The sequence below is a fragment of the Aulonocara stuartgranti genome (assembly GCF_965226115.1).
Source record: "Aulonocara stuartgranti genome assembly, chromosome: 17".
In the NCBI taxonomy this organism is placed as follows: domain Eukaryota; kingdom Metazoa; phylum Chordata; class Actinopteri; order Cichliformes; family Cichlidae; genus Aulonocara; species Aulonocara stuartgranti.
In genome coordinates this window covers 12057539-12201717 of record NC_138953.1, presented here as the reverse complement: position 1 = coordinate 12201717, position 144179 = coordinate 12057539, and the positions used below count along the sequence as shown (strand labels likewise).

Genomic DNA, 144179 nt, shown 5'->3' with positions numbered 1-144179 from the left:
GAAATTAATTCCTCGGTCCAACTTTGAACCAAGGAGAAGGTTTTTTTGACCTTATAAACTGCTTTGGACCAGAGCAACAACACTGCACTTTGGACACCTCAAAACGTAATTTTACGCCCATTCACTTTATGATGGGAATGCATTCATTTTGTTAAGAAATAGATTTTCTTTAAAATAAAATTTAAATTGCACAGTCCTGTGTGACGACAGCTTGCACCAATCCAGTGATGATCTGACCTTTTCCTTGACAACTCCAAAATGGTTAGTAATTACTATCGCTGACTTAGTGAATGAAAGATATATATCATTCTGTTACAGCTACTACAAGCTCAGTCCCTGAAGTCTACAATCCACCATCTTGAGACAATCTGGCATGTGCTTTTTACATGAAGCTGACAGCTTAGGCTGCACAGCCAGGAAAGGAGAGGCATTTTTTTTATTGCTTTTACAAAGACCTGGAAAACCAATCAGAGACCGAAAGGTGTTGTGAATTCTGATTTTAGGCAATTGGTAATGGATGAAAACCTTAAGATCATACATCCATGATGTTCTTGGATGCATTACAAAAGCCCTAATAGTGGTTATAACCTTTAGAAACTTGCGAATTTGAAGAACATTGTTTAGTTCCGCTGTATTTTGCAAAATGGGATGCCATGTAACTACAAATCAACTATTAACCCCAAAACATGTCTAAGGTTTTGAATAGACACTTTTAATAGAGTTGGAAGTTATAAAATGCTGACTTGACATTTGAAAGTTGTTTGGATTTTTTTGTGGTTGCAATGTTCTGTCTCCTACAAGTTTTTTTTATTAAATGTCACAATAGACAATTTTACTATGCAACCGACAAATAAAAAGGCATTATGTCTGATACACTCTACCTCGAAAAATAATGGTTAAAATCATTGCCAATTCATGTCAGCGTGTCAACATGTGATGCTAATTTCTTCATTAGTTGAAGGATCTAATAGCACAATCAAAAAAATGCATGACTGTACTGTGAACTACTATATTGTTTTCTTAAGTGTTAATGCGAAGCACATATTAAAATATAGATGCACACAAAAAGTGTGATTATCCAAAACAATATGTGCTGCCTTCCACCTCCAGCTTTTATTTGTTAATTTCACACTATTTACCAATAAAAAAAAAAAATTGCCATCTATTCTTTCAGATAATGTCTGTTTTTTATGGAAATCACTGTTATAAATGGATGCCAAGTTACGTCTTACTAAATAGAAGCATTTGTATATACATTTCATGCCTCATAAAAACAACAGCATGATGTTCCTTGATTTAAAACCGGCCAGTGTTGTTTGTCAGGTCAAGGGCTATAACTTCTTTTCTTTTTACTTTGGAAAATGCAGAACTCGGACATAGGACTTTAATAGCCTTTCAGTGCTTTGTCTTTTGCTTCAAAATGAGTGCCATACAATAATAATAATGATAATAATGAAGCTTCATATACTGACATTGGAAAGTAAAATCACTTCTAAAGAAAAGCAGCTTCTTCCAGTGATTCATTTGAGTCACGGGGCCCTGATAGCAAAGGTCCAGTGTCATCAAGAGGTAACACAGCTAGAAAACAAACTATTGTGTAATGGTCAGATGTGATAGGTTGTCTGAAGTATAACATTAGCTTTGGATTTGCTCTGTTTGCTAACAAATCCTGAAATTAACCAATGAGTGATTAATTAAACCATAAAAATATCCATAGCAAGTAAATAGCAAGCAAAATTTATTTTAGCAAGTAAAATTTATTTTACTTGCTATTTGGTCACATTGCTTGAAAAAAAGATGCTCAATTTAGGGGGAGCACAAAAACCTATTGTTTATTTTCTAGGCTGTCAGACTTAATCATAGTTGAAGGAAATTATCTGACAGCCAATCCACCCCTGAAAAAGCCATCACAAGCAATTATCAAACAGGGTTAAAAACCAGATACAAACTACAACAATTTCATCAGGAGTTTTTGCTTCATTGACTGTTTTTTATTTATTTATTTTTTAAATCAAGGTCTTTAGAGAGTCAAGGTGTACATTCAATTGTATGACCATTTCTTTTGTGCTTTCTAAATCATTCTGTTCTGTGAAAATATTTTCTATTATCCCAAGCCTGAGAGATTTTTTGGACCTCTTACTTTAAAGAGGTACTATTAAGTCTGGAATGGCTGTTACCAAAACCACCTAAAATGTTAGTTGTGGATTTAGGTGGTCTACAAATCAGAATGCAGAATTAGGCTCATTACATGCTGCATAATCTAAGTCAAGCATGTTTTGATGAAACACTGAAATTTTATTGTTTTATTACGCTTTAATGCCAGAGATCCAAAGGTATTGAGGGGTACAGATGAGGATATCCCAGATTGTTGCATCTTGTGGATGCAGTAACTCAAGAAATAAGTCACCTGAGATTTTCAAATTGATAACATAGGTGCATCTACTAAAACATTTGAATGATTTTGAATCTCAGTTACCTGAATCTCAATGTCAGAGTAAGTTTTCTGAAAATCTTGTGAATGTGATAACTTGAGAACAAGGCAATGTAGGATTTTGAAATTGACACCATAGGTGTGTCTGTTAGGAGTTTGAGGGGCGCACTGGCAGTATTGTTTACATTGTTGTGGAGGAATTTTTGAGTCATTTCTAGCGTTGCTTCAGTTCTTTCAGGTTCACAGGTATTTGTTTATGCATAGCTATCTTAAGGTCCTGCCACAGCATTTCAATCATTTTGAGGTCTGGACTTTGACCACTATTGAATACCTCAATTCTTTTATTTATTCATTTTTTTTAGCTATTGTGCTTTAGATTTGCTGGTATTCTTTTAATCATTGACTTATTGCACAAGGACCAAGGCATCTCATGTTTGGATGTTATGCCTTCTTCTGTAGTAAGCAGGGAGCGAGGAACACTGTCACATGCCACAGAGTGCTGCAGCTATTAGCACTGTTATCTCACAGCAGAAAGGTTCTGGGTTGAACCTTTATGTGGCTTTTCCGATGGTGCTCCCTGTATCTGTGTGAGTTTATATGGGTGCTGTGATGTTTTTCTATAGTTCAAAGACATCAGTGCATATGTAGAAATTGATAAATGTGGCTTGTAGTGAAAAGAAAACATTATCTAGGCAAAGTAGAAAGGTTTGTTTACACCTTATGACCACTGAGACCCAGGTGACTAGGGGCAGATACATTTATTGCATCCAACTCCACTAGCACCCAGCAGGATTTGTCCCTGCAGGAGATAATTGTTTGAGCCTTCAGTTTGTTGGAAATCTTGTATAAAACTGTACAGCATGAATTCCACTGGGTTAAGTGGAGGCATGACTCTGAATAGATAATGCCCTGAAAAAATGTCCATGCCCAAGAAGTCAAGTCCAAAATAACACTGCATAAAATTCCCAGTAAAAGCGTGAGGCAAGCTTATAACCACAAGGCTAAAACAATCCTAACTAAGACAGGTATAGTTCAAAGTTTATTCATGAAATGTATAGTTCAAAAACCAAGCATGCAAATTTCATGTTTGTGCTGAAATTGGACAAATACTGATTTTCAACAGTGCTTTTCAGAGACACAGTCCATGCCAACACATCCTTACATATTGTGTAAAAACATAAGAGCATTAATAATGCAATTTAATAAATTATGAATAACTGATAATAGCAGTATTGCTTGCCCTACAATTGCTTTGCAGAGTCCTTAACAAGATATACAATTAATACTGCATTCACATTGTGGTTTGTTCTTTCTAATATACTTTATTTATTTATAACCTTCATAAACTAGTGTAAAGAAGAGCATGGTCCTGGCACTGAGCCTTCTGAAAAATGTAGTCCTTCATTAGCTGCTTTTTTGATATGAAAAGTCAAAAATGCTTTTAGGAAAAGGGGTCAGTACAGAAAGCTGATAAAATGTTATTTCAAAAACCATGTGTTCAGCCACATTTAATCCACTTGCCTCCAAAACAGTTCAGTTCACATGGGTTATAGGGTGGAAGGCAGGTCAATTTCATGTTTCTGAGGCTGTTCCAGAGGGGTCTTTTGGAGCACTGTGGAAGTGCCCGGGAAAGCTATTACCACCTACTGTTTGCCACCTACCTACATTTAAGAGTAAAATCTACATGAATGTCAGAACCTGGGGTAAAAATCTGTGTTGTAACAAGGTGATAAATATTACTTATATAGGGAGTGTTTTTAACATTATAGTTCTCTGTAATATCAATTCTTAACTAGAGCAGTGAGCTTGACAAAAGTTGCGATAATCAGATTCATGCAGTCTATCTTAAGTTCCACAGATATTTGGAGGACTAGCGAGTGATATTTTGGAAAAACACTCAACTCTGATAATGGTTTTGAGAGCCCACTGTGTATCATTAGTACTGATTTGCATCAAGAGTGCTCAAACACCAGAAGAAAAACACCCCATATTATTTATTTATTTATTTTGGTTCTGGTTTTCATCATGAACACATCCATTGAGCTAAAGCATTAGCCCGTTCAGGCACTTGAGCAAAGAGAAGAATAAAGAATGGATGTCTGGACTCACTCACAAATTCCACGTGCTTTGCACAAGACAGGACAAACAGAGTGCAGCACTTCACCTTTGTCAGCATTTTCTTTTGTTGTGTGTTCAACCATTGTTTTATATGTACAAAAAACAGAGAGGCTGCCTATTGCTTTCTTTTAACTGCATGCTGACAGGGCTTTTGCATGTGCATCCTCTTGGGACAGAGCTCTCCAGCTAGGTGGTGTTTTACAGACTTTGCAACTGAACAGCTCTAAACCCCAGGGGCTCTCAAGCAGACACAAATCTCTCTGACATCGTTTGTTTCCTTTTTACATACAGTATAGGATACACGCATTTGGAAACTTGACCGATATCTCATAATGCATCTTGGATTTTAAGCAGTAATTATTTTGAAAATCACAACATTATTCTGCCTGTCATACTGATTTAAATGTTCAGATTGTTGGTTTCTGTTACACAAATTAGACACTGCTTGAAAATGACATGCTGCATTTGCACAGCTTTTGGCTCCCTTGGGTTTACATTAGTTCAGTTTGTATGTCACACAGTCTTCCAATTCCTGCTGCAAATCCAGCACAAAATACTTGATCACAGTGCAGCCAGCACAGTAATATGGGAATTTGTGTCGTGATTTCAGCAGGAAAGAGAGAGAGATTAATGTGGAAAAAATCATGCTGGAAGCACGGGAGAGTACACCGCTGAGTGCTCTTTATGTACTCAGTGCCATGCTTAGTTCAGTGGCGTTCTTAATGTCACCACTAGCTTCCTGAAAGAGTTTTAACATAGACGTGCACAGGACTACTGAAACAGCGTTTCGTGAAATGTTGTGTTTGAAATATTTCAAGCCCACTTGTAGGTAAAATTTCTCTCATGTTTTCTTTCAATCTCCTTATCTTGGATCGCTTTCCATATGCATGGCGTCGTATCATGCTGTTTGGCTGCCACTGTATAAACATAGCCTATGATCTGCAACACAGCTGTAATGCTTTAGAGGAAAACATGTTTTGGAAAATAGTGAATGCAAAGGTTTTATTTTACACTGAACACCAAATAGAAAACAGGCTTCAGACTTCCGCTTCCCGATAAAAGTATCTTGCAGGATGTATTAAATCATTCTTTCGTTAAATGGTTCACCAAAACATTTTATGAGGAAAAGTGAATGACATGCAGGTTTACAAGACAAGACTTGGAAAAAAAATCCATGACATTTTAAGTAAAACTGACATATCAGACGGGAACCCCGAGAATAACAAGCGCCACTGTTCCTTTTTAAAATCTACAGGTCAACAACTTAGAGTTAGAGTTATACATTAGAGCGATCCTGAATCTCTTTTTATTTTAAATTATGTTCAGTATTCCTTTTCTTCAACTGCTATATAGCAGCCTTTTAGCAAATACTATGAATAGTGCAGACAAATGTTTTACAGTTAATGCAAAAATTAAGAAGCCTTCATGGCAGCTATTCATAGCTGACAAATAAGCGTTCAATGATGATAATAATAACAGTACATATAAAATTAGTTTTAATGAATATAAATTTAACATATCAATACACACTGCTTGTAACCAGAAAAATAAAATATTCAAAAATATTGATCATAAGTTTAATTTAAAAGCTGATTTGTGTAATGTGTCTACTACAATATGTGTGTACATATGTTATACTCACCATAATAATTACACATAGTTTTACAGCAATTTCATTACATTTGTTTAACATTAATTTAGTCCACTCCACAGTGGACAGCATTTAAAAAAAATACTTGAATAATAAATGAAATGAAATAGAAACAAATTTACCTTATTACCCTTACTAAATTTCCTTTCACATTGTACCTTTATGGTACAATGTGAAAGGAATTTTTTTTTTGACAATGGATTTCTTGACAATGAATACTAGAGATGCATCGATTGCCTAGCCAGTGCCCTGACTGGTAACTGGCCACTCAGCCTCACATATGATCCAGCTCTTTTCATTCATGTAACCAAATACCCAGTATCATTGCTACTATCAGACCAAGCAGCTGGAAAATGAGCTGATCAGAGGTAACCTATTATTAGATTAGCTCGGGTCAGCTCATTTTAATTTTTTGAAATATAATGCTAAAACTAAAAGCTATGGTAGACTTTTAGCTTTTTTTTTCTTTGCTTGTTTAGTTCCAATCATAAACAATGACAATGTTCCCGCACTAATTGTAACCATTATTTGTTTTTCAACCATATGGTAAAAAATGGTAAATGGCCTGTATTTGTAAAGCGCTTTTCTAGTCCCTAAGGACCCCAAAGCGCTTTACACAACCAGTCATCCACCCATTCACACACACATTCACACACTGGTGATGGCAAGCTATAGTGTAGCCACAGCCACCCTGGGGCGCACTGGCAGAGGCGAGGCTGCCGGACACTGGCGCCACCGGGCCCTCTGACCACCACCAGTAGGCAATGGCTCATTATCTCCATTATAGTCTGGAGATAATGAGCATCTCCAGACTATGCACAAATAATTTAGAAGTGAGAACTAAATGATCCATTAGATAATCTGGCCTGAACACCTGATCTACACACATCTAAAAAGGGAATTGCAGATGAGAAAAACAACAATGAAGTTTTTACCTGGGAATTCAAGACTACAAACTCGTCACATTTAGCAGATAATAAAGTCACTGATTGGTAAGGTTAACTAGCCCAATAGCTAGAGGTTACTTTGAACTGAGAATTGTCAGTTGCTAATTAGTGTACTGGAATTGTCTACTGACACAAGTGCATTGAATTCTTTTTCATGTGTTAATTGCCCTTTTGGTTTTAATAATAACAGCTTTCTCACGTTCTACTGTGCTTTAAGTGGTTAACAGATTTAAAGCATCAAGACGTCTTTCATAGACGGACTAAAACCCAGAGTTATTTATTTGGCTCACTGCATTTCTTTTTCCAAATTTGCCCGGAAAACATCCGATAAGTGACCTGTGAATGCATCTTTGCTAATTCACTATGAGTAGAATGTGTGGTCAAAGATGGACATTACAAAGATGCACACACCACTGCTCTTTTATTCTGCTTGATCTTTCACAATTTCCACCCTGGTTGCTAATTATGCAAAGTGACCCATTTCATCAAGATGATTGTGTAGCACATATGAAGTGAACTCAGTTATGTTGAAGAGAGAAATTGAAAGCAGTAACTATGACAGCTATAAAAACACCACTAACCAATATGTTTCAGCAATGGATGTGTCATTTTTATTTTAATATTGATGTTAACATTCTCTTATACTGCTCTTCAGTACATTTAAATGATCATCCAACCACAGTCCCTCATTTGCATACTGTGTGAGAGGCGTTTGAGTGGCTTTTCTTTGTCAGATGCTAAAATGCTGTTGCCTTCAGATCGATTTCATCATTAAGTCGTCCTGTATTAAGTGGACGACCTTGATGAAGTATGATGTTTCGTATACTAGAAAAGCAAAATGAATTACTTCTTCAATTTAGGCCTTTCCAACATTTCTCCATTATAAGATGCACAATAACAACACAGCAAATAAGCGCAGACGCGCTGTCAGAGCTTTCATTTTCTTGTCATCTCGGAACCCCTGCAGGGAGCTTCAGGAGGAGATGCAGCAATTAATGACTTTTTTGGTCATTTAGACGAGGATGCAGCTGAATTTATGTTGCTCGGTGGGATGACAAGTGTGTCTCCGTGTGCCATAGTTACTTTAGCCCATTACTTGTGATATGAGAAAATAAAGTGTAATACCACAGTGACAGCAAAGCCCAGTATTATATGTCACAGTCAGTTTAAATTTGGCTGCAGGCTGGGCTTTGACAGAGCGTTGTGTAAGTCGACTGTAACACTTTTGATCCAGGTGGTTGCAGCACAAGCAACTCAGCACATTTACTCAATTCCCACTGTAATAATCTACATGTACTGGTGCTTAACTTATATGTTTGTGCTTTGTGTCATCGTTTTTAATATTATTTGAAAGGGATATACAGCCCTAAAAAAATGAATGTTAGAACGGTTGCAAACATATCCAGCTGGTAAAAAGACAAATGACAATTGCTTTATAGATGTTTCTTGTTGCTTGATGCTCTTCCTAGTGAAAAGCATCCACCACCAAATAAAACTTAGTAGAGCTAGTAGCTAGCGTGTCAGTGCTAATCCTGATGTCAATGCTAGCTAGCTAGCTACTAAGAGTCTTTTCAAGCACTGCACATAAAACCACACTCTGCATATGTTTGGGGCATTGTTCTGTGCTTATGTGTTAAATTTTACATGACATATAAACTTACTACAGGTGTAACAACACTATGATATCCCCCAAGGGAGACATTTTTTGGGCCCTTAGCATCACTTTCTCTCTCCTTCTCTCTTGCTCTCATAGACAAACACACACACACACACACACACACACACACACACACACACACACACACACACACACACAGTGAGTGCAAAAAATAACAGCACATAGCAATAATCACATAACATAATTCCAGCTTTTGATCAGCACCATGGACAACAGCCACAGTCAGAGGTCTGGGAAATTGACACATTTATCTATGCTATAAATTCACACTATCTTCTTCAACTAGGCTACCACAAGCCCAAACCATATTTAGCTTTGCTAAAGTAACATAAAGACAACTATAAGGTCTATAAGTATGGCACAAAAGAGAGAAGCCGGTTAACCACAGGTCCTAACATACTGACTGGACAGGGTCAGTGTTTAACAAGCACACTCATTTATAGAATTCATTATTCAACAGATGTTTCCAGTGGACCAGCTTCTATATATATCACACACCCATATTACACAACGAGTGCATATAAGTGGCAACAATGTTTCAATCCTAAAACCCTCAAGTTACCCACATGTCAGAACTTCATCACTGACCACACTGCTCAAATCTAAAGTCCTGGTTGTATCCTCATCCTGCTCTCCTCTTTGCTTCCTATTCTGTGCACCGCTTCTGACTTTGCTCACTAAACATAATTTAAAATGCTGACAACTACTCTATAAGACAGTCGCAGAAGAACAAATTGTTTCATAGGTGAGATTAACAAGACCCCGTGCATTTTGCACAGATGACACGGAGCAAGGTAATAAAGTTCAAATACAATATATTATCCAGCACGACGCTACACCATCAAAGGTTTTCAAGTAAGCAACATATTTTTAATCAATGGGGTGTAAAAACCACTAAGTAAATATTTGAAGCTAAAATTCAATTCATAAGGAAAATGAATATGGCCTAAAACATGATAGGCTTTGGTTCACTTAAACATATAGTGGTACTCTTACAATATGTCCGATACTATAACACTGTGAATATAGGCATCCAATGTAATGTAGAGGAGGGTCTCCTTTAATAATCACGTTGAATGGTCTCCACTTACCTCTGTGTCCCTGGCCCCGTTAGACATTACACCTTTGGAATTTACTATTATTAGTCACAAGTTGTAAACAGTAAAACAATTACAGTAAAATTTTAAAATGTCATCATATTCAATCAGTCCACAACTTACATTACACAACTAAGTATGCAGTTTGCATACTATGCCACAGGAAAGTTTATGAATGGAAGGATGTGAATTCTGATAGACACAATTAGTCAAGCAGCTAAAGGCCACGAGACACATTTATCTATGCTCACAACTTAAGAGTTTTTTCATGCATTAAACATTTTCAATTAACTTTGTTTTTTAAGAACACTTCTTATGTTAAGGCTACATTCACACATACATGGATATTTTTGAAATTGGAACACCCCACTTTTGTTTTGAAAAATGTCTTGGTCCACATGAAAATGGAAAAAAAACCCAAAAAACAAGGAGCATGCCAAGTTAAAAGGTACAGATATATAACCAATACAATATTGACCTTTAGCCTACGAAGATAAACCAAGGCATACACCTTTTACCTTGCAAGACAAACTCTTTATTTTCCTTATCCACATCTAAATATGGAAATAGTTTCAGAAAATCTTCATCCTTGGAGGACTTTTTCTAAAGCTCCGTTTTCAGTGACCTAAAAAACACAGTTTAAATGTGAACGAAAGACCAAGATGCACAGAAAAAGCTATGTATCCGTGCACATGTGGACAAGCCCTGAGTCACCATTATTACTAACTCTGAAGTGGCACCTTGTCAAGTGCATTTAAGCTGTGATACTGTATGTTCACATACTGAATGTTGAATAAATGTGCTCACTACCTACACATAGTGACTTGAATGTTTGAGTAGCTCAAATTGTTTTGCTAGTTTATTTAGAAAACGTTGGCAGGAGAGACAATGATTTAAGAAAAAAAAGTAAAGCATGACCATAAAATCAAAAATTAAGCTCATTACAGATAATTAGGTTTACAAAACCTGATGTACAGAATAATCAAATCAAATCAAATCACTTTTTATTGTCACATCACATGTGCAGGTACATTGGTACAGCACATGTGAGTGAAATTCTTGTGTGCGAGCTTCACAAGCAACAGAGTTGTGCAGAATATAAAATAAACCAGAATATCACTGAAGACTGGAGAGTTGATGTCTTTAAATTTAGAGCATTTAACTAAATCGTGATAATGAAGAATATCCCACCCTGACTGCTGCTCCTCCAATGTCCTGCCAGTAATGGCCAGCAACGTGTATACGAAAGCATCGAGAACACCTGAAGGAGCCAGCAAAGAGACATGAGCTGAGGAAGTAAGATGACAGATGTCTTTTTGATCAAGTAGGTAATCTGACAGCAATAGATAATTCAAGTACCGTCTTGCTATTTGAGGAAAAAAGATGAGCTGAAGATGAGCGTGAAATAGTTCCAGTTTACACACTACAGATTAATCCTACCTACATGTAGAACTATTTAACATGGGTGCAGAAGAACTGTAGGTTGATCCAAAATAACCTTTAAATGTAATGTTGAAAAGTCGCCTGTTTTTCTGATGATTTTTTTTATGTTATTGAAATTATATGAGTTTTAATATAAGTGTTGGCTGTCAAACAGGGTATCAGACAAGTAAAATACCATTAGCAATACCATTTTTACAATTTGCTCTCTTGTGTCTTTTTTTCTTCTTCAAACCTATTCCCGTATTTGGTACTCTGAGTTAAACATGTACAGCACTTGAAAGTGGAAGATAAAACACAGTGTTGTGTGAAGGGGTCTCCTCTGCACCAGTTAAACATAACAGATCTATTGCTCCGGATTGTAAATAAAAGAAATACTCAGATGGGAATTTGCTCAGATACTGCAATTAGAGCAGTGTGAACTTCAAATCAGAAAATAAATGGAAAAGTGAGAGGTTTAAAACTACACATTTCAAAACACTACACTCTGTACAATAATTAGACCCCGGAGGACCAATTCTGAGGTTACACAAAGGCCTTGTTAATCTTTTTGTGCAAGGTAATCATAATAAAAATGATAAACTATTCTTACACATCACCTAATTAAAAATGTTGTACACTTTGTTTCATATGTATGTACTCTTGGTGATCAATAGCAGTATATCCATCAAGGTACAGTAGACCAGTACATCTTCTATATTACTGCTCATGCAGCACATATCCATCCATCCATCCATCCATCCATGTCAATCACCTATTCCACTCAAACCTCAGTTGTTAACAAGACCTCAAGATATTTGATCTAATCCCCATCTCCGTTCTCAGGGTGGCTACCTGGGCCTGGCCACAGTCTTTGTCCTATTCCTCCTCTTCCTTCATCTACATCCTCGCCTTTACACACAGCTGCAGACAACTCTGGTGAATGATGGAGGTCAAAAATTCACCACCCTTTGCCCCTTGGCTGCACCTAGAGAATCTGCCAATAAAAGTTGAAAACAGAATAGTGAGGGTTAGGCAAGTCACGTGTTCACCAGGAAAGAGTTATTTCTAAGTAAGCTCTCAGTATGACCTATGAACAGTGGACCTGATGCGCCATACTGCAACCCAGAAGGACAGAAGGATGTACACCCTTGAGATGATAAAGGTGGTCCAATGCTTCACAGCTAGGTGAAACACAAGACTGTTTTCTGGTCCTGCTGTTTTTAAAAAAGCAGACCAGAACCTCGGCCCCAGGGAACCTCGGCCCCAGTTTGCCAAGTCAGAAGCACTGGACGGCTGGTTGACATATCTCTGTCAATCCGGATGCTAGTTGACAGATGCACATCAACCAAAATAGCTTCACAGAGCCCTGAGGAACTCTGAGAGAATCTCATAAATTTCCTGGACCCAGTAACACAACACAAATTAGAATGAAGGGTAAATTTAACTGGGAAAGAATAAGATAAAATATATAAATTAAAGTTGAAAATAAAATAACTGTACAACAAAATACACAATATAGAACTAAATAAGAATGTATGAAGAAATATAAATAAATATATACGCAATAACAGCAGCTGTACAAGTATTAACTGGAAATGAAGAATGTAGTGACCAGTGTTGTGTAATCCACATTATGTCTTGTGCAGTGCAAATATGCTTAAAGTGATTTAAGTGATGAAGTGAAAACAATGTCCAGAATGTCCAGTGTGTGTGTAAGAACTATATGTGTGGGTCAGTACTGTGTGGTGGTGTGATTGAGAGACCGTATCGCCTGCAGGAAGAAGCTCCTCCTCAGTCTCTCTGTGTTGGTCTTCAGGGAGCGGAATCGCTTTCCTGACCTCAACAGAGAGAACAGTCTGTTGTTGGGATGGCTGAGGTCCTTCACGATCTTCCTGGCCTTGGTCCAGCACCGCCTGTTGTAGATTGAGTGCAGGTCAGGGAGCTCGGAGCGGATGGTGCGCTCAACTGACCGCACAACCCTCTGTAGAGTTCCTGAGCACCTTGGAGGGCAGTTGGAAGTCTCTCAAGCGTCTGAGGTGGTAGAGACGCTGACGGGCCTTTTTCACCACGGTGTTGATGTGACAGGACCATGACAGGTCCTGCGTGATGTGAACTCCGAGGTATTTGAAGCTGTCCACTCTCTCCACTGGGCACTCGTTGATGACGGGGGTCTGGTAGTTCCTCTCCTGCTTAGTGCTGAAGTCCACTATCAGCTCCTTTGTCTTACTGACGTTTAGAAGGAGGTTGTTCCTCTGGCACCAGTTCTCCAGATTCCTAATCTCCTTCAGGTAGGCCGTCTCGTTGTTATCAGAGATCAGGCCCACCACGACGGTGTCGTCAGCAAACTTGATGATGGTGGTGGAGCTGGTAGTGGCCACACAGTCATATGTGTACAAAGAGTACAGCAGGGGGCTCAGAACACACCCCTGGGGGGCTCCAGTGCTGAGAGTGGTGGAGGCTGAGACATGTCCGCCCATCCTTACTGCCTGTGGTCTGCCAGTTAGGAAGTTGGAGATCCACTGACACATAGATGAGCTGAGTCCCAGATGCTCCAGCTTGGTGGTGAGTGTGGAGGGAATTTTGGTATTAAATGCAGAGCTGTAGTCTATGAAGAGCATTTTAACATAATTACCCCTTCTAGTGTCCAAGTGAGTGAGTGATGTGTGGAGGAGATGAGAGATGGCATCGTCTGTAGAACGATTTGGACGGTAAGCGAACTGTAGTGGGTCCAGTGTGTCTGGTAGTGAAGAAATGATGAAGTCTCTGACCAGGCGTTCAAAACACTTCATCACTACTGAGGTGAGGGCTACAGGGCGATAGTCATTGAGAGAAGCAGGGTGGGGTTTCTTCGGGACAGGAACAATGATGGACTCTTTGAAGCATGTGGGGATCACCGACTGAGATAAAGAGATGTTGAATATCTCAGTGAACACAGGAGCTAGCTGGTATGCGCAGTCTCTGAGGATACGACCTGGGATGCCGTCTGGTCCTGCTGCTTTCCTGGTGTTCACTCTCTTGAAGGCTCTCCTTACTTCATGCTCGGAGATGACGAGGACGTTTCCGGTGCTGGCAGTATCTTCCTGTCTGCAGCCGTTAGCGCCGCTAGCACTAGCATTGTTGGAGTCCTTAGCTGCAGCCTCGAAGTGAGCATAGAAAGTATTCAGCTCATCTGCCAGAGTCACGGCCGCGTTTGTCATACCGGTTGTTGGTGCTTTATAGTCCGTTATTGTCCTTAGTCCCCGCCACAGGCTCCTAGAGTCACTCTGTTGGAGTTGTGACTCTAGTTTCCTCCCGTAGCGCTGCTTCGCCTCTTTCACCGCCCTCCGCACGTTATATGACGCGGCTTTGTACAGGTCCATGTCCCCCGTCGTGAGTCCCGTGTTGTAGGCAGCGGTGCGGGATCTCAGAGCGTCGCGGATGGTTTTATCCACCCAAGTTAAAATAAAAATAAACAAGTATGGGTATCCGAGTAAATGGAACTGTATGGGAGAATAACATTTTAAAGGCAGATTAAAAAGAGGTGTACCCATTTTAGTTATTCGACTGTGCTGCACCGTGCCCTAAGATAGCTGGGATAGGCTCCAGCAGGGGGCAATTTTAGCCCATTTTTGGGTTTGTTCCAGCTCGCCTCTCCCCTACTCTGGCTCTAGCGCCGTTGCTGCCAGAGCGCTGGTGGCTGAGACCCAGCGGAGCGGAGGTGTTAGTGCGTGGCTTAAAACAGGACATATTAACTGCATTTAACCTTCAGTTACTCTTTATATAGTTAGGTAGGAGTCAGACCATGTTTCTTTTTAGCTGATAAACATTACACCAGGTAACCTGCAGTATTGGAAACGTGTTTTCCAACGTTTGCTACCCTACAATCCGTCCTACTCTGTAGTAAAATCAGTGACATTTGACCGTCCAGTTGCTCCCATTGAAATTTATATAGCCTATTTAAAATCTAAAACTTAAAATTGTCCGTAGCCTAAAGTTGTTACCACTGTCCTGTTTGAAATGGAATGAGAGAAGCTGGTTATTTTGTCATATGTGCCGGAGCCAGGAGCCACATTCAGGCAAAAGTGTAAGAACAAATGATCCATCAATAAAGGATAATGTTGGATCAGTGTTTCAATATTTATATCTTTTATTAGATGTACATGTGGTTTGGTTATTTACCTTTTGGTTGAAAATAGACTGAGAGAGGATTTCTTTTTATTAGTGATCTTAATAATATTTTTCTTCATATTAATGTAATTTTTTCATCTAATTGAATACAATCTATTTGTGTATGATTGTCAGTCCAAAGAGGGAGAGAAGAAAGAGGGGAACGTAAGGAGAAAGTGTAAGGTCAGGAAGAAACAGGTAAGAAAACAGGCAGGGAACAGTGACAGGCAAAACGAACTGTTAAACTGCTTGAGAGAGTTGACCACCAAAAAGTGATAGACAGATTTGCCAACTTCAAGGTGAGGCCACATAGGTTAAAATAAAAGAAATAAATCTGCAGAGCCATAGTAGTATCTGCAGTAAAGATAGTTTCATACATTGTACCACAGGCAAAGTTGCCTCCATTTTTATAATTTTATTATCAATATTTTGTACATTTCAATGACTCTCTTTTTAGAGTGTATGTTGTGTATTTTTTGTGTATTGAGTGTATTGTATTATACATACCCATTAAAAGTGAATCTCTGTCCAAAAAATGCACTCAGTTTACTTTTTACTCACTATGATCATCATTAATCATTTTCCCCCAGTAATTAAGGTTAGGATATGAATTTTTTTTTTTATTCCAATCCATTCTTCTTTTGCAGCATTTAAATAACCTTTATCTGATTTGATGGTTTTGTCAAAGACTTTTAAAAAAAGTGTTTTGCTTTTCTTTCACAAATGTGGGGATTAAATTGTGTTAAAATGTACAAAACAATGATGTCATGTTTTGTGACGAGGACCCAGGCACAGAGAGACTTGATGAATTTAAGAATCTTTTGATTTAAAATAGAAATTTGCTGACCTGCATAGAGATGGTGAAATTTTGATGACTGATAATGGAGATGAAGACTACAGACGATGAGGACAGGGAGGAACAGGGGTTTAAATGCACCAAGGAGACAGTCAGAGGGAACTTGGGACAACTGGAGACATTTAAGGATGCAGGGACTGACAGAGACAGGGAAGAAGTCTCATCGTGACGAGTAAAGTTTATCTTGCCTGGCTGGGCAACTCTCTGGGTGCTCAGCACCCCCAAAGATCTGATCGCCCCTGGGCTCCAGCACCCCCCGTGACTCTGAAAAGGATAAACGGAAGTGGATAGATGAATATTTAGAGAAAGTAGCAGCACACCAAGGACATGAGAAAAAAAAACCCTGAAATAAATGTTTTTAAACAGCTAAGATGTTTTTCCCACTAACTTCTTAAGATGTCACTGATCAATTGATATTATCCATCAGTTTCCATGACAACTAACAGAACATCTGCTTAAAAGAAACAACACATACAAGGTCACTCCAATTACAAATAGTTTGATCTGGCTAAGACAAATACAAATCATGTTAGATTATTATTATTATTATCAAAGTGATTTTTAGTTTTTGGTAGATGACCAGGCCCATCTGGTAAGAACTATATCTTTTGGTAAATGTTTAACAGACCCACGTTTTAACTATGCTGAAAATTATTCAAAGACAATAGCAGACAGTGTTGAAAACTTTATTTATACCTAACTCACCTCCCTCTGTCTCTTTCCGGCTCTTCTTTTATCACAGTCTAGTTTCTCTGTAACGCCGCTGGCTGTAATGTGAACTGTCAGTGAAAAATAGAAAATTGTTGAAGGCCATTACTTCCAAGTCATTAGTTAAAGGTGGGTGGGCTGTGCAGTCTTATGAAATAATATGCGCAGCTCTTCAAGTCATTCTCCTTGCCATGGAATGGGTCACTGCAGCACAATTGTGAGTGATGGCCTTACAAGACAACTGTACTCTAATCTGAATCAGTATGAATGGGAAAGAGAGAGGGCACTTGTAGTGGGTCCAAAATATTATAGTAAATTTTCATTTGTTGCATATAAAAAAAAAGAGTTTAAGTGCCTGTTATTCTTATTTTACAATAAGTTAGACCTCAGCGTGTGCCACAAAAAAAAAGTATATGAGTCTGTGCTGCTGTATTGCTAAAAAATTCCAATCTTTTTCCATTTGTTCTTACTTTACTGGAACGTGGATTGTTAGCAGTGAAACATTTAGAAATTACTGACCAAATTATGATTATTTTTATTATTTTTTAACCAGAGCAGAAGAGCTGATTGCATCAAAAAATCTTTAGCATGCAAATTTTGCAGGTTTTTTTATTTTAAATCAAAGACCTGCATGTCGAGTTATTGTAATCTTATTGTGCTCTTGAAATGTTTATTCTCGTGGTGACTTGGCTCATTGTCCACAAGGTTGCATGCATTAGCATCAAGTTCACAGGTTTGATAACCACCAAATTAGTGTCACCTGAACTCTATTAACCCCATTCAGTGTGATAGCCTTGCTGGGTGACAGTTGGTATAGGAGTGCTGTTGATGGACCACAGTAAAACACTAAAATCTTAAATGTTTAATGTAAGCTGACCATGAAACTGTGAGGCTAAATAATATTCCTTCTGACTGTGTGCTCCTTTTCAGTTGTAGTTATTCATGCTGGAGGGCCAAGAGGTCCCATGATTGTATGAAATTATGAACCCTGAGGGTCAATTAAACTGTCATTTTGTTGATACTGTACTATAGCAGGAAACTGAACTGCAGTTTCATTTGTATAACACATCTTAAGGATACGCTCATTCATTTTATCCAAGTTTAATTTAATCCATTCAGAGTTTCATTTTATATATTTATGCTTTCTTTTTATGTGTTCATGTTTTACTTTATATTATACAACCTCTGCTTAAAGAAGTGTCTGCATGTTCAAGGATAGAAAAAAGCTGTGGTTATCAAGGTACCATAAGCAAAAAAAACAAAAAAAACCAAAAAAAAAACACGCAGCTGTAATTGATTGATGTCTAATCCACTAATGAGTTGTTTAACGTGACCTGTCAAGCGTGCTTCTGCTGTTGGTGTCTTTCACAATATTTTTGGTAGAGTTCTCTGATAAATATTATCATCACCTGTGTGATACAGAGCATCCAGGAAGTTTGTGCTGCAGTTTTAGTGGGTGACGTGACATATATGTGTGTTTGTGCACTGTGCACATGCAGTTTATAGATACAACTTGTTGACCAAGCCAAGCTTGCTAGTGTCCTAAGCCCCCCCCCCCCCCAAAACAAAAGAAAAATCTCACACCCATATGGGGACCAATCCCGTGGAGGGGAAAGCCAGGTGATCTAAAATCAGAGATGGAGATAAGGCTGGAGAAACAGATTACATTATGAGGTCCTTCTAAAATCATTCTAGTAGTTGATCACATGATCAGCTGCTAATAGCTCCCACTGTGGTTACATAATCTCAAAAAACAAGAAGTAGCTCAGCCATGCTTACACATATGCATGCCATTTATGCACTCTGGTACTTAAAAAAAAAGCCCTCCGCTCCTGTTTTCAGTATTGGGTATAACACAGCGGAATACTGCAATTATTTATTTTTTGTGGCAGGTACCATAACCTGTTTTTTTGTGAAATTCAGGTTGTTTACTAATCTTTTATTATTAAAACGTTGCAGCATTTCCTTGTTCCTGTCAGAAATTGTGATGTTTCTGTTAAGACGGAGAGTTTTTCAGAGTTCATCCGATGCTAGTGCTCCAAAACTTTAATTGCTAGCTTTTTGTGTTATCAGTCCAAGGAAATATGAAAAAAAAGAGTGCAATAGTATGAGACTGGACAAAATGGGAGAGTTCTAAGGTGAAAACCACTACTGACCAAAAACAACACAAAGAGTCATTTCATATTTGCCAAGACTTATTGGGGGTCACAGAAAACATGATCCCCCTAATAAATTTGAAAATACAAACAAATGTTTTGAAAGGTCCTGTTACATCTGACATAAAACTAACATGAAAAGAACATCATACCAACAGTCAAACAGAGTGATTGTCAGTGGAAGCTTTGCTCCGTCAGGATCTGGATGATTTGCTGGAATTGATGGAACCTTGAATTCTACTGTCTATCAGAAAATCCTGAAGGAGAATATCCAACTAATTTGTACCCTGAAGCTCTAACCTTCTTGTGTTATTCAGCACAACAATACCAAAAATAAATACCAACAAGTCCTCCCTGAATGCTTTAAAAAGAACCATTCAGAGTGGAGTGGTAGAGTGGAAGTACAAAGAAGAGTGGGCCAAAATTCTTCCACAGCGATGTGAAAGACTCATGGCCAGTTATCACAAATGCTTGATTGCAGTTCTGGGTGCCAAAGGTGTCACAACCAGTTATTAGGTTTCAGAGCCAGGTAGGTTTTGTCAAGCATAAAAAAAAAAATTGATGATTTGAAAATTGTATTTGTGAAAAAAATTCAAAGAAATCAAGAAGGGAGCATTTACCGTTTCACAATGGTGTGCGTGTACAGCAAGCTATACAAACTCTGGAGAAGCAGTTTCCATCCAAACTCCTGGGTGCAGATAACCAACATGCACATGCTCAATATAATGTTTTAATTTCTGGTAACACAAAACTATTTGAATGTTGTATCTCTCCAGATAACATTTAAAATGTTTTAGATAAAGTAAAACTGTATGTAATAGGTTATGTTTAAAAGTGTGTTTCCACTGTGGCACTAACTATAGTTTAATAGATAAACATTTACACATCTTCTCACAACCCCCACCTTAACAACACCATGTTACATAAAGAGAAACTTAATATGAGTGCTCATCTAATGTGAATATGATTACATAATACAGACTGCAGTCAGAAACCCTGAGACAGCCAAAATGCACAACTACAATCAAAGGCTACGTAGAAGTTGTATACCACATTGAGCAACAAGAGACTGAATTGTTTGGACAATCTGAAGGAATATTGCTGCCTTTTGTAGAGTTATACATTGTGTGTTCCATAAAGTTTACACAACTCAACAAATTAAGAGAAATCATAAATATTCAGTGTCATCTTGTCTGAACAAATGCTAAACAAAAACACTTTAAGTCACCACAGCAGGATGCAAATCCTCCCCTCCCCAAAGTATTCATTTAAAGATCATAAATTCAGCATTTAGTCAGACGAAAGCAGCCAGCCAGTGGCTCACGCTGTGCATTGTGGTAGGGGGGTGAAGACTGCACAGCGACAGCTTGTCGTTGTTTTTTTCCTGCCTAATTGTGGTTTACTAACTGATATGTAGAACAGACATCTCTTGCTCAGCCCTGCTCTTGTTTTTCGAGGAGATAAAGCAGAGCTGTAAATGCAGCTCTATAAATCAATTGATGGTGGCAAAAAGCTGCTCAGTGTCTCTTAATGGGAAAAAGAAATAAGTGATTTTGAGGTAACGTAATATTAAGAGCCGTATGAAGAAACATGTTCACTTAAAGCAACCATTCTGTTCTCTATACAGCCATTTATAGTTTGGACAGCAGGCTGTGTGATCTGAAGACATGGCACCCAACCTCATGTGCTGTCAATATATTTCACTTGGGATTTCTGTGAAGGTTTTTATTATTATTAACAGCTAACAAGAATGCTATAAAATGTGGAAGGCTATAGAGCTCCAAGGCTTCAGATCTTCCTGGGTCCCCCTCAGGCAAAACAGAATGAAAGTCTGCATAGGCAAGCCAGTGTATGATCGCGGCAGTTTAAGGAACTGTCATCTATGTGATGATTAATCAGACAGGTTTAGCAGGTCTTTGAATATGATCGAGAAGGAGCAAAACACGGCGGTAACAAATGCCAGCCTGCCTTTCCCCATCAGGCAGTGTGTTAAACTGTTTACAGTGAAAAATGCTAAAGGTTTATTTGAGGATGTTTATCTGAGTATGAATTCAACGCTTTAATGAGGTTTATACCGAACCGTCATGTGACAGAGGAACAGAGAAGGATGCAGGCTTGGGCCCTGGGGTTTTACTTCCTTTTGTCATCTCTGTTCCTCTGATCTCTGAAGTCTGTGCCTGCAGAGCTTCCACCTTGTGTTTCGTCTTTGTGGCATTTTCAGCAAGAGGACTGATGGGTGAAGGATTGAATGTAATAATTGGAGCTTTTAGCTTATTTGCAGTAAAAACCTTCATACATGGCCCAATTCAAGACTGATTAGAATAAGTTGTTTCTAAGGCTCACACTTGAAGAAACAATTTCGTGCCTATTGTGAGGAGGTGAGGGGGGTGGGAGTGTGGGTGTGTGCGTGTGTGTGGGGGGCGGGGGTATTCTTCAAACGCTGTTGCTGAATATGTCAGTATTTGAAAGTTAGCACAGCAGTATTCACTTGGAGAGGGAAATAATTGGCTGCACTGTGCAAAAACGTACATGTCAGTCTTCCTTGGTGCAGCCGTGGATTTGAAAATGCCTGTGAACTGTGCCTATTTCAACACGGACTTTGTTTAGATGCAGGTGTACTCAATATACAATGAATCTCTTAATGAAAATCTACAACCAGAGAGCAACTTTTCCATCGTTTTTCCTCAGTGGAACTTTCCTTTTAATCGTTACTTGATTTTGTTTATGCGTGCAACTGCTAATACTTGCCCAGCGCTGAGACTTCCATTAGTGCCATTTACATTTCTATGATGATAATTTGCCATGATTTAATGCCCATATGAGGACATTAAAGGATAATGTCAAAAGAGATGCTGATATGGGGAATGACAGGTTGCAGTATTTTGATCCCAGATGGTAAATCACCCTTTGCTGACTTGTCTCACTCACTTCCTCTGATGTTTTTTCACGCTTCCTTGGTGCTTCTCACTGTAGGGGAGAAAAGAAGGGGAATAGCTGATAACATTTTTTATTTATTTTTTTTGCTTTATGCAAAAGCAGAACGAAAACTGTATGAGAGTGAATGTGGACATTCTGTGTGAGCCGCTGGCTCCTGTTTTCCTTTAGAAGAGACAAAAGACAAATGCTTTTGAAGCATACATTAGTTTTGAAAAATGAAACTTTTCTCATTCTTATTATATCAACCTGAAATATGAATTCAACCAGCCTTTTCCTTCTCAGTGGCAAACTGTCAGCGGATACCGTTTTTAATATCCACCTACACATTAATAATACAAATTACAATCACCGCGGGTATTGAAGCATAAATGAAGATATGGCCCCCATAGGTTTCACTGAAAGCAGAATTTATTATTTTTCAACATAGTTCCAATTGCTCCTCAATGGCACTTTCTCACCTAAAAGTGCACGGTGACTTTCCACAGCTTGTCATACTGTCATATAGGGAAAGTACTCACAGCAGCAGCAGCAGGACAGGAAGACACTAATAAGGTGACAAAATACAGAGCCAAGCATTTTCTAGTGTGAAAATGCTGCCACCATGATTTCTTGTGGAAAAGAAAATTAATGTGCCGCACTACTCCAATCCTGAATCTTATCTGTCCCCTCAGAATTTTTCAATAGTTATTGCAAACTAAATTGTTGGATTTCTCCGGGCTTTTTAGCGACAACAACAACAAAAAAAAGTCAATGTGATATGCTCTCTATTTGCAGCTAATGCATAATGATTGGGAAAAAATGCAAGCGCAGTAATATTCATCTTGTTTTGACCAATGGCTTTTTCAGTGGTTTATTTCTGAGAAGCGAATGCTCAGCCGTACGGAAAACTGTGTGCTCATTGTGCTAATGAACCTGTTTTCAGTGGCACCCATAACTGTCACTTTGATTCACAGCTGTCTCTAGCTTGGCACAGAAAATAAACATTCTATACAAAGAAAGGCATAAGAGAGAACTTCTCTAAAGGGCTATATGAAACACCTGTGCAGCCCACTTCACCATCCATTAGATATAAACTACTCTCAGATGGCCTATTCTCAATTGGACAAGATCATTAGTTTTGCTTGAGCCCCTATCACTACATAGACTTAACCGTTACCTCACAAGGGACTCCCACCTGCAGTCGCATACATTGCTTCTTGTTTCCCGTAGCCTCCTTCGCTTTTTACATTTCTTCCCCCTTTCATCAAACTTTCATCCTTTACCTCTCTTTTTAAAGCATTCTCTTCATTTCCACTATATATCCTGTCATCTTTTACCAAAAACCGACTAATTTGTCTTTCAGTTTCCTCATCCTCATCTTTGTTGTCCTATTTTTTTTCTATGTACAGCTTTCTGCTCTACTCAGTCCCCTTTCTCCTCCCCTCATCCTGAATTCACTCTATTTGTTCCCCGCTCCATCATCTCTGCCTCACTGTTTCCTACCTCCCCCCTGTTCCCTTTTCAACCCATCCACTATTTTCTCCTGTCCTCTCCGCCTTGCTAAACAGAGTCCCACATTATCCCCCTCCTGCTTCTATCAGGGGTAGCTAGCCTGTCAGCCCCAAGCCTTAGTTAATCACTCAGGCAGTCGGGCAGCACGCTGCTAGCTCCCTGGACACTAATAGCAAGACAAGCAGAGAGCAAAAGAAGGGAGGGGGGTTGGGCAGACTCATTAGGAATACAGGTATTTAAGGAAATGGTCCATTTTGAATCAAAAGATAATTTGTCTTTTGCTCAAGCAAAGGCTTTTTTTTTGTCATACAGACTGGAGTTATATTAGGTTAGATACAAATGTGTTGTGCTGCTGGCTATGCTGAGTCTGGCTGTTGACATTATCAATTTTAGGCTTGATAAATACTTCCTGTGTTTAGATGGCATATTTTATTCCCAAAAGAGAGGCTGGGTTTGCTACCCGAAAGCGTTTTTTTTGTGCTGACTCCATGTTGCTGCCGGACCAACGGGGCAGGACTCGATAAAGTTGAAATATGACCTCCATTTGCACAATGACATTGCTTCAAATAGAAAAAGGTTGCTGTCAGGTCTCTGAGCTGATCAATGCCTTTCAACAAATCCCTCATCGCCCATTTTGTGTTTGCATGGCCAAATCAATATGAGTACAAATAAAAAATTCATACCCACCAGGCAAATTAAACTAAGAGGTGGATGATAATACTTTAAATGAAATAAGACGAGGTCTACACGATGATATCTCGTCTCACCTTTGATAGATATGTTCCTCAGTTTCAAAGTTTGAAGCCATAACAAAGGATGCATTAAATAAAATCTCGAAGTAAAACACAGCTAGAATCTTTCTATCAAATTTGCAAGGCCATTTATTGGTCATCTTGCATAAATCTTATTCATTTAAAACTGTAATGTGTGCATGAGCTTTATTTCCATTAACTTTTAGCCATAAATTGATGCAAAGTACTCTGTGTTGCACCATTTGCATTTTAAATCACTGTTTGCAACACATGTCAATTAAGACAAGCAAAACACAGTAAAAATGAAGAGCCCAGCATGTGATGCGGAGCAGTGGAGGAAAAGCAATGTGTCATTTGGTGGTCTTAGTTCTAAAATCATGAAAAGAATTTATTCTGTACCAAAAAAGTAACTGCTAAATTGAAAAATAACAACGCCAATCTATTCGGTAAGGCCAAAGAAAAAGCCCTTGCTGAGATTAAGAATGAGAAAAAATGAAATTGTCAAACTACAAAAGACAAGTAAAAGGAAAACTAGTTCATACAAATAAAAGCCAACCATTATTCTCAATCCCACCTATGGCAATGCCACTAACAATAACACACACACACACTCATACACACACACACAGAAATATATATTAAAAGGTGTGCTATGAGGGAGGGAGAGGAGGAGTGGAGAGTGAAGGACAAAACTGCTGCTCTACTGCCACCCCAAATGCATAAAAAGTGAAGACGAAGGCTGTGAACTGTTCATTTCCCCAGCTTTTTTATATATATACACTTGCCATACACGCTACACCTGTTCAGCTGCTCATTAACACAAATATCTAAACATCCAAGGCAGCAACCTAATGTATTTAGAGATGTAGACATGGTCAAAAAGACCTGTGGAAGATAAGATAAGACAACCTTTATTAGTCCCATATGTGGAAAATTTGTGGGAAGTTCAAACTAAGCATCAGAATGGCCAGCAAAAAAAAATTTAGTGACTTTGAACCTGACGTGGTTGTTGGTGGCAGACGGTGAGGTCGGAGTATTTCAGAAACTGCTGATCTGTTGGCGTTTTCCCACACAACCATCTCTAGGGTCTATAGCAAATGGTCTGAAAAAGAGAAAATATCGAGTGAGCAGCAGTTTTGTGGGTGAAACTGCCGTGTTGATGTCAGAAGTCAGAGGAGAATGACGAGACAGCACTGAGCCCCATAGCAAGGCAACAGTAACTCAAATCACCAAGAGCATCCGTGAATGTGCAACACATCAAACTCTGAAGCAGCTAAGCTGCAGTAGTAGAAGAGCAGTACTGGGTGCACCTTCTGACAGCCAAGAACAGGAAACCGAGGCTATAATTTTCACAGACTCGCCAAAATTGGACAATAAAAGATTGAATAAAATATTGCCTGGTCTGATGAGTCTTAATTTCTGCTGTGACATTCAGATTGCAGTGTCAGAATTTGGTGTAAACAACATGAAAGTATGAATCCATTTCCTGCCATTTATTATCAATTCAGGCTGCTGCTGGTGGTGATGGTGCAGTAGTGTGGGGGATGTTTTCTTGGCATAATTAAGGTTTCTTATTACTGACTGACTATCACTTAAATGCCACAGCCTACCTGGATATTGCTGCTGATCATGTCCATCCTTCTTCTGACGACTAATTGCGGCAGGACGACCCATCATGTCACAAAACTCTAATCATGTCACATGTGTTTATTGAATATGATAGCGAGTTCACTGTACTCGCATGACATCCACAGTCACCACATCTCAATTGATGCAAACTACTCTACATTTCACTATTTGCATTTTAAATCGCTGTTTGCAACACAAGTTATTATACATACAGCAATTAAGAGAAGCAAAAACAGCAGGAGTGAAGAACACAACATGTGATGCAGTGGAGGAAAGAAAGTCTGAGATCATGAACAGAAAGTGTATATAAATATAATGTATGCAATGCATAATTAGTGTAGTGTATATAGTATGATGTACATAACATATATAATGTTAATGTGAACCAAGCCAGTTTTGACCTCCAATTTCCTCATGACCCAAGAAAGTCAGGGTTTGTTACAATATACGCATTGTAGTAGGCCACTGGTAAGTTACTCAAAGTAAGTTTTTATATCATGACTTAATATTAAACTTTTATTTTTTTTTTAAAACTGCCATAAAAATGAAAAACACCATGCAGAGCCATACCACAATATTATGTGTGCAATGTGGAGATCAGCAAGCTCACCCAGAAAAGGACTCTTCATATGCTAGAGCCCTGAAAGCATTGATGCCTGAAGAACTTTTTAAACACAAGGGTCCAGTGCATACCTGTCAGCAGATAGAAAGCAGAGTGTTATATTGGGACATGATGTCCTGTTGTGGTCCCCACTCCACACATGCATTGGTGACCTAATGATGACATCTTTACAGTAACTGACTCAATAAAATCATTGGAGACAAAGAGAATGTTTTGGCAGTATTCTGGTGGGCGCTGTCAGGCTGTATAGTCCCGCTCTCAGCGTGTATAAATTCACACACTGAATAAAAACACTTCTCAAAAATTAAAACTATACTTGTTGCTTTGCTCAGGTGTTCTTGTTATTATGTCCAGCCTATTTACTCTTAAATAGATTAGTCCATTGCAAATTAACAAACAAAGACTTGCTTAAAAAAAAACAAACAAACAAAAAAAACCCCACTGGTACAGTGAGTGCAGAGGAAGTGGACCTGTCACTGTGCTGACATCCTTGCTATTAGAGGAACATTCTCAGGTGCAGTGGCTGGCAGTCTCAAGTGTTTACTGGGGAGCATCATTAGCCTGGCATCTCACAGCCTTAAAATGTCATATATCCACAGTAATGAACTGTGAGAGCACGCACTATTCCCAAACTTCCCCCTCTACAGCACCCACATTAATCCAAATGCTCAAACTCTGTAACTTGAGTCCCTCCACTCATTAACAGTGGCAGATATCAAGATAGGAATAATGAGGAAGTGCCCGCAAGTCAGGACATATATTAAAGAAATAGAAAGTGCAGGAGAGAGAGACAGACAGAGAGAGGGAGAGAAAGAGAAGGAGAGAAAATCCTGTCACAAATGGGAAAATACCCTGGAGAAATGGCCCAGGCTTGGATGACAAACAGCATGTATTCATATTGTTTGGTGATGGTGACAGCGTCTTCTTCCAATACCAGAAACATAATCATAAGAATGTATACAACCCATGTGTACGTCTAGCAAAATGCACAGTTTTAACAATGTTCATAACATTCAGCTGTGGATACAGCAGCATTTCTCGCCCTGGTATTATAGAGAAAAACACATTTATTAAAAACAAATCTAGAAAAAAAGCATTTCCCATTTCCCAGTATGGTGTGGTAGAATAATACTGCTTATGCTATATGTGAGAATTAAGGAGAACAGATACACACATACAATAGATAGAATTTCACCACTGCAGTACTTCTACATTTGAGCTCATTTTTATTTATTTGTATTTATTTTATAAGTGCAGTTCTATTAAGAATGTAACTGTAGTTGCCAAGGACACAAAGCCAGTGCAGCAATGTGTGCACATGAATATAATTTCTAACGTCAAGACGAGAAACTGCAAATAGGTTTTGGGTCTATACCAGAGAATGAAATGTAATGTACATTTTAGCTATTTTCTTTAAGAGCTAATTGTGCTATTATGTGTATAGTTTAAACCTAAGATTCAGTAATTACAGAAATTTTACAGAAATGCAGTTTTATGTTCCTGATCATGAACTGTTGCTATTTTTGACCATTCACGTTTAGTTTAATGGAAGTAATATGATAATTTATTTCTCTTATCTTCTATCTAATTAAGAATTTCCTGTTTTATTTCACATCACTTCTGTTTTTTTGTTTCTGTAGGGGTTTTTTGCCACTCCTGCGTTGAGCCAATTAACCTTCCAGCACTGTGCAAACCTTGCTTACATTGTCTTCACATATCCAGTTGAGCAATCCAGTTCAACTCCACTCCAGCACTCTTTTGTCAGTGACACCTGCATTAAAACAAGGATTACAGACTTTTATCCCGATTTCTGTCTGATTTCTATATGTTACGTGTTGTACAATTTCTAAATATGTATTCTGCATGTCATCACTGAAGAACGAGATTCTGAAATCAAATTTTTATTTTAGAAAATTCTGCAAATTAACAAAGAAGCTTAAACTTCTTCATGCGTAGACACCAAGTCATACAGCTATTTGTTGTAGTGTAATTTTAGCCATATTTTTCATCTATTGTATAAACATATTTTTTGTTGTCCAAGAACATCAGGACTAAGGTAAACAAAGCATGTTTTAAAATATTTATTTTTAGGATTTTAGCATAGTTCATCACCTTGTTTTACCAAAAAGTAAAAAAAAAAAAAACCAAAAAAGAAAAACAATTTGTCCTTTTTCATGTTCTAGATATTCCCTTTTGATAATCCGGTCTTTAAGACTGACGTCATTAGCCAAATGCCAGGCCTAAACTGCGCTGCAGGTCCTTACATCAAACGAACACTGCAGCATCACTGAGAGTTAAAAACTGTCTAAATTCTTTCATCTGTAATAAAATGATCAGCGTTGCTGCTTTACCAGGTGTAACTATTAAGTTTAACATCCAGGCATCCATGAAAAGAGAATTTATGAAATTTAACAGAGTTAGAAGTTAGCAGCAGTTAGCTCGCTAGTTCCCACGTGTTCTGACAACAAATTAACATGTACAGCTCTGCTATCACTTCTGACATAAATGAAGACAGAAAATTAAACAGTAGTGACGTTTGTAGGGTTACTGAAGTTTGGCTAGCTGTTATATAATGATGTGCTACATGATCACTAGCAACACAGCTATGTTAGCATGACATAAACAGTGAAGCTGAAGGACGAACGCTTTTTCCATTCGATAAAAGTTAGCGTGAGGGTTCCCAGTGGTTAGGGACAAATGCAATCGCATGGCAGGATGCTTTAAATGGACCAAACTTCAGTCAGGAGAACAACTGAGATAATCCATCCTCAATACAAGGTTAGTCATTAATATACTGCTGCATGGGCTGGGCTGTAGTTATGGTGTAAGGTTTTGAAAACTGAGCTTTAAAATGATTAGCAGTAATAAAAACCAAGAGAGGCCGGCAGTGATCACTGACTGTTTTTAGGGGCTTGTTGAGATTAAATAGAACAAGATACAAAGCATTAAAACGTGTTAAAAACACAACAGTCTTATTAATGTAACGGAGCGGAAAGGCTGATTTTATTTCCACAATGTCGTTTTTTAAAGGAAGGAAACCTTCCTCCAAACGGACAGAGCAGTGGAGCCGCCAAGGGAAAGCACACGATTAAAAATCTGTAGAATTAAAATATAATTTATTATATTTAAATAGTTAAAAATGCAAAATGAATTAAAACAACCTTGGCCAAGGGGTAACACAATAAAAATCAATAAAACACAACATTAAAAGTCCAGTGGCATCCGCCACGATATAAAAGTCCAAACGGTGCAGAAACCAACAGGATTGTCGTCGTCCTGTCGGCCTCTTCATTCTGATGCCAACTAGAAAAAGGAGAGAGGGCCAGCGGCAGTCACCATTCTTAAATTCCACTGGAGGTTCGTCTTAGACGGGATGAATCGGGACTTACCCCAGATGGGCAGAGCTCCTAACTCCGCCCACCACTGTGTTGTGCTTCACACGCGTAGCCATAGACTCGCCGTCCCGGGGACATAAGGCGCCATCCCGCTGCCTCTCTATCCCCTGCCGTGGGCCTCTCTCGGCGAGGAGCTACCTCCCGTCAACACCAGCACAGACCTCTCCGCTCAGCTCCGATCACTCCCTCCAGTGCGCGGTCGTCCGCGATCTCTGGTCTCGTTCTCCTTTGCCGCACGCCTTAGCCAGCTGCCTATAGCCGGGCCTCTGTGCCGCTCTGCGCGGCCGTCGCCCACACCTGTTACCATGCCATGTCTCTCCTCCTTTCAAGCCTTCTCTCAAGCTTTTTCTCCCCCACTGCTCTATGGTCTGCCAGGCCCTCTTATTGGCCTCTCTGGGATCTCTCGCAGGTGTGATCAGTTTACTATCAGGTAGAGGCGGAGTCTTTCCAGGACAAGTCATCAAATAAATACCATTAAAACATGCAGTAAAACTCATAAAAATAAGCCAGTGTACAATATTAAAATATTAAAAAGGTAAAACACAGCAAAACATGCATAGTAGAAAAACTTAGATAACTTGTCCCTTTCCACCCTGTGACATTAACAGTAGCACCCCCAGGCTTCTACCTTTCTACCTTTAAAACCCGGAGAGCAGCCAAATGGCTGGTAGGCTTTTAGCTAAGCTTTAGCTTCAGCCAAGTGGAAGCTAAATTGGCTAGTCATTCATATGTATATTAGGTTGTTACCTGGGAATTCTGGAGGGAGGGGAGTGGGGGTTTGAGTGGATTGAGGAATTTCCCTGCGAATCTTGCCCAAAATAGTTTGGGCCCGGAGCGGGGTTCATTACGTCGTCACTTAAAGACCAGATACTGAAAAAATATGGTACTATGGTTGGTTGGTTGTTACCTGGAAGCATTTGTTTCTGTGTAGTGTACATGTAGTTTACAGGTGTGTAAACTACAGACCTCTGCTATATTCAATAGAGATTTTTTGGTAAACCCAAGAACTAAAGAAATATATATACGATATATATTTAATAACTGTGTTGTGTGAGTGTTGTGGCTCTTTTATTAACACTGACACCACTGGAATGTTTTAGATGGTTATATTTAATGGCTCCATACGCACTATGGACACATTCAAAAACTGTATAGCGAAGCAAAAGCAAAGTGTTACCATAGTCTAACATCTTTAACTGTAGCTTAGTTTCTTCTCTCTAATTCACATGTTTTGGATCTTATATTATAAGTCTTTCTAAATAAGGTCATTACTTATACTCTAGTAGTAAACTTCTAATGTGTTCACTCTAATACTAAAATAACTGTTTGCAAAATCATTTGTGGAATGCAGCTTTCAGTCAGTTAATATATGTAGGCTGTAGTTTATACACTTCAGAGCAAGAAAACTCCCAAAACAACTTGTGAATCCTTTTCATAGCATGAATTTCAAAGAACAGGGAATATTTCAATCTTACCCAAAACACACCTTTTTGGTAGCATGATATGGTACCAATTTGAATTTTTAGGAACTTTCATGTGAAATATGAAACTCATAAATATGACTGTATTTTCTTAATCACAATCAATGTTTAATAATTTCATCATCAGCACTTTATCATAATGTTACTTAAATTATTTTTGCCAAGTTCATATTATTATTTTATTTTTTACCTTGTTACATGCACTAAGATTTAATTAATATTAATCAAATGAACATTACTCTGGCAGACCACTAGGGGACTCAAGTCACACCCAGAGGGAAGGGAAGTGGGAGGAGTAATGTTGTATGGGTTCTAGGAGATGTTTTGGCCTTGTGAAACCAGTTGAGTGAAGCTGAGATTAAAGTTGGAGTAAAATGTGGTAAGCTCTCACGTCGTCCTTACATACCTCCACAATACTGACTTTTTGCATTTGTTATTAATTCTTTTTTTTAAATCTCTTTAACCAGTTTTTGATGATTGCTGTGTTATTTTTCCAAACTGTGATGTACAGTAAACAGCTTCCAGTTTCTCATTATTCAAAAGTGACATTTCCTACTTTCCCATCTTGTAATATAAAAGACATTGATGGAAAATTAATGATAATAAAAATACATTAGAATACAAAAAGTAGTAGAAAACAAAAATATGTTGCTTTATCTACAACATTTTTTTTCTCCAAGAGTCTAAATTTGTCTAAATGTAAAGAGTCCAAAAGAATCTAGGCAGCCAGTTCGACCACACATCAATGCCGATGTATTTAATGCCTTCATGAATAATTGTCTCTGAATTTCAAAGTGTCATCAGTTCCACGGGCTAGTTCTTATTACACATCCATCCATCACCGGAGGAGATTATATCAATATGAAAACTTATGAAACCAATTAATATGCAGGTATTGACTGAATATTGTTTTTAGTTTTGCAGCTTCACAGTATATTGCAGCTCACTACAGTTATCCAGATCACATTTCGTGCTGCTCATTGTTTGACAGACATGAACGTCAAATTGCAAATTGACTCAAACAATAATAATGTATACTTCATTGATCCCCGTGGGGAAATTCCTCTCTGCATTTAACCCATTCACTTAGTGAAGCAGTGGGCAGCCATTGGGCACCAGAGGAGCAGTGTGTAGGGACGGTACTTTGAACAGGGGCACTTCAGGGTAGACGTTCAGTGGATTCGAACCTCCGACCTTCCGATCATGGAGCCGCCACTCTACCTGCTGAGCTACCCCCAAATAGTCTTCTATGTGAAATAAATGTAACAATACTGAGTTAAACTTCACTTGTTTTATTGTTACCTATTACAGAACTTTCAATCCTTTTTTGACTAATAACTGTACTCTAAGTTTGCCCTGTCTAGGTGTATCAGAATCATGAGAAGAAAAAGTAGCCTTTTTGAACAATCAGTTGAAGACTCTGAATAGTTTAAAAAAAAAAAAGATTCATTAATTTTATGCATTAAGCCATTAATTGCATGTATCTAAATGATGGGAATTTGAGAACAGATGGCAAAACTAACAACAGACTACTGATTACAAGTTAAGGAAAAAAGTACTAATTGGTAGATATAATTATACTGTCCAATTTTGAGTGACTGGAGGGAGTAAATACAATGTATCGAGCATTACCCTGCCATCCTTACTATTACTTGCTGAATTTCAGTACTAAATCACAGACTTGTGTGAAACTTTGATGGTGAAACACTGTTTTGTTTATAGGAAGTGAAGTGCAAGTTATCCATGATTCAGCAGGAAATGAATGAGCTCTATTCAGGTATTACCAATGCATGAGAGAGCCCATTGTTCAGTAGAGTAACGATAAATGTAATTATACCTGTGAAATCAGTAAGTGCAACTTAGTTTGAATAGGAACAGTGGGACAAAGCAATTTGCATTATTTGGTTCATTTTGTGGGAGGTGTGCGTGTGTTGGGGGTGAGGGGCTAGGTCTAGTAAGTCAGGCTGGGTTTAGATCAAATAGAGGTCTGATCGTTCAGCATTTAAGTTAGAGCAGTCTTTAAATATGTGGGTTTGAGAATTGAGCTGGTACGAATCCAGGTAACTGGCACAATCCTACCCTGGGGCAAGATATTCATCCAACTGTTTCAGTGGTGATGTACTTCCAGGTTCCTGGAAATCAAGCTGGGAGGCTTGCCATCTGCTGGAAGAGTCGATGGTTGAACCTTCTTCGCTGGATCTTCTCCCGTTAAAATAAAAGACCTGACCTGCATTTAAAGATATAGCCCCCATTCTGCTTTGTCTTCTATTTGATCTAATCTTTCTCTTTTGTTGTGCTGTATTATATTCAATTGTAACATTAAAATCAGTTACTGCTCAGTGTAAATACAAATGCGGTACTTTTTAACTTAGCTTCTAATTCCTCAAATTCCTTTATTGCATATTACATACTTGGCATATTGACAAAATAGACATGAGACATTAAAAACGATTTTTAATGAAGCACTTAAGGACATGCAAGATCTTCATATCCATCTCTTTTTGTTAGTAAATGCAAATGTGCTTCTTTAGCTGTTTCATCAGATAAACACAATAATTTTAAAATGATTAATTTGACATTACTTGACTATATTATACAATTTTATTAAATACTGCTTCAGAAAAAAAGAATCCCATCTTTAAAATAGAAAAAGGCCATTCGCCTCATGCAGTGCAACACATCGTCGCATGGAGTCTATCAGATTGTCAATTGTGGCCTGTGGAATGTTGGTCCACTCCACTTCAATGGCTGTGCGAGGTTGTTGGATATTCGTGGGAACTGATACACGCTGTCGTATACGCCGGTCAAGCACATCCCGAACATGCTCAATGGGTGACATGTCCGGTGAGTATGCTGGCCATGCAAGAACTGGGACATTCTCAGCTGCCATCTGCCCTGAACAATGTGAACCATGATTCATCCGTGAAGCGCACACCTCTCCAACGTGCCAGACGCCATCGAATGTGAGCATTTGCCCACACAAGTCTGTTACGGCGACGAGCTGGAGTCAGGTCAAGACCCCGATGAGGACGACGGGCATGCAGTTGAGCGTCCCTGAGACGGTTTCTGACAGTTTGTGCAGAAATTGTTTGGTTGTGCAAACCAATTGTTCCAGCAGCTGTCTGGGTGGCTGGTCTCAGAGGATCTTGGAGGTGAACCTTCTGGATGTGGAGGTCCTGGGCTGGTGTGGTTACACGAGGTCTGCGGTTGTGAGCCCGGTTGGATGTGCTGCCATATTCTCTGAAACGCCTGTGGAGACGGCTTATGGTTGAGAAATGAACATTCAATGCACGGGCGACAGATCTGGTTGACATTCCTGCTGTCAGCATGCCAATTGCACGCTCCCTCATTGCTTGTGGCATCTGTGGCATTTTGCTGTGAGACAAAACTGCACATTCCAGGGTGGCCTTTTGTTGTGGGCAGTCTGAGGTACACCTGTGCACTACTCATGATGTCAGATCAGCATCCTGATGTGGCACACCTGTGAGGTGGGATGGATTATCTCAATATAGCAGATGTGCCCACTACCACACATTTGGACTGATTTGTGACCACTGTTTGGGAGGGATGGTTATATTGTGTATCTGGAATGAATTTTAGGTCTCTACGTCCATCCCATGGGGAATGGGAGCAGTAACAAAGGTGTTGCGTTTATATTTTTGTTGAGTGTACAATGTGTATGTTGATTTTTATGGGTATTAATCTGTGAAAGGGCATCTATTCATAGTCTGGACAGACCACACAGCCTTTGCCATAAATTAGTCAGGCAAATAGTTCAATAGCTCATTTTTGAGAAGATCCGGGTTCACAATTACTTGCCCAGAAATAAGAAAACCCAAAACCTGCTCTTTTTCCCAACAATTCTCTTCCACAGAGCACCAGACCCACACTCCCACCTACTTTCCTTACTTAGTAGACTTACATAGAAACTGAATGCCCTTCATCGTGCCCAGCTGGATGAGCCACTTTTTTAACCACTGTTCTCTGCTGTAATTATGTTTCAGCATTTTTAGGTTACATTCTATCCCATTTGATATAGTTTCAGACAAAGGCCCACAGTTCATCTCACAGGTATGGGAGGTGTTAAGATTCAATATTGAGGAAGGGTACAAGAGGTGATCGAAGAATAACCACACCGATCCCGGCCGGGTGAAGTCAAACGAAGATTTTAATGAATACACGCGTGGGAAGACAACTCTGTACGCAGACAGGAAGTAGTCTTCAACTTAATCAAAGCATGAACAGATATTTTATAGCATCAGGGTTTATTTACTGACGCCCCTTCATACGTCACAGATACATTTTATACATAGATCAGATCAACATCATCATTGACTTTTCACCTAGAAAATCATCTTCTATTTTCATGGCTAGCCCTTCCTGTCTACCTTTCAGTTCTTGTCTTGTTCCTCTTTCTTGCCGAGACACCAAGAAACGGTTCCTCTTTTACCAAGACAATTTTGCAGTTACAGCCAAACATAACTAACCTCTCCTCTAAATAAATCTAATTTAAAGTGTGTGTGTGTGTGTGTGTGTGTGTTGACCTCACATGCTCTTTGTGTCATCTCTTCACCTACTGTCTGTGTCTCGTCCTCAAATGCTCTTTCTCAATTCACCTGTTGCACTTCTGACCTTTTACCAGACCAGAAGCTCACTGAGACTATGTGTATGTCTTCTACTAAATAAATGTTTTAATCAAGAACCTCTACTAAAACCTTAATATAAAATGATCTGATATATAAGTGTTTTGTAAGCATGTATTGCAATTCCTTCTCTGGCTCCAAGTCACTTGCACAATAGATTGTCCGAACATCGCGCCGAACAAAGCTTCCGACCCCCAATTAATTGACCGAGCTCCAACTCTTTAATAAGCACAGATATGCATTGTGTATAAAATAGTCATAACTGCTTAAGGCCTTCTTAAAGCTATCTGTTACATTGTTAAAGCCTCGTCTTAGCCTGCGGCTCAAAATAACTTCCTGCTTCTTTCTGCATACAACTTCCTGTCAGCCTGCAACTCAGTCTTTCTGAAAGAGACACTGTTTAAACCTTGGAATGCAATATCCATGCTGCAGATTATATTATTAATGCAATGACAATTATTTGACAATAGCAGTAAAATAATTTCCCTCCTCGACAGAGGCTTTCACTTGGCCTTAGGGGCACAAGCAAGCTTGACATCTGATTTTCACCCTCAGCCCATTTGGGCAAACAGAATGTAACCATAAGGAGCTCTCCATCCCTGGACACGTAATGAACTGATTCATTTATCTGCCTTTGAGCCTTCTCTAGGCGATCAGCCTCCTCTTTTCCCTGAGGTGAAATAGCTGGTCCCTCCATGCAGCTACAGCACTGTAACATCTGGAGAACCACTAATGCTGTCCTCCTGAGAAAGACTGAGCAAAGTAAATGTTTGGCTGACTGTCACTGAATCCCAGCCAACCAGTTTACCTATTCTCTAAGGATGCTGCAGTAAAATCTAATCCTAAACAAATGTCCCCAAAATTATTGAGACTTTTGAGGTGGATAGTGCTGTTAACCCTATTTATGTTAATGTGAAGATCCTTAGAACTATGCAGATTCATGATACCGTCCACATGTCTCACTTCAAGCCAGTAACAAGCTTCTGCAAAAAATGTTTACATTTTTGACAGGATGACAGGATGTTTGCAGGGCACAAATATGCCATACACAGAGGCACATATTGTTAATGTAGTACATCAGTAAACATAGGATAAGAATGTGGAGAACAGTATCTGCAAGACCACTGCTGTAGTTGACGACAATGGAAAATATAGGGTGTATTTCACCAACTTTCTGAGCCACTGTGGGAAGTGGGTAAATGTCAGAAGTGCATGAGGGCAAGCTTAAAAAAATGCCTTGTTTTATGCCCCCATGCTTATGCCAAGATCTTTGTCGTACACTATTGTCTGAGACAGAATTAATTTGTGGAGTGTTTTTCAAAACACCATAACTCCCATTTGTAACGAAAAAATGTGTCAGCGTGTGCAGCAGCGTGCCATGGTGATGTTTTCTTAATGATTTTTGGATAACAGTGGAGCAGAGAAATAGCTTTAATTAGACTTTAGACACAGCCAAAAGATAAATTCATTATTATCCTTTGTCTTTTCATGGGTTTTGTTGACAAATGTGAAAAAATATCCATGTTTTTTTAAAAGTGTGTGTGTATGTGTTTGTGAGGGAGATTTATCCCAGATTCATTAAAGTCAGTTTCTGATCATCATTATTGAATATGAACTAACTGCCAGTCTTAGAATATCTGTCCTTTGTGAAATCAGGATTAAAGATATTTAGAGGATAACAGATATTATTAAAATACAAAGTCAGTGGGATTTATGGAAGTTAAATCTGAAATGAACAAAATTTTAATTTGCTCGCCAAAGATAATGGTAATTATATTATTCATGCTTTAGTTAGCAAGACCTCTGGTCTGAAATGTGGCTGTCACAATTACATGTCATGCTAAAGGCCACAAGGCTTTCGTGTGTGTGTGTGGGGGGGGATGGGGGACTTTTGGATCTCTGTTCATGAAGTTGAACTGATTGTAAATGACATGAGCTACTTATGCAGACCATTTTTACACCCTATCTAGACTACAATCAGTTTATCTCCCAGCCGCTCCTCACACTGACAACTTGTTCTCTTATCTCTCCAATACTCAATCTCCTGTGTCTCATGTGGCTGGAGCAAAAAAGACTAACATTAATTTACACCCAGGACATCATTCATCAGTTAACTTACTTCGATCACCAAGCGGCATTATTGTAATGAGCAACAAAACAAAATTAACAATAAGAAAAAAATCTGTGAAAGTGATTTTTTTTTTTTTAGAATTGCTGGCACGTGTCTTTGATGATGGAAAAGGTACATTTTGATTGTGACACATTGCTTTTTTTTCCTCATCAAAGTATTTACATTCACCATACAGTGATTAACCAGCTGATTAAACCACATGTCATAAAAACATAAATATGTTAGAAATCTGCCAAAAACTTGCTTGTTGGTCAAATAATAAACAGAATTAATATTTTTTTATATCCAAATTTGAACTGGCTCACCTTACTTCTCTGAGTAATCTAAAATTAATTATCTGTAACATTTAACCACTAAAACTAATTTTCTGTTCAGATATATAGATAAGGGTAACTTAAATTTTTAATTAAAAAAATATATGCTTTACTATTTTTCTGCTTTGGTCTTTGGTCTAATAAATTTGTACTGTATGTTGTCAGTGTAAGTTCCTCATCATCCAGCTAATGACATTCTCAAGTGCTTGAAAAGAAGACAAAAAGCATGTCCTGTGGTCTTGCATTACATCCAAGTGGCTTCATCAATTCTAAACCAACTGATAGAGAGTCAAAGGTTTTTACCCCTAATGGTGGCTGTCCCTTATGTGTTAGCGGCAGGTTTGCTGTCATCTTAAGTTTGTGTTCCATTGTTGGTGGGAGTCAAAGTGGAAGGACTCGTGTCTGGGTTTTTGGTGAAATTTAGTGCTGAGGCTTCTGTCTAGCATCACACAAATCTGATCAAGGATGAAGCCGGTGCAGCTCTATCCGCAGCTTCATGCTGTAGTCATTTTCTAACAGTCTCCACTGCAACAGTTATTCAACTCTTAATCAGTTGAGCAGAGAAGAATGGTGCACTTTTCTTTACCAGCTGGTAATAAGATGATCCTTTGGTCAATACTAAGGGACGGATTAGCGTCCTTTTCCTGAATGGTGAGGTTGGAAGTAGGTATTTTTGCACCAGAGAAGAGCATTGATACTTTCATCCTACTTTGTTATACTTCAGACTGTGCCAATTTATTCATTCTTATTGCTGTCTCTGTGCCTGTGATGAGGTACACAATGGGTTGATGATACAAAGATATAGCATAGTTGGATCATTTGGCTAGAATATCCCTATTTGATAAGTTGATAAGTACACGTATTTATCCTGGTGGTCTGTAGTGATGTGTCTGTAATGTCCTTTTGCAGTGATCCAGATGGTATGGTTATTACGCTGAATAGAAAATCCTTGCTTGTGGCATGTTGAACTTGAAGTTTCTTTGCCTTATATATGATGTGCAAACTTTGCACTCTCCATGAAGACAGAAACTTCTTGTAATGGAAGAAGGTTGTCTGTTCGAGCAGGGTTTGGTTGATCTAGTCCTGGAGTACATCTGTAGTAAAAGAGACCTGTCTTCTCCTTTTACTTTTAGAGCTGATTTTGTGCTCATCATAAGATCTGCACAGCTCTATGTCTCTTGACTGTGGACTCAAGGCACAAGCTCTTGGAAACCGGTGTGGACTGTCTGTACCTTAGTTTAAACAGAGCTGTTCCTATAGCCAGCTTTCCTGATACCTTTTCATACTTCTATGTGTTTCTCCCAAAGTACAACAGAATATGTCTGAGTAGGTTCTCAGTAATCCAGGGCGAGGTAGTCTTGAGAGCTTGAAAAATGGGCAAATTGACTTCATTTTGGTTCACAATTACATTTCATCTCTTTAAGCTGACATTATGGGATGCTCTGAGTGCACTACATACGGTACAGTAATGGTCCATTTAGAACATTCTAAATGGCAAATAAATAAATAAGATGACAAAGTGTTGAAGAATAAATAATTGAACAATTTTACTGTTGAAGTTTAAATTCATGTAACAATTTATATCTTACCTGTTCTCAATGTGACATTCAACCACATGATTTCATCATCAAACTCTGAGAATCTGAAGGAATGTGTGTACACAAGGTGCAAGGCATAAAATCTCAGATAAGTAGCAGGGTGAAGCAGCAGGTATCACAACAGTGCACGGCTTCCTTTTGTGTTGTTGCCTAGCCACATCAGGGGCGGCAATATTAGAAGCCGAGAGCTAACGGTGGGTTTCCAAGTAACAGAGTCCTCATTAGAAAGCTAGAGGAGTGACTGTGTCTTAAGTCAGTTTCTGATCTCAGGGGCTGAGTGGTTCATGTTTTTGAGTGCTTCATTTTTTCTCCCTCCTTGCTGATTAGTTTTGTTTTCACACTCTTTTTGCGTTCACTTTCACACTATGATTAGTTAGGTTTAGGCACTTAGACTACTTGCTTAGGTTGTTGCAGAAAACAGAGCTGACTTCTCAAGGACTGAGCTCATTTAAGTTGGTCTGAGGCAAAGTGGAAAACTGTCCAGTGGTCTGAGAAATCAAAGAAGCAAGCGTACATTTCAACTTCAAAAGTGTACTGCTTGGTCTCCTCAGCTCCCAAACACTTCCAGCGAGTTATTAAAAGAATAAGCGATGAAAGAAGAAAACAAAACAAAAATAATTTCATATTGGTGTCATCAAATGAAAAATTAGCATGTTTCTGAAAATGATACAATTTCTACATTTTATCGCTGAATCATTTTGGTTTTGACTTTGGAAAAGGGTTCATTTACTCAACAAGAGCTAAAAAGTTTCACCCTAGGTATGCTTTGAGTTTTACAATGTATCAAAATGATTTCCAGCTCATTGTCATTTTTTTTCTCCTAATCTTTCATCCAAGACAGTGAATGAACTGAAATTGTGTTTTTCTTTGAGCAGTTTTGAGTTTCTCAGAGTTAAGCAGTAGTAGGGCATCAGCTTTGATTGCTTCTCAGCCTGGAGTGGAGCAGCAGATCCATACTCGAGCCTGCAGTGGGCAGGTGCAGGAAAAGGCCCTGATAATTGGCTGGCTAGTGTGGCTAGGCCTCCGGTGGGGCTGGGCTGTGACTCCTGAGGAAGACACACAAAATGAGCTACTGCATCAAAAATTGAGGTTGGCAACCTCCATGCACGTCCGGGCGATTTTTCAAATGAACATTTCTCAGCCCCAGAGGAAACCATGGCGCTCCTGCTATCATAAGCAATTTGAATAAAAATGGACACAAAATACTTTTTTTCCTGACATGCATTAGTAGGTTGGGCAAGAGGGCAAGCTGTGATATTCAAAGAGTTGTGGATAAGAGAGCAGGAACAAAAAGAGACGTGTTTTATTTTCTAAAGAAATGAGGTTAGCATATTTTGGTGACTGTAGTATCTCTTTTAAGCCTCACGTTTCCTTTTCCTCTTCTTTAAAGAATGAAAAGAGATCAGAGAAATGGGCTTTGAGTCCTAATAAGAACTATAAGGGCTGCGAGGAGCATTTTGCTGGCATTGACAAGGAGCTTTGAAAGCCCAGAGCAGAAATAGCTCAGTTTTCACATCAGAGGTTCTAAACCTCTTATTAAAGTTTGATAAATGTTGCGCTAGACATGTGTGTTATCAGCTTTCTTTAATCCAAAGCAGCTATAATAACACAAAGGTCTGCATTGTTTTTCTACAGTTGCATATTTAAAAACAGAGTGAAATGGTAATTTAAGATATGAATATATTTCAGGTGGGAATTCATCACATTCTTCAGAGATTTGATTTAATACCTCAATAGAGCGTGAGTTTTAGCTGACACGGAGTCTATGGAGAAGCACACTTTCACCAACACAACAGTGACACTAAAAAAGCAGGCCAAACAACAAATACTGTGTCTTAGAAATGATGTTTCTGTAGAACTAAATAGCAAAAGCAAAAAGGGAGAAAAAAAATAATTGTGGTCCATTTACAGTAGGGCAACTCAGAAATATATCGATGCATGAGTTATATAATCACTGTTATATGTTTGTATTCCACCAAAAAATATCTGAACTTTTAATACACTTGTATTTTGTATTGAATTGTACTGCTACTTTATTGTACTGTAGTAATGAAAGGATTATTATTCAAAATGTTGTGGCCAGCTTGTGACCTACGTTCATACAACCTGAACCTAAACCATAGATAAAAAGTCTAAATGTGAGCGCTAGCCTCTAGAACGAGAGCTTTCTGTGTCTGCAGTCTGAGTTACCCCTTGCCCACTTTGAATGTGATGCTTGTTGAGTAAACCAATATTTTGCCCACTGATGTGGCCTAACAAGTAATTCATATATTTAGACTCGGCAAGCTAGTATAGCAACCCCTCAGTGGAGTTAGCTGGATGCCACACATCCGCTTGACTTGATTGGCTTGTGTATTTCTTAAAATTTCATCTGAAATTACTGTATTACACATAGACTTCTTAGTAGACTTCTTTGCTCCATCAACTTTTATATGTCAGCTAGAAAATATTTTCCAAGCAAGCAACCCTGAGCAACCTAACAGACATTGGTGGGTGTAATGCATTCTAATGTATTGCATTGCTGTAATTACATTACATTTCTTTTCTTTCTGGAATGGAGTAATCTAAGACACAAGGGTACTTAATTCAGCAACCATACCAATTAAATTATGTATCCTTTAACCCTTGCATGGTGTTCGGGTCTGTGAGACCCGTTTTCAGTTTTTTTCAAAAGAAAAATTAAACAATTAATTCTTTTTTCAACCTGAAATTCATTGGCTTTGGCTTATTTTCTGTGAAGAACATAAATCCGGACTAATTTTCAATGACCTCATACTGTACCTCCCCCCACGCATTTACATTACATACAAGGTGTTTGGGTCCACTGGACCCAGGTCTAATAAAAGTGTTGAAAGTGTAGGTCCTGTGTTCCCACACTCTGTCCTTCTCCTTTCTGGTGCTGCTGATAGTGTTTTCTTCCCCTCCTGCTCCCGCACAAAGTTGCAACATTGTTGAAAATTCAACTATCAACACCGTCTGCTCTTACATTCCCACACATTTTACCCTCTTTCTTGAGGGATCCAAATTTTATTTTCTCATACCCTGTCCCACCTGCAAATTAGGGGCATAATACTATAAATAAGACTTTGCCAGTGTGGTTCTTTATCACAACTGATCAAGATGGCAAAAGATTATCTGCTGCGAGGGCCATCCAATTGATTTTGGAAGAGAGAGGGGCTTCTGATGATGATGTTGACAAAGAGGTTTCAGAATATTTCACATTTCTGAAAATTCAGAGTCTGACAGTGACTTTGAAGAAGAGGATGAGGTTGAGCACCATCTAGTAACAAAACGAAGACGAGTACCCCATCTGCAGCCAGCTCCAGGACCAGAACAAGCCCACCAGACAGCAAGTGAAGAAATATGGATGTCAATAACTGGTGAAATTGAATGGTCTTCTTGCCCAAGAAATGAGCCACCCTACAGAGCTGTTACTGTGATAAGCCAGGGCCAACACGGCTGACAGTTACTTATGTGCAGGACATCAAGTCTTCATTTGAGCTTTTCATCCCAGATTCCATCCAGAAAATTATTCTAGATTGCAGTAATCTAGAAGGAAGGTGTTTTTTTGGAGAGAGGTGGAAGGAGAAGGACCAAATTCATCTAAGAACCCCAAAGGCCTACTTTGGGGTTCTTATCCTTGCAGGAGTTTTCAGGTCCAAAGGGGAATCGACAGAATCCCTGTGGGATGCAGAAACCGGCAAGAACCTTTCCGTGCATCAGTGTCTCTGGAAAACTTCCACAAAATTTCCAGGATTATCCGTTTTGATAACCGAGACGACAGACCAGCTCGACGGCAGAGAGACAAGCTAGCTGGGCTAGTAACAGCTCGACGGCAGAGAGACAAGCTAGCTGCCATCAGGACAGTGTGGGATAAGTGTGTGCACCACCTCCCCCTGTTTTACAACCCTGGGCCTAATGTCACCATTGATGAGCAGCTGATCCCATTTAGTTGTGGGAACATATTGCTTCACGTGTAAATGTGTTGTGTCTTTCCACTCACTCCACTTGATTATAACTGATTAATTTTTTTATAACATTTTATAAAAAAAAAAAAAAAAAAAAACGAGAAGCACATTAATTCATAAATGTGATCTAACAAAGGTAAAGGGAAAAAATTAACCATGTTTGCTGTTCATATGGCTTGTAATTGGGATGACGTAAACATCTGTTGAGTAATTTAACATAAAATTGTTTGATAGTGTTAATTTGGAAAGCCAAAACTCTAGCGGGTCCACCAGACCCATGAACACTGGCTGAGCAACAAAAATATGAACACCACACAAGGGTTAAAAAAATGTGCATGCTAGGTGGACAGAATAAAAAAAAAAAACACCTAAGAAATCAAACATGAAAAAAAAGTGATGGTCAGTGGCAGGAGGTGATAAATAGTAAAATGATCTACACCTTTTGTAAAGTGGAGTTCTGAACGTTAATTTTTATTGGAAAAAAAGCACAAAAATGTGGTGGTACAGTAGAAACTGCACCTCATTCAGAAACACCTGATTTCTCCTGCTAACTCATAGCATGTGCAAACAATCAACCCAAGGTTGATTTTCATATAAACATTTCTATCTACACCCATTTTTAAAAAAGAATTTTTTTGACTACAACATTTTCTCTGTGAAGTGTTCTTTGAGCTGGTTTTCAACTGTTCTGTCGGCCTTGTGTTGACACTTAATTCAATTCAATTTCATTTCATTTATACAGCGCCAAATCACAACAACAGCCGCCTCAAGGCGCTTTATATTTTAAGGTAGACCTGACAATAATACATACAGAGAAAAATCCAACAAACATATGACCCACTATGAACAAGCACATTGGCGACAGTGGGAAGGAAAAACTCCCTTTTAACAGGAAGAAACCTCCGGCAGAACCAGGCTCAGGAAGGGGCGGGGCCATCTGCCGCGACCGGTTGGGGTGAGAGAAGGAAGACAGGATAGAAGACATGCTGTGGAAGAGAACCAGAGACTTAAACACTAAAAGAAAGATATTGTGTGTTTCCTCAAAATGACTGAGATTTATGTCAGTGAGTGGGACTGTAGCCTAAAGTTTATATTGATAAATGATAAAAGACTGATTTCAACTGGATGATTTTTTTAAAATTGGAAGACAGTGGAAACAATGCAAATGAGAGGATCCTGGCAATAAACCAAACCGAAATAGTGACTTCACCTTTTAGCTAATTTGTTGCTGGATTTATTAAGACTTGTTAGCTCTAAAACCACTAGATTGCTGATATGAAAGCTTGTGAGACAAAACACAAACAGCATCAACAATATAAAGCAATGAGCCAAAAGGGCCAAACTTTTACATAGAAGAGGTGATTAACAATGCTCCGTGTGTCCATACAAGCAAACACTTGTACACATCACATTGATGCAGCTTCTGTGAGGCAGAACAAATACAACTAGAGTTTCTCAAAGCTGAAAGTTGAATTTTTCTACCTCATTATCCAAAATATTCTATTCTCCTCCAGGCTACCCTCAAATCTGATGATTTGGGGGAAAAAGTTTGCCTCAGATCGAGTTTGCATGTCACGCCTGGACAGAACTTGGCAGAGCTGATTGAGGAACACATTTGCATTTGGCCGACCAAATCAGTATTTTTATAGACCTCTTTCACAATTACATATTCTCAGTGTTAATGTTACTTTCAGATGGAATTAGTTCTTTATGTGCTCTGATGCTTGTAGTCCATTAATTTAGTTTTATTGCCGCTAAATTAGATTCACTTACTCCCTCTGGCAAGGAAGTGGAATGTGCATAAAAATAACTTATACCCCTAAACATTTGTTCTCAAAATATTCAGCTCAAGTGCAGTGTAGGTAGGCCACCTGCATGTCAATAACCTTCAAAACTCCTTCGTGTTTTTGACGTTTATTATATGAACCGCATTGCCCGCGTTCTCTTTTTTCTTCTTTTTTTCCATTTGCATCTTTAAAGCAGTCACAAGCTGTCTCTTGCCAAGCTAGGACATCATGTCTCACCACCCACTCAACTTTCCGAGGGAATGTTTCCTCTAAGGATCTGGCATCCAGATAATGATAATATTGTCACCTTCACCCACTACAGTCGGTGCAGATGGTGCTCTTTCCTTTTCATCCTTTAACATTATGCTTTAGTGCCACTATTAAGGCATTATGAGTTTGCAGTAGTGTTTTCTTTCTGCTGGAGAAAGGTCTGTGACTCTCAGGGTCACTTTGGGAATTGTTACTGATTGCAGCTTGTGTGGTGAACTATGAAGTACATTTTCAAAGAGCAATGCAGATTATTCTGGAGCCAGAAGTATGCCGAGGAGAAACTACATGACAGCAAGCAACAAGCAAAGGAGAACAAGCTGCTGAGAATATTTTGAGTCTCAAAATCACAGAACACCTGCCTTTGGAGAAGAGAAATGCTGCTGTTTGAAAGTTGAAAGGGCATCATGTAAAGAATTTAATGTAAACCTTTGAGTTTGAATATGCAACAAACTTCATTTGATATGACAAAGAAGCTGTGGACCACAGTTTTGGGAAACAAAGGATGATTTGAATCTTGAAAGTATAATAATGAGTAATAATGTCAGTAATAATATGTAGATACTAGGCTACACTAACGCCAGATAACATCATCTTTGCATAGTCTAAAAGGATGAAAAAATTATAAATAAAATGCATTTTCTTTGTAAACCCCAAACTAAGTGCACTAAACGATGGTAGTGCACAGTATGTAATTCTGTTAATTAGACTATAAATATTAATGTTCAGGGTTTTTGCCAGAAGAGTTGTTAAGCCAGACGGCTACCCATCCACCTACTGTAACACAAACAGTGTTATGTATGTGCAACTCTTGCTACATTTGTAAAAATAAAAAGAAACTAGAGACTTCATTTTCTACTCCTGGTTTGAAAACAATGTAGTGTAGTGTATTCCAGCAAAAGCACAGTCAATCCCAATTAACCTCCTTCACATACAGCAATTAATAATCTAATTAGTGGATATGCAGTAAATGAACAGCTATCATTAGTTACCATCACTGTTATATCTATGTATGGAAAAATAAGGATAATTAGGAAGGTTCCATAACCTTATTGGCCATACAATAAAAACCTTGATCTTTACCGTCAATCCTTTTCAAACTATACCACTGAATCGGTGGCTGTTTTTCATGCCAAATCCCTGGCTATTACAGTCTGTGTGTCAAAGTATATACTGAGCCCCAAGTTGGTCCTGATGCATCTGACTGAGTGTGTGTCAAAAAGATGTTGTATGAAAGTCCCAATCCATTTACCACATACTTGGAGGTATTGTAAAGTTGCTATAAGTGGTCAGACATTTGTGTCTAAAAGGCATATCATTAATGGTCTAGCAACGTTAAATAAGTACAAGACAGACAAGACATTGAGCGTGTTTTTCACTAACAAGCATAAACTTAATTTTATATAAGAAAAATGAAAGTGAGTCTTACTGTATTTCGCTAAACTGTTACTCAAGAAAAAACCCCAAGTCTATTTACATGGCATTTTAAACATTCCCCACATGCAGTTGCTTTTCATGAAAAGAATGCTCAGCTCTTTTTTTTTCCAACCTTCATTTAAGAAGGCTGGAAAGCTATTTTCTTTGAGGATCTTTACAATATAGCTTTCAGGGCTCTTAAGCTGTGAGTTCATTCAAATGGACAAATTCTGAAGAGCCTTGGAACACCATTGAGCTTCTATACTGGAACTTTTACAATTTTTTATAAAATATCACTGCAGCTCTGTTAGCCCCTCAGAGTTGAGCTGTGGTGGAGCATCAAGTTATTGCTCTCTGAGCCTAGAGGGGAGCACACCTTAATACTTCATACAGTCTGAACAGTTTTGTTCTGAAACAGTTGATTGTCTTATTTGATTATTCATTTCTTCTTTTTTTTAAGTTACAGTTTTTAAAATGATTATTCATTGTAATTGCAAGTTTTGTCATGTCAGTGCTTCCTTAAATATCTGTGGATATCCGTGATAATGGTGTTTGTTCGTGGTCCAAAACACATCACAGCAAAATCTTAATGATCATAATAAAAACATCTAAGTTTAATATAAGATACCAGAACACACTTGTTTACTGACCATCTGCCCTCAGCTCTCATGAACACTTGAAGTTCCTTAAAACTATTTTTTTCAACTGGTTTTACATTTCTCACACTTACACTGATGTGACTTTGTTTCTCTCATTTTTGATAGATTTGGAGATGTTCTGACACAGTCGTCTATCCGTCACAGTTAGGCTCTTTCAAACAAAATCCCTATACTTGCCAGTTTTTCCTGCTGCTAACACATCAACTTGAAGACAAAATCTTCTTAATACATCCCCTACTAGCAGGTGCCATGATGAAGAGATAATCAGTATTATTCAGTTAACCTCTCAGTAGCCATTATGCCTAATCAGTATAACTGCTTGAATTAGGTTAATTTACCAATAAAGAAGTTCAGCAAAAGTAATAATGAGTCTGGTGTGACTTATGGGTGTTCAAAGCCTGAGTTAAGGGTTTTATCCGCCTAGATTTGGATGCAGCCATAAATAAACAATAGGTTGGTTTCAGGAAGTAAGCATAACTAAATTTTAAACTGTTTACCAACAAATTAAACTTACATCAATGGTTTCTGTTATTCAAATCAAAAACTCAGTTTACAGCTTGTAAACTGTAAACCATATTTGTGAACAATTTATTTAAAATGTATATCTCATTTTGGACTGATTCAATGGCCACTCATGCTACTTTAGAAAAGAAGTTAGATCTAATCATACATTCATGCAATGGTTGATTTTGAACACGTCAAACATTTTATCCGGGTCACATCTAGAGTACAGCCAGTTTAGAATCACCAGTTCATCTAAAATGCATATTTTTGAAATGCGGGAGCAAAACACATTACATTTATAATAAATGCTAAAGGCATTAAACTGTGGGCATGCAAAAGCTTTCCCTTTATTCTTTCTTAGAGATACAGTACAACATTTCCATTTCTTTTCTTTGTTTTTCTTGATAAAAGCATTATAATGATAGTCAGACGCATGAAAAAATTAGATTCATGCTTGGTTCCCTATTGTCTCTTGGAGCTGCTGTTTGTGGAAAACATCACTTTTATGTTAAATGAAATAGAAGTGGCTACATGGCGTAAGAGAACATTACACACAGGGGTTACTTTGATTACTGTAATGCATGGATAATTTCAAGCCAAATAACTATGCAGAAAAATAATGACAAAAGCAAAATACCAGACAGTCTGGTGCATGTTGTGGCTTACGCTATGTTCTATTAAATGTTGGAAAGCATAAATTCCCTGCTGCTATCGTATAATTACAGTATTAGTATGTTACAGGAGTTTAGCTCAGATATGAGAAAACAAATGAGTGAAGCATTTTCTGCTTGTGAGATTTCATCTAACTAGCAAATATGTATTCTTTCCATACAGTGTTACCTTGTGTCAGAGTGTTTTTGCAAGGTCCAATCATCTACTGATCTACTCTTTCTACCAGTGCAATCCATTATATAAGTAAAGCAATGCTAAGATTCATATATTGAGTAATTTATCACACATTATCGTTCGGTTGCATAGCTAAAAGTACTCCATTGTTAATTTTTTAAGCTGCCTTAAGCTTAAAAAGCTTTAAGTGGTGCAAAACATGTGGTTGAATAAAAGTATTTAGTTTTTATCCTTCTGCTGTTCTAGCAGAAAGAAGTAGCTGAGACTTCTAGCATAAAAGCATCACTGCCATCTAAACGTGGGGAAAACTCGTGCTTTCATCATGTGAAACACACAGAGGCATACTACAACGTGTTTGTGTGTTGGGGTCAGAGCTGCAAACTACACTAAGTACAAAGCACCTAAAGGATCTGGAGTTTGAGGCTTATATTTCAGGTTGGAGTAAGACATAAACCCTGCAAATTACAACAGACTACAAACCACGGGGAGAAACACCTGAGATATCAGGCTTTGATGCTGTGTCTTCCCCACTGCATCAAACATCAATGCATGAGAACAAATCTAAAGTCTAGAAGAGATCTTAAATCCAGAAACTTTCTTCTTATCACTACTGACTATTGCACATATTGCTGCATTTCTAAAATAAGTCAAACAATGGCTCATCCTCACAGGAAAAACAATGCTGGACACTGGTTGCTTTTTCACTTATTTTCAAACTAGTCAGTCAGTATCTGACCATTTTATTTGTTAAGCCACTTAACACTGACCTATCAATCATTTCAGCACAATAAAAGACACCTAACTCAAGGTCTTAACCAGTGTGATGTTTACACGTAACAGAAAACCCTCATATTGGCTAAATGAATATTCTGAATTCAGACTCAATACACTGAAGGAATTTTTTAAAAGGTTTAATGGGAAACAACAAGTTATTTACCGAGGACGGGAGCAGAGCTTGAGTTATGGTTAACTCAGTGATGGACTGCTGGAAGCCTCGTGGAAGGAAAGAGAGGGTAATATACAGGGAGTGCAGAATTATTAGGCAAATGAGTATTTTGTCCACATCATCCTCTTCATGCATGTTGTCTTACTCCAAGCTGTATAGGCTCGAAAGCCTACTACCAATTAAGCATATTAGGTGATGTGCATCTCTGTAATGAGAAGGGGTGTGGTCTAATGACATCAACACCCTATATCAGGTGTGCATAATTATTAGGCAATGTCCTTTCCTTTGGCAAAATGGGTCAAAAGAAGGACTTGACAGGCTCAGAAAAGTCAAAAATAGTGAGATATCTTGCAGAGGGATGTAGCAGTCTCAAAATTGCAAAGCTTCTGAAGCGTGATCATCGAACAATCAAGCGTTTCATTCAAAATAGTCAACAGGGTCACAAGAAGCGTGTGGAAAAACCAAGGCGCAAAATAACTGCCCATGAACTGAGAAAAGTCAAGCGTGCAGCTGCCAAGATGCCACTTGCCACCAGTTTGGCCATATTTCAGAGCTGCAACATCACTGGAGTGCCCAAAAGCACAAGGTGTGCAATACTCAGAGACATGGCCAAGGTAAGAAAGGCTGAAAGACGACCACCACTGAACAAGACACACAAGCTGAAACGTCAAGACTGGGCCAAGAAATATCTCAAGACTGGTTTTTCTAAGGTTTTATGGACTGATGAAATGAGAGTGAGTCTTGATGGGCCAGATGGATGGGCCCGTGGCTGGATTGGTAAAGGGCAGAGAGCTCCAGTCCGACTCAGACGCCAGCAAGGTGGAGGTGGAGTACTGGTTTGGGCTGGTATCATCAAAGATGAGCTTGTGGGGCCTTTTCGGGTTTAGGATGGAGTCAAGCTCAACTCCCAGTCCTACTGCCAGTTTCTGGAAGACACCTTCTTCAAGCAGTGGTACAGGAAGAAGTCTGCATCCTTCAAGAAAAACATGATTTTCATGCAGGACAATGCTCCATCACACGCGTCCAAGTACTCCACAGCGTGGCTGGCAAGAAAGGGTATAAAAGAAGAAAAACTAATGACATGGCCACCTTGTTCACCTGATCTGAACCCCATTGAGAACCTGTGGTCCATCATCAAATGTGAGATTTACAAGGAGGGAAAACAGTACACCTCTCTGAACAGTGTCTGGGAGGCTGTGGTTGCTGCTGCACGCAATGTTGATGGTGAACAGATGAAAACACTGACAGAATCCATGGATGGCAGGCTTTTGAGTGTCCTTGCAAAGAAAGGTGGCTATATTGGTCGCTGATTTGTTTTTGTTTTGTTTTTGAATGTCAGAAATGTATATTTGTGAATGTGGAGATGTTATATTGGTTTCACTGGTAAAAATAAATAATTGAAATGGGTATATATTTGATTTTTGTTAAGTTGCCTAATAATTATGCACAGTAATAGTCACCTGCACACACAGATATCCCCCTAAAATAGCTAAAACTAAAAACAAACTAAAAACTACTTCCAAAAACATTCAGCTTTGATATTAATGAGTTTTTTGGGTTCATTGGGAACATGGTTGTTGTTCAATAATAAAATTATTCCTCAAAAATACAACTTGCCTAATAATTCTGCAATCCCTGTAAGGATGACATTAATGAGAACAATCTTACTTGTGAATGGGACTGGTTGGATCCAGGAAGGGGTTTACTGAAGGCAGGTGGAGTCCAGAGGCTAAGAGTGCCTGTGGTGAGTGTGTAGGTGGGTGAGTGTTCCAGGTGAGTCCTTCTCTTTCAGGTACCAACAGAATTGAAGCTGAAGGCAGTGCAGAAGTCCTCAGAGCAGCAAACAGAGGAGTGGAGTAGGAATCCAAATGAGGGAAGAAAACACTAAAACAGATGGAGCAACAATATTAATTCTCAGGGAATTCAAATTTTTGCTGCAGAGAACCTGATTGCTGCTGCTGAGGTGAAGACGATCTGGTGGAGATCTGCTGTCCATCCAACCTTAAAATACTGCATGGTTGATTGCATAACATAAATGTAAAAGAATGACTCAAGACTTTTGCATAGGATTGTATGTCATTATAAATCTCACAATATTGAAGTTCAGGGATGCAGTAGGTGTAAAAATGTATTTCTTACTCCTCTGATATGGAACTATTCCTGCAATGAGTGTTTCTCATCATGCAGTCATGTTAAAAATGTTGTTGTAATTTTGTTATTATATATTTGTATATATATTCATACAATAGAAATATTCCTAACTGGTAAATTGCAAACAATTTGTGTGTTTTTATTGATTATTTTTTCAATTGATTGAATATTATTATTATTACACGCCATCAAACTGTTTAACTCCTCTCTGGAGGGGAGAGGGAGGGGAAACAGGAGGACAAAGGAGGGGGGAACAACTAAGCTGTAGTGCCTCTTCACCTCACTGTACAATACCTTGTGCAATACTTTTTGTAAATAGTCAACAGTGCAATAGACTCAATACTTGAAATGTGCAATTCACTTGTATTTTTATTTTTTATTCCTATTTATTCTATTTATCCCCTTTGTATATTTTATTTATATTTGTCTCTGTATTTATATATGTGTGTGTGTGTGTGTATGTATATATATATATATATATATATATATATATATATATATATATATATATATATATATATATATAACAATTCTGTAACTGTAACTTCGGTCGTTGCTGTGCTTTTGGAAGTCGAATTTCCCAGAGGAACCCACCCGAGGGATTAATAAAGTTCTATCTTATCTTATCTTATATATATATATATATATATATATATATAATATTTCATATTTGATTAATTCTATGCTAAATGTTTTTCAATCCTGCGCTCACGAAGTTGTGAGGGCTTGAAAATACTGGAAAAATAACCCAATTAAATAGACTCAAAATTAATCAGAATTGTTATTAAATAAAAGTATTTGTGGGTGATTGCAGATCATTGTGAGCAGCTCAGGTGGGAGGCGTGGACTGATTTATTTCATGCAATGAAACTGTGGTTTTTGAAATTGGCAGTCAGTTCAATGGCAATAGTTTCTTCAAGTGTTCTCGCGTTATCACTATAGCTGTGTGAATTTAGTTCATTTGCCAGTAAAGAAGTGCTGCAAAAGTAGGAAGGAGACTGGTGTTGATTGTGGGTGTACCGAGTAAGGGTTTTGTCATAGGACAGATTTGGATTTAGACAAATAGATAAATTATTTAAAAAACTTCATAAAGTTAATACTGAGCAATAACTAAACAACAAATGAAACTAGTAATATTATGATTCTACTATTCAAATCAAAAATGTTTTCTTGATAGCAGCACCAAGAGTAGCTGTCAGCATCTTTAATGATATCACTGTCCTGTTTAGGTGACCTTTAAAATGAGTGATCATACATAAAATGAAGTAGTCATAGTGTAACAATATCTAGCTTTGTTTTGGAATGATTCTTTTAAAAAATGAATTGGAAATGTCGCATTTAAGCCCCTTTTCCATTAGTACCTACTTGGATCAACTCACCATGGTTCGCCACGGTTTTCCATTAGGTCCTGATACTACCTGGTATCAGGTACTTCTTTTAGCACCTGCTTGGCTGGGATTCGGAGCAATCTGAGCAGGTAATAAAATGTGACATCGTCACACTGCATGCCACTGACTGGCTGTTCAGTCGCGTCTCTTGAGAGCATCAAAATCAAAAGTGACATTTTTGAAACGTGACAACAGAATAAATAATGTTAGTAATCCCTATCATAAATCTGATAAACTCATTATAAATTTAGAAAAGCATCTATGTACACAAGAACACCATGTACAGACCACACATAAAAATGTATTTTATTTAGTGTATTAACAAATCGTATTATACATTTTATAGACAGTGTTTTTGTAACTTTTGCTTCACAAACAACAGCATTATAAAAATAAGAGCACATGTAACATATATTGTGAACATGATACATTGTTTGTCAGCAAATCTGGAGTAATACAGCATTTATTTATTCACTTTGTTTATGGCAATGACTATTTTCTTACAAAAATGTGAAGTAGAGCTTAAAAAAATGAGTGATTTTATCATGATATGAAAAGCAAAAAGAACACAGTGCCCATAATTTTCCAGCCAAAGAAGGAGGACTGTGATATTAAAACAATTACTTATGGTGGGCTTTTTTTTAGAAAGCAAATGTAGCGAGGAACATGCTGGTGTTGAAATGAAATGAGTGAGGTGACTACATTGCTTGGGTAATATTTTATCAGCAAAAGCCTTTTTTTTACGTATGTGAGCAATTCAGATTTGTGCAATCTACAAACATCAGCACGCTGGCAAAATATCAGTGATGGCAAATATTGAAATTCATATTAATAACTATTAAAGTTATTGTTTTCATCAGGAGAGAAAAAAAATCAAACAATGAGGCAAGTATGGTGAAATCCTCCTTATTTCTAAGACGTAATACAAATTTATACCAAAAGCTGATATAAGAATCTCAAATGCACTCTTGAGACCCATGACAACAAATAACATGTCCCCCAAATGTCCCTTGCACTGCTCCAGAATTGCTCTTAACTATCGTCAGAGTTGTGTGGTGACTGCTCTTCCATCTGTGCGCCTGGCCACCTGCCCACTTCTTAGCTACATAATTTGGTTGTTTCGTATTCCATCGAGTTTGGCTGCTTGGCACTGAAAGTCTGCAACGCTGCCTGGATCCTGGCAACATCTGTAGTGGACAGTTTGAGCCGGTGCCGCAGCAGACAGGAGAACAGGTCCAGTGGCTGAGCTCCTGGTGGGGAAAGCCTGTTGACCCGATCCCGGATCTCCAGCAGCTGCAGCAGGGCTGAGTCCTGCGATCCCTGAGTATATGGGTAGTCCAGCTGTAAAATCAAGTCCTGGATCGCTTCCGGGTCAAAGTGCATACTATAGCCGTACACCTGGATGCTGTTGATCTTCATGTAGCCTAGATTTCGTCCCGATTCCAGGTACTCCAAGGGTTCATAATATACAGTTCCATTCCCGTTACTTGAGGTGCCCCTGATCCGGCTCCGTAGATAAAAATGCACTGTCTCAAAAAATGTTTTCCACTTGTTGCCTAAAGTCAGAGTCCAATTATAACAGTCATAAGGAAGGTCTAATTTAGTCCTCTCCCAGTCTGGATAGTTCTTCTGCTCAATGGGCATGATCCAGCTCTCTGAGTGGCTCCCGCCAAACGGATTGATATAAACAGACAACATGGGGTCCAGAGTAATGTTCTTGGTAAGGCAGATCTGTAGAGACATCCCCAGGAGCATGTGGACATGGTTTGACTTGTATTTGTTACTTTTCAGTGTCAGCAGCATTCTCTTCCTCCACGATGGGTCAAACCAATTATTCAGCCTGACGTCATTGCTTACAAAGATGCCGTGAATGCTGATGCGGTTGTCACGTTTCTGGAGAAGATAGCGCAGCTCCATGTCCTGCAGGTCAGTCTCAAAGCCTATGTAGTGGTCAGTGGAGTCTGGCACTTCGTTGCGGCACACACCCTGGCTCAGCATGTAACCCTGGTTGCAGGTGGCGCAGCGGGAGCGATTCTCATAGGAGCATGACGCACAGGAGGTGCCCTCCCCCACTGTGCATGGAATCAAGCCCTGGCAGGGAGGATGCTCATAAGGGCAGGAGCAGCTCCGGGTTTCCTCCAGGTAAGAGCCGATGTGATTGTTTTCACTGCAGTACATGATGGAGAGGATGTAGTTCAGCCAGTAGCTAAAGGGCCTGCGACAGAGATGGAGCAGTGGGTAAGATTCATTGTTGATGCAGAGTACATAACACAAGAATCACATGGCTTCAAACATTAATCTCATTGTTTCTAAACCAAACAACAAAAAAATCTATATTTTGATGACAAACTCAATGCTCCTCTGTATGGAGAAAACCTGTGAGCCACTTAGTTTGATAGTGATCATCACGTATGCTTTTCATCAATGTGAAGTCTCACAATCCCATTTACTGTCTTCGCTCACATCTCTTTTCCCTTTCGGGTCATTATGCTTACATCAGGTGCTTTCTCTTTTGTTGGGTGTTGAGTTTCTACTTTATTGTCAAATATAATATTTATAAAATGCTCCTGATTGTTCACATTAGGTAAGCTGAGTAATTATTAGATGGTCATATAACTTTGAGTAATTTCAAATTTCATTAAGAATAAACACTGTATTTTAATTTTTAAGAATTATAGTGCATACTTTCTTTCTTTGTGGAAGCTGTTACATTGTAAAATCTATAAACAAAAACAGAGATGACTCAGCATAGAAAAAGCGTTTTTCCTCACACATACTTAAAAAATATAAACAATAAAAAAACACTTGCATGTATTTCTTTTCAGATTTTTGCCTATAAATAAGAGATGCAGTGGATATAGATGGGAAGTTGAACAATAAATATGTGGGCATGAAATGAAAATATGGCTATGGATATAGCAGTTATGCGGCACTTCACAATTATGAAGCCATGAAATGTAAATGTCAAAGTCCCTCTGTCTTCTCCTGCTCTATATGATTCGTTAATGACACATGAAAATATGTTAAATGTAATTTAGAGCAACCAACTCTTGCACTGTAAGGAGTAAAACTGAGTCATTACTTTAACTAACAGATTGAAACTATGAGTTTCATATGCATGGTTAAGTGCTTTCTGAAGAAACACAGCTAAGTTAAATTTTGCCTGCTTCCTGACTAGACCCTGTAGGGGAGGGAAGGTGCATTATGGGGGAGATCAACAGTCATTGCTTGTTCTGTATCACATCATAATCTCAAGAGACCAATGCCTGCTACGCAAGTCCCACATTTAAGCGATTCATTCAAATCCTTCAATGTTTTCATGAAATCCCTGTAGAAAAGATTTCCTGTCCACTTATCCAGTCTAAAACGCATCCTACTATAGATGGATCACTTGTCGTTTCACTACAAATATGCAAGGTCAAAAAAGATGATGAGTTAGAAATACACCCATTTTATATTTAGTGCTAAGAAAACGAGCTAATTGGGTAATTGGAAAGTCTCCCTCTGTAAAATAAGCTAATGCTAATTACGTTACAATTTTTATGTTGTTTACTTTGGGCAGAGCTGAAAATACTAAAAAGATACACTCTTGTTAAAAGCATAAACAACCAAAGCAACCACAAATGGTAATCAAAACATAGCTTCGGCTTTGGCATCACACAAAATTTCCTATAAAACAATATTAGGTTTAATAAGAGGCTGATAAAGATCACATTAGGAAAATACATCATTTATTTAAGTTGGAAACGTGCAGAGTCTAGTCTAGCCCTATGTACATGTAGAACCATACATATAGTATATGATTAGCAAAATGCTCTATTTATTCCAAGCCACAAACTATATCGGTGAAGCAATATACCGAAATTGTTTCTGAATGAAAGAGCAGATGGAATGCATGACAGGAACATAATGTGGTAAATTAGTCTGTCGCTTGCTATGTTCCACATCTGTCAGATTTTTTTAATCCACTTTTGTTCTTTAGCAGAGTGGCTGTTCTGTTGCTGTAGCCGTGTGCAGCTGGTAAATTAATTTAAGGGAAACAAAAGTGCATGTATAAGTAATTTACATCTAAAAAACATAATTTTGAAGGGAAAAGTACCATTTGTTCAAACAGTTGTTAGACTAAAGAAATTAAACTGCACTGTGTGTGTGCTGGTGAGTGTGTGTATCACTGGGAATTTGATCCCATGATAAACAGTAGCGTTAGCCCTGCATCAGACTGGCCAGGGTGTAGCCCGCCTCTCGCCCTGGGATAGCTGGGATAGGCTCTAGACCCCTGCGACAATGATAAGGATAAGCAGAAGAGGATGGACAGATAGATGAATAAATGTTAGATGTAATTCTTAAATCAGGCTTTTTTACCCTTTTCCACAAATTATTTTAGCTTCTCAATGTTTAATACATTGACTGGAAAAGCATTTGATATATTCCTATATCGACACAAATACTATGAAAGTATAGTATTTGTGTCATATATTTACTGCAACAAATAAATGCAGTAAATATATGCAAAACATTTTTGAAGAACATTTTGATATTTTGGATATGAAGCAATTGATTATAAAGAAGATGCTATAATACATGTAATATTCTACTGAGTCAATTTTTAAACCAGCTATCAAACTGGATACGATCGAGTTGTGTTTGAACTTACACAACATATTTAAATGGATTTCGTCTACACAGTCCTGCGTCTCTAGATTCTAGTTGGGCTGGAAAAATACACACAAATGGTGAAGCTAAGCAAAGTGATGATAAGGGTGAAACTGTGTACTAAACAGCTGGATAAACTAACATACTGCTGCTGCAGACTTCACAGTTACAGGAAAAAAATGGAAATAAATGATTGTGAGTTCACTTGTATTGTCAGTTCTGTGCAAAAAGCAATATATTCAAATGTGTTTTTTCCACTTTAATTGAGAAAACAATTATTTAAAAAGAAACATGGCTTAGAACACCTTCCAGTGGTAAAAATAACTAAATATATAAACTTGTGATTGCGTTTTCTTTTCTTTTCCTTTCTTTTTGTTTTCCAGCTCTATAATTTGTTCCCTCCAGTGTACTGTACTTTTACTCACTAATGATGCATATCTTAGGAAAAAATAATTATCATGCAGAGCTAAAGTCTATAGAAGGCTTCTGGTGTTTCTTAGTTTCGAGACCATTTTTTTGTTCTTATTTTATAAGTGCTTTGAACCGGCAAGCCCCCTCTAGTATTCCAGCATCACAGTGAGCGCAGTCAGTGTGATGTGGAGAAAAACAGAAAGGAGCAAAAGACTTTTTCTTTTTCCTCAAATCAAATTTTAAATCTGGTGACATTTTGTCAAAAGATAGTCGATGTAATGCGTTAACAGTGTTAACGGCACCCAGCTTGTCTGAAACTCATCAGCGAGAGTCAGTTGTGCATATCTCACCTCCAGAGTGGAGACTGTGCACAGCAAGAGAGAGGAAGCTGTCTCGCCATCATAAGCACATTTTGTCAGCAGGACATGTAAACTGTCATGGAGACGCAGTGTGCAGTATGGGCAAAAGAGAAGCCGGGTGTTCACTCTGCAATCTGTTCATTGTCTGTCAGTTCATTTCACACAGATCAATGCCACAAACGAACTTTCTCCTTCTGCCACAGCGTACATTTTGACTAGTGAAGAAAACTTCTCCTCTGCACTAGATACACTTCATTTTTTCCATTACAAGCCACATTTATTTACTTTGGAAGCACAGAAAAAGCCGCCTATCAGTTGTTTTTGTGCAGCTCCATCACGGCTGCCCTGACACCTCTTGTATTCATGGAAAAAAATAAAAGGAAAAAAAATACTGTACATAGTTCCAAAGACTGCACTAGAAAGTTACAAAAGAAACTCCAAATGGATTTACAATGTAACAGCCTACATTTTTTTTTTTATGTTTGCGTTGTCTTCATCTCACAAAGACTGTGAAGCTTTGGAACATGAATAATGGCTACAGAGATGTACAAATATTCCATATGAAAAACAAATCCTCTGTGAGCTGGGCCATTATGTACAGGGCGGTATGATATGTAAGGTAAATGAGGATAAAATCTTTGTATATTCTTGCTATATATATATATATATATATATATATATATATATATATATATATATGTAACTATTCACTATTACATTGACAAAGGGCAGTACATTCTTCTGCTGTCTGAAGATTCATCTCAGCTCAAAACACTGCAAGTCGCCTATTTCATCATTGTAATTTAGCTGTTTGCAAGCTTTTATACACAGATGGGAACATTTACTAAACCTGTCACCATTTTCCATCAGGGATGAACATTTTGCATCTTTTTAATTTTTTTGCACAGCACAGATATTACTAAGAATATAGCTGTAAATGACCTCGGTCGCACCTAATTTGCATAAATTGCTACTAAGGAACATCTGATTCTGCAGCATTATGATGCTATATGAGGAAACAGTGCTTAGGACTGGAGCTGAAAGCCATTAAGAATCAAGTTAATATGATATGAGGGACCATCTGGAAACAGAAATGCAAAATCATGCGAAAAAATAACCATTTGTCGTTGTATTGAATCTTTTGTAGTATGACTAGTGCAGGACTGAGAGCTCAGCCACAATGATTTTGACCAATCTTTTAATCTGCCTTTATCGCTCTTATACATTTCCCCTTAAATATCAGAAATACACTTTTCCCTATAGCGATGGTCAATCTATAATGGTAATAACCTGAATACATTTCTATTCCCTTATAAGATCTTTGCAAATAAGTGTCAGTATAGCTCATTTGGTTGTATAGAAAACCCATATACTAAAGTGGTGCAGTACCTTGAGTTTGAGTCTGCAAATAAAAATTTGGATTCCCTAAATATACTACTTCAGGTGAACTAAACAATTTTTGTGTTCTATTTTTAGGAAATAAAACCTTTTCTTTACCTTGCTTAAAAATGTAAGCAAACACAACTGTGCTTGCAGCAACTCCGAATTTAACACTGCATATATGTACAGTGCTGTGAAAAGGTATTTGCCCTCTTCTTGATCTCTTAGTTTTTTGCATATTTGTTACACTTCAATGTAAAATAGTAATTGCCCCCTAAACCTAATAGCTGCTTGCGTCACCCTTTGTAGCAAGAACTATATCCAAGCTTTTGCAATAACTGGCAATGAGTCTTTCACATCACCACTTTGCTTTGTAGAATTGCTTTAATTCAGGCTCATTGGAGAGCTGAATTAAACAGCCTGTCTAAGGTGATGCTAAAGCAGCTCAATCTGATTTAAGCACAGACCTTAACAGGCCACTGCAAAATATTCATTTGGGGTTTTTTTAACCATCCAGGTGGAGTTGCTGGAGTCTTTCGGCTCATTGTCCATAACCCAAGTGTCCCTGAGCTTAAGGTCATGAACTGACAGACGGGCATTCTTTTTTTAGATTTTTCTAGTAGAATTCATGGTTGCATCCATTTCAGCCATCAAGCCATCCATTTCAAGTTGTCCAGCTGCTGAAACCGCAGCCCAGACCATCATACTACCACAACCATGTTTGACTGATGGTGTGATCTTTCTATGATGCTATGTTTGTTTTGCCAGATGTAACAGGACTCAAACCTTGCAAAGTTTCACTCTTGCCTTGTCACTCCATAGAATATTGTCCTAAAACTCTTGGGGATCATTGATATGGTTTTTGACAAATGTGAGATGAGCCTTTGTGTCCTTTAAGGTCAGCAGTGGTCTTTGGAAATCTCCCATGGTTGCACTCCTGGAGTAATTTTAGTAGCCACTCCTGGGAATGTTCACCAATTTTCAGTTTTCTCCATTTTCTCAATGGCTCTCCATTGTGGTTCACTGGAATCTCAAAACCTTAGAAATGGTTTTGTAACCCTATTCGTAGATGTCAATGACTTTGTTTTTCATCTGTTCTTGAGCTTCTTCAGACGCCAGTATAACGTATTTCTACAGGTTGATTTTTTAGGGATTTCTTGATTTAGTGTGTCTGGCAGTAATCAGGTCTGCATGTGGCTAATAAAATAGAACCCAGCTTTCCAAAAAATGTGATTAATTCAGGTGGGTTTGGAAAGCATTTTCTCCTTAATAAATGAAATCTCCATTTAAAAAAACTGCAAGTAAGAAATCAGGTATGAGCCAAATACATGACTTACAACACTGTATGTTCCCATAGATTTTATAGGTAAATATGTACAGTTTGAATGAACAGAGATATATTCCCTCATTATAGAGGAAATGAAGGTGGGGGCAATTGGAGATTCGAGCTCTATATTTATTTAAAAAAAAATCACATTGCAGAGGATGAATATTTGGTTTCTCACCTGAAATAGCTCCTAAAATAAACCTGGATACTTCAGCTGCACTGACATAATTACATTTCTTTTTCATAAGCTTTTGTTGCAGACTATAGCTAAACTTTGTGGAGAAAAACACAAAAATAGATGGAATGATCAACAGAAGATCCACGGCAGATTTTCTTTAGTATATGATTTCATTGCAGTCAAGTTAACCAACAGGAAAAATGGCCCAAACTTTGCATATTCCTTTGAAACACTGCAAACTTTAATTTCACAGGAGGATAACTTTGATTTCCTGAATGTAAAGGAGACCCGGACTGGGAGTGCAGCCAAGTCATCAGGTGTGACACTATAGCTCACTTCAGTGAGACCTCGGTTGAATATCAAAGTGCTAATGTATTGTGTGTATTATTAGCATAATGCCTAGTTCAGGGGATAACAAAGCACTGCGCACAGAGCGGGCTGAGGAAAATAAATGAGCACTGCCGTTTGCAACGTGCTTGAAAGGACTTGCAATGTGGCTGCAGGCTTTGGAATTTTTGCTTATTTTTTCACACTCATGCGCGCAAACACACGGCCTAACACATCTGTATCCACAGAAAGGTCAGCAGGAATACTTATATTTCTCACCTCTCTCTCAGCATAATAATTTTGGGCTGAGTTTGACACCTTTTGCTGAGGGTGAAGAGCTTGTTGATAATGCGTCGTGCTTTGCTCAGGAGCTGCTGGGTGCTGAGCTCCAGCTGTTTGTAGCGCTGGAGAATGGTCGGCTCCGTTTTCCAGAAATATTGAATGGCCGATGCGTTCATAGCATAGAATGTAGGAAGCCTTCGAACAAAGTTCTGGAACTCATCTGAAAGACAGAGGACAGGCAAGATAGTTTAGTCTGTGTTGGAAAGAAGTGGATTGTTCCTGTCTGACTTTGCCTAACTGACCTGAATGCTTTCTCACTATATTTGGCTAATTTAGTCAAGCCAAAATGAGAAAATCAGTTTGCAGAGTCCATGTAGACTGAAGAGCTGTGGGGCAAACTGGAAGTGATATTGTTTGAAGCATAGGCTAATAGAAAAAGGCAGAGCTAAATACGGTGATGGGGTAAGATTCATTAATGAATAGCATACAGATTTTCTGCAGCAAGTCTGTCAGGGGGAAATCAGGATGGGCCTGGAGCACAGAGGATAACATCTGTCAGCCCTTCAGAAATGCTGTTTGCCTCGTGTGCTAACAGATTACATTTCAATAACAATATCATCACAATCATGATTGGATGTATGGAAAATCGAAAACATGCTCACTTCTGATTAGAAAAAGACTGTGCTGTTTGTCTGGATAATAAAGCATCAATTTGGGAAACCAATTAAGCCCCAACGCCTTCCCTGCTGATTATGCAAAAAGCTTTACATGTTCCTGTGAAATTCATAAGCTGAGTGTTTTCTATGACCTGTATTTTGAAAACTAAAGAAAAATCACATGGTGCTGCCGCCACCACTATTTTTTTTCTTTCTTCTAATCACAGATTTAGCAGATTGTGTGATATATTAATTTGTCTTAACTAAAAATAGTTTAAAAGATAAGACTATTACTGGCGTCCAATGAGATGGCATAATCCAAGAACGAGTCTGTCTTTTAAAACATCCCATCCGTGTCTTCATCGTAATAACCATCACTGTGATTTACATTTTGAATAACAACAGGATTATGCGTCAAAGAAGAATAAGAATATATCTCAGCTTATATAAATATTTTAGCATTGCGCTTAACTTATTGAAACATTAAAACATCAGTCATGCAAACCTGCAATAAAAACAAGCTTAGTAGCAAAATGCAAATCTGACAAGACAAAGCAAGTTTAAGTGACACTGGCTGTTAAAGGATATTGTCAGATCATTGTCCAGTTATAGAAAAAAAGGAGAAAAAAAACCATAATCCATAAAAGTAGCATAAGAAAATAATTTTTCATTCAGGAGAATATTGTTTGTTACATGTTTCAGTATGTGTGAAATATATACAACAGTGCTGTCTCCGTTAGCGAGTTAACACGGATCGCCCCGTGCATGGGGCTGCACGGCACTAACGCTTTAACGAGCTAACCGCGCTAACACATTGACACATTGTGCAGCCCCACGCACAGGTCGAGCCGCGTTAATTCTCTAACAGAGATTTGCTGCGTTATTGCGGTTATGGTGTTAACATCATTTTAACTAGATTAACGCTGACAGCACTAATATATAATATTAATGTAGACTGGCTATGCACACACTGTATAGAAGGATTACTATAAATATTATATTTCCCAATAAATTTAAATTTCCCAACTATTTTAACTAGTACGATTTATTATTCTGGAAGACAAAAGGGGTTTAAGTGGTTGACTATGAAAATTAAAAACCAGGGTAATATAAATGTGTTCAGTCTGAAAAAAATAACTGTGGGAGTGGCTCAATAGCCACGTGTTTAGCTATTACATTGATACAAATGCCTCTAGCATTGAGTGGCTGGTTCTTTACTGCATCTGATTCCCCCTCCTCACATTTCCTGCCTCCTTCCACTGTCTAATAAAATGCCCAAAAGTGATTTTAAAAAAAGGAGCAGTAAATTTCTGATCCTTCAGCCACATTATCAAGATTACACATCGTGCAGCTGGAATCTTTTTTGTCTCTAGCATCCAACTAAAGTCTAACCTTTCCAATAAAGAGTTAATATTACTCACTTTTATTAAGGCCTACAAGTACCTGTGTTATAGATATATTGTGAGGATACAATAAGTAATCAATACTCAGACTATCATTCTTGCTTTTATTTTCTCTTCGTTCCAATATTGCAATGGCATTTTATGGGAACCGAGAAAAGTGAACCTATTACTCCATTTTATAGAGTCCATGACCCTATACAGGTTGCCCATTACCCATAGAGCTGATTTTAACATTTTACTTATTAGTTTTTAAGTCCTTCATGCCCTGGCCCCATAATAAACAGTACTATAAGTATTGAGCCATTCCTCCTTTCTCTATTTCTTGCTAGAAATGTAGTGAAATGTGCAACCATACATGAAGATACAATATATCCGGTAAAAAAATATTATTTCTTTAAGTAGTCCTCAGAGATAGCTGTAGAGGATTCTTGAAGAACATTCCAAAGCTCTTCTCTGAATGTTGGCTTCCTCCTGCTCACATGATAACAACAGTTTGAACCAAAGACTTCAAACTTGGATTCAAGTTTGAAATCTTTTTCAAGATACTCTGCAAGACTTGGCCACTGATTCTCAGTCCATGTTCTTGTGTAATCTGGGATACCTCAGACCCCTTTTCCCCATTTCCCTTCCTTCAAAATGGCTTCTTGTGAAATCATCTAAGTTGCCCAACAAGAAAACTGAAGGGGAGGCTGGAATGGCACCAAAACCTCTGAACAGGTGGATGTAATTGTCAGGTATATTGCCCTGACAGTGTGAGCAGCTGTTAGACAGCACAAAACCCAACGTGAACATCCGTTGACCCATTTGGTGCACTCTATGCAGGATTGTATTAATTGTAGATTGGGGTTTCTAGTCATTTTAACAGAGAGTTTTCCTGCATATTTTAGTTTGCAGTATTCAGTAATTTGGGGGGTTTGAGATTGAGGAATTGTACCACACTTAATGGTGTTTGTAATTTGACTTGATAAGGCTTGAATTTCTTTTTTTATTATAGATTTAATTTGTTGATATTCTAAAAATCTATTCTCGTTAATCCCATGTTGTAAAACTAATCTGTCAAATAGAATAGTCTAGTCTTTCAAATAGATGTACCAAGTATTTAATTGCTTTGAAGTTTATCATATTGTTGTTTTGTAGGATATTAGGGTTGTTCCAGATGGGTGTACATTTACATGGGATTAGTGAAGACTCATTTTTAGAAATTCTTGACAGCCATCCTTCCATTGATGGAAACAATTTATGGTACCTAATGTACCTGATGATGTAGTTTTAAAATTTGTTCTCTATCTTGTATCTATCTGTTGGCACAACATTGGTTTATCCCTTGAGTTAAATTTTTAAATGATTAATCGGTCTGTGTCATGTGAGTTAATAATTTAAAAAAACAAAATGGTCAGGTACAAGGACTAGTCTTGAAAATGAGTGAAAAAGCAGCAAATATCCAAAGAAAAACTTTGAAAGACCTTCAGAAAGCTTGAAGAACTATGTCTCACTATGTCAAAATTAAAAGAAGTCTGGCTCCTTGGAAGCAAATGATAGGCCGTGAGCTCACAGTACTACACACTGTACTACTTGCACAGTAATAGCTCAGCCTCAAATCCTCAGGCAGAAACCTGTTAAAAATTTCTATGTCAGTCTTAAACACAAAATGCAATCGAGCATTTGCTCTAAGGACTCCTTGTTAGTGGAATGGTCTGGCTCGCTTTGTCAGTGTCTTCTTTTAAATCACAGATCAAGACTTACTTCTGTTGCAGTGCTTTTTGTATTTTTTTTTTTATTTTTGACATTACTAGCATACTTCCATCTTATTTCTATTCATGTTCATTCCTTACAATGGATTCACATTGTATCTTGTTCTTATTTTGACATTGAACGTTGAGTTTTGACCTGTTTCAGTGGATATGTAAATTGTTTTTGTATTTTCTTTCCAGTAAGTTTGCTGACCCTGTGTTTCTGGGAGGAGTAGCAGATTTGACTTCAAAAATGGGCAAAACAATAGGTACATTCACTTCTTCTTATTATTATTGATTATTTTATACTGTCATTTGGCTCATTAAGTAGGAAACATATAGAATATAGGTGTACTTTCAGGCTAAAAAACAATACTGATTAATTTAATATAGTTAACATCATGGCAAAATCATAATGTTGAATAACCATGAGAAGGTGGGAATGGCAAGTAACTTCTTAACTAAACTATTATTTTATCACCAAGACAACAATACCTCATCCCTGGAAACTTGCGCTCTAATGACCATTATTATCTTGTCAGCTGCTGAACCCAGGAAGGTAACGGCATTCTCCTTTTGTACAATTTTAAAAATAGAAAACACTGTCAGATTTTCAGGAACACAAGTACAGACACAGCGTGGGTCTTATCAAAAATAACACAAGGAGGCTGAAGGGTAACGACGCGTGTAAGGAGGCTTATTTGGCAGGGTTTTCTTAAATTACTTAATTATGAGGTTATAATTAATAACTTATGCGTCTTAGTAGTCCGGCAACTTTAAGCATGTATTTGACTTACTGCAACATATTGCAGTTTATTTAGACTAAAGCCTCTTGGATCTCTCTTGGATATGAAGTGCACTCTCTTATTTATGCTCCCCTGAGTCTAGTTTTCCACACTGTTTCAATGCTCTGTTATGACTATGGTTTGTCTTAGCCAAACACTGAGATAGGATACTGATCCAGGTATAAAAAATATGATGTCTTAATTATTAAACAGTTACCACTCAGTGGGTGGTGGGACTTAAAACAAATCATGTCCACCATCCTCTGATGGTAGGAAGCTCATTTAACAATAAGAGTTATGATTATTAATCTCTCTGCTGCTGGTGCGAGTTGTCCTCTATTAGATTGACTATACAAGTAGATCCTCAGGGGTTTCAAGGAAACTTATTTTTCATTATTTAATACAGCAGTGTAACTGCAGTTCTCTGGGCACCTTGCTGCTTAAGTCATTGCCAACTGCGCACTAATCAAGTTGCCCTTAGTACAGAAGCATGTAGCCGGTAATAACACACAGCCAGCTAGGTGCACTGAAAACAGCTTAAGGCAGAGCTGGAAATGAGTGAAACAGCAAGATGCCCTTAGAGCCTGTGGATGCAGCACAGTTTTAATAATGACAGGGAAACATGGATGCAGAGCTATGCTGCAAGATACAGTAAAATTCAAGACTGAGGAAGAAGAGTTTGACATAACGGTCAACGGGTACATTAGTGGAAAAAAATGCAAAAGCTAATGAGACATTGGTTAAAACAACTGCAACATCATTGCTAGTGCTATTACAAAGCTATTAAATTGTATTCTGCAAACAGATTAGAGCAACTGTATTGTGTTTCAAAAGGCATGACAGCTCCTACCGCAGTGAAGAGCTTACTTCTGACTGAATCACTGTTGACCCAGTAATATTGCTGTAATTGCTCCTCTTTCATGTACTGGACTTTGTAAATCATCCATGCATTTTTTTCCTAAAGACGGGTTCAAAGGTCACAAAAGTGTTATTAATCTGAATGCTCGAAAAGTGGTTCGATTTTCACCAGAGAAATTTTATTAATTTCATTATTTTGCTGTTTCTACTACGTCAGCTATTTACTTAATACCTCTTGCTGTATTAGGCCACTAAGACAAGTGTTACTGATCAATAATCAGTGCTGCTTTACGGCAGGATTGGATTTATAAGATTTTTACATCAACACAATGAAGTAAGGTACCTTCATTTCATTCATTTGTTAAGAGCCTTAACGTAGCTGATATTTAATTGTTTTAGAATACCTCCTCAAAACATCCTTTGTTTTACAGAAATCACACATCTTTTAATATTAATGATCCTCATACTTTGTAAGTCACAGAAAATTGAACATATCATTAAATCATCGAGGCCATGAAGTCAAGCTCAACCGCAATCCAGGAAGATCAGCTGCTCTAATAGAAGTCCACATCAGCTGATGAATGGATAGCTTTTACTCTTTTACACATCCATCTCGCAAATCTTATACAGTGATTGCCATTTGTGTACCCATGTTCATCCATAGAAAGGCAGGGAGGTTCCACCCATGCTGCTAGATAGATATTACTGCAGACAATAGTTATCTGCAGATAATGCAAATAATCTTCTTACTGAATGTAAATCAAAGACAATTAATGTAAGCTGTTGCATGCAAGAATTCCAAATAATACTAAATAAAAGGTGTGTGCTGATATGTACAACTGACAATTTGTTATGATCAGGAAATGGTTTAATAGTTTATTTCCCTCAAAAACCCTGAAAACAGATAAAAACAATAAAATTAAAACATGTGCAGAACAGGGAAAAAATCTGTTGCGTCTAAGTAAGTTAAATGAACAGGGCTTCTTAGTTGTTTTCATAACCATGTGTGTTTGCAAGAGGCTGCAAACACATGGGTCCAAAAAGTATTACACTGTGTAATGTTGAATTGCTATTGCATAGATTGGATGTAATAGTCCCTTTTTCAAAGATCGTCAGTTTGATTTTTCCATCAGTGCCTCCAACAACAGGGTGCTATTTGCAGTCAGTGAGAGGGTCATTTAAAATGGCATAAATAAATACAAATAATAAAACACTGACCTGACTCTTCAAATTCTTGGTTAGCCATGTTCCAGGAATCTCGGATTTGCAGAAAACTAGCTTCCATAGCCCTCAGATCCACCTCGGGGCAATTACACTGTGGATAGTCGACGGCACACTGGCACCAGCAGTCGTTGTTTCGGCACACAAACTGGCCCTCCTCATTACAGCCAATGTAGCTAAGAGCTGCTTGCACAAACCTGGCCCTCAGATACTCTGGCAGAATGGCCTGGAGGCCTAAGGCAAGGACAAAAACAGGGCACAAACATGGAAATGTCACATGGATGAATGAAGTGGGAGCTGTAAGCACTTTAGCTACTGCAAAAATTGTGTTTAGATAGCTTTTCTATGGTAGATCTGTAAATCACCGAAGACCAGCTCTCATTTTCTTTCTTTTTTTTGTCTCCCATGTTTGACATACACTTGGCGTCAGATGCAATATGCTGAGATTCACTTTAAGTTTTAGTATTACTGTGTAGTTCTGCTACTTTTGTTCTGAATCATTACTGCCCAGGATTCACTTCAGAAGTCTGCAAGCAATGCATGGCTAAAAAAGAAAAAAAAAAAAGCAAAAGAGTGATTGAAGCTAAATTCATTCTGACACTCTCGTGTTGCAGTTATAGGCCTGCCAGAGAACAGACACTGTGACAATTCCATCAGAAATTGGGGGAGTTCAATTATGGATGGCCAACCTTGCAAATGAATCTTGTTTTCAGGGCTCTGAACCAAAACGGAGCTGACAGAGTCGAGGTTGTCATAGTTACTGCATCCAAGAGGACCCGTCCTTGTTTCGGTCACCTAAAGGGAGGAAACCAGAGGGGCATAACAGCAATTCATACTGTGAAAGTAACTCTCTAATGGCATTAAATATACAAACACATACAGAGAGTGAGCTATGACAAAGGAGGATGGAAGCGAACGCAGATCATGCAGAATAAGATTAACAGTCATTCCCTCTACATCTCCTCTTCTGAGAAACACTAAATATATTACAGATTATTTAGACTTCTCCATTGAGCAAATCATATTTAGGATAATGACTCTGTGAGCCAGTGAGCTGGAAATTGAGTTGTGATCGGGTCCGCAGCGTAAGGCGTAATGAGTAAGTTGGGGTGTCATCTGTCAAATTCATCTCTACATTATGTTTACCCAGTATAATACCCACTGACACCAATAACATGCTAAAATGCATTGTAAGCCCGTGTAAGCATGTCATCTTCAATTATACACCTGAGGGTTTGTGTAATTGCTTTGTTCAAACTTTTACAGGAGGCATGCAATATTGTTCCAAGACTACGTAGGTTGAAATATGATGAGAGGATTGGCAGCATACTCATCGCGGTAAACAGTGAAGCCATTTTTCAGACTCGATGATGACAGATTCATTTTTACATGTTAATATTTTACTGCAAAATGACGGATACAAATACACATTAGATCAGATGCAGTCGGAGGAATGATTTGGTAATCCCATAAATCCTCACAACAGTTCTATTTCGGACGAAACTAAGCAGCACACCAGAGGCTCTGTGCGACTGCAGGAACACAGGAGCACTTTGAAGTGAATCAGCTTCCTCGCATGTTCGTGCTAACACGCTTGCCAGGTATAATGTTCAACCGTTTCATTTTTGCATGCTAACAGTTGCTAATTAGCGCTAAAAACAAAAGATCATTAGCTTTCCAGATATATGATTCATGGTGTAGTCACATAATAACATCCTGTGGTGTACCTCATCATAGAACAGACAGTATTTAACATAGACAAACACACAATAAATAAATATAAGCAACAGAGCATTTTTTTTATACAATAAGATATGTAACAGGCAAACAATTTTAAAAAAATGTTGTAAAGTGCAGTTGTCTGCGGCATGTCCGCAGCTCTTTTAAGGCATGACTGGTGGTTTTTGTTTTTAAACTCCTTTACCTTCTTCCAGATGGCAGAGAGACAAACGGAGCCCCGCAAGAGACATGGGAGAAAAAAAAATTACAATGAACTTTTGCGACATCCCGAGTTTGTTTTGCGAGATCTCGCAAAACAAACTCCAGATCTCGCAAAACAAACTCCAGATCTCGCAAAACTAACTCGGGATCTCGCAAAACTTTTGCGAGGTCTCACAAAAGTTGAATTCCAACAATGGCGGCAGCTACTTAGTTGTAATATTACTCTTTCTGGGTCACAAAATAAACTTGTAAGATATTTTGAGGCGTGAATGTAGTGGTGTAAATGTCAAATATCTGCTCGGTTTACAAGACATCACATATTTGCAAAAGTGCTGCTACGTTTTTGGAGATCTGACACCCACCATCTCGAAGCTAACAGGCGGTCGAGACCTACTACAGGAGGAGGAACACCGCTCTCCCGGCACATCGTGCCTCGACCCCCTGGTCGGCTTCGAGCTGGCGGCCTCCGAAGAATGCGGCTAAAAGTTTTGCGAGATCCCAAGTTTGTTTTGCGAGATCTCGCAAAAGTCCGTCTTAATTTTTTTTCCTCCCATGTCCCTTCCGGGGCTCCGTAACAAACAGTTAATTTACTGGAAGGGTTAAGTCTGCAGCAATGCAGCTGGCCTTCTCCTGAACACGGTCAGCATACACCGAGTCTAGGTTTAAGAGAGAACTACCCACAATCCCATGTGCTGTTTTTCACTCCCTGGTCCAAGTCCTTCTTGTCCTATTTTGTGTAGCTGTCATTTGCTTAGTGTCATAATGGTGGTAAATTAATACATATCTGGGATCAAAATATATTTACTTTGTATGTGTATTTCATCATCAACATGAACATTAAAATGGCGTGACAAAATGATGAGGCAATTAGAACTAAGAGCAAGTGTGACTGACTGAATATAAACGCATAGTATAAAGCCATATTGGACTGGCTTCATTTTACACTGGCTCTTATGGTAGGCTCTTAGTCTAAATGATGTTCTATATGACTGTTTGTCATTATGTCCCAGAAGGTGATGGAATTATAGTTCTAAAGAAATCTCATTTGTGACAGGCACATCTGTGACATACATTTTAAAGATACAGTTAAGGAACTGACTAACTACCGTACAACCTGGGAAAAAGCACTGAATTTGTACAAAATCTGCACAATTTTGGAAAACTAACCAGGGTGAGAGCCATAATCTTTTCCAAAGATATTGCTGCTTGCTTGTTTGGCTGAACCATCTAGATTTTCCACTAATTTAGCATTTGTCTATATCTAAAATCATTAATTATTTTAGTCATTAGTGCTCAAAACCCAGTGGCATGTCACGGCAAATCCCTTGTTTTCGATGTTTTCTGTGGTGACAAACAGCTTTCGAGCTGTGTGGTGTTTCTAAATTTTCTGTCTTTGAGGCAAACAGATAACACAAAGAAGAAACAGAAACATGGAAACCGTAAACCACTGAAACGTTAATCAAACTAGTTATTCTTATTTAGGTTTCTTTTAAAATCAGTGACACACAAGACAATACTTGGTCATAGGTATATAATGTGAGATTAACACAGTGTAACAAGCTTATTTTTGGCAACTTTTAGTCCACCTGTGGAGGTGCAGAAAACATAACTATACTTCTGGCAGTGGGTGTGTTTGCTTCAATCATGAGCAATCAAGCACCCCATTTTTCAGTCGCTCGAAACAAGCGCAGTTGGCTGTGATGGTAGTCTGACAATTTGGTGACTGAGAGAAGAGAGTGGGGCAGGCTTCACAACGAAAAACTTTACCCAGAGGAAATTGATGTGGCTGTGTGGGAGGTGTAAAGTCTTGATGAAAGAATAAATTACAACTCGAGCAGGCTACTGACAGTTTGAGGAGATTACATTACTGCAGCTTGAGGGAAGTAACAGACTCGGTTTGCACAAGTTTCTCTTTCCCTGAGAGAACTCTTAGATAAGTCATGGAAACAGTTCAGTGACATGAAGCGAGACGCCAAACAAGTTGGCAGAAGTTGTTGATTTGGCACGGACAGCAGGTCATTTACCAGCTCGTTTATAGAGGAAACGGCAGCCTTACCCACATGCCATGCTTCATTATGCGATTATTATTTCTGTACATCTGACAATCTGTTATGTTATTTTCGCATATCTGACAATGTCCCACAGTTATAAAGATTACAAAAAGCTAGTGCAAGAAATTCAAGTGAAGTTAATATTAAAAAGCTACGGCAGACAAACATCACTGGAAACAAGATATGTTCATGAATTGTGAGCGTGGGAAGCGCCAGCTGGAGGAGTTTGTTTTACACACCTGCTCCAAGTCAGGTTAATTGACTCAACAGAAAAGGTCCAAGCAAGTGGGAGTAGGAAAGGAAAAAGCTATGAAAATTCACTAACATATAGACAAGTATGTGCAGGCTTTTCCTCGAAAATCGAGCGTCTATTGGAGAAGAGATGTGTGCATGACAAATGTGCTGCATGCAGTCACTATTGGTTTTCACACAATGTTAAACAGTGAGTCCTGTGTGTAAGTATTGTCCAGATTTTCTGAAATCTCCTGTTTGTTTGAATAAACAGTATGTGTTGTAATCATCACCGCATGCTTTTGTCCGAGCTGCAGACCCAACTCAAGTGATCTTACAGTTTCCTTGGTAAATTCACAAAAACAGCACCTGTTATTTGTACTCGAAGCTTTTCGCTTATCGCATCAAATCGGCGGTATAGGGGGAAAAAAAAGAAAAAGCAAAGCTGATTCTATAACAGATGTGAAACTGATGAATATGCGATGCTAATGCAGCATTTAGGAAAACTAGAACCAAGAAATAAATGACAACAAATCTAACAGAGTGTAGAAGATTAGATAATGTTTCTTGCGCTGCATCTGTTGCTTGCTTGTATGAACAAGTCGGGTGAACCTGTCTTTGCCCTGTTTCTTCATTAATCTCCTCCTGTGTGTCAGGAGGAAATGACTCTCTGGGACAAATGAAGCTTTTGAAGTCATTTAGGCAGATAACTGATCCACAGCTCCACTCGAGCTGAATGTGTTTATTTCTATTACCGGTTGGGTGATCTATTAAAACTCTGCTTATTCTCTACTTTACAACAAATTCTCCATTTCTTTGTCACTCTAAATTAAAATGTTGTAATTTAATGAATGCTTCACTGAATTTCATAAGAAAAAGAGAGCAAGACAAAAAGCAAACAATTTATACAGCGACTGCTTCAATTTTCTAGCACCATTAGGCCATTCCTTGCTGTTAATCATAAATTGATGCATTAAGGTGCGTTGAAGAGAAATTGGTTTTAAAATACAGTGACTGAGTGCAAGAATGTGTGGCAGAGTGATTACACTAATAGTATTCCTCTTTTTTTTTTTTTTAAATGACATCAGAAACAGCAGTATGCGACATTACGTGATGGCAGAGCTTCAGTTCATCCTTTGTCATTTATTTATTTATTTATTTACTTATTTTTAATAAATAGGACAGGGGGAATGAATGAGAGAAAGAGGGGGAGAGAAAGAAAGAAAAGGGGAGAAGAGACGGTGAGAAGGGGGGGGAAGAGAGAGAAAAAAAAAAAAAAGAACTCCTGGGTCACCTGTATGGAGAAAAAAAAAACAAACAAACAAAAAAAAAAAACAAACAGAGGAGACAGCAAACAACAAAGAGCAACATAATAATAGAGAAAACAAAGCACCATCACAATAAACTAGCTAGTCATAGATATCAATATTTACTAAATAATAAACGATATTGTGCAGCACGCAAGATAGACAGCGCACAGTGTGCTTTGAGGCAGCAGCCAAGAAAGCTTTAGTCCGCGTCTGTGAATACCCATGTGTGCATACCTGTGTGGATCAGCATGCTTGCATTCCAAAGGTTTCTCCATGTAATGATCTGCTAGGGAGTGTGGGGGGGCCACAGCCCCGTCCTCCAGGGTGTGAAGTGGGTATGGAGGAGATCAAAACTCCAGACATCCAGAGGCCCCCAGAACACAAGAGACCATGGAAGACCAACAGAGGGGCAGCCGCGCCACTGTTCCAGTAAGAGCTGAGGAGAGTCCCAGATGAGGGCTCGCCCAGCAGCCGCGGAGCAGAAGTCAGGGGGAGTTGCAGTGACGCGCCCGTGAGCTCCGCCGGCCCCCAGCTGTGCCTGAGTGACCGAGCCCCAGGCCGAGAGGCCGGGGGCACCCCACCTCCAAAGGGGCCCGAGCGAGCCCCAGGACCCAGGCCCCGACAAGCGGCCGCCAAGGAGTGAGCCGGTGTGTACCCGGACGCCCACCCCCAGACACAAAGAACCACCAACGCACCGACACCTGAGGGAGTCCGCCACCGGCAGGGGAAGTGGTGGTGGGTGGAGATAGGCCTCCAAACCTTGGAGGGCCTGAGATGTCCCCAGAGAGGTGGCGTCTGATACCCAACCTGACATATAGACACAGACATACGGGCACACACAGACACAAACATCCATTCCCACCCTCATGCTCTCATATGCACTTACTCCACACTCAACCAACGTGGAGACAGACATAAAGAGACGCTGTACACACAATCACACTCCCCAAGCGTACTCTACAAACCGGGTCTAGGTACTCTTGCCCCTGGAGGGGGGAATTGCACCCAGACCCAGGTGGTGTTACCCTTTTCCCTGCGGTGGGGAGAGGCAGACCACCCCGACTCCGCAGCAGCAGGGAGGCCCCACACCCCAGACCGCAGTCGGACGGCCAACTCCTCCTACTAGCCCCCCCGCTCCAGCAGGCCGCAGAGAATGGGGGTGGGAGAAGACTCCAAACCTCCCTCCACCCGCTCATTGTAGTGTTGATGCATATGTGTTCTAAGGTGCAATTAAAACCCAGGAGGGCATGGAGCTACCTGCCAAGGAGCAGCAGGTAAGCGCATAGTCCCTCCTGCTAGCCCTCAATGACTAAGTGTATTTAAAATTGAGAGGTGGGCAACGATAGTATTCCTCTTTGTGCACTGAACAGGGTGACCATCCAAAGCGAGTGTAGTCACTGCTGGCTTTCTCACCGTCCATTTGAAGAAGGTTGTCTTGACATTTTGGCTTAAAACCTTTTCTGTCCTTTGGAAATAAAAGGTTATTTTTAAAAATGGGTTTTGACTCAATTAATCATTTGCACTGTAACGCACCACTCCACAGTTGGAATGTAAATCTTTTCAGAGGCTTTCTTCTTATGTGCTCAGTCCATTATAATGAAAATTGCAATACAAATTGGTGAAAACAGGGAGAAGCTGTTGCTATTCAGCGTAAAAAGCCAGAAAATGGCATAGGTCAGCATGCAGCGAAAGCAAACTTACATGACCTACAACCTTACATTTGACTCAAAAGAGTCAAGTACACAACTTAATAAATGTCTCAAGCCAGCTAAATTAAGCACAAAATCTGAACAAACTGAGAGGTGTTACAGTTCAGAGATTTTTACACAAGATGTGATCCAATGTGGAACTCTGCATAAATAGAACATCACTTCAGGCACATGTCAATGCTTTTTAAGGTTATAGTATGTCCTTTAAGGCAGTAAAATGACACATGGAAAGGTTAGGTTCTACGTCAGGGTTAGGGCATCATTCTTGGAGGTGAAATAACAACATTATAAAAATGTGCAGTAAAAAGCCACAAAACGGCTTGCAGTGTTATTCATAATACTAGGTTGTGTGGTGATAAAGACACGCTGAACTCTAAACAGATTCTTTCTCGAAAAGCCCATTTTTATGGAGTGAATGTTAAATCTGCTGAAGAAGATGTGTTAAAACTTGGGCGTGAGAAAAGTTGGGGAACGAGAGAACAACTTTTGATAGGGGTGTAAAAAAAACTATTCCAAGGAGCCTTGAAACATGCAAACTATATCCAAGTCCCTCCAAAACACCAGATTTGTGCTGACAAAACAGTCACCCATTTCTCCTGTCCTTTTGAGCTTATATAGTTTGTGAGCAATCTCAGCTCAATCATTGTTGACAAAAGCTTAATTTAGCGCATGTGTATATGCATGCAGGATCCACAGGCACCAAAGATAAGCTGACAACCTGAAGGGAAATCCATCTCTGTCGCTGTCACTCGTGAATTATTGCCAAAAACCATGACGCTGTCTTCTTTTAATAATTTCCCAAGAGTCTAATAAAAGTAACTCCATCTCCTTGCCAGATTAATGACGGCAACTGTGGTATCCAGCCAGGAGGAAAAGGAAGACTTTTGCCGCTGTGGGCAGAAAAGTTGTCTCTTTTGACATCTGCTTTTGACAACTACAAGGTCAATGAATAACACAGAGTGCAAAGAGACGTGCAGAGGAATAATGGCTGGGAGCTCTATATCTGCTGTATGCATGCACACATTGTATCAATACCCCATAAAATAAAAACCTTACTGAGCAAGTATTTTTCAATTTACAAAAAATATAGTCTATTGCTTATTAAAAAAAATCACAATTTTCATTCTCCAGGACAGGGAGACAGCAGTAAAGCATTGGAGAGAGATGGACTTCCATTCTTCTTTTTGTTATGGATGCCTTAATGCTATTAATTAAAATCCAAGCAGCCTATATAGTGACATACAAATTAATTTCTAACACAGACAGATGTCCAACTTAAAGTGGAAAATTGACCAAATGCAAATCTAAAGATGGCTTTTCTATGCATAGCAATGAGGCCATCTGCAAAAGGAACCCAGTGGAGCAGAGCATGTGTGCACAGTCAGCCTTCCCTATTAGAAAGCAACCCAAAAATGAAAAAAAAAAGTTTTTTGCTAAAGGAGTCAAGACTTTTTTTTTTTAAACTGTGATCAGTAAAAGCCACGGATCCGTTGGCGGGGGAATTATTAATGCACCATAATTGTATACAAGATAACTGTGCTGACTATGTTTGAATAACTAACAGCTGCATTTAATGGAACATTTAATTGCGCTTAAAGGCTTTTGTAGAATAAGCGCTTTGTGACGCTCATACATGCTGTGGACGTGACACTTTTCACTATACCCTCCAGGCTTACCTTTTGATTAACTTATTACAAGCCTAGTACTCATTTAGAATTCACTAAACCTAAAACCATATTTAAAAAAATATTGGTTCATAAGACAAGTATTTTTAATCACAATTTTTAAAAGATCAAGATCTAAACTTTGCTGAAACAGGCATCACCATAACACGATCATTGTAACAAAGTCCCATAGATTTCCGATAAAGATTTGATAACTGAAATGAAAGCCTTTTGTATTCTCTGGATGGCAACAATGAACAATACAAATATAATGAGCATGAAAATTAAAAAACAAACAAAAAAAACCCCACAAAAATGCCTTCTATAATAAAACCTGAAAAAATATATTGGCTAAAATAATCAACCTACTGTTAAAGCAAATATGGCACATGAAAATATTCCACTCTAGAATTAATAGATAAATCCTGTTAAAATGCACATAGTTCATGAACTATCAACCTTTTTTGAGCTGGTTGGTGAAAAACAATGGTCCAATTTTTGCTGAATACGAATCTACAAAAAGGGGTTTAAAAGCTAGGAATACCATGACGATAACCTCAGCATAATTTACCATGAACAATTAACTGACCTCAAGCTAAAACTCTGCCAGTGAACCTGACACTTCCCCATGCCAACGTCAAGATTGCTCTGCCTATTTCCTTTTGAGTTAACCTACAAGCAAATATAAGTGGGCTACTTAAAATACTTTAGCCAGCAGACAGTCTTGTTGCTACACACCACTCTGCAACCCTCTTCCAGTCTAAGTTTCCACCATTCATTTTTGTTTCTTTCTCCCCTTGACTTTACTGGCTTTAAAAAAAAAAATATTTCATGTTCTTTGACATGGAAGAGCAGGGTTGTGTTCTCCAATCATAGGCTATACAAGTGGCTGGCAGGTGTGGGAACAGAAACATTCTGGCAAATATGAATTAGTAGAGATGAAATAACAATCCTACTTTGACTAAAGAGGTTCTAAAAGAAGTGTTACTAGTACAGTGCTATGTGGCTACTATAAGCTGCATCTATGCAGAGGTGCTCTTATTTCCACCCACAGTCCAGCTGGGTATATGTCAGAGGAGGAGCCAGACATTTGAAACACCCGGGGCTTAGCCCTAAAGGGTAGTATGCATGTGGGATTTTTTTTTTTTTGAGGGGGGGGGGGGGGGGGGTGTAGAAATGACTGAAAGATTAATAGGCTCTGTTTTGAGTTTTGTTCAAAAAAGAATGACTTCATATAGGGAAATATATATATCACACATGCAGGACACCTTAAACTAGTTTTTTAATTAAGCAGCGAGACAGAACGAAGTCGGGGCTGTATCAAGACACGAGGACTAAACCCCAATTCAACCAGACCCAGAACTGATCCAGAATTAAAACAGGACTACAACAGTTCAAAAGCAGGACTACTGAGGACTTAACCAAGACATAACCACAATCAGAACTAGATGATAGTAGCACTAAAAATCATCATAGACCTGCACTACACTTATTTATTTAATTCTACCAAAGTACAATATTTAGATTGAGAAAAGTTTATATAATTATTTAGCCTTGTTGTGCAAACAAGCCTGCAGAACTTAATAAATATAGAATTTGAAAAATAACAAACCTAAAAAGAAACACTAGGTACGAGATACATGAGGACCTATGATACGGTGATACTTTTAGTAAGCAACCATTTGACTAACATGTGTGTCTCACCTGCTCTTGTTCATCTCTGTTCTGTCCTCATTCTCCATCTCAATCTCTGCTCCTCTCTCTCTCTCTTTGTGCTGACAATCATCAAATATACAGTTGAAACCAGATATTTACAAACTCTTCAGATCAAAACACTTTTTTAATTGTAACATCAAATCAGACTAAATGTTTATTTTTTTAGATTGATAAATATAAAAACATATTTGTTAACTTTAAGAGTAAAGAGAGAAACTATCTGTGTTTTTTAATTGCAAATGGCACCAAATTGTATTCAAACTGAGCCACACTTATGGAGCTCCACAGTTCTTTTCCTGGTGTTTTGGTTGACATCTCTTGATTTTCCCATGTCACAGAAACAGGCTCTGTGTTTTGCCTTATATGCATCCACAGCTGTGCCACCAGTTTACTCACATGGACTCTACTAACCAATCAGAAGCTTCTTCAGCTCAGAATGGAATCGTCTGGAGTTTTCTTATTAATTAACAATAAACTTAGTGTACATGTACTCCTAAATTTAATGAAAGTGATAAAAAATAGACAGCTCTGTCTCTCTTTATTCTGACATTTAACTAATTCAAAAGATATTTCAATATTTATCTAAAACAAAAGTTTACTCTAAATTGATGTTGTACAGTAAAAAAATTTTCTCCCTAAAGTGTAAATATCTGGTTATAACTGTGAATATCCTGCTGTGTACTGAAATCCCTCTTGTTTTGCATAGAAATATACTGAACAACATACAAAGCATAATATATAAAATAACATTTACCAGAGTTTTTTCTTTGAAAGAAGCCTCTAATGTCCATTCTTATATTTCAGTACATAACTGAAACCGATTTAGTCGGGGAGGGTAAGAACTGAAAATATGAAATAAACACACGTAAGCTAAGACTCTCTAAAAAATAGCATTTGTTCGGCTTTTCATTTCGCCATTTGTTGATTCACTTGAAGAGCGAGTAAAATAATATTGGTCAAGTGATCAGTTTCATATCAATCTTTCGTGATGCACCGTCATATTTACATTATTTGTACGGTACGAATGATTTGCTTTGGTACCTGGTCAAACTTAAGCTCTCCTTAGTATGGCTGGCTCCGTCTCTCCAACAGCGCACTCACGGGCAGCAGCTCCCCCCGCCCCCTCGCTCAGTCGCTTAGTGCCTGAGCTCGGATCATACCAATATCAGGGGGGGATTCACGCACAGTCGTAAATTCCCACAGTGTGCACTATGTGCTTCGAATATTGTGTGTACTTTTTGTTTTATACAGTTGTCAGCCAGGCATCTAACTATGAAAAAATTACACTCCAAAATACCCCGGGCTTCTGACAAAACAACCCGGGCTTAAGCCCCGTAAGCCACCCCCACGCTCCGCCCCTGGTATATGTTGGGTTAATTTTGGCTTCTAATTTAGCTTTAGGTGTTGATTGAACATGAACGGTTGTCTGTCTTTCTGAGTTGGTCATGTAATAGACTCTAGTTTAACGCTGAAACCTAGCTGGATGAGCGACTGAGAAAAATTGAGTGCTCTGGAAGTCTACTAAAAGAATGAATACCTCTTTTTCCAAAGATAATCTCATATTTAGAGTCTCTAAAATTTCCAACAGGCATTTAACAAAACTGAGATCGGAAATGCTGTTTTTAACTCATTTTATTTTTATCATTCAGTGAGCTTTTTTACCCACACATTTGTTGTGGTACCTCACTTGTTTGTTTGTGTTTTTCCTTTAATTTGTCTCTATAGTCAAGCAAAGCAGGCATTCCCCAGTGACCCCTGAAGGCATCCTCCTCAGCTTCTTCTTACACTCTTGTCTGTAAAATATGTAGGTCTGCTGCTGCCACACACATTCGTTCAGGGGAAACACTGCTGCTTGTAAAGTTAACATTGCTCCCCTCTGAGATGGCACAGTGGCCCAACACACAAGTGTGCCATTTTGACTTTTGGAGCAGGTGAGAGCCAGAGCCAGGATTTGGCATCGTAACTGGACTAAGCACAGCACAGCTGCTTGTTTTCCTCAGTTTTCACAGTGGAAGAAGATAGATGGTGAATCTCACGTCTCCCACTGGAAAGGTTGTGTACACACAGAGTAAAGGACACCTCAATTTCTCCCTCTAGTTCAAATCTGTTTTATTTGGTAGAGCAGCAGTGAAGCTGTTTCACTGCAACCAGATAAACATGATAACAGAAAAGAAGAAAACAGAGCAAATTCAATAAGATTATTCAACAGGAAGCACATGAAATCAAACAAATCTGACCAACCTCAAAATCAGCTCTCTTTTTTGTTAACGTAAAAAAACATAAAAGTATAATCAATAAAGGCACTCAAAATGTTACCACAATAAAATGAATATAATCCTTATCACCTTTTGTGACGCTGACCCTGCAAGCATGACAAATGGAAGCTGTTTGATTAGTGTGATACTTTCAAAGTATTATCTAAAATGTGTGAACATCAGTATTATCTCTCTATTTCACACTCTCTGACAAGTAAAATGGAAACTTATTGACTGAGAATAATGACTATAAAAGCCTGGGACTAAAATACTAATAATCAGAACACTGAAGGGCACCAATGCTTATTTCTATTATGCTCCATCACAGATATTAAACTGATGCAGTTTCCAATAATAAATATGCTCAAAATCAGTTATAGAAAACCAAATGCATAGAACAAATTTACATTTTGTTTTTTTGCAACACCTCGAGTGGAATTAAATTTTTAGCTCCAGGTATTTTTTTTGCAGCACTTTATTGATTTAAACACAAACTCAAAGTCTTATGTAGATATTTGATGCACTTACATTACTTACGCTTTTATTTTAATATTCTGGAAAAACACTTTTTAACCCACCCATATGTTCATACATACGGAGCCCCGCAAGGGACATGGGAGGAAAAAAAATTAAGACGACTTAATTTTTTTAAATATTTTAATATTTTTTTATATTTATATATATATATATATATATATATATATATATATATATAGTTAAAAAAAACAGTTCATCCTAACTGGAATGCACTTGATTTTTCACAGACTTACTAAGAAATATTTTCTTTCTGACAACTGACTGACAAGAAATCATTAGAGATACAGTTTTGTTTGATTTAATTGTAGATGAACTGAAGCTAACAAATTAAATAAAATTTAATTTGTAATTACCTTGATAAAAGGTAATTACAAATTAAATAAAATTTAATTTGTAATTACCTTGATAAAAGGTAATTACGCCACAAGCTGGCTGTTAAGATACCTGTCTTCTCTGAATCAGATTATGAAGTGTCTTGCCAGGCAAGTAAATGGATGATAGCCTGTGTGTTACTAGTGTGAAGCCTTGGCAGGGCAAAATATCACTTAGCCCTTTAACATGTTCCACTGATACAGATGGCTCTGAGGCACATTCATTATTTAAAAATGTGGCTTTAATATTATTATAATACAAGTTAGGAGCATTTTACTGATGAACATTCATCACTGCTGCAAATCTCTCATATGAATAATTCCACAAAACAGCATAAAATGTCACTTAGTGAGCTTGTGTTGTCAGATGTTTGAGCAACAATGGACTTTGAATGGCTGCACTTTCTGCTTGATGGAGAAAAAAAGTACAAGATGACATTAATGTTTCATGTTTAAAAAAAAATTCATCGCTCATCTCAAAATTGCCTCATTCTCTGCACCTTCAAGAATTGCTGTTCCCTTAATCACCACGGCGTAGTGGATGTGCAAATCCACATTTGCATCTGAGATACGTTTCCGCCTGTTTATTCAGTCTTTGAGGATTTCCGTGCATGTTTAAGACCACTTTGTTGCACTGGCTTACACTCTAATGTCAACCAAAGGGGGGGATAAGCTTATAAAGTATAAGCAAGAAAAAAGAGGAGGAGGAAGCAAATAGCATCAGAATGTGATTATTGTGTGGCTTTTGGAATGGGGGGAAAAAGGCACGGGGGGACAGAGGGGGACCTCTGGTAGCAGAAAGTGCAATTTAATACTCAATGTGCTTTTATGTTCACTAAGGGAAACTAAGCTATGCTTTTTTACTGCAAGTAGTGGAAGAGGGGCGAGGGAGCGAATTTGACTCTGTGTTGTTTTAGCTCCTCGGGCCTCACCTCTGTTAACCTACAGCACATGAAAAAGAGGAAGCTGGGAGAAGAGATCTCCCAGCTTCTTCTTGACATCTAAAGTCAGATTTCAGCTTTGCCATAATCAGCTTCTTTGTCTACAACATATCAAGGAAGGGAACTTGTGTTAAAATTTGGTGAAGAACATGGTTAAGAGCTAAAAAGAAGAGCATTTATCTTCCTTTCTGAATAATGGCCATGAAAAAAAAGATCTGTCCATAATGAATTATTCATCCATGCTCACGATGACAAAGTACTTTGTCTTTTTTCATTTGGTTTTCTTTATCATCGCATCAAAACAGCCTCAAACTTTGGAAGCCCTGTGCTCTGAAATTGTTGCTCAGCAGAAGTTATCTGCTAATCTTCAGATGCTCAAACTTTATTTGTGCGCTCCTTAACTTGGACAAACTGAGTGTAATGGCTGAACAGCTAAGGCAGGCACAGCAGATTGGGTCAAGCAATCCTTATCACTTCTCCTTCCTGTCAGTGATATTCCCCTCACAAGCTTAGTTTAATGAATCTTCAATGTGGACGAGCTGGTGCAGCAAATAAAAGGTAAGTAGGATGACTATTGCAACTTTTCCTGTGTACTTGGATCCTGGGCTAAAAGGCCCTCTAAATAAGGCTTTTCTGTCCTCGTCTCATCTCTTCCACTCACCCGCATATGACACCTTAACTCGTACCGCAAAATGTTTGACAAATGACGGCAGCTCTCAAAGGAAATTACTGAAATGGAAGGGCTGATTCATCACACTATGTAACAGCAGAGCCATTTTTTTCTTTTTTGCACTCCTATCTCATTTTTCCCGTCTTTGATTATTTTCCAGAGCTGCTTCGCTCAGTCCTACAGGCCTTCAGGCCAAGCGTTTCCACCATTTAAATATGTTATCTCTTAAAACCAGGGGACCAATGCTCTTCTTAAAGGCAGCTTTGTTTTGGCATTCGTCTTCATTTGGGTGAGGTAAAAATCCATGTTTGAAATTAAAGGCTGGTGATGCTGTGAATATTTTACATCAGTCACCTGAAAATGCCTCACAAACAAACGTACCCTAGAGGGCTTTTTCTCTATTCATCTCAGTCAGAGGGGTTTTTAGCAGCACTTTGGTTCAGTGGTGGCTGCCAAATCAGCTCAACGTCCTCTTGCCAATTCACTTTAGAGAATGTACAGTTTTATCTCTGATGGACTGCGTAGTGGGGCATCACTAAGGACAAGTCAATGAAGAATAGGCTGCATCTGAGGAAAAAAAGCAGGCAGTTTGGCTTTTTTTTTTCTTTGTTACTGCAGCTACACAAGGAAACAGACCGGACAGTCAAGTTCTATTTTTTTTTTTTCCCAAAGTGAACAAAGCCCTGACCATGTTTGCTCAAACCTGTTTAATATTAGTTTATAGATGCTGTTTATTTGTGATTTGGACGGTATTCAGTTTTCAATGTAGGAATTTAGATAATAATTTGATGTTTAATATGAAAAATTTCAGCAATTTCAACTGGGGCACAATACATCTTGCTCACGCTCAGCAGTGATCATTACGCTTCCGTTCACCTCATTGTTGTGCTAATTAGCAACTTTGTCTTCCAGAATTATCTCTTTCATACTCAGTGAAAAATCTATAGCTGATGTAGCTTCTGCTCTCGCTTTCTCTCTCACAGCAGCTGCACCCACACAGAGGCTGTGAACTGTTTGAGAGAACAAAGTAAGACAACTTCTGTTGCTTCTTTCTCTCTCAGTGATAACTTTCAATGTAAAGACACAGCACACCCATTAACATTTGTATATGGTGATCTTTTCAGACATGTCACAGTTCTAAAATCACCCATCCACCAAGGGTTTTTATTCACACTAACTACATGCTTATCCACTTCACCTAACATTCCTTTTATAAGAGGGTTAATAATGGTTTGGTTTTTCCTACAAACACTGTTGCCTCATTTAGCAATGCATGTGGATGACTTCGTAACTTTGTGAAGTTACAGTTAAAAAAAAAAAACTTGCACACATAATTACTACTTATTTTTTCGAACAGGCCCTGTTTACCCTGTCTAGTAATTTTGGATTGTTCATGCTTGGCTTCTTCAAAAAGGGCTGTCTTTATCATAATAGATTATTTCAGTAGGTAAAAAAGTGGGCTGCAATGATTCAGATTCCACCACAATCGGTTCATAATTTTTTTTTAAAAAAGGCAGTTTAATACAAAATACTGTGAAGTGACATCGTTTTTTATATGTTGCAGTCTGGCAGTCCTTTCCATTGAAGACATGGACATAGTTAAATTACCACATAATTACCACCTGCACATTCTGTAAATCTTTTTTCCTACTGATCCCTAACATGTGTCCATGCTGTAAATGCCAATAAAGTTGTGGTCAGAGGACGTTAGTATCTAAAAAGCTCTTATGAAGGCAAACGACCACAGATAGGGTAACACTTTCTAAGATTATGAAATTCATTATTAATTACCAAACAAATAAGCTAGTACTAACTCTGGAACCTTCAGTGTGTAGGGTTGGGGAACTCCAGGCCTCAAGTGCTGGTGTCCTGCAGGTTTTAGATCTCACCCTGGGACAACCAGTGTTGGGACTAACGCGTTATTAAGTAACGCGTTACAGTAACTACGTTATTATTGTGGTAACGAGCACGGTAACTAGTTATTATGCCAAAACCGGGAACGCGTTATTCGTTACTGGGATTTAGAGAGGCTCGTTATTCGTTACTTCGTGAGGTGGCTATCGCGGAGCTTCCACAGATTCAATAACATTAGCAAGTGGTGGAAGCCAGCAGGTGGATGAAGGAAAAGGGAGGCAAGAGGAGAGACCCGAAGCGGCCGCTGGTCCGAGAGTGTCAGGTGAACTGATCTTCAGGTAAGAAGTTATAACCTGCAGTCTATCTGGGTCAGATATGAACCAAGTTTAGGTGGAGTTTATTTTTGTTATGCTGACTTTTTCGTACTGCGTGCTAGCTAGCATGACGGGGTTTCTATACAGCTGGGTGGGTGCTATGTTACTGATGTTGAACTTTATTTTGTTCATAAGGTTAATTATTAGAGTTTCCAACCGTCCCGTAAAAAACGGAATCGTCTCGTATTCAGAGAAAATATCACGCGTTTCGTATTGAGGTGAAAAGGAACACAGTTTGTCCCAGACTTCAGCTACAATGAAAAAGACACAAAGTTATTCTGTGTCTTTGCTGCACAGCTGCCTCTTCTTCTCTCATCCTCTCACCCTCCCTCTCCTGTTTCTACTTCAATCATGAAACTGATCAATGATCAGCTGATCGGCTTTTCTCTCTTGTTTATTTATCGCCCACTTTGCGCCAGAAAGAGGAAACCAGCAGATGTCACGGTAAACAACAGCAGCACGTTTAAGCTTGATCAGCTGCTGTTAGAATTTATTTAATATTAATTTCTAGTATCAGCTGATGTTGGCTGGAGCCACAGCTGTAAACCTGCTGGTCATGATATGGTTTGGTTGTGTGGTGAGAGGGAAACATGAAGATGAAACCAGGAGATGTCCTTACTGGATCATCAGAGCTGTGATGGAGAAACAGGTTTACCTTTTAGGTGACATGAATGAGTTGAAGGGAAGTTATGAACTGTTTCTGAGAGACAAATAACACCAGGATCCTTTTCTAAGTAGCTGACAGCTGGTAACTGTGCAGGGGCGGATCTAGCAAAGTGTTGCCAAGGGTCCATGTAGGGCATTAAAAGGGAAAGGGGGGCACAAGGAAATACTTTCTTATTCTCATTTAAAATGTCTCACTTTTAAAAAAATAATTATCTGAGTCTTGCAACAAACAATTGATAGATTGATACATATATACCATCAGAACAGTGTACATCACTGTCACAACAGTGTTTATTTTCATTCAAAGGCTTTATGATTTTTCCTATAATGGTGGGCCGGTCTCTAGTCAAAATGCCCGGGACGATTTTTTTTGTCCCAGTCCAGCCCTGTATGCAGCTCATCTGCAGTCTGGTGTTACCTACATCTTCCTGTTCAGAAGGCAGAATTTCCGAGTTCTGAGTACAATCGAAAGCACCACGACTGCAGTTTTTGTGTTGGATGTAAAAAGCAGGCTAGGATAGAATCAGGCGTGGGATTTCTCTCGTGGAAATGTGCACATTATTTTTTCCTTTCTATTGGTAGGTGGCACAGTGCACTTGTGGCAAGTAAGCAAGCTAGAAGACTGGCAATCTTGCTGGGTATCCAGTTACGGAAGCAACACATTAACAAGAGAATTCTGAGTAAAACCAAAGTTACTTTCCCTAGTAACTAGTTACTCTGAAACTAACGAGTAACTTGAAGTAACTGAGTTACTTTTGATAGAAGTATCTAGTAATGTAACTAAGTTACTAATTTAAAGTAACTTACCCAACACTGGGGACAACACACCTGAATCAAACGATTAGTTCATTACCAGGCCTCTGGAGAACTTCAAGACATATGGAAGAAGTTATTTAGCCATTTAAATCAGCTGTGTTGATTCAAAGACACATCCAAAACCTGCAAGACACCAGCTCTCACTTCGGTCTTAGACAGTAGTTACAAAGACACCAATTCGGACACATCACAACCCAATATTGTGCCAAAATGTGTAATGTATGCATTACCATAAAATATTTAAAGGCAAGTGAACAAGAAAACCTATAGGATACATTTCAGTCATTTCACATTCAGCCCTTAATCGTCAGAAATGATGTATGTAAACGTGTTAATAATGTCTGTTTAAATGCTTTTCTGCTGTTACTGCAGCTTCTGCATGTGTCTTTTCACACTTTGGAGGAGTGAAGTGTGACATAGATACGGTGAACAGGCGTGCCTTTTACATGTTTTGTCGTGATACTGGGTTGCACATCAGGCTTGTATGTATTCTTAAATTAAACAGAATTTTTATAACAACTACATTTCCACATGTTTTTGTAAAACTGGTACTTTTTCAGTAGGTTTGTAATGAACTCTTATATTTTATGACACCACAATCAGATCCATTTACTGATGAATATCATTTTGTAAAGTTACCTTGCAATAGTTTTTACTATTTATTTTGATTCACATATTTTACTGTGTACTAATTCTCAATTTGGCGTCGTTCCTTATATGTCCTCTGTTATCTAATGTGATCTCATTTTAAATAATATCAGGTAATTTTAGATTGCCTCCTCATTTTCAGCTCAACACATCTTCAAAACATTCAATACATGCTCTCACATAAAGCTCATTTCTTAGTCAGTGGCACTGCAGGAAAGCATCAAAGATCTATAAGCGGCAAACATTGATTTGTTAGTCAGGTCAGGTATCTCTGTTTTTTAGCAGATCCAATCTCAAAACTATCACTGCAGAAGCAGGTGTAATCACATGACAAACAGAATGAAGAAGCTGACCGTGTCTCAGACTGGTGTTTTTACTAGAGATGGACCGATCCGATATTACGTATCGGTATCGGTCCGATACTGACCTAAATTACTGGATCGGATATCGGAAAAAAATAAAAAATGTAATCCGATCCATTAAATATCACGAAAGCACCTCACAAAACTTGCAACACGCTGTAACTCACCTCAGAACGTTAGCACGTCGGAGCAGTATGCATCACGTGATAGAGCGGCTGTGGCATGCAGGACCTGTCGGTGGTCTGGATAGCATGTGGAGCTTCGCTAGCAACCCGGCATTTCATCTCCGACAAAGTTATCCCCAAGAGAAGTAAAGCAAGTGTGTAAGTCCATCTCTGAATGTTTGTAAAGCATTCCTGCGTTAAGCTTAACAAGCGATATATGGAGCGACTGCCTCTCCTGCTGCTACTTCAATCATGAAACTGCTTAACGATCAGCTGATCGGCTTTTCTGTCGCGAGTCCATCTCTCTTGTTTGTTTTTGGCCCACTTTGCACCAGAAAGAGGAAACCAGCGGCTGAACAACAGCAGCACGTTTAAGCTTGATAAGCTGTTGTTAGAATGTATTTAATATTACTTTCTACTCGAGGATCTTTTTCTACGTAGCTGACGCTGGTAACTGTGCAGGGGCGGATCTAGCAAAGTTTAGCCAGGGGGGCCGATAGGGCATTAACAGGGAAAAGGGGGCACAAAGACATACTTTTCTTTCTTATTCTCATTTAAAATGTCTAGCTTTTAATAAATAATTATCCGAATCTTACACCCAAAGTTTTAATTTGATGTAAAATGAATAGAAGTCAATTACTGTATATAGTGACTATTAAGTCTAATATATATACCCTAGTAAGCTATAGTACTTTTTCCTTTGGGAAGGTACCATCTGTGCAGTCTGCAATTTTGTTGAAGAAAGATGTTGAATCTATTTAATATTTCTTGAAAAATAATTGATTTCTGTGCATTTTTTTTTCACACTGCATCAAATTAAGGTTGATTACGTCGATTAAGCATCATGAGGTGGCGCGTGAGGGGTGGTTCCCTATTTTTTATTTTTTTATTTTTGTTGTTGCTGGGAGTTGGAACCCTATTAGTTAGGTTGCTTAATATTTACGCTAAGTACTCTTTAAAATACCAGAATAGGGAGGATGGTTTAAGTTTATTAGATTGATCAGTATTGCTGAACTATGAAATTTTTTTTTTTTGCATACAGGTATAACAGAATAGCTTTAGTGTAGTTGTTGTTTTAAACTTGAGTATGAACTTATACAAAATGCAGCAAGATATTTAAAAAAAACAGTTTTGTTGATTAAAAAACATTATATCGGATTCATATCGGTATCGGCAGATATCCAAATTTATGATATCGGTATCGGTATCGGACATAAAAAAGTGGTATCGTGCCATCTCTAGTTTTTACACATTGTTATTGTTACCCACATTCTTAGATGCTAATCTGTGGTTTACCAAAGGTAGGCGTAAACACATTAAAGCCACGTGAAGTAACAGATTCCTCTGAAAACAGAGAATTTTAAGTGAAGGACAAACCCAGCCTATTCAATTCATTCTGCTTGATAACAACTGACAGAGTGATGTATGAACACACCCTGGAGGTATTAAGCTGTAAAAGATGTAGGTTGATAAGCCTACATAAGCCTATCTAGATATGCTCAGAATGCCGCCTCATATGTAAGCTTGTGAATACACACATTAAAGTGAGAAGGGAAGTAAACAGTATTGCTCGCTTCATGTCTTCTCTTGGTTGCTCATTGAATGTGCATGTTTACTCAAATGTCACATCAAAGCCAACACAACAATGCAATACTTGCAAGGAAACTGATATTTTTTTTCTAATTTCTCAGCTAAATAATATTAAGAAGATTATTCAGTTTGTCAGCTTTCAAACATTATAGTTTCTTTTAATAAAATAAATATTGTGTTTGATGTTTCAGAGTTATTTTTTTCTACAAACAACTTTTTAAATACCAGAGACTATATATAAAAGATGTAATCACATAACACAACATTCAGTGCTACAGATGCCACATTGGCTTTGTGGAGCCCAATGTAACATGTTTGGAAGAGAAGGTGGAGTGCTGAGTTCTCAGCTAGCACCACCTAGCTTAGTAAACAAGTTGCCTATAAATGCGTATAGGTGTATTACAGACTTAATTGCTAATTAGTGATAATAAGTAACATATGAAAATAGTAGAAGTTTGAAGACCAAAACTTGAGTATTAAAAATGCCTATATCCAGAAGCTACAGCTACATGCGTCAGTAATTAGCTACCATTATAAGTATGAGGCAAACTATCATTTTTTATACCAATTTTTCAATTCAATTTTATTTATATAGCGCCAAATCACAACAACAGTTGCCTCAAGGCGCTTTATATTGTAAGGTAGACCCTACAATAATACATACAGAGAAAAACCCACCAATCATATGACCCACTATGAGCAAGCACTTTGGCAACAGTGAGAAGGAAAAACTCCCTTTTAACAGGAAGAAACTTCCAGCAGAACCAGGCTCAGGGAGGGGCGGGGCCATCTGCTGTGACCAGTTGGGGTGAGAGAAGGAAGACGGGATCTCAAATTAGGGTTATAAACTTTAACAGACTGTAAACATTTTTTTCCTCTTGTAAAGCCATTTTAATATGGACGTCCACGGGGATTGACTCACTTTTGAAAGTAGCCTCAAGTGATTATTTAAGGAATTACAGTATTTGAATCTTTATAGTGGCTTCATTTTCAGCCCCAGGTCGTTGGGTTTTTAATTACATTTTTACAAGCCATTCAAGATTTAACATGTATTATCATTGGTGTGACACAGGGTTGTAGGAATAGTCTCCTACGTTACTAAATAAAAAATAAAATCATTTATAAGAATTAAAGATTATTCTTTAATTATTTAACGACGGTAAGCCAATATAATTTGTGCTTGGCTTACAATCACAAAAAATGAATACTTCAAGGAAAAAAAGGCAAATGGAAAAAAAAAGTATCTAAAATATTCTGGTACAATTGTGCCTTCTATAGAGAAGAAGAAAAATAAATATATTAAATACACTCAACCTGACATAATAGAGCACGTCTATTATGGCTTATATATAATAATTATACTTATAAGCCCTGAGGAAGCTTATGTTAGTATACAAAATAATAATTATAAAATGAATTCCATAAAATAAAATGAAAGCTTGGCAACCACTGTTATAATACACATTTTGCCCAACAGTTTTGTAAGTAAAACTATTAAGCAATAAAGAGGTTGCCTCACTAATGGCTGCCGGTGGATTTTTGGCAAGAACATTAGGTAAGGTCTTAAGTGCATTTAGTCCTAATGGTTCATTAATTAAAAATGGTAAGAAAAATAGCTGTCATTTAACACGGAGGTTCCCTGTCCTTACATAGTTCTAATTCCCTCAACTAAGGGCTTAAAAATATTTTAATATTTCTATTTTGCATTTGAAGCAGTGCACAGTTGCTCATCAAGGTCCTTTCACAGACTGTAAACTGCATAAAGTAAGTGGTAGTAAGTGGTTAGGACTTGGCAAGTACTGACTACTGGATGGGCTTTTCTTGATTTAGTCCAATAGCTACTCTCTAAAAGGAGAGCAAGAATAATTATGCTTGCAACATCATGAGTACACACACAGCCAAATCAGTGACGCTATCTTTTAATAAGAAAGTAACGTTTGGAAATAAAAACCTTTTTTGTAATAATGTGTATTATTAAAGAAAACATATACAGCATTTGATGGGGTAGTTGGACTCCCTTTATAGTTCACCTGAATGAATAAATGTAAAAAGGTAACAATCCCACGATGACCTCTTATCAATTTGCGTACTATTCAACCAGTGGAAAGCATATCAATGGGCTCTTAATATGCAGGTACAAATATAGTTGTTGAACGTGTGCATACTAAATAAATTTGGAGAATAAAATAAAACAATAAAAAAAGCAAAAGCAATCACTGATTGTTGACACAAGCTCCACTTGTTAAAATTAGCCAAATCTGCTGATTGTATGGTTACCACTGAAATACACCATACTGGCTGTGATTGAATTAATTCTTTAGTGAGGGGGCTAATCAAGACCACTTTGCTATGTTTTGAAAAATACAATAATTATGTTTATCCAGTGAAGCAGCATCCAAGCAAATTGGAACAATGACTCAATGAATGGCTGCGTTCATAGATAGAATGCTATAACAATGGGAGCCATTTAAACGATTGGCAAATAATGTGATTCCGTTATTATGTGTGACTCAAGCCCAAAGAGAAGCTGACTTTACCTTGATGGCGGTGGAGGCGATCTGGATGTGGTGCAGCTTGTGCAGGGTGCTCTCCCTGTCAATGAAGTAGGAGGCGGCCAGCTGGTGCAGAGCTTCCAGCGTCACAGCTGTGCCATTTGATTCACTCGCTTCTGATGTTCGACTCAACTTTCGCTTGTCCACAAATATCATTAATGACTCTTCCCCTGCAAAAACGCAGACGCAGTGACACATACAGATTGATTATTTATGACTCCTCCATGCGAACATCATCATACTCTTTACATTAAACTCATAAAGATGGAAACCTGCTAAGAGAACAAACAGCCCTTGTTACTACACCCTAATTTAGTGATGACTCTATTGCTGTGTTGCACAAATTGAGATTTGTAGAAGTCTTATTAGTTATTATTTTTTCAGATAAAAGCTACATAAGTTTTCCACAATTGATCCTGCTAAAAAAATTCCCCACCATTGCGCTGATCTAAAAGTGGTGGGAATGTGCCAGGAAACAAACAAACAGGGAAATTAAGAAGACTTCGATGCAATAAAAACTGGACATAGGCACTGAAGGACGTGCAGTTCAAAAATCAGCATTGCAAATTTTTTTGTACAGAGGTTGCAAAACACAATACTTTTTGTTAGCCAGCATAACTTTATATATTACAATATTTTTACAGAGCACTACTAGCACAGGCTAAAGGTAATGCTGCGTGTTATCTTTGGCGTGCAGCTGTATTTTCTTTCCTTTTGTTTGCAACCAATAATGTGCAAGATTGTCTCTCCGATCTATTTGAATACTGTTGGTATTCAGAGTTTATGCACAAGAGACAAAAGATGAAAAGAGCCAAACAGAGCAGCTGGGAGGTGATTGAACACCAGATAGCTGGGGGCTTTGCTGCACATTACAGCACTCAGGCTAACTTAGATCTATTGTTATGGAAACAGATGATCTACTGACATTTTCAAAGACAGATTTTACATGTTGAGTCAGAAAATCTGCGTTTAAAAAACATACAAATGATTCCACATTCTTGGCCAAAATTAACTTAAATATTTAGAGTAGTTGAACATGTGCAAAACAAAAAGCTTTTGAGCATTAAACATGTTTAACTGACAGACTCCCTGCTGCTAGAGGTTTACTCTTATTCTGAAGATTACCCTTGATGGCAATTTACTTATTTGACAGACTAAAGTCAAAAGCAACAAGAATAGGCAGACAGAGACACTGTGCCTGCATATGTACTTGGTTCTTTTCAATAGAATAGTAGTTGGAACACAAGTTACAGCAATAAAACTGTGAAACTAAATAAAAAAATTAAAGTCCCTTTAGCATTTTTTATTTGGGTTTTGAAGTAGAGAAGAGAATTTTAAAGATGAAAGGGAAGTGAAAACGCTCCAAAGTCTCAACAGACAAGCAAAACATGAGGCTTTTTTCCCACTCTGTCAAATTCACTCTGGGTCTCAAGCTGAAATACTTGTAAAGATCCTGAAAAAGTTTCTTTAACTCTCTGTGGTCCAAGTCATCACCAGTGGTGACTGGGCTAAGATTAGTGTTAGGGTAGGGACAGAGTTATGGTTGACACCTGTGATGACTTTGACATCAGAGGGTTAAAATTTCTTGTTGTGTAAAAAAGGCTGTGTTCATCTGGCTTCCTAAAACATCACCTTGTTATTCACGTTTTAAGACAAGTCAGTAAAAGCAAAGATAACCACAAGCTGTGTTCTTTATTTACCTCCCAGTGTAGCAGAGAGCAGGAAGTGGGTCCCGTATTTCCTGATAATGTTGTCTGTGATGGCGCTAAGACTGGGCCTCCTGCCCAGCTGCCTAATGGTCTGGAGGAACTCGGGGTCCAGAGGCAAGGAAAAGCCATTGTTCTCTTGTCTCTCCAGGGCCAAGCTGTTCACCTTCCATCGGCCAAACTCCCTGCAATTTCACACAAACACATGCTCACTGTAAGCAAAGGAAAACAACAACATGAATGTTGCATTCAAGCTCGCTTGAAAACAGTCCAGCTGAAGCCAAATGTTATATGGACTCCTCCATAATAAGGTCTTGATTAGTCTTTCCTTTGCCTTCAATATGTGAGAAGAATCTCTGTTTTGGCTGTTTTGGGACATTTCCTCTAGACACACAATGCAAAGACTAAATCTACCACATTGATCTGAACAGTAGTTGCAAAGAAATGAAAATAGGGTCCCTTGCCGTTTTAAAGCAGGCAGGACACAGCTTACTCCTCACAATGAGGCCCATATTCAGAACTGTTCCTTGCTGGGCATAAAATGTGATGTATGCATAACCTCTAAGTGAATCATGTGTGCCACTCTTTAAAAGATGAATGATCTCATGCTGTTCCTACCTCCGGCTCACAGAATTGCTTTGCACCATGGTGTAAAAAATATTGTGTTTTTCCACCAATTTTAAATAATAGAGCAATCTCTTCACATCTCCAGTCACTGTTTGAGGAGCTGTCGCTGGACAGTCTGTAATCATGCGTGGAGTCTTGCTGCTTTTAGGACCTCTTTTGGAGAGAACAGGCTTCATCTGTAGCCGATTGATATTCAGCCTCGCCTTGGAGTATGCCAGCTGCCTTTATCTACCAAGTGCAGACTGAGTGCTGCGGCTTGATGCATAGATTAGTGCTATTCAAATACAGCTGGTAATAAATAAGGTTCTTCCCGCAAACTAGCAGGGGAGAAATCTAAGACCTTTCAGTCATATTGGGTAGTTGACTTGGCTTTTGGGAAATTTGCTCGAGGCGTTAGGGTAAAATATAACCTGTTATATCAAAGAATGGCTGCAACACAAGCATAACATGTCTCCTCAAAGATGTATTACAAAACCAAATGAACTTTAACCTTCTGAGATCTGATTTCTCCATTTGCAACAACCCCAACCTAAACCCTTGCTTTAATCGTAGGCAATCAGAATATGAATATATTGTTTTATTGAATATATCTCCAAAGTGTTAGCAATCAGGGAACAAAAACATTAAATGTTCTCACTGGAAGACATCAAAAACTATCTAAATGTTTCCAGATAGGTCTTTTTTACCTTTTTCCAAAACATATGTTTAGGGATAAGTTTGTTACTTACGAGGAGTTGATTAAAGTAAATCAAGTTCTGGGAAATAATTTTAAAACAATGAACCTTTATTGCTTGTCCTTCTTTTACGCATAAACTGTTACAATTGTTATTACTCATAATGTCCAAAGTTTAAAAATGTAAGTCAGCATAGGCTTTGCGAGGCAAAAGTCCACACCATCGGTTACACACCATCGGTTACACACCATCGGTTGCACACCATCGGTTGCACACCATCGGTTGCACACCATCGGTTCAAAAAACTGAGCATTTTGTTTTTGTTTTCATTTTAAATTTGAACTTTTAAATTCACTGCAGAGCCTGATCAACTTTTACACCTATAAATATGTATGTATAGATATATATTACATGAAACCCAGACAGATCATCTAAGATTTAAATCGTCAACAAATATTACCAGAAATTTTGATTTTGATTTGATTTGATTTTTTATTGATTAGCATTCAAATATCTCAGTGAAAACAGAACAAAGATCTACCACAAAGCAAGAAAGCATGAGACAAGGCTAATCAAAAGGTATTGGCTGAAGCATTTGCTTATTATGCCAACCCTTTTCACAAAATATATTTTTGTATGCAGCTCCTGTACACAGGGCTCGAAGCAAATAATAAAACAAAGCAAAAACCAAACAAACAAACAAACAAACAAACAAACAAGAAAAAAACCCAAAAAACTTTCCACCTTAGATAAGTAACTACATCAAAGCAAAAGAATCAAGAGGGTTTTTTTTTTTTTTTTTTTGGGGGGGGGGGGGGGGGGTTGCTCTTTTCATTCTTGATTTATATATTTTTCTAATACTCTATTTTTAAACATATTTTTAAATACCAGAATGATGAGAAAAAGCTAACTATTTATTTTCATTTGTTGCTGTTACTCAGCAGAGAATACTGAAAAACATCTCTACAGTATTTAATTGTGTCCAACATTATCCCTTTTTATAAATTGATTGTGTAATGGTTCACTGTGCAAGATGCTCTAACACAGCAGCACCTCATGTCAGTTCTTTCGCATTATATATTATTTTAAATTACAATTTCCACAAAACCTTAACCACTGAAAAGGTGCCCACCAGTTTCCATGCTTACCTTCAATTAAGTGGGGACCATAATTGCATACTATATTGCATTTTAAGTCTTTATCAATATGACAATATCTGAAAACCTAAATGCTGTAGGTCACCAGACTAATATACCACTGTCATTAAACAAACACTCATAAACTCCAGAAGATTTTTAATTAGTAAATGAACAAATAAGTATATGAATAAACAAACAAACAAATAAATGCAGTCTACCAGTGGTGACCTAACTTATAAAGCTTCATATTGTTTTACTACTATTCTGAGATGCAGAAGCCTTCTTTATTGCCCACAATATTAAAGCCAATGTTGAGATGTAGGTCATGTACTGCAGTCTTTTTTTGTTACAAACTCTACTTCATATGTTTCCCTAACTGTCATTTTCACAAATGTGTCCATGCCCTGGTTTGTGTGTTGATTAGATCCAATATTCACAAAACTGTACATGCACTTAATAACAAAATAATGTACTTCGATGTACCTGTTCACTGATCTGCACACTGTTGATTTTCACACCTTTTTAATTTTGATTTATTTTATACTTGTATCTGGTCGGAAATTGCACAGCGTTAAGCATTTCACTGCATGTTGTACTCTGTATGATTGTGTATGTGGCAAATAAAAGTTGAATTTGAGATTTGAATATTCCTGAAAACTGAAAACAATATTCCTGTATCTTTATCATTTTCTTCTTTCAGGCACATAAAACATAAACATATGGTCAGTGTAGTTATTTTTTTACTCAGCTCTGCTGGGATTAGCTGATTGTCGTCTTTGTAGCTTGCCAGTACGTGTGTTGTCAACAGGAAAGTTGTAGCGTGCCCTCTGATTGGGAAACTATGCACCACTCACATGGTTGAAGGTTGAAGGGTGTTTCTCCCATCTCTTCCTTATCTGCCTTTATAAATGTGGATACTGACAGAATGACAAATAGCTAATAATAAATGATAATACTGACCTGCTGATAAATCTGTCGGGCTCTAGTGTCTGTTCTTTGTAGGTCTCTGTTGAAGGTTAAATAGCATTCTGTTGTTATACACTGCTTTGCTAGGTATTTCTTTCAGGAAGATGTAATCTGTGTTGTAACTGAAGCTTTAGTATCTTTCAGAGGATTTCACAAGAGATAAAAGATAACAGGATAATACTGACAACTTCCACATGCCTGAGCTACCATCTTATGTGATATATATAAGAAGTAATCTATCAATCATTCAAAAAACTATTTTTGCTGTAGATTTCTTCACAGCTTGAAATGTCCTTACAAAGAACCCAGTGAAAACTGGGATTTATCACCTCCCTCTCGAGTACTCGAGTACATACTCCCTACATTCCACAGACACATGCCAGCTTCAAAATGCAAAGATAAATGCACGTGCATTCACACACCCTGCAGCTTCAAACATCTGAACAAAGCTGCCCTTGCTGCAACAACTTTGCTATCGCCCAGAACATCGCATAGTCCCCATGGGTGCGGGCTTGCTGCCAATCAATTTTCCACCAATAACAATGACCCCCTGAGAAAAATACAAAACAGAAAACAGCTCATTAAGTCCTGTTTCATGTTGGTGTTTCTCTATAACGAGCGGCCATTAGTGTTTCTTTCCATCCGCTGGGGCCATCTGAAGGAGGGAGCAATGGAGAGAGAAAGAAGGAGAGCGGTGCCGTGATCGGCACACTGCCTCGCTATCCTGCTCGCTGATGGACATTTTCGAACGGTGTCACAGCTAAGCTGCAGAATAACAGTGTCTGCACACACATGCACACGTTTGTTGACGAAGACTGCAAATCAATCTCACCGTTTTGCACGTAGACGCACAAAGAGATCTTGCATTTCATGGAAGAGTGCAAGTTTATTTCACCCCTTACTCTTCTCAGTGAGACTGGAGTTGAGTAACTGGAATACCCTATCACACACACACAAACACACACACACACACATAATAGGTAGGCTTATTTTACCCACAGCTCTGTGCAGCAGGGGCTTCCTGCGCTTCTACCTGTCACACCCCCCTCTGAGCAAGCTGGAGTGCTGTGTGAACCAATAGGTGGAGAGCGACACAGGTCATGATCAGAGCCATCACCAGATGTCTCAGATACATCACTCAGTATGGACTGCCTGAGGGCGTCTTATTGTCCAATAGAACAAACCACAGAATGAATCGAGCGTGCTGATACAGTTGAAATATGGCAACAAGCAAAGCAATGCACACTTCAGTCGGTTCACTATGTCACTGAGCACACCAAGGGAGTGTCTGCTTCTTCTGATCTTCCCCCAAGGTACGTTAATGTGGGAATTACTGCAAGGAAATTAAATATTTTAAAATATTCATTAAAAAATATGCAGTTTAAAAACATGAAAGTGTACTTTGTTGTGAATCAGTTTAAAGCAGCAGTAGGATTGGAGGATTTTCCTTTTTTCGATCTCTTTGTTGTTTTTATTCAATCTGAAAATTACTGGCCCTCAAGATATCTATCTGTCCTTTTCAGGTGCCAAAAATGCTACATCTATATATGAAATGTATATGTATATATAATCACACCATCTGCTTCAGATTTTAAGCTGCGGTATCAGGAGACAGTCTATGTTTAGAAATATTTTTTAAAAATAGTAAAATGTTAATTATATTCTTAGATTTTTAAGGTTTTTCTGCTTCTTTTAAGTGAATTAAAATGCATCTAAGTCATTTTTGGCTTCAGGTTTCATTCTGTATTTGTCGTGTAAATCTCAAGCAAGGTGGTGCAATGTTAGCACAATCACCTCACAGCACGAAAGTTCTGGGTTTAAACCTGCTGATGTTCTACTTGTACCTAGGTGTAGATGTGAGATAAGCAAAGCTCTAAGTAGCCAGTAGTAGAGTAGTAGATGAGAGAAGAACCATATTACTGCCAGGCCGTTTCTAAGTGTATGACTGAAGAAGATGTAGAAACAACAACATACACACAAGTTTTTCTTTTTATATTAAGGTACAAATTTGTTCCCAGAGATTCTGGTCTTTGTAAAAACCAGTACAGCCTGTTTAGAATAAAACTGTAGTAAAAGGCACGTCCCTAAAGACAGGTAGAAAAGACTACATCATTTAAAAATGTATTACGTTAAGGATTCAGACCTCGAGTCAAAATCCTCATACACATTTTATTTAAAAAAATGCATAAGAAATATATCATGGTGATGATACATCAGTAATCATACAAAACCAAGTCGGAATAATGCACATCAGCTGATGTTGATCAATTAGGCTGAACGTGTCTTTGGCTCATTTACAAACTGCAACACAGTCACACTTGATCAGCATTGTGTGAATGCATCGTGTAATTGATTAATAACACAAACCTCTGCCCTTGATCTGTATACAGTACTGAGACTAATGACACTTGAATCTGAACCACTGCCATTTACGCACATGTGCACATTTTGCAAAAACAGATTTATTATACAGGGGTTTATTTTTTCCTTTGGCTGTTTGTTTTTATAATATAATTTATTTAAAATTATTCTGTGTCTGTAAGTTAGGTTGGCATGAATAATCCTCACAGCTTCTACGGGTCTATGGCTCTTTTGGTGTCTCTTTCAAGTTAATTCTAGTGCGCTATAGTGCATTTTCATTTCCACCCACCAGAAGAACAATTAAATGTCACAAAGAAAGAAAAATAAGCTTGACTTGTCTTTGCAGGTGTTCTGCTTGTATTCGTACACTCTTTCCGGCAGCGAGGCAATTACTGTTAAAGACAGTTTTTCTCCATCTCTCATTTCTTTGCTGTTTTACTCAGATACTCTGTAATGACTTTACAGCAGTTAGGTCCACATCATTGCGCTACGAAACTCTGGATTCAAACTGTGATTCATGAAGAAAAAAAATAAGAAAAGAAATTCCAATATTTAAACACTGGAGAAAACTTTGACCTACATGATAATTAATGCACATTTGCCAGTGGAATAAAGGGGATGACATTAATTAAATACTTTTCTTTCCCGATTGCTTCAGAAAAGTCTAATTTCACCTTTGACATCAGGCAGTACTGTACCTTTCTTTAATGATATACTTGTCTTTCCTTTCACATATGATTTTCCTCTCATACAGCTTATGTTTACTGTTTATATGATGGTGTATTCCAAATGCCAATTAGATCCTGTTCACACTGGTAAATGAGAGCCTGTCTTGCACAATTTTGTCATTGGTTAAGTTTGTTACTTTTTTCACTCTTGCTAAAATAATCAAATTGCTGCAAGAAATGAAACTGAAATTCTTGACTGAGCTTGAGCAAATGGCCCTCACATGGCAGGTGTGTTGCAAGAGGAAGCAATAACTGATTCATTATGTAGAGCCTGTGTTCACTATTGGCATTTTATGGATGAACATGAAAATTTCGTAGATATCTTCACTTTATTTGTTATATCTGTGCAGCAGTACATTCCATTAATAAGGTAAAGCTCTGTGCAAAAGTCTTGAGCCACACCTCATTTCTTGATCTTTTGCTTCCAAAGAACCAGATTTGTATTGTTTTAAAAGTATTCTTGTGCAACAGTATTGACCTACGAATGAATCAAACATGAATAACACACCTAAATTAAGAGGTGTGTTTAATACACAACTTAGGAAAGAATCAGTTTTAAATTACTATCCTTGAGAGCTTTATTACCGGCAGCCAGTGGCAAAAACACATAATTTGTGCCCGTTTCTTTAGTTGAATCTATAAAATTCCAAAAATAATGCAGTATGACAGCCATAAATATATCTATATTTGCACCAAAAGTGATTCCAAAAGAGCTATTAGCCGAAAACGCGGCATATCTCAGCATGGGGCATAGGGTGTCCTTAAAATATCAGAGGAAACTACACAACTGGAGGACAAAACAAGAAGTGACAGGTCTAAAAACTATCTACCGCGGATGAACTGTATCTGAGAGTCAAGGCCTTATGAAACATAAAAAAATCCAGTAAAGACCTCACACAGGACATGATAGATGCATCGTGGTTCATCTATTGTTCACTGTTCAGAAATTGTACCCATATCCCAAATGGTCTCAGTGGGAGAATGGTTGTTCCTGTGTTCCTTCCTTCAGGGAAACAAAGAGAAAGGGCTGAGGGAGGCCAAACTCCTCCACGACGATTGCCTGGAGAACTACTCCTGAAGGTTACTTAAAGAAATTAAAGAAAGCCTGCCTAACAGCATTCAGGATATGTTGAAGAATAAAGGGGGTCATACTAAATATTGACTTTCGAACTCGTTAGAAATGTGCAAACTCTGTTTTTACCTTATGTGCTGTATTTCTATGTACAGGATCTTTGCTGCTTTCAATAAATTGCTGCAATGAATCCCAGCAAAACCACAAATAAATAAGGAGAGGCTTAAGACTTTTGCACAGTTCTGTATTTGTGACCTGGAACATAGCCATGACAACATTAATCTGTAATTTCTTTTAAAAAAGACATAAAAAGGACCTTTAATTCATAGTGATTAAAGCCACTACAGGAATGTATTCAATTAAAAGAAAACAGGGCAAGACACAAATAGTACTGCTAATAAATTTTGATGAATAGTAAATTGAAAACACATTTTCATCTCACTATTTAAAACATTACTTAAAGAAGAAGTAAAAACTTGCTAGCAGCACTTCATCATTATTATTTTATCATGATTTACAAACACATGCATCTCATCAATAAAGGCTAAGTAAGAACATATTGTTGTGTTTTGTAGCTGGGTTACCCCAGATACCAAAATAACCCACTGTGCAAAACAGTTGCTTGATGTAGACTCAAAGTTATTTCAAGGACCTCCCTAAAGAGAATAGAGCAAAATGAGAGAAATGTCCTTCATGCTCCGTTCAGTAAGATAAACCAAATGTACATGCATTTAGAAAACCTTGCGAGCAAACCGCGGACACTCCGCCGCTTTCGATGTCACATTTTCTTTTCCTTTACTGCGGTTTGCTTCTCCCTCCTCATTTAATCTGATGTGACGTTGATCCTTCTCAATATGCATGCATCATTAGCAACAGGGAAATGGTTTTTAGAAATTAAGAATTACAAACAAAGAGGCTTTTCTTTTGAATGACATCAAAAGAAATTCTACTCGTGCCAGTTGCGTAATGAGCATATCCCAGAAAGACACCTTCATAGCGGCTCCCATCAACTTTGTTAATTGAGCTACTTATGATGCCGTCTTTAAAAAATGAGTTGGAGAGTGAAATGAGAGTGGGAATGGGATGGGAGAGGAGAAAACAGACTCTCACCCTCCCCGTTTCTTTTCGTCATTGACGCACCAGATAAACAAACTAGGGAAGAAAGGAAGATCAAGACGGGGAAAGTGAGTGTAATGATGTAGTTAATAGCTGCTGGTTGTGAACGCTTTGCAGAACTGCCACCAACAGTTTGTCCAACAACATCAAACAAACATTAGACCATTAATTTGTGAGAATCCTATTAAACCCGCTGAGAGGTCCTATAAACAAGGCAACATACTGCTTCCTGTTCATTCGGATTTTTCATGCCTTTGATATAACTAAGTGATACTCGAGTACATGTTCCCAACACTCGACTACCACCTAAGAGTGTGACCTGTGTCGGTGGGAATCTAAAACTCCTGTAGAGCAAATATATGAATTGTGAATGCAAAATTATGCAGTGTAAGCTATAATAATACTGCATGTATAATACTTTAATACTGTTTTGTCTAATTATGGAATAATGATGAAACATTTTATACACAAACACTAAATACTAAAAACAATTAGAATAAAATTATGACAAACTTAAAAAGATGAATGACATTAAAAAAACAAGGAAATTATTTCCCTGTTGTTTTTCTTCCCACCTTCGGATTGTCAGGCAGTAATAAAAGAAATGAGCTGTCGTGCTGATGTGTATCATTACTGTGTTATTAAAATTATTGCTAGTGACACTGCACCAGCTGCTGGACGCTAGTAGGGATATTTTCCAATATTGTGCACCCTTGAAATCGAGAGTTCTCATTACATACTTTTAAAGGCATTTAGCTGTATAATGTATTCAGTTAGGTAGACTTATTCAAGTTGGATACCCTTTAGTCAAAACATGGCTTTAAATATAATGTTAACCAAAGTGAGTTCAGATTTTTGCACCAGTTTTACTCTTCTCTTTCTTTTCTCTTTTTTCCAGGACCATCAACAAAGGACCAAGTGAGGGCACATCTTTCCCTCCATCAGTTAGGCTTTAAAAATCCTATCATTCCACTGAGTTAACTAATGATGTGGCGTGACATGAAAACATTCTCTTGGTTATACCAAAAAACCACACTTTCTAATGAGGAGGACAAATGATTCACCAGAGGAAAGAGCAGAAGGAGAAAATAAACCCCTTACAAAAATCATGTAAGTCGACTGCAATGAGTTGACAGTTTTTTCTGATTTTAGACAATTTCTACAATAGTTTTCAAAAAAAAAACTTGCAGAATCCATGCAAAGCTATGCATATAGCATCTCAGCTCGTTACCAAGACACTTTCTGTTGTTATTTCCTTTAATTTGACGCTTGTCTGTACTTTTGTTTTGTGGCTTCTCAGAGACAGCTGTCACTTCTAGCACACAAACAGGCCTAAAAGCAGAGCTGTAACCCATACTGGCAATCCTCATTTTCGCAGCCTTCATCAGAAAACAACCAATTGCTGTCTTTTTTTTTTCTCGGTTTTCTTCTAAAAGAATGTGTTATGGCCTTAGTGCCGAATGTTGTGCTTTGTTTCGCTCGTTCTGTCTCCTGTGTCTCAGGTACCGCCTTTCCCCCGTGGAGCAGGTAATTGCGCACGGCTGTCTCCATTCGGCCGTCGGGGACAGAGTACAAAGGCTGGGAGAAAAGGTGCAGCGTGGTGCCTGTGGACTCATTCTGTGGAATCGTGTTGCGCTTACACCTTAGGAGAGTCTTTAGCTTACTTTTTTGTTCAGCTTTTATCCCAGTTCATTGCTTGTTTTGGTGGAAGCTACTTTTCTTTTCCCTTTTAAAAATTAGTAACTTGTGATGAATGGTTAATTTCATCACTCACGTTTCAACTTCCCTGATTATTTATGCCCAGAAAACTTTTAAACTTTTAAAATTTGTCAGAAAACCTGACAGCAGAATGAAACAAATATTTGTATAGCTTTAAAAGAGCGGCCTACCTTTTTGTTTAAAAATCAAAGCATTTATTAACGGCAGTAATAAAACATTGTGTTAGAACAGTTTGGGCAGAGCATGAAAAAATTACCTTCGGCTCATTTTAAAGTTTCACAGCAAACAGCTGAATAGTAATAACCGGTGTTGGTCAAGTTACTTGAAAAAAGTAATCAGTAACTAATTACTGATTACTTCCCCAAAAAAGTAATCCCGTTACTTTACTGATTACTTATTTTCAAAAGTAATTAATTACTTAGTTACTTTTTAAAAACACGATTTACAACCTGAATAGGTGTTAAAGAAATAGATCTTTAAACCCAATTGTACTTTTTCTGCATAATCCATCATACAAAATGTAATCAAATGGAAAAGTCCCTTTTTAAAACTTGTTTTATTAGTTTTAATCTTTTAACTTTATGCATCAAGCAAAAATTTAATTATATGCAACATTCTCTGACTGGAAGGAACTTGTTTAATATTTAAACCTATTTTCTGCACATTCCAGCACATAAAATATTTTTTTTGTGTGTGTTTACACTCAGTCTTTCAAATAGATGCAAGTAAAACACAGCAGAAAATAAATAAAGTCAAAGACTAGCGGTCCTTTTGCTCTATTTTCACCTGTAAAGCAGGAGTAGGGCAGGCGGAGGTTTACCCTGGTGCAGGTGTGCTGAAGCGGTCAGTGGAAGAATCTGCGGGTTTCTCTGTGAATTTCCCATTACGTCGTAGCGCACTCGGTGCTTGCTTGGAAGTTTAGGGGGTTTACCGTTAATTACCATTTTTGCAATAGTAATCCCTTACTCCCTTACTCGTTACTTGAAAAAAGTAATCAGATTACAGTAACGCGTTACTGCCCATCTCTGGTAATAACCAACAGTGAATCCCACTCAGGGCGGCTGCATCGTAATGGATTGCACCCACTCAAGCAATTGCTTATCGTTCCTCCACAGCACGTTTCAGAAGAATCCCATAGGATGCTCAAAATTATGCACTGAGTCTATTTTTGTAGGAAGTCATTTGAAGCTGCACAGAGCTTGTGAGGAGTTCAGGAAGTCAAGCACGGGAATGGCATAAAGCATCCGATCAAATTCTAAACTAGCAGATGCTGAGCAGAGAAAAAGCTCCACTTCTTAAAAGCTGTTAGTTTGATTTGAAGCCACGTAGGACAGAAAAGACACAGTAACGCAAATGTGCACCTTGTGTACTTCTGGAGTCACTAGTACATTGATGCCATGTCAGTTTGCATTTACAGTCCACAAATGTGCATATGTGTGCATGCATGCGCGTGAAGGTGTGTCTGTGTGTTCTTGTTGCTCTGATTCCTTGAGAAGTCCCTAAAAGAACCAGAGAACAATATTTGAAAAAATGGTCACGTCCTTGACGTAAATGTATCTGACTAAACTTATTACTTGCTTTTATTACCAAAGAAAAACCATTTTTACAGCTCCACACAATTTTAAATGAACAATTTGGATAAAATAGGCACTGTCAGTTTCATTTTTCATGTTCCCTTTTTAGCAAGGCTTTAACACTTAAAGTTTTCTTGGAAGAAAGAGGAAGCATTCATTTTAACTTTTAATTTTTTAAAGACCAGTTTTGAGAAACTGTGAAATACTGCATATTGTAAGAAGCAAAAGCTTTCCCAAATAGGCAGCTGCCATTAATGATTTGTGGCTTCCATGAATACAACTACACCTCTGATAATAGAAAGCAAGGGCAGCTCGAGAGAGCAAGATCATGACTGGCAGCAGGGTTTGCTGATATGGAAGCTGCTTATCCCTTTTGTGCTGCAGTTTGTCATAACATTGTTGACAAGGGACTACATGTCTCTCTCTCTCTCTCCCTCTCGCTCTCTCTCTCACACACAAAGACGCACACACACAAAATGCGGACTCACACAGGAATGTCTGGACTCACACTGTCTACATAATGAGGTATGCACATACTGTTAATAGGCCAATACACTGTGTATACACACTTAACCTCACAAATTCATACACAAATAAATCAAAGAGCTCGTTGAAGAGCGACCAGCTACAGTAAATCCTGCTCTTTGTGACAGTTTTGTCCACAGCATGCACGCAGCAGCTTTTACAAAGTATGACATACTGTAGCTCTGCACAATACATCTTCAGAACACAAGATTCAAACCCAAAACAAGTTGCACATTCTGTTTTCTGGTCCCTTCTTTACTGTGCAAGTAAAAACCTTTTTTAACAGCTAATTCTGTTACAGCACGAACATCAGCCCGCTTGACAGGCAAGCTGGAAGCAATCGAAGCTGGGGACTACAAACAATTAACAGTAACAGCCTGATTAAAAACATCATCAATTTTAAATATATTATCAAAGTCTTTCCATGTGGCACTGTCAACCCAACAGTTATTTCTGGGTTTCCATGACAATCGTGTAGATCAGACAAGATTCAAAGCCAGTCAAGCCATCAAAGTCAGTATTTATAACAGGCAGCAAAGACATTTTTTCCCTTCTTGTAACTGCTCATAACCATAATTTTCTTACAGTTTTAAAGGTTTATTAGTCACATTCTTACAGTGACAGGTCCATATTTAGAACTTAAGAGAGGACACGTAAAATTCTGCAAAATCACAAATTAAATGTCATTTTTTATTCTAAATAGCATCCGACTGAGTTTTAATGTCACTGACTGCAATCATTACATCTGAATTTTACAATACAGTGCCCTGAAAAAGTTTGATTTTTGGCGTATTTATCACATTTACATCATCAAAAAAATAAATAAAAATACGCAAAGACAACCAAATAAATACAAAATGCAATAATTTATTAAGGTGAAAAAGCTATCCAATCCAAAAAGTAACTGCCCCCCAAACCTAATAACTGGTTATGGCATCCTTGGTAGCAAGAAGTGCAATCAAGCGTTTTTGAGACCTGAGAATGAGCCTTTCACATCAGTGTGGAGGAATTTTGGCCCACTGCTTTGCAGAGTCATATACAGTCATATTGGAGGGGTTTTGACCATGAACGGCCTGTTAAAGGTCATGCAAAATAATCTTAATCTGATAAGTCTTTGTCTAAGTCATTGTCCTGCTGCATAACCCTGACATACTGACACAAACTGATGACCAAAAATTCTCTTTTTTTGGTAGGGAGCAGAATTAATGAATCTATTACAATACTGCCACCATTTTTGACTGTTGGTATGATGTATTTTTTATGTAACACTGTATTAGTTTTAAGCCAGATATAATGGTCCTTAAACCTTCCAAAAAACTTGTCAATTGTATTATGTCAGTCCACGGAATATTTTCCCAAAATTCATCAAATGTGAGACAAGCCTTTGTGTTCTTTTGATCAGCAGTGGTTTTCACCTTCAAGCTCTGCATATATGCCCACTCTCTTTCTAAATCATGAACACTGACCTTACCCAACCATGATGTCTTGCTTTTTAAAATCTTTTAATCTTTTTCACTTTGTCACACAGGTTCAATCTAAGTGATTTGTTAATTCAAGGTGTCTGGCAGTATTCATCTGAAGAACATGAACACCCATGCTCTTTCCAAAAATGTGGTTAATTCGTGATGTAACAAGGGGGAAAATTGCTTTTTCACATAGATCTGGTAGGTTTGGAAAGCTCTTATAACTTAAATGAAATTGTCTTTTCAAACTGCAGTGTGAGTTTGGTTCTTACTTGGGTCATTTTTGTCTAAAATTTGTGTGACGATTTGAAACCTAAGTGTGACAAATATGCTAACAAATTAACAAATCACGAAGGGGAAAATACTTTTTCACACCACTGTACGTCACCCAGGTGACCCTTGGGTAATTTTGCCATGATGACTGTCTGTCAGATTCCCCTTTTTCTAATTTAAAAAAATATCCAAGATGGCTGAGGAGACTGAAAACAGTAAATAGCTACAGATACTTGTGTATTCACCTGAATGACAGAAAGGACTGGAGGACTGACATTGATGCTGTGTAGGAGAAGGAGATGAGGAGTGTTTGTAAAGCTCAGATACTGCACTGTGTAAAGTAAGATCTTAGAAATCTTCGACAAAACAGTGTTAATGAGTAGCAGCAGCAATGCCAGATATGTCAGCTAGATCAGCAAACTAGCTGGAACCATTCTGGGCCAAAATCTGGAGGCGCGTGAGTCAGTGAGGGACATGAGGTCACTTAACAAAACTGCTCTCCATCACGGACAATCCATCACACTTCCTTCCTTCCACTCTACAGGGCCAGCAGGGATCATTCTCCCTTAGACTTAAACCAAATTAATCAATTACCATAAAGAATGGTTCAGGAAATCATTCCTATAATTCTCTATGAAACTGTACAATAGGTCTCCTTTTTTATGGCAGGTGAACAAACCTGTCAGGAGAAGATTAGAACTTTTTCTTCACATTTTTTGATTAATTAATTTATTATTTATGTATTGCTCTATCTCCACAGTACAGTGGTCCCTCGCTATAACGCGGCTCACCCTTCAAGGCTTCACTGTTTTGCAGATTTTTTGTGCAATTTTGCATGCTTTTTTTTTTTCTTACAGCGCATTGTGTTCTGCGTCCTGATTGGCTGTAGACCACTGTCAATCAATCTGCCATGTCTCCTGTCAGATTTACGTAAATCTTCGATCGATAGCAATGTGACTCTGAAGTGCTGTACTCTATGTAAGTTTTCTCCCCGACAAACACAACAATGTCAACAAAAAGTTTTACGCCGTCAAAGGCAACCGTGGGTTCCTTTGGTTTTATTCTGTAATACTGGACGTATTTTTCTACGCAGGTTTGAACTTTGAGAGTGTTTAAACAAGAGAGAAAAGTGTGAAAATGTTCATGCCTCTCTGAGAAAAGTGTATAAAGTGTGTAGTGAGGTGTTTTACAGCCTTAAAACATCTATAATAATTGTAAAAAATAACATTGGCTACTTTACGGATTTCACCTATTGCGGGTTATTTTTAGAATATAACTCCCGCGATAAACGAGGAACCACTGTATATGAGATTTTGCTGCCTTCACGGCCATATAACACTTTTACTATTGCTAATATTACAATTCTATCTATTGAGTTATCTGTGCAACTTAGCATAAGGATGGTGTGTGCATCCTGACAGCAACTTCAGCAACTGTTTTCTTCTACACCGGTCAGCTGATATACATGAATTCCAAGTGTATGCAGTGGACTTCCCTGATCTTGGCAGATCAATGAACTGAAGTGAAATGAATTGACTGTGTTGGTGCTTTTAAGTACTTTAATCACAAAATGAAAATCATTTACCCTGCTTACTAAATCTGTAGTTCATAGTTTGTATCTAAGCACACGAGGAGAGAGACATGGCTTTAGTTTAAAATTCTAACTTTGAATATTAAAAAAAATATTTTAAAAAAGTTTAGGTTTAATTAACTAAAACTAATCTTTAAAATTAAATTTAGGAGTGAAAAAAGTCTAAAACTAGGCTTAAGCCACATCTGGAAACGTTGTGCATGTGCTGAGGTATGACATTAGTTGGACATTTAGGAAAACTGACTTTTCTGCTTTCAATCTAATAGTTTGTTTTTCCTAATACGAAAGTCTAGCTCACTGTTAGGAGGCCCAATAGTGCCTACGGTATGTTCAAGCAGGTTTATAAATCGTAAATTAGTGTTCAAAGCAATTCATAAGTTTTGGCCTCAAATACTAATACAGAGACATTTTCATAAAACCTGTTTCCATAGACTTCTAACCAATAAATCTCTGTTCTGTCCTTTATAACTCCCCAATCCCACACTTGTCAGAAGCCATAAGCTCTAGTTGAAGGAAGTACTTGTCACTATCATTGCCACTGGTGATTAAGAAGGGGGTGCTCCACCTCTTTCCTGAGGATGTATTCGAAACTGAAGGATAATGAACATACTTCAATTCACCGGAATGAATAGAGGAAAAATGGAAGGAAATTTGAAGAACATGAACACCCGTTATCTCCCTGGATATGTCCTGTAATGGTTTTAAAATAAAGAAAGAAAAATAAAATGCAATGAAGTCAAATAAAATATACAAAAAAGAAACTACTCCATACAATAATATATTGATTATAAACAAACAAGACCCTTGCAGTTAGGAGCCTCTGCGCGTAAATGCATTCTGCGCTCACCAGCACAAGGTCAGATTTGATTAGGCTGTGTATGTCAGGCAAGCGGAGAGGCAGAAGAGAAGCACAGGAATGTGTTCTGAATTTAAAGAAATGGCAACATAAATGAAGCATGAAATGAACCAACTGTATTCATTCAGTTTTTGTTTTTTTTATATCTAGAAGACATAACAGGCAAAAGCTTGGATTTTTTAATGTCCTGAAATTGCTCGAAATTATCTGTCGCTGTGATTTCATGACATCGAATGTCTTTGTTAGCAAAGTGCAATGATAGAGTATTGGTTTGGGTGTATGAAACACATTACATCAAACCTGAGTGCTTCTAATTTTGGTCGGTCCTGCAATCCTAAAGGACAAAAATAGGTTATAGAAAAATGACGCATTTGAACACTTTCTCACTTCGCACCAGTTTTTAACATGATACTGCAACTACTAATCATTTCTTTCTGATCTGCATGATGGCCCTGATCCCCCTAAAAAGGGAACTGGGCTCATGCTGTAAAGAAACCAAGGCTGAACTCCCACCTTTGACCTACACATCAGGGTTATCATTTTGCATGGCTAATAGGGATACGTGGAAAATACACTTTTTCTGTTTAGAATAATATTTAACAGTCCACTCTTTTGTTGGGGAGAAAAATACATATTACCACATAAACTTACTCAATGTCCTCCAATCTGTAAACAAAGACAGTGGTTATATTGCCCCAAGCATCAGTAACTAAGTACAGCACATTATTTTATACCTGTCAAAGCATCAAGTTCAACTTTTGACATTTATTTTTTTTACACAGTAACGTTCAATTCTAATTTGCAAACAATAAGTTTTAAATTTATACATCTAACTGAAAAACTGAATAAAAAGTTCTATAATTATCAAAATTGAAAACGTAGTTTAAAGCAGGTTAATTCATTGTGGATGCTCTATGAAATGTAAAAGCGAGTAAACATGCTTAAATGTAGAAATGAATCAACAGCATCAGTAAACAACCTGACTACATTCCACAGACGATGGGTTTTATATGGTTATTGAAATGAAGTGTTGGCTTCTGATGGCTGACAAGCTGACACAACTGAGCCAAGAGTGCAAACTTCCACCAAGGCAGCTCACTCTCTGGGCTAGTGGGAGTATCCCCCCACAGAGAGACAAAAGGACCCCCTGATGATCCTCTAATCGCCTGAGCCAAGGTGTGAAACTGGGTGTGGGTCCCAATCAGCCAGAGTTTTGGGTGAGTTCATTGTGAAACCTGGCCCCACCTTATCAAGCGAATTCCTGAGGTCAGATGGCCCAGGATGTGAGTGGGCGTTAAGGCGTCTGGGAAGGGATCTCAAAACTGGATTATAGATGGCAGAGAGTTGGTGTCGTAAACCACCGCCTCTGTTCAAAGATGGTCGCTCACAGTGGACATAGATGGCTTCTTTCACTCCTCTTTCAAACCATCTGTCCTCTCTGTCCAAAATGTGAACATTGGCATCCTCGAAAGAGTGTCCTTTATCCTTAAGATGCAGATGGACTGCTGAGTCTTGTCCTGTGGAGGTGGCTCTTCTGTGTTGTGCCATGCGCTTGTGAAGTGGCTGTTTGGTCTCTCCAATGTAGAGGTCTGGGCATTCCTCGCTGCACTGTACAGCATACACCACATTGTTAAGTCTGTGTTTTGGCGTTTTGTCTTTTGGGTGAACCAGTTTTTGTCTGAGCGTGTTGCTGGGTCTGAAGTGCACCGGGATGTCGTGCTTGGAGAAAACCCTCCTGAGTTTTTCTGATACACCAGCTACATAGGGGATGACAATGTTGTTGCATCTGTCCTTCTTATCCTCCCTCGCTGGTGGCTGATCTTCTTTTCTGTGCCTCTTTGCTGACTTTAAGAACGCCCATTTAGGATAGCCGCACGTTTTGAGTGCTTCCTTTACATGTGTGTGTGTTCCTTCTTTTTTCCTTCAGGCTTAGAGGGAACATGTTCTGCCCGGTGGTGTAGGGTCCTAATCACTCCAAGTTTGTGTTCCAGAGGGTGATGGGAGTCAAAGAGGAGGTACTGGTCCGTGTGTGTGGGCTTCCAGTAAACTTCGATGTTGAGGTTGCCGTTCTTTTCAATGTGCACAGCGCAGTCCAGGAAAGGCAAACAGTTGTCCTTTGTGTCTTCCCTGGTGAACTTGATGTTTTTATCCACAGCGCTAATGTGCGCAGTGAAGGATTCCACTTCTTGTGTTTCGATATTGACCCAGGTGTCGTCTACATATCTGTACCAGTGGCTGGGTACTCTTCCTTTGAAAGAGCCAAGAGCCTCCCTTTCCACTTCCTCCATGTGAAGGTTGGCTACAATAGGTGACATGGGGGAGCCCATGGCACAGCCATGTTTGTGTCTGTAGAAGCCTTCGTTGTATTTGAAATATGTAGTGGTGAGGCAGAGGTCTAACAGTGTGCAGATCTGATCGGGTGTGAAGTTGGCCCTGTCCTCCAAGGACAAGATATGCTCAGAGGTTCTTACTCTGGCAGATTCTAAATCTTGATGCCGTTTCGTTTCATAGCAGATTCCACCATGCAGAGTATGAAGCCCACAAAAGGGGAAGCATTTTAATGCCTTATCACTGATCAGGGGAAAATGACCAGACTCAAATAACCACTCAATACAACTACGGTATATAGAAGAGAATCTGTGAACATACAACACACCCAACCTTTAAATAGGATAACAGCAGCAGAAGACTCTGGGTGCCACCCTTCTCAGCTAAGAACAAGAAACTGAGGCTACAATTCACACAAGCTCACCAAAACTGGACAACAGCAGAATGAAAAGACATTGTTTGGTCTGAAGAATCTCGATTTCTACTGCAAAACTGGAATGGGTGTGCATAGAGATATTAGTTTCTGGAAAAGTTATTGCGCTTTCTATGATTATAGGATATTTGGTTCTATGGATGAGTCATTAAACATTATTAAGATTTCTAACTGATTGCAGAACATACAGACTGATAGATCAATCAAAAGAGCAAATATGATTAAAAGACAAAGTGCTTGGATATGGACTGCCGTATGAGTCAGTAACAGAAAAGAAAGCAGTAATAGATTCATAACAGTCCTTTTGTCCTCTGTAAGAGCTTTTTTATTTCCTCCAGTCTTTTTGGAGATGTCCCCAATAAGCACCTACATTCCAGGCAAAGGGAAATTGTTTATGCTTCCTTTTAATTCTTAAGGTCGAACTTCTTCAAGATGATGGCTTAGAAATGGGTTTTGTTAAAGTGGGCATTATGGAGAGTCCCTTAAAATGCAGTTCTTCATAGATTTTTAGTCCTGATATACGACCTGTGGAATGTAAGTTGCCCTAATGCACATTTTGATACTTTTATATTAACGTGTGATGCAATTTAAAGCTACATGTGTCACTGTTCTGACAACTGATCTGTGTTTTACCTTTCAAAAGGAATCCAGGGTCACATCTGACATCTTGTCTTTATAAAAGAGAAGGTCTTAAGTTTGAAGACCTGGGTGACAGCTGATCAAAGGGTGCTCTGGAGCTGGCTGTCTCACTTTTGGTTGTAATTTGCATGTTCACTGTTTCTGATGTGCAACAGTGAACATAAATCATATAGCAGCTGGTCTATATTTTCTTCATAGAATTCCAGAGTCTGTGCAGTGTTGTGTGTGTGTGAGGGGGTAAAAATTTTTGAAGCATTGGCATCTAACCCTCAAAAATTAAAAAACAAAAAACAAAAACGGTTTGATAAATGGACAGCAGATACCTTGCAATAAATCATTATAGAAATGTTACAGCGTGTCTGAAAAACTGTCTTGTTTATTTATTGAGTTGATTAAGTCCTAAAACTACTTGTTGAATTATTTTGCATTTAAATGTACTTTGAACATTGCACACAACCATCTAGACTTTTAATGTATCTCCATTTTGAAGTGTATTGAGGTGACTGTGCATGTTCTTGATGTGACATTTACAGTATTTGTGACTGTCATGCTAGCTGTTGTGAACATTTCTCTTACAAAGTTTAACAGTATAACTTAAACAAACACATAACAGCACCAGAACAGATGCATATGTCTGATTTTGCCTGAAATGGTAAAAAGAAAACCCAAAAACCAAACATCTGAGACCGTTAGCAAGATAGCTAGCTACAAAGCCACTTTCTATCCTTTTTCTACTGGCAGAAAAAATTGTGATGGTCTCTTTTCCATTGCAGAGTCAAGATGGTTACCACTGAGGGTTCGAGGGGTACAGAATTTAATATTTAAGTTTCTCACTGCCATCTGGTTCCTTGCAGCAGACTTCATCCGGCTGTATTTGACAGTGTGAAAACACTTACATACTAAAAATAGAAAGGGTAATTATCAAAGTATATGGAGACACAGCATTTACTACGGTACACTCTTCCACATCTTTGTTATAAAGTTAAATTGGTTACTTCCTGAATGCAAGCATAAAAAACTGTTAATTTGACTAATTAAATAGTAATTCTTGCCATCTAACGTGCCCTCACATTGTATGGAAACAAGATTTTCTTAAAAAAAAGGCAACTTGACAATTTAGTCTTTATCAGAGGCTTTAGGAGAGTTTTTGTTTGTTTGTTTGTTTGTTTGTTTTAAATTAGATAATCTTCTCAGGAGCACTGATAGTATTTAATGGCATTGTTTACTATGTATCATGATGCATTGCACTGTGATATTACATTGCTTTGCTCTTTCTTCCTTTTGTTCTTCTGTTTTGTTCTCTTCTGTTCATTGCTTTTCCATTGCAGTTGTAAACCCATTTATTCCGTCCCATTTCATAATCTCTTTTAAATGTGCTTTCCCATCTAAAACATTCAGAACACAATAGCAAAGTCATAAACACGACAATAGGCTAAGTCAAATGACAGGTATTGTGAACATCATGCCTTGGCAGCCTATCCTCTCCACAAACATGTCTGCATATAATTGAAACACTAATCACTCCATAATTACAAGAGACGACTCCTTATATCAAATGAAGTCAGTGTAATAGCTACTAGGCTGACAGGAGAAAAGAGAGGAGAAAACACAGGAGATGAGGCGTGATATAAAAGTTATGGCCCATGAAGAAGAAGAAGGGAGGAGGTGACATTTTGACTAATATGCTACTGTCTGTGGATATGGCTCGACTGCACTCAAGAAATCATGGCGCAAGAGCTTCTCACATGTGCAGAGATGATTTCTCAACACCGAGAGCTGCTCAATAATTAATCTGAAGCATACTTTTGTTAATTTTACAGCCTCCCCTCCAGCAATGATGCACATGTATTCAGCAACTGCACAGAAATATCTTAAAATCTCATCTCGCACTATCAGTGTGAACAAGGAGCAGTGAAAAGAAATGCTGTTTATTGCTTCACTTGCTTTTCAAATAAACCAAGATGTACAAGCCGGACAAGGAAAGTTGGAATCATCCAACTACCATCAGTAATAAAATAAAAGCCACAAAGCTGTTGCGAGATTTGCGACGCACGCCGGGAGAAGAGAAAGAGCGAGTGAATAAACGGGCATTTTAAAACCCCCATTATGCCTGACATAACAGGTGTATTTTTTTCTCCAATCACATTGCAAGTAATATCGTTAAGTGCCTCTATGCCTGTTTTTCACTGCTTTTGAATTCACTGAATCCATTATATTATTGCGTTTGATCAGACCTTGAAAAGAGAGAACTTCTTTCTTTCACTCAGAGGATTTGCAGTCTGAAAATCACATTTGTTACAATGTTTCACATTTACACTGCTGCGACATAAAGCTGTAAATCTCCAAGCTTTTTAATCTGCTTTTTAATGCACTCCTGGCAGGCGATGGGGAAAAAAGGAAAAGAAAAACCTTACAACTTTTACTCGGAATAATACTCAACTAAATTGTTCATTTTTGGAGGAAAAAAAAAAGGATATAATTGGAAAAGACTACAAGCTGTTCTGGTGCAATGACCTGCCGGCAGGGGGGGATAAAGCTGTGTTTCCTCTCTTCTCTCTCTCTTACTCTCGCTCTCTCCTTTTGTACTCCATCTCCTACAGCCCTCTCCCTCATTCCCTGACTCCCTCTCCCCTGCCCCCTGACGGGAAAGGCCAACTGAGCTCTGGAGAATATTTATGAGCAAGGGAGAGCAATTGGTTTGAGATCATTCGACAAGGGAGGAAGAAAAGGAGTAAGGGAGGTAGGGAGAGGGGGCAGGAAAAAAAAAAGAACTTGACAGAGACATGGAGATAAAGGAAGAGACGGGGTTTACATTTTAATGTTTAAATTTAACCTCCCTCATACCCGGTGAATACTGAGACTGAGTTCATATTGCTATGTCTCATCTGTCTTTAGGTGTGCATGCCAGTATTGTACATATACTTTATACTTAGGAGGTGTGGAATCCACACAAGCACTAAGGAAAGCTCTCCAAATTGAGGCCAGCTTCAGTTTGGGACTGACACACAGTGTTGGTGCTTCAAGAGGCAATAAAGGGACTTTTACTGACCCATAATAGTGTCTGCAAGGAGCGGGACGCTGTTGTCGGTCAATACGAAAGATTATTTTTGCCTAGATTTTTCTTTTTTTAAATAAAAAAGATTTAAAATTCACGAGTCTTTTATGAGCCACGCAACCCAAACAAACAGCACATCCCACTGCAGTTTGAAGGCACTTCTGATCTCTTCATTCCTCAGCATCCTCAGCTGCTCAGTGAAGGATGACAGTGCCAGGAGTGCAAGATATTTAAAGCTTCGAAAGAGTTGTGCTTTTTTCTTTTTCAGCTCAGGAAACTAAATGACAATGCAGGAACTCTATTCAACATGGTGATATTTCACCTTTTTCACTTGAGTTTCTATTAGATTTCTGCTCTAATTAGGTATCGTACTGTTCTAGAGCAAAACTGAAAAGGCCATTGTAGCCTGAGGGGAAAAGACGGTTATAGACCTGTCAAGTTTGCATTATCAGATATTCAATTGATGGTCAAAAAAAAGTCATACTGTCTGTAAGAAAATGTTGTTTAGAAGTTGGCCAAAAATCTGAGCGCATGTTTTAGCTGTGTGCAAATGTTAGATTTGCAGCACTTGGGTGGGGTGCAGAAAGGGCAGGAGGGCACAAGAGCAAGCAAGGAGAAAAGCAGATATGAAGACGTCCTGAGAAATGGAAAGACGATGCCAACAGAGAGGCAGTGAAGGAGGAAATGATGGATGTTGGGGAGCCAGCAGCGCTACATTCTCTGTCTTTGCCTGGCATTGTCGCCCCTGTCAGCTGCTAAATGCCAGTGTCAGTCAAACCTCTGTTCAGCTGGCAACAGCTCCTCTGCCACACGGCTGAGGACAGCCCGGCATTACTCTCATCTATGACTATCAAAGCACTTACCTGGCACACACCGGCGCAAATACAGACACTCAAGTAAGCACACCTAGTTGCACTCTCACATATCGTGGAGCATCTTCAGCCATTGTTGTTGGAACATCAGTTTTTCACAAAAGATGTGTAGTCAAGAATGCGCTTTAAAAAAAAATTGTTTACGTTTACGTACATCAAAAACAAGGATTTTTTTTATTCCAACCTCCAGAGGACATTCACACCCTGAAGTCAAAACAGGAATGCTCACACAGTCTACTTTGGATGGTGATTTATAGACTGCATAAGATGATACAGCCATCAAACAAACATACACCAGACTTTGCCCTTTCAGTCTGTGCTAAGTCACGCTGACTGAACCCACAGCCTAACAGAATTTCATCAGTCTCGGTTTCAGTGCACACTCTGAATGTTGGAGGTACGTTTCTATTCCGAAGACAGCAAAGCTTAGGGAAATATGACAGCTCGTACACTCACTTGTGTAAAAGACTTTTAAAAAAATCTGCTAAATGTGTTAACTCTGGTGACAGTGGCAAAATCGCCTTCCTTTCCTTTGTAACGCAAGCTGTGGAAATGGAGAAAAAAAACCCAATGGGTGTTGTACACCATTTTATGCCATATATCCAAACCAAGAGACCGCTGAGTAATATTTTTAGTTTTCATCTCTGAAATTCTCAGTGTTTTCTACTCCTGTCGGGAAATAAAATAAAAACAACTAAAGAAAAATTACATCACAGCAAGCTTTCAAACAATACCCCGCTGCTTCGAAAGCACACACCCACTACACTTCACACCGCACACTTTTTGAATCCATCCTGTCACACATCAGCGAGCTCAGCCAGATATCTCTTATGTCCCACTGCTTTGCCCAAACCCCCCTGCAGTATCTTCACTTCGAGTTCCCACTGATATGCAGCATTTTGAGAGTTTGTATCATACTCAAACCATATGTCGTTGCTACCATCAAAAAAGGCAAACAGTCGCACCCAAAGATGCTTGCATGTGTGCAAACTGCACGCAGTGCTTTTATTTGTATGCAAAGTAATCTTTTCAATACATCATCCCCCAGTTCACCACCCACTAAATCTGCATCTTTTATAGACTAAAGAAAAGTATACCCTAATCTCTTGTTTTGTATACCCTTAGGCTTAGTATACTCTTTTCTAAAGAAGAAGGAGAAAGGGGGAAACTCCAAGCAAGACCACATGAATCAGAATAATTACATTTAGCCTATTTGACTTGACAAAAACAGCCTTGATTTCAGGTATGTAAGCTCTGCAGCAGTCAGCTGGCACAACCACTGCCGTCTCTCACCTGTATATCTTGTACTTGGTGGTGAATCCCTGCTGGTAGCGCTCTGTGAAATCAACAAACTCCTGCGAGTTGTGAAAAGGACCTTTGTCTGAAAGGAGCCAGCCCAGGGGCCCAGTGGAGCCGCTGAAGCCTGACCCGGCAGGGTCCGCAGCACTGGCCCCTGCTACCAACCAGCTCTGGAGCAGGCTTAGTGATAACCACTTCCATAGAAACATGAGGGCCGTCAGTCTAATGGAGATGCACGGGCCACTCATGCTGTTTCCCCCGGCCCCGGTGACTCCTCATTCTCCCTGCACTGCTGACGAGTCCCGCTGGAAGGAGGAGAAAGAGGCAGACGGAGAGCAATTGAGACAACGTGGACACAGAGGGCACTAATTAGTAATTTTGGTTTGGGATGAGGGGAACAAAGGTGAACTGAGAGGGCTCATTTGTCAAGTAGCGCCAGACCAGAACAAATATTTTAGAGGTTGCATTGTGGAAAGTAAAGCTAATGAAAAAGGTGAGTTTAGAATTTATTTTGGACGACGTAACCTACAAAAAAAAATCTAAATATTTCATTTCTCTACCTTAGGTCGGTTATTATTAAAAGGTTTAATGTTGTTGTTTTATTTGTTTGTTTGTTTTTTACCTGATTCTGCAAGTACTGGAGTCCGTGACTGGTTGGAATTAGTCTCCGCAAAATCCCCTGATAGGACCGTGAAGTTGGGCTCAGCTGGGCGTGCAGACTGGGCGGCATTTGAAAAAAATAAATAAGATTTTTGTTGTTTTTGTTGTTGTAGAAAAAATTTCGCTCACAAATTCAAACTCGCGAACAATCTGGGGAACAAAACATCCAACCTCCTCAGAGCGCGCTGCTCTCTCTCTCACAGCGGTATCTCCAGCGGTGTGCGCTCCGCACTGTAGGTCCACTCCAGCGACCGCAACGCGTTTAAGATGACGGGGTCAAAAAACTCACAGACAGACTGGTCACTTCAACACACCGCTGTGACTTGGATTCGGTGAATGCGCGGGTGGGAGAAGCGTGGCGAGCCTCCGTCCTCTTAACTCATTTCTGCTCTCTGCTAGAGGGGCGCGCTCGGGGCGCATGCAGGGCGCAGGGAGAGCTGATGATGATGCTGACAGTGCCTGGACTCCCAGCGAACGGAATGTGTGAATGGCATTAGGGGTGCTCTCGCTCTCCTCTCTCTCTCTCTCTCCCTCCCTCCTGTACCATAGCGTCGCAATGTAATTTATTCCAGCATCTAGCACACACCCGGTTGGTTGGGACGTAACTGGAGGAAGTGAAAGTAGGAGGTGTTCAGGAGGGGTAGGGGGTGGAGGGGGAGGCTGGATGAGGGGATGGTCAGAGAAGGCTAGTGTGCTTGAGACAGATGCCTCATTTCAGAAAAAGCGATAGAAGTCACCTGCAGTTCGGATCAATACAAATTAGAGTGGAGGCGAAAAGAACAAAACAGGAGGAAATCCGGATAAAATGCCAGCTTTAAAAAGTCGAGTGGCCTCACGTTTATGGTCTGATTCTGGCTGATGTATGGCAGGAGCAGTTTTTCAGTCAAAACTGGGAAAATAATAACAACAGCTACGTTTCAGAAAAGTTGGGTTATGAAAGTGAAATTAGCTCAGTTTGAACTAAGATTTCATGAGTATTTTAGAGTAAAACAGAGCCAATACACTAAATGTAAAATGCTCAAATAGGTATAATCATCACACTCCGGAAGCGAATGGAGGGGATGGATGGTATTATTTTAGTAGCAAATGACTCCCGAAAATATTTGAATTATTTGAATAATGTCTTTAATGATGGTGTCGGTGATCATCATCATGACGAAGAGGAAGGGGGAGATGAGGAGGAGAAGCTGGGAGGGTGTATTCACCCCCCAACGCCACCCCTCAGTTATTCTCGTTATCTTCTCTGCCCTCTTCCTCACTCTCCCCCCTTTTTTCCTGCAGAGTAATCATCACTTTCACCATCAGCAAACTTAATTAGATCTGCTCTATCCCCGCTCTATCCAAGCGCTTGTGCGTCGGACACTGAGCGCGGATCAGAGAGCGGGCGAAAGGAGGGAGGGATATGTGCTGCCTTTCAGATTTTCTGTAGACGTTCAAAGGGAGGTTTTATGCAGGGATTGGATTAGAGAAATGAACACCATTGAGTCGCGAGATTCGCTGGCTCCTAAACTCAAAGGGAAACTGAAATCCCGTGGCACAGAGACTAGCAGAATCTGGAGTGGAAGAATGAGTTGATTTGTCACAGTTTCATCATCATGTCTCGGGATTGGGTGCCTTTTCTTCTGACCCTGCCTTGCAGCCACGAAGACTTGTGAAGGACAACTACCTAATAGGAACAGACAGTCTTTTTGGTGTTTCTGGAAAGAGGGATTTTTCTGCTTGCCTGTTATAAGCAGCATTGTAGCTAACCATTTAAAGTTTGTGTGGAAGCACAGATTCAACTTTTCCTTTTATGCAAGTTTTGAATAAAAGATGATTTTTTTTTTTAGTGGAGAGTGTCATTGCTTATTACCTCCGTGGGTTCAAACAGCATTTTAGGTTGTTTTTAGAACACGTGTTTCAATGCTCCAAAACTCACAGGCAGAGTGGAGTGTAAGTCCCCAAAGCTTATATTTACAATTTCAAATAAATCATTCATCAATCTGAGTACAGTTCTCTACAAGAGCAGGTGTGGCTATGAGTACTGCGGCGTGTACAATAAGTTAGTTTGCAACACATGTTTGTTGCTTTTTAGAAGACATGTGAAAGAAACAGAATTGATTGCCAATTGATGCAGTGTAAAGACGTCCATGTGGACCAGATCTAAACCAGGCACACAAAGGAGGGGGGGGGGGGGGGGGATCAAAGACAATGTCACAGTAAAGTGCTCATTAAAGCTAAAGGAAGATACATCAAATGTGTAGGTCACAGAGGCAGAGCACTGACCTGTAACAAGAAGTGATCCTTATGCTTTTCAAGGCTACAGTAACCAAAGACGGTAAAAGCAGAACCGTAGCAAGTGCACACAGCCAGACACCCTTGAGTGTTAGTTTTGAAATGTGGAAATTATGATAAAATTACTTGAAAATCTTCAGTTTGTCCTGCAAGAAGTGTTCTATTCAAAGCAAACACACTGCAGCTATGGGATGAAAAAGAAACATCATAAACATGGATTTTAATTGAAATGCATCACAAAGAAATCCACAAGGTGGAGAGTAACCATCTGCTCAAACATAATACTTAAACATTCATTATGATATTTAAAAAAAAAAATCCAAAACAATCAATTCTCTGCTAAGTATTTTGATCTCTTGCAGCTCATTAATTTGGTTTAACATCCCACAACCTTACTGAGATATTTCCCTGGTGGAGACCAGACCCAAAACAGTTCCACGGTGGTTCCTGAAACAATTCCGCATTGTGACGCTTATTTTGTGTTGCCGTAAGTGTAATGAACCAACAAGTAATTTGCCCCAACACAACATGTAAATTTTTGAATCTTCACTTTGTTTTCACTGTTTTAATTAACATGAAATAGAGCTTTTAAATCGCATCGTGAATGGCAGGGTCATGTTTCAGTTGTTAACAAATACTCTTAATCAGTAGGACTAATATTACTACTAATACTAATAATCCCTGCCTTGGAGGTGATTGATCGATTGACATGTTTGGGGAGTTTTCAAAATTTTAAGCAAGACATCAGCAAAACATTCTGTAATAATACTCTAAACTATGTTATATTACCCAAAGTATTCACTTATCTGCCTTCACACACATATGAACTTGAGCAACATCCCATTCTTAATCAATCAGGTTTAATATGATGTTGCCCCACCCTTTGCAGCTGCAAGAGCCTCAACACCTAAAGACTTCCATAAGGTGTGTTTATGGGACTTTTTAACCATTCTTCCAGAAGTGCATTTATGAGGTCAGACACTTATGTTGCACGAGCAGCTCTGGCTCGCAGTTTCTGCTGTAATCCATTCCCAAGATGTTCTATTGGGTTGAGTGCAGGATTTTGTGCTAGGCACAAAAAAACTAAGAAAATCTGTCTGGATTGGAACTCGGAATTGTGGTTCCCCACTTTGATAAGGAGGACCAGAGAGTTTGTTAATTTTATTTTAGGGTGCGTGGGAATTTGTTCAACCAGGCAGAACCAAAGTATCTGATTCAGTAGCCATACAGCACCTCAACAAGTCCAAGGTCAGAGTCCTTAGTTGGTAAAGGATAGAGTGACTACTTAGAGTCAGGAATGAGTTACTGCCCCAAGTAAATGAATCCCTGGGGTCTTATCCACGAGTGAAGGAAGAGTTGAGCGGGAGACTATCAGATAGATTGGTGCAGCGTCAGCAGTGATACAGACTCTCGTGGTCTCTTGTGACGAAGAAAGAGCTGAGCATGAAAGCAAAGCTGTCGATTTACTGGTTGATCTTTGTTGCATGAGCTCTGGGTAGTGACAGAATGAACAAGATTGCAGATAAAAGTGGCAAAAATGAGTTTTCTCCCAAGGGTGGATCGCAAATGAGGAGACTGGCCATTTGTCTCAGAGTGACAATGCTTCTCCTTCACATTGAAACAATCTAGTTGAGGTGGTTTGGACAGCTGACAATGATGCCTCCTTGGTGAAATGTTCTGGGCATGTCCCAACAGGAGGAGGGCCCTGGGGCCGAACCAGGACATGTTGGAGAGACACCTCAGTTTCCTGCATGAGGTGGACAGAGAGAGTGGGTTTGGGTGACCTACTGATCTTGCAACCTGAACCTAGATAAGCAGCACAAAATGGATGGATGGATATTCATTTTAATTGAGTACTAATGTCAAACGTTCGACTATGCTGTTATGCCCGAATAACAATTTCACTTGTAAACAATTTTTAAATAATATTTTGGGTGAATGTAGCCCATTGAAGCATGGTCTAAGTTAGTAAACGAGAATAGACACTAAGCAGGAAAATCACAGTGCAATCAGAAAAGAGACATCTGCTTTTACATTCTCAAACTCTTGTAGTTGAGATTCCTACATCCATCTGAATTGACTTTTTTTATGTTGGAAATAACATGCAACTCAAAATAGAAAAAGGAGAAATGTGAAGCCCTAATATATTTATTCCTTGCGAACAATGTGCTACTGAGCCTTCATCGTGTCCAGCAAATCATTACACACAGCAAAATAATAACAACCTGCAAATAGTCTTGTGTCGTCAAACAGCCGGTACACAGACCTGGAGATGAGGTCTCATCTCTGCATGACTCAGTGTAACCCCAACGAGTTGTGGAAAGAACTGAGGCAGTTGTGGTGGAAAGAACTGAGGCAGTCGCATTTACTCAGCACTGAGACAGATAGTCATTAGGGGAGGTAAACATTCACTTAAGCCTGAACGTGCTCATTGATGCCACTCAAGGGTCTTTGTGAGGAGTGATCAGGGAACAGAGTGAAACTGAGGTTTTAATCAGCCTGAGAACCTGACAGCTTTTGTCAGTGCTTTGTCTGAGCACTGTTGGCTTTAGCTTCATTTCAATTTTGGGCAATATAGGGTAGGAAAAGTAATACAGGCACGTCCTTACACCTGACATGTCTAGAACATCTTCAATGCCTCTATGTCTCTATTAGGTCTAGTTTGTAACTTGGTGCTGTATACAAAACATAACTTAGTTGGATCACAGACACACAAATGTGGTCATTAAAGATTCAAACAGTCTGACAAAGCTTTAATCAGAGTCTGGATTACTTATTGGTCATTTGGACCTCGATTTCACAATTAATCAAGAAAATCTCCCTCCTGCCTGCTCTACTGGCTTTATCATGATCATCATGGTTTTGTTACTCTGGAGTTTTCAAGCTTGACTGCAGTATTCAGGATTTTCCTCTTTTTTTTGTGCTTGAGTGCAATATACACACTGTTTCTAATTAAGCGCCTGGTTCACAGTGAGGTCTTGTGGTGTCTGCTCACTGTGTGAAAAACATTGTGCTATTGTGTACAAAAAGGAGAGCAGTAGAAGACAGTGGAAGTAGATAGTAGCTATGGCTTTGGTGCATTTTTGAAGTCTTTTCTAGACTCATCTAAAAAACTTTCTTTAATAAGTCTTCATCAAACCCAATCATCCAGTATTCTTATCCATTTTATATTTTAGCATTTAGACTTATTATTCTCTTTGTATGTTTTTTTTAAATTATTTTTTAAAGACTTCTGGTTTTCACATATTTTTATAATAGTGTTTGGCCAAGTTGTTTCTTTCAGGCTACAGCATGTGCATACTACTCTGATGTAGTTCATTAAGGAAAAGCTTCTGTCAATTAAATTGTTAAGAATAAGCTACTTCCTGCTGTGTGAAAATACATAAAAATATCACCAGATGCCATCCTCACCTGCCATCAGCTCAGAGAAAAAGCATTTAACAGTTTGATAAGATAATGCAAACCCACTGTGCAGAATACAACTGTACAACAGGTATGAACGTGTCTGCAGTCACATTACACATTAAATATATATGCATCGTTGTGTGATTCATTTCCAACACGAAGACAGATTTTATGTTGTTAGAACTGTTTTGCTTTGCTATATAATGAATACTGTGCATATGTCTGTACTGTATATCAACCACCTGACACCATCTTCAACATATGGGTGCTATAAGGGTGTTAAAGGGTGCAAAATATTTCGACATATGAAACCATTTATAGGGCGATTGCTCAAAGATAACGCATATCTAATATTATTGTAGATTGTAAAAAGCATTTAAGAATGCATTAATAGTATATTTATAGTTTATATTCAAATAAATTATTTATATATTTTTTATTTATAATAAATGGAAATTTGTGTATTAATTTATACAGTATTTAATGAATGTGATAAAATGTTTACGCTGACCTTGCAAGTAGATTTATTATGTAAGTATCTTGTGTTCTTTTTTAAATTATTATTTTCTAATTTGCTACCTTAAAATTGCCTCATGCTAATGCACTTTTTTTTTGTAGCAAGAGAGAGGCAGACAGAAAGAAACAGGCAGAGAAATAATAAACTGTGTCAGTCTAGCCAACGAAGGAGAAGCTCTTACCTCTCCTTACAGCCTCCCCAGATGCTCAGCATCTCCCTGTTGTTGCTTCTCTCATTGAACGATTCTGACATTCACATATTCAGTCATGAGTGCAGTGACAGCCGGTGTGTTTATGTGTGCTTGTGTTGGAGTGTGTATAAGATATGATAAGGAGCCTGTGCAAAATCATTCCCTACTGTCAAGGCTGGTAGACTTTTCACCTCATCAGGGAGTTGAGTTCATTTGCAGGAGCAAAATTGTTATTTGCAAATGTGGCCACTTCACTTGAAAAACCATTAACTCGAGAGATTGAAATATATACTGTGTTGAATAGCAAAGAGTAAACATTGTTGTATTTTTATTGAGTGGCAAAACACAGGCCTAACAAGCAGATGGTGAACTCCAGTATATGCAGCCCTCAAGATGTTGTGCTTCCAGCAATTATACCATATTTCGGCTTTCTTGTCAGTGAAACTTGGTATAATGGAGACACATGTATGTACACAGTCAGCCAAATTGTTGAAATGATGTTGTGCAGCCAGCTAACAATTCACAAAGCAAAGGGGACTTAGGTGCGTGTCCACCATGAGCATGCCATAACAAATACAGTACACATGCAGAAAAATGCCGACATCATCCTACAGAAGGTCAAGTTCATGTATATATAAAACCTCAAAACAGTGAGCTAAAGATCTATTAACTAATGCTGCTTTACAGAAATGTAAAAGACAAAAAATATTCCCAAATCATTCCTATCACAGACTGCAAGAATATATAGCAGCAAGTGATTGATTAATTAAAAGTCTGTCTTGTGCATTTTGTTGGTTGTTAATAAATAACTCTTTTTTTTTTCTTTTTTTTAGCTTAAAATAGAGTCGTGGCTTTAAAATGTCTTCTTATGCTGAATCTCATCATGGCAGTCTTTCTACTTAATGACCATGAAGAATTTAGACTGTAATTGTATTTAGTCATGGTGTAATTATTGCCATGGGAATTGTCATTAATATTATTACATAGACAGGAGCTGGCGGTGGGAGTGGAAGGTGCTTTTATTAATACAAATACAAAAAGATGATGTAATCGAAATATATCAGTTACTTCACATTCACCTGGGTAAATGCTGATACATTTATATCTTTTTACATGTGCATAAAAACACATAATGAGTATACATATTTATGAATATACATATACGTAGGATATATATATATATATATATGTACTGGGACATTAGCTCTCCTTACCAACTATTTCCATTCTGTTCTGTTCAGCTGGGTTTAACGTGTTTAAGGATCGCATAAAAAATGGTAAGAATGCTTATCTGACCAAACAGATTTCTTGGCTTGCACTACCTATTGTATAAACCTTGTTAGCATTATGTTTTCCTCTTTCTGTTTTTACATCTTTAGAGTTATTTCTCCTTGGTGCTGGTCTGAATTTGCAGGCTGGCCAAGGACAATTCATTCCCTCCAGGGAAAGAAAAGCAAACAATTCAGCAGTGATAGAGAGACTTTTTTTAGTGGAATAAAACCCAGCGTTAGTAGGACATTGTCTCAGTTTATAGAGAACATAGGTCAGGGATAGAAAGTGCCCAGCCTCCGCTTGTGGTAACTGGCTGCTGATAAATGACCTCAGCTAACAGTCCTCTGGCTGCAGCGTCCAGCTGAAATACCAAGAGCTCAGCTATAATCATGCAGTTCACACACGTAAAAGAAGTCAGTTTCTTACACTTTGTTTGTAATTGTCATCACAATATGCAAATCCCCCAAATAATAAGGACTATGCCTCTGTTTTGACTGAACTTCCTATTACAAATGAGACTGAATGAAACAAATGTACAATACAGTGACAAAGATTTATGCTTTTGCACACATCCCAGAATGACCTTGCATTAGTCACCGGCTTACAAATTGCAGCAACAGTAATCAGCCATTTGTAAGTCAGCTATCAAATAAAGCAAGAACACTATGAATCTACAAATATACCTCAAAAGGAGGTAAACTGTTTCTGCTAACAGAAAATATTTGGACTCTTTTGTCTTGGTGTTTGGTCAAGAGGTGGCAGTTTAAGTGAATGTTTACCTCTCCTAATGACATGGATACTAAAAGTGAAAGCCTCAGCACAACATTTATTCTATTATTAGACTCAATTGGCTTCTCTTGTTCTAACATATGGTAACAGTATTCCCCATTAATCCCCTATTGTCATCATTCTTATCATTATTTCCTAATAGCACTTACATTTTAAATTTACAGTAATGGATTACACAGAAATGGGAATACATTTTATTACAGTAGATGTATTTCTGAAAGTGCTGTAACTAAGTTATAGTTATAGATATAATTCCTCCACTGTTATTATCTTCAATGCCATGTCCCAACACAGTGCATAGAAGCTACCTGAACTTTAATCCCACAGATGTCTCTGATCTTCTTAATACTTTTGCACCTTCTTATGACTCTGAATACTGTAGCTCCAATTAGAAGTACTTGACTCCCTGGTATAATTCTCAAATGTGCACCTTAAATCAGATGACTTGTAAGCTGGAAAGGAAATGACACCTCACAAATTTTTATCACCATTTAGAAATAACTAAAAAGTAACTAGCTGAATTTTTTTAAAAAAAGCCCTCTGTAAAGCTACAACATCTTACTATTAATTGAAGAACAACCCTAGTGTTCTCTCCTGCACTGTAGCCAGGCTGACTAAAGTTCAGAGATCTGTTGAGCCAAGTATTCCTTTAACCTTAATTAGTAATGACTTCATTCATTTCTTTACAAATAGCATTTTTAACCATTAGAGAAGAAATATGCATAATCATCTCAATGGCATTACATTATCTACCGCTACTTTCAATACCACTGATATTTATTTAGACTCTTTTTGTCGAATTGATCTTTCTGAGTTAACTTCCTTTATTTCCTACAAACCATCAGTGTGTCTTTTAGAACCCACTCCTATAAGACTGCTCAAAGACGTCCTAGTAATTAATGCTTCATTCTTAAATATGACTAACCAATAATAATTGAGTCTATAACACAGGCCTTCAAACTGACGGTAGGTTAACTATCCTGTCTCAGAGTGATTCTGAAAAACCAGTTAATGCATTTATTACTTAGGCTGGACTAGTGTAAGTCATTATTATCAGGATGGGCTAAAAACTCCCTGAAAAGTTTTGTCTTCCCACTGTCGCTTCCTCATATATAGGGGGTTATCTGATTTTTGGAGTTTCTCTGTTCTATCTGTATTTTGGTCTTTTCCTTACAATATACAGCGCGGTGAAGCAATTGTTCTTGTGATTTTCATGCTACATAAAAAGAAAAATTAGTGGAATTGAATTAGTTTTATTACTATTGTTATTTAGTGCCACAAGCATGTCAGATTTTTTCAGTGATTTAAAGAAAATGCTGATTTCTGTGGAACAGAAAACTCCAAAAAGATTTGTTCTTTCCAAAGGATGCTGATGATCCTCACAGGTTTTCCTCAAACCCCATCATCAAGGCCACAGTTTACTTTGTTCTGGATTTAGGTTTAAGACCACGTCTAATAAAACAATGTTATTCAATCCGGATCTACTGTAAACGTTAAGTCTTAATTAGCAAATTATAGAATTCTTGGCTCAAACTGATGACAGTTGCAGGCTGGTGTTCAGATAGTGGACCACAACATACTTTTCTAGATATTACTCATTGGGGGATGGGGAGGGTGGTCTCAATATGTTACCTGGTTTCACGAAATAGTGCATGGATAAGGCACCTGTTTTATTTTATTATGTTCTACATCATGATACTTTGTTTACTTTGGAAATGTGGACTGGACTAACAACTAGCTGTGTAAAGTTAAAATTGATAATTGTTTATAATACTTTTTTCAGAGAGCATACAAGTAGGCAGGTGGGGTGGCAGTGATGTAAGTCACTAGGCTGTGAACATGGATACATGGTTTGTATCCTATGTCACCCGTTATTTATTTTTACTTTTACTAGTCGTTTGGTTAGGTTTAGACCCCTAAAGCGTGTGACATCGTTTTGTGGTGGTTTTGATTAAGATGCAAAGAGTTGGTAGCTTAGGACCAACACTGAATGGCACCTTGTGTGCTTGCTGAAGGTCAGTGAGTCTTGTGCATCTGGGATGTTGGGTGGAGAACTGGCCAGGTGTTAGGGTTGGGGTCAGGGTTAGGTTGTGGGTGGTTGGCTTGGGATTAGGACACACTGGGCCATGTAGATAGTCCATGTTAGCTGCAAGCACAACTGTCTCACAGGAAGAAGGTCCTGGGTTCGAATCTGACAGGGGCCTCTCTGTGGAGTTTGCATGTTCTCACCGTGTTTGTGTGGGCAATTAGTGGGGTTAGCTAATTCTAAATTGCCCATAGGTGTGGATGTGAGTGCAAATGGTTGTCTGTCTGTCTGTGTTAGACAGATAGAGCATCTATAAACAAAACAATTATTAAATCATTTACAATTATAATTACAGCTATAATTATAGCTCCTATTTTTATTCCAATGAGCATTTAATGCTGTTTGAATGAAATGGGGCTCACTGATCAGTAATAACACCTTTCATTATGTATTTTTTTAATAATGACTAAATGAGCCAGTTTAGAGTGTTAAGCACTGCATTGGTAACGTGTGCCGCCTCAGTTTGGAATACTGGAAGGACTCCCATACTCCTACGTTCAAAATGTGGAAACAACGAATGATTGGGAACATTGCTTGCAAAGAGATGTTGGGAAGGTTACATCACATAACTGACTCTTCGGTGGAACAATGGGACAGTTTTTCCACCTACATGTTGACCTGACTTGGATATTCGAGCTTAATGCAACAGACATTAAAACCTCACTGTTTTATGTTCTGGTTGTTTTTTTGTTTGTTTTCTTCTTTTCTTTTTTTGTTCCTTGGGTTGTTGTATTTTTGTATTTGTTGTTATAAAATGTAAAATATAATAAATACTTGAATTTTAAAAAATGACTAAATAACACTGTGATTTCCCAATGTAGTATATTCTGTAAAATATTGCTGTTTTAACAGAATATATAACTCGTGAGCAATACTTAGGTTTTATAACAGAAAAAAAATGCACTTCATTTGCAACATGACAGCTGCACACTAGAGCAATGACACTATACTTTCATCTGAACTGTCCCATAATGATGGATTTGTCAAAATCACTGGGCAAATTAAAGTGAAGGAATTTTATTGATTTATTATTATTATTATTATTATGATTTATTTTCTGTGGTTCATAGAATCAAATTTCTGATGTGTGTTGTGTTAGCTGTAATACCAGCACAGGCTGACTTACTTTTGCCTTAGGGTTTCATTATTTTGTAATAATGAGAATTTTGTGTTTATGACCCTGAAATTGTGGAAATATATGCCTAGAAAGGAGGGATGAAGACAGCATCAGCACTTTTTTGTGTTCAGCAGGGCCATGAGAGCACAGCGAGTGCAGAAAATCTACGATATAATTAGGTAAATATTGGACTTTTGAATAGTTGGATTGTGCAGCACAAGATGTTTGCAGTAATTTTATGGTCATTGTTTGCCCACAATAGATCTCAAATAACCTTGTTAAGGGTCACCGCTATTTTGTGGGAGAAAAGGCACCAGCAAACTTGTTAGGTTATAATGATATGCAGACTTCTTCTGTGTTGAAAAGAGGATTTTTATTTGTGGATAAACTGATAACTTCACAGCTTTTAACCTTCTCTTCTCTTCTCGTTTCTTCGCTCACTAGTAAGATAAATTAAATAACAACATGAAATAATAATTTAAAAATTCCAGAGACTATTAACTTAATAAATTGTGGGTATAGCTCAGCCATTTGCTGCAGGCTGTATTTGAGGTAATATGGTAGCTGAGGTAGAGAATCCATTAGCATCTCTACAGAATGGAAACTTGGGCTTAAAAGCTGAGTGCTGCACAAAAATCTCATCACAAATCTTGCATTCTGCTCCAGCTTGTCTCATGCAGTGCTAATCGTTTGCAGTTCTGTATATTTCACTGTTCTCATGTTGTGTGTATCTCTTTAGAAAGACAAATTCTTCACCGAGCGATATTTATGAATTGGTTTGGATTCCCCCTCTTGTGTGGCACAACATAATATCGTTTTATCAGAGACCATATGTCCCCGCAATACTGAAATTACACGGCAGTGAGATTTTAAGCAGCAGACAACAGACTGCAGTGAAATTTAATGGAATGACTGCAGATGGATGAAGACTTGGAGCAAATGCTGCAGTGAGAAGAACTGAACTAGTTAAATATGGTATATTCGGCGTGCATGTGGCAGTTTGTGTGACAGACTGTGAGTGTGTGTGTGCGTGTGTGTTTGGCTATGAGGCATGGCCAGATGCTGTTTTGGGACATGATCTCAGGAGAATAAAAGGCTTGGCTCTCTAAGACCTCATCAGCTGCCATCAACACTGGGACAGTGCAGAGAAAACCAAATTACATGTGATCACAAACACTTACCGAATAAATGGAATGTTGTGATCTGAGGGTGTTTCTGGAAAATGACTGACATGCAGGGGGGACTGCAGGGACCTGAGCTGTCACAACTCAGGGCTGCGAGACATGAAAAAAAGAGAGAGAGAAAGTCTCAAGAACTATGAGAAGTCAGAAAACGGGTTTGGTTATTTGGAAAAACACACACTTTGATTTAGAGGATTATGAATGCACCTCAAGCCATTTTTATGAAATGGAATCTAATTTAAGGTTAATTCAAAGTATTCATCATTTTAAATGGTATCGTGTTGACGTGCAAAGGGTATTTTAAGAAGAAAAGCAATGCTTTTCTTAAAATGGAATGCTTTTTTCTCACTGGTGTTTGTTTACCTTATGATATTCACTGACTCAAGGTCAGAATTTCTACACCTTTTTTTGAATTTTATTCTGCATCATTACCCAGAGAGCAAGGCAATGGCCATATCCTTGCACTGGGTGATTATTCATGTTTTAAAAAGCATAACAAATGTGCACTTTAAATATTTTGGGATTAACCACATTCACCTTCCCAGCGTTAGGCTTTATTGCAGTAAGAAATTTTATTTATGAATACTAAAAGTGCCCAAATCTCTTATTAATGTAATTAATATTTTCTTTACTTTTCCTTTATACGAATATCTAAAAGTTTTTGTTTGACCCACATTAATCAATAATCAACAAGGCCAATTCATGCATGCACAGCATTTGAGATTCAACTGTTGTTCCTCAAGTAGGAAACGTGTTTAATCACTAAAATGACAAAGTGAAAGCAGAAAAAAAAACACTATATCTACTGCTACTAGATGCCCATAAACTAACATTTTCTGTTTTTGAATATTCCTCTGAAGTGTACCAAGCAGATGTTTTGACACCCTTCAAACTCCTTCCTCTGCCTGCATATTCTCACTTGGGTCCTCTCCTGGTTTTATTTTTAACTGTCTTGAATAAATTAATTACTTCAGAAGGAGCAACAAATGAAGCTCTTCTGTGAAAATAATGGCATCTCACACACACTGTACTATGTTACCCAGGAGTAGCACACGCACACGCACACACACACACACACCTGCTCACAAATCTCTGTCCCAGAGGGATCTACTGTTTCTAATTGCGGTCATGTAAGTGTGTGTAGCTATGTTGTTTAGCCTGAAAATAATCTTTGCAAATCATGCAACAATGTCAAGAGTACTGCTTTCACACTTAAGATCCAGAGGCATCTACTACTTCAACATTTGAACTTAGTTTAAGGGCTAGCCCATCTGACACAGTTCAGTCAGTTCAGTCTACAACCTTGGTAACTCCTCCTCTTCCTTATATCAAAATGCTGTATGCTTTCTGTTTATGCAAATCATTTCTGAAAAAATAATAAAATGCTTTGTATCATTTATATGCTGATGACATTGTCTTTTGTTCTCGACATTGATTATATGGCCACTACATTTTCTGTATTTTTTTTTTTTACTTAGTTGCTTTTCATTCCATGGTCAGATAAATCAACAGTAAAACTATTCCCCAGAAGGCTACAGAGAGAGATTGTTTGGAGCGACAGGCTCTTTTCTAGCAGCAGTCCACCAACTGGAATTTTCAGATTTGAACAAGTTGTACATAACCACACAAAAGGCAGTATAAGTCACAAAGAACAAATGTACATCAAAAACAAACGATATATTTTGCATTTTGTGGCCTTTAATTTATGAATCAAAAAACTTTTTTTGTGCTGTTTCATGTATCCTGACATCTTCCTACAGTTTGCTGCAATCTTCCAGGGTGTTTTTACCTAAGTGGCTGAATGTCTTCCTAGCTCAAGAACTGTAAAATATTATTACTTCCATAGTGAATAAATAACTACAGAAGTCATTATAATTCATTATTTTCCACTTATTCTCTTATCTTAAAATGAGGGGTCCTAGAGGAATTTTTTTTAGAACCAGTTCCTTTGCAAAAGTTATGATCAACTGCTATGAAAACACCTCACTACAAATAAAACTGTAATACTGACAAATTGTACATAGACTGTCAAAAGTAGAAACTGAAGAGATAACATATAATGGCTTTATTTTGCCATTTGAACACAAACAATAATCTGGGAAATCCTTATGCTGAGTTCAGTCAGAGATAAATAAATGTGCACATGTACCATTTAAATGTTTTTTTTTTCTTTTTAAAAAAAAACAGTTAAACAAAAGGAAAAGACTCATTTACTAATAAATAACAAAAATAAACCTAATAATAAAATGTACGTGTGCTCACAATAAGTCTGCTCTCCATCATCAACACTTTCTTTGCCAACATGCTAAAAGAGTGTAATGAATTTCTTTCATCAAGCATGTTTTCCTGGGTGGTTAGTAATAGGAATCTGCTCTGTTAAGACGATAAACCACAGAACTATGTTTACTGAGCTAATGCTAAAGACAGTAACTGATCTTAGAGAAGTGAACGTAGAGCCACTGGCATCTTGTCTCATGGGAGACTCAGGTTTCACTACAATGCCGATGTGCTAACAACCAGAAAAAAGTGGATGGCCTTTCAGCTTGACAAGCTCAATCTACTGTTACAGCTATATGCCCATGAAATCAAGATGAACTGCAAATTTTAGTGGAGTCAAAACCAAGCAGAGTTAAACCGGCTTCCAGAGACTGTGACCACAAGATGCAATTTGCAAAAAAGATGCAAACAGGCATGACGGTTTATGACACGATGAAGTTTGAGATGAAAGTAGATTACTTTCATTTTCTTACATTTTAACTGATGTCTTTTCTTGTCTAATTTTAAGCTTTCACTAGATAAGCACCACTTTCCTTGGTCCTCCTGATGGAACACTGCTGGTTAGGTAATTTCTTAAGGTTTCCATCCAAAATTGATCTTTGCACTTCATTGTTTAGAGTTTCATCAGTGCAAAAGCATCTATACTATTGTGTGCAAACGAAACGGAGAAAAAAGACATTCGCTTAATCTTACCATAGCCTTAATCTAAACTGCTTGAAACCATTCCCCTGACTTTCAACACAGAAACTGCATGGATCTATCATCATATCCACACAGGCTTTACTGCACTGATAAGATGTAAAGCGAGACATCTGTAAAAGCTGTTTTCTTTGTCTCTTTGTATTTCTTTAAACCCTTGCTGTTTTATTCTTAAAGGTGCTCTCCGGTCTATCACTTCCCCCCATATCAGTACAGTACTTATTGGTCCTATTTCAAAAGCACAATACTAACAATTGCTATTGATTTCTAAATAGATATCTGGTGCTTGGCATCTGTGCGACAATCCACATCTCCCAATAATTTGTGGCGATCTGTTATTTATGCTTTTCCAGCTACCAATCTGTTATATTTATTGTAGCAGAAAATGTTTGTAAATGCTTTACCTCTGAGGTTACTCTGAAATTACACATCAGCCATTTTCTCGGTCTCATTTCTACCCAACAATGAAATACAATACATACCAAGCTGCTCCAGCATTTATCTGTTCCCTGATCAGTTCAGCAGGTGAATGATTTGTTGAGATGAGAAATCATTTATATGTATGGGTAAGGATAGCTTGTGTTAGTGTAAAGACAAACATTTGTCTTTGCAGTTCATTCATGTCTTTGTATTCGCTTCATTGACTATACTGTATAGCTGTTCATACATATGCACAAAGCTTTAACGTCTGAAAAGGATTGACTCTCATGTAGTCCAGAAAACGTAATAAGCTGGTTATCAGAGATGGTACGTTGAAACAAACCTATTTCAGAAGCTTGTTTATAATGTTACCGAGTAATGTATTTTGCCTTTTGAGATTTTTAAAAACTCATTTGTATACTCAAGATTGGTGTACTCGCTTACGGCATTTTGTGTAGTTTATGTCATACTGTATACCTGTACTGTTGATGTGACGTTATTCAAAAGGGTTAACAATTTTTCAGCAGCCTTGGCCTAATTTCTCTTGTGAAATATAGTTTAACCTCAAGTAGACTTTGAGAAATGAAAATAAAATGTACAATAGGATTTTATATCATTTTGAGCCATTGTATCAGAAGTTCTCATGAAGTCAGAATAGGATGAAGTATGAACTGAGCACATTGGACCCATTTTTTTTAAAGCATACACAGTGCAAGGCATTGCTGTTTGAAGCCACAGCTAATGCTTTAAAGCAAGATAAGATATGCCTCTGTCAGCACCATCTTCTACAGTGCAAAAACACTTTTAAGCAGATTTGATTGTGTTTCATTATTAAGGAGTGCATTGCGAATTCATCCTCTATCACTCAAAGGCACTTAGTCACCCTTGACATAAAAATCTAAGACACAGTCCATTCACTGAAGGATTGTTCAGTAAATTAACCAAATCCCCCACTGCAGAAGTGTCAGGTAATGATTTCCCTAATTACACTTTAATTCAATTTTGTACTATATTGACACCCTTCAGTGCATCTCTGATTCTCAGCCTGTCTCCCAGCATTGCTCACTACTCCCTAAAGAGGCAGGAAGCAGCTCCGTACTGATGTCTTCCATTCACTCTTGCTTTGTGACTGCTGCAGTCAGCTTTGGTTTTGAATGAGAACTCCCTTAAAGGAATTGATTTTTGAAGCATTGTAAGATTGTATGCAGCAACTGTGTCCCAGCTCAATTTGTCTCTTTAGTACTCCACCCAAAACACTAAAAACATTTATTACCACAACTTCCACCTTTGTTCCAAGCCTGGAGCTTATGCGGTTGTCGCAGCTTGTAAATGCTGATTCTTTTTCTCTTTTTTGTCATTACTTGTTATTATTGAACATGTTGGCAATTGCTGAAGTTACATGCACACGCATTTTCAAAGTCTGCTTGAAATTTTCATACTAGTTTTTTTACATATAATATGATTTAACATTGTCTGGCTGTTACACGAATGTAATCATGACAGTGCAAAAGTTATCCTGTCCTCTTCATTAGGAATTTTCATCAAAAAATCCTCCAAAATGTTTTGAAAGGTTAGAAATTTACATCTTTATGGATATATGCCAACATGGCAGGTATGCACTAAAAGAAAGCAAGGCACTGAACATGTACAACCACCAGTGATGGGAATAATGGCGTTACAAGTAACGGTGTTACTTTTTTCAGTAACGAGTAATCTAACTAATTACTATTTCTATTGTTACAACGCCGTTACAGTTAATAACAAGAAAATACTATTTTTCAACAAACAGACGGTTGAAGCCGTGTTCAGCTTACCGCATCTTATATCAGTTGCACGCAAATAGCTGTAAGTAATCTGGGCGCTACAGCTTTAAGCAGCTGCACTTTTTGGCACAACACCTGTAGCTCGGGGGCAATTGCGTGAGTGCTGATATTTGACTGAGGAAGAATAAAGTAGCCATGGTAAGCCAATCATATGACCACTTCAAGGTGACAAAGCAACAAGGTGATATATACCAGTTTTTAAATTGTGTTGATAGGCAGTGTTGGTCAAGTTACTTGAAAAAAGTAATCAGCCCCATTCTCTGCGACCTGCTGGAGCGGGGGGGCTAGGAGGAGGAGTTGGCCGTCCGACTGCGGTCTGGAGTGTGGGGCCTCCCTGCTGCTGCGGAGCCGGGGCGGTCTGCCTCCCCCCACCGCAGGGAAAAGGGTAACACCACCTGGGTCTGGGTGCAGTGCCCCCCTCCAGGGGCAAGGGTACCTAGACCCGGTTTGTAGAGTACGCTTGGGGAGTGTGATCGTGTGTACAGCGTCTCTTTATGTCTGTCTCCACATTGGTTGAGTGTGGAGTAAGTGCATATGAGAGCATGAGGGTGGGAATGGATGTTTGTATATGTGTGTGCCTGTATTTCTGTGTCTATATGTCAGGTTGGGTGTCAGGCGCCACCTCTCTGGGGACATCTTAGGCCCTCCAAGGTTTGGAGGCCTATCTCCCCCTACCACCACTTCCCCTGCCAGTGGCGGACTCCCTCAGGTGTTGGTGCGTTGGTGGTTCTTTGTGTCCGGGGATGGGCGTCCAGGTACACACCGGCTCACTCCTTGGCGGCCGCTTATCGGGGCCTGGAGCCTGGGGCTCGCTCGGGCCACTTCGGAGGTGGGGTGCCCCCGGCCTCTCGGCCTGGGGCTCGGTCACTCAGGCACGGCTGGCTGCCGGCGGAGCTCACGGGCGCGTCACTGCAACTCCCCCTGGCTTCTGCTCCACGGCTGCTGAGTGAGCCCTCATCTGGGACTCTCCTCAACTCTTACTGGGACAGTGGCGCGGCTGCCCCTCTGTTGGTCTTCCTTGGTCTCTTGTGTTCTAGGGCCCTCTGGATGTCTGGAGTTTTGATCTCCTCCATACCTGCTTCATGCCCTGGAGGACGGGGCTGTGGCCCCCCCACACCCTCTAGCAGATCATTACATGAAGGAACCTTTTAAAAAAACAAGCGCGTCCATGCTCACAGGTGTACACACGGGTGATCACACCCACAAACTACACCCTTTTTGGCTCCTACCTCAAAGCACACTGTGTTCTGTTGATCTTATGTGCTGCACAATAATGTTTAATATTTAGTATTTACTGTCATATTCCCATATATCATTGTGATGTTGTTTATTCTATTACTCTTGTTCTCTTCTGCTTGTTTTCTTTTTTCTTTCTCAGCAGGTGACCCAGGTGATCGATATATGCATTTTTTTTTCTTATTTTTTTTTTCTGCTCATTCTGTTGGTTTTTGTCTTTTGCCCTTCTCCCCCGTCCCTCTTCTCAGCTGTTTCTCTTTCCCTCTTTCTTTCTCCCCTTCTTTCCCCCAGTCAAGTCTGTCCCGTATTCAGCAAGTGAAAATAAAATAAACAATAAAAGGTGAATCAAATGGACCATTACGGCAAGGCTGGGATGGTCAATTTGGTAAAGTAAATCCGTTGGGCATCTTTGTTTGCCTTTAGACAACAATTCTGATGGCAAAAGAGCCAAACGGGACAGGCAAAAAAAAAAAATAAAAAAAATAAAAAAATAAAAAAGTAATCAGTAACTAATTACCGATTACTTCCCCAAAAAAGTAATCCCGTTACTTTACTGGTTACTTATTTTCAAAAGTAATTAATTACTTAGTTACTTAGTTACTTTTTAAAAACACGATTTACAACCTGAATAGGTGATAAAGCAATAGATCTTTCAGCCCAATTCTACTTTTTCTGCATAATCCATCATACAAAATGTAATCAAATAGAAAAGTATCTTTTTAAAACTTGTTTTATTAGTTTTATTTATTAGTTTTAATCTTTTAACTTTAACTTTATCAAGCAAAAATTTAATTATATGCAACATTCTCTGACTTGAATAAATTAGTTTAACATTTAAACCTTTTTTCTGCACATTCCAGCACATAAAATATATATTTTTTGTGTTTACACTCACTCTTTCAAATAGATGCAAGTAAAACACAGCAGAAAATAAATAAAGTCAAAGACTAGCAGTCCTTTGGCTCTATTTTCACCTGTAAAGCAGGAGCGGGGTAGGCGGACGTTTACCCTGGTGCAGGTGTGCCGCAGCGGTCAGTTGAAGAATCCGCGAGTTTCTCTGTGAATTTCCCATTACGTCGTAGCGCACTCTGTGCTTGCTTGGAAGTTTAGGGGTTTTTTTTCGCTGTAAAAAGAAGTTTTCTTCCCACGCACAACGGACACTAATGTTTTTGTCACTTTTTATGGAATCAAACTTAAAATAAGGTCAGTACTTCCACGCTTTAAACGCTGCACGCTCATACTCTCTCCCGCACTCGATATATGATCCACTGTTGATCTGCACACAGCTGTTGTCACGAACGTCGCACTTGCTTACGTCACTGTCATGAGACATTCTCGCAAAAAAATCACAGTTTTAGTAACGCAGCGTTCCTACGGGAAAGTAACGGTAATCTAATTACCGTTTTTGCAATAGTAATCCCTTACTTTACTCGTTACTTGAAAAAAGTAATTGGATTACAGTAACGCGTTACTTGTAACTCTGTTGATAGGCCACGTAAAACCAGAGTCATAATAAACAATATATACGCTGCGTTTTTTCCTCAATAGTTTCATCACGTTTACTGTCTAAGGACAGCGCTAGCAAGCACTCTCTGCTTATGAGCAAAAAATAAAAAAAACTAAACAGAAAACAGCCAGTTCGTGTTGGTGTAAAAATGCATTTGGTTGTTTAGAAAGGGGGGGGGGGGAGTTTTAGGAGTGACGGCGAGAGAGAGAGAGAGAGAGAGAGAGAGAGAGAGAGAGAGAGAGAGCAGAAAAAGGGAGCGAGCGAGTTTTGAGATGTGAGAGATTTGTGACGTTTAGCGTGTTTGGAGTGTGTAGTTACTGTGTTGTCTTGTGTAGTTAGTGTGTAGTGTTGTGTATAGTTTTGTGTTGTGTGTCAGAACAATGAGGCGACTGCTGTCTCCAGGTAAAAAAACAGGAGGAGTGATACACCTGCTGCTGTCAGACCTGCAGGTTTCAGGCTGTGATGTTCTCCTTTATAGTGGACAGAAATTTTTGGAGTGGCACAAATAATTTGTGTGGCATCTTATTGAATGCAGAACAGCTGATTGTTATGTTTGAAATGGTTATTAAGATGGCGCCGGTGTGCATGGCTGACCGTCCTCGACCCCATCTGCGCCTCGGCGTAGTACTCCTTGTTGTTTTATCTTTGGTTTTATGTTCTCTAGGTGATTGTACGCTAATAACTTATGATAGAGACACGCTCCTGAATCTTCGGTTCTCCTGTTCTCAACGACTGGACAGCCTTGGGACCGCGGGTGCTGCTATCCCCCTGATGCCTGTCTCCCCCACCAATGTGACCCACTTACCCCTTCCCATGCTCCGCAGGAAACGTTTCAGGAAACGGGGTAGAAGGAGTGGTGTCCGTGTCCGCTTCAAGGCTTATATCAGAGCCATGGCTACGGATTACCCTTCTACAAGCCGTGAGCTATCTCGTTTCATCCACTATCTCAGTAGCCGCTTTGCGGCTAGATTGCTAACCCACCGTTGGATATGCTCCGTCGGCCTTCAAACCTACTCTGCCTGCCCAGTGGCTTACCACTCTGCTCGATCTTGGATAACACCGCCTGGCCGTGGTGTTCAACATAACAACCTTAGCACCTTGCGACGGGCTACTACTAAGGACTTGGCTCCTCGGACTCGGATGGCCTTATTTAATGTTAGGTCTCTTTCAAATAAGGCCTTCCTCCTAAATGACTTTTTTCTCACCACGGGACTGGATGTTCTATTCCTGACGGAAACATGGACTTCTCCGGGTGAGTTCATCCCCTTCTCTGAGCTTCTCCCTCCTGACTGTGCCTTCTTTAGCTCACCTAGGCTAAATGGTAGAGGTGGTGGCTTAGCCTCGGTTTTTAAAAATAAACATGAAGCACGGCTGCTACCCTCCCCAACCTATTCCAGCTTTGAAGCTCAGCTATTGGAATTGACTGGCTCTCGGACTACTCTGTGTGTTGTGGCTTATCGTCCGCCTAAATATCATAAGATGTTTATCTCTGAATTTGCTGACTTTTTGGGATCCATTCTTTTTAAATATGGTTCTGTTATTATTTCTGGTGATTTTAACATTCATGTCTGCTGTATGGATGA

General features: G+C 38.6%; 1 protein-coding gene and 1 long non-coding RNA gene across 2 annotated transcripts; both read right to left on the bottom strand.

Annotated features, from left to right (window-relative positions):
- Nucleotides 1–54435: 54435 nt before the first annotated feature.
- On the bottom strand, nucleotides 54436–122884 carry LOC309692844 (BMP/retinoic acid-inducible neural-specific protein 3-like). The gene is made up of 9 exons (XM_082511673.1): nucleotides 121975–122884; nucleotides 121766–121862; nucleotides 121138–121448; nucleotides 95828–96018; nucleotides 94113–94297; nucleotides 70395–70500; nucleotides 69703–69939; nucleotides 63050–63272; nucleotides 54436–56350 (listed from the first exon to the last, which is right to left on the bottom strand). The coding sequence occupies exons 3-9, from the start codon at nucleotides 121389–121391 to the stop codon at nucleotides 55234–55236; spliced, it is 2313 nt and encodes a 770-aa protein (XP_082367799.1). The 5' UTR covers nucleotides 121392–121448; nucleotides 121766–121862; nucleotides 121975–122884; the 3' UTR covers nucleotides 54436–55233.
- Nucleotides 79776–81683, bottom strand: LOC309692867. The gene is made up of 3 exons (XR_014272499.1): nucleotides 81369–81683; nucleotides 81082–81169; nucleotides 79776–80386 (listed from the first exon to the last, which is right to left on the bottom strand). It is a non-coding gene; the product is annotated as an uncharacterized lncRNA (long non-coding RNA).
- Nucleotides 122885–144179: the final 21295 nt, after the last annotated feature.

What these genes read in the sequence shown, in the direction of transcription:
- LOC309692844 (XM_082511673.1), bottom strand. Translation starts at nt 121,391, where the DNA reads ATGAGTGGCCCGTGCATCTCCATTAGACTGACGGCCCTCATGTTTCTA. An exon ending in ACCAAGTACAAGATATACAG is followed by an intron (nt 96,019 to 121,137) that starts GTGAGAGACGGC and finishes GTGAAATTGCAG; the next exon opens with GGAGTTTGGCCGATGGAAGG. An exon ending in ATTATTATGCTGAGAGAGAG is followed by an intron (nt 56,351 to 63,049) that starts GTGAGAAATATA and finishes TCTCTGTCGCAG; the next exon opens with GCCCTTTAGCTACTGGCTGA.